This window comes from Grampus griseus, assembly GCF_964374135.1.
Source record: "Grampus griseus genome assembly, chromosome: 8".
Taxonomy (NCBI): Eukaryota; Metazoa; Chordata; class Mammalia; order Artiodactyla; family Delphinidae; genus Grampus; species Grampus griseus.
Window position 1 is genome coordinate 14,426,511 of NC_139002.1, and position 142,293 is coordinate 14,568,803.

The window sequence follows — 142,293 nt, forward strand, 5'->3', positions numbered from 1 at the left end:
CGACGCATCCTGCCGACTAAGCATGTGTCAGACCTCCACCTGGCGCAGTGCTTGTGCAGAGCCTCACCTTAAAGACCCAGTTCACTGCCCCCACTCCCTGGCTCGCTTTCCTCCCTCCCTCCGAGGGCTCAGGAGTTTGACTTGCAACAGGAACAGAGCAGAAATCAGGCCAACAAGCTCCTGTCAGAGGAATCCTGGTCAAGGAGGACGCCTCTTGAGGATTAATACTCTGCGACTCTTCTGATAACAGAGGGAAAAGTTCCGAGAAACTCATCATACTCATGGGTACCCGACTCTCAAAGCTCAACGTAAATCCCTTCTCAGCCCGGCTTCCCCGGGTCCTTGGGGAACAGGCTGTGCCAGGCAGTTCAGTCCAAAGGGAAGGCATGTGAGAAACTGTTGGGGAAACCAGATTTTATACTGGGTGTTCTTGAGAGGGAAGATGGGAGAATTTATGACCTGGGTGATTTTATGTTAAGGAACTAAGGTATAAAAAGGGTGGAGTTTCTTAGATGTGAAAGGGGGTGGGGTGACTATCTTTCTGTCTATGTGAGGTGTGGACACACAGTCGGGGGCAACCCAGAACCAGTGCCTGGGAAAGGAGAAGCATCCTCTCAGACCCAGATGGGGGAACTGAAGCAGCAGCCCAGGGCCTGGAAGGTATCAGAGCAGGGCCCTGCCCCCTCCCTTCGCCCTCCTCACAGGGCCCCCGGCACATACCGAGTGAAACTGTAGATCTGTTGCACGTTGAGGCCACAGGGGGAACTGTTTCTTAATGCCAATGCAATTAGGTGGAAGTAATTGAGAGGGGGCCGGGACCACAGCCCCCCCTCCTGGCTGTTGGCTTGCCGAAGCCTCCGACTCTGGAGGGGGGCCCTTTTGTGAGGGGACGGGAGAGCCACAGAGGAGCTGTCATCCTGGTCCTCAGCCTCCTTCTCTTCTGTGAGCTAGAGGAGTACAGAGTAGGAACTGGTCCTGACTCCACAGCCTCTACTCCAGGGGTGCAGTGGCAGGAAGGGGTGGTGGTCTAGGGCCACCATCTGGGCTTCTCCCCAACCCAGGGGCACAGCTAATTTCTGAACCCATTAACCCTTCGTTAACCCTAAGAAAACAGAACTCTCTGCTGCATCATCCCTGTGCCCACCCTGCCTACATCCCAAGTCCATCCCACAGCCCAGAAATCCCTACCTCCCGGTTGCTGTTGGAAGAGGCAAACCGCTTCCGAGGGGGATACTGGTCTCCAGAAAGTGATGGTGACTCCACCACTGTGGCCTGTGGGCATTTGGCAAAGTCCTCTTCTTTTGGGGGTGGCTGAGGGGAAGGGACTATGCTTGTCAGATTCTTCCCCTTACTGGGTTCTCGGACCTCCAGCTTTCCAGGGGGGAACACGATGTTGGGGTCTACCCACATCCACAGGTTGGGCTCGAAATCTGGACCTGTGCAGAGAAAAAGGAGATTGAGGGCCATAGGTCATGGGCTTTGGGTGTCCCGCCCAGGCCACAGGGCCATGTCAGAGAACTCACTCCCATCTACTCACCATCTTTATCAGGGTTGGGTTTTTTTTCCAGAGGTAGTTTTGGTGGCTCAACTATTCGGAGTTTATATCTGGCAACTAGCAAAAAGAAAAGAAGTGAGTCAAAACATCCTAGGATTTTCATTTCGGCCCCTTGAAGCTTCCCTGGGAGGTGGCTATGGGCCCTGCCTGGGAAGTTACGATGCCATATTCTACTGGTTTCCCCTTATCTCTCTGACCTTTTAATTCTCCTCTGCATTCTTCTCTTCTCACCCCACATTACGGCCCCTAAACCATCTCATTAATGCCTGTTACTTTAGTCAGTCACCATCTATAAACTCAAGGCTTACAAATCTTTATCTCTAGCCCAGACTTCTCTGCTAGCCCTTAACTAGAACTGCCCATGGGATAACCCACAGGCATTTTGAACAACATTTCTAAAACTCAACTGCATTTTCCTGCTCTTGCTCCTGCATTCCTTGTTTCAGCATATGGCCCCATCTAACCAGCTGTCCAGGCTAGATACTTGGAAATCATTCTTTTTTTTTGCGGTACGCGGGCCTCTTACTGTTGTGGCCTCTCCCGTTGTGGAGCACAGGCTCCGGACGCGCAGGCGCAGCGGCCATGGATCACGGGCCCAGCCGCTCCGCGCATGTGGGATCTTCCCGGACCGGGGCACGAACCCGCGTCCCCTGCATCGGCAGGCGGACTCTCAACCACTGCGCCACCAGAGAAGCTTTTCTCCATTTTTTAATTGAAGTATAGTTGATTTACAATGTGTTCGTTTCAGGTGTACAGCAAAGTGATTCAGTTTTATACACACACACACACACACACACAAGCATATATATACACATATTCTTTTTCAGATTCTTTTCCATTGTAGGTTATTACAAGATATTGAACATAGTTCCCTGTGCTCTACAGTAGGCCCTTGTTGGTTATCTATTTTATGTACAGTAGTGTGTATCTGTTAATCCCAAACTCCTCATTTATCCCCCCACGCCCCCCCCCACTTCCCCTTTGGTCACCATAAGTTTGTTTTCTGTGTCCATGAGTGGAAATCATTCTTGACTCCTCTTTCCCGTACAGCCACACCCAATCAATCACCAAGTTCTACCATCCTAGTCCGAGCCTATAACCTAAAAGGTCTGCTTATCTTCTTTTCTTTAACTTACCGTATTGCAGTTTGAGTGATCTTCCCAAAATGTTAATCCAATCATGCCACCCTTCAGTGTAAAACCTTTTGATGGCTTTCCATTGCCTTTGGGCCAAATGTAAATTCCTGAGATAGTCTACAAGGCCCTGGCTCCTCATCAGTGTTGAGTCATTCCTCCCAGGCTCTCCACCCATCTCCAACAGACCACATCTAGATCCTCTGCCTTCCCATAAGCTGTTCCCTTTGCTGGAAACACTCTTCCCTCTTCCTGCTTGCCTAGTTAATTGCTACTCACCCATCAGGTCTCTGTTTAAACCTCTCTCTGAAGCAGGCCTTCTCTGACTACCTGTCCAAACACTCCCATAGCACACATTTTATTGTAACTACCTGCTTAGTGTCTATCTCCAGGTCTGTCTCCTTCACTGCCTAGTGCATGGGAGGAGCTCAACTTAACTGGATGAATGAATACATGGTGGGCTTAGAGTAAATCAGGTATATATTAGAGCTAGCTGCTCGACATGAAGCTGGCTTCTGGTCCAGTTAGGGGGAACTATCATTGTCCCCATGAGTGTCGTCATATTACAGATGAATCTAGGTTTTTGTCTGGAAAATGATGATATACTTATTAGAGAGCTCAGTAATTAGAAAGGATGCCCATTACATCGTTAATGTTCAACACAGTATTCTAAAAAGGAAAAAGTAGTAAGAGATATAAGAAAGAAAAAGGCCAAACTATAATTATTTACAGAAAAAAACATAGATTAACAGAAAACCATACAAAATCGATATATAAATTATTAGAACCAATAAGAGTCCAGCAAGTTTGCTGGATATAAGACCAACATACTAATCACCACTGTTCCTCTATACCAGCATTAAGAAACTGGAAAATATTTTTTTTTTCAAAAAGGTGCTGTTCACAATAGCAACCAAAGTTATAATGTATCTAGGGGTTAACTCATCAAAGAATGGACCTTTATGTGAAAAAGATGTACCTACTACTTAAGGACCTAAAAAACTTCAATAAACAAAGACATATAATACATACTATAAAGATGCCAATTATCCTCAAATTAACCTATACATTTAATGCAGATATTATAACACATAAAGATTGAAAGGTGAGCTTCCCTGGTGGCGCGGTGGTTGAGAGTCTGCCTGCCGATGCAGGGGACACGGGTTCGTGCCCCGGTCCGGGAAGATCCCACATGCCGTGGAGCGGCTGGGCCCGTGAGCCATGGCCGCTGAGCCTGCACGTCCGGAGCCTGTGCTCCGCAGCGGGAGAGGCCACAACAGTGAGGGGCCCGCGTACCACACACACAAAAAAAAGATTGAAAGCTTCTGCACAGTAAAACTCACAAGGGAAAAAAAAAATCAATAGACAATAAACCAGAAAAAAAATCATTTCCAGAACTCTCAATTCTCTGATAGACAGCTCCTACAAATCAAAAAATAAAGGCTAAGACAAATCTATACATGGGTAAGATACGAATCAGTATTCAGAAGGAGGGGCTACCTGAAGATGCTGAGCCTTACTAGTAATAGGAACACAATAAAAGAATGATATAATACTTTACATCAAACTGACAAGAATTATAAAAAGAGGTAATACCAAGTGTTGGCAAAGATGCAGTGAAATAGGATCCTTTATTACATCTGAATAGCAACTGGTGCTGGTGAAGAATAATCAGGCAGCACTACAATTTACTGTCTAATCCTGGGTGTGTCTATTCAAGTTAATAGAAGAATTTATATACTAATTTTCATTGCTACCATCATCTACCAAATTCTCGGCCACTCCCCCTCATTTAGAGGAATTTAGTTCCTGGCTCACTGTCACTAGTGCTACTCCTGCCTTAAATCTTGGCTATTTCAATAGATACATAGATGATTATCCTAATAACCTGGGCTCTAGTTTCTTGAACTCTTCTCCTCCCAGAATTCTGCCTTCCAACCTAATGTAGACAGTCCTCACTGTCATAACCTAAACCAATAACTGCAACCTCTCCATAACCTCATTTTTGCACCATGTAAAAATGCACCACCTCCTCTTTCCAGCCATCTCTTTTGATACCAACTGATAACCCCAATCCATTGATCTATGGCTTTGGAGCACTTGTTTGGTTGGATTTAATCAGGGTGTGGTTTGGCCAAGCAAGTGTTCCAAAGCCATAGAGAGCCAAAGGAGTCAACGGTGTATGCAAGAGAGTGAGCCTGTTTGGGGGATTCCAGGTTAGTTACAGAGAGGACATCCCCTCTAACTCTGCTCTTTGAGAGCAGGGGAAGGGTGATGGGATCAACAGATGGGTGATCTCAGTGGGATCAAAGGATAGTGCCTCTGTCCATCTCCCTCCCCTGCTCTCTCTGACACAGGTGGCCCCATGCCTCCTCAAGGACAGTGTATGAAATTTATTTTGGCCTCGGGAGGCTTGTGGGATCTTAGTTTCCTAACCAGGGAGCAGTGAAAGTGCCAAGTCCTAATCATTGGACGGCCAGGGAATTCCTGTCTCCTCTCTTTTCTGTTATAAATTTCTGTCTCTGGACCATTATCATCATTCAAATATGCTGTTAATTCTCTCATCTTGTTAAAAACAAGAACTTCTTTTGTCCCCACTTTCTGTGCCAGGCCACTACTCCATATTTTTGCTTTCCTTTGAGGAAGAACTCCTCGAAAGAAGTGCCTGTACTTTGTCTCCACTTCCTCTCCCTTCCACACTTAAACCCTTGCCAATCAGTCTTTCTTCTCCACCACTCCACCAAAACCACTATGATCAAGGCTGCACTCCACCAAAACCATATAATCAAGGCTCTGCTTTGCTAAATCCAATAGTCAGCCCACCTCTGACCTGATCTCTCACAGCGGTGTTCCTGTCCTGTGACCACTCCTTCTTTGAAACACTTTCTTCACTTGGTTTCCAGGAAACCACAATACCAGTTTTGATTCTTAATGGTCATTTCCTCAGTTTTTTTTTTGGTTTATCTCCTCTCCAATCTCTTTAGAATGGAATGCCCCCCAGGGCTCATCCTTGGTTCTTCTCTATTCTCACCCCTTAAATGCCAGGCATGTACCAAAGACTCTCAAAATTTATATCTGCATACCTCTCTCCAGAATTGCAGACTTATATATCCACCAGCTTACTCAACATTTCTACTTGGATATCTAAAAAATATCTCAAACTCAGAGTGTTCAGAACAGAACTCCTGATTTTCCTCCCTAAATATCCTATCAGGAGCTTACCCCATCTCACTACAAGAAAACTCCATCCTTGCACTTGACCAGCCAAAAACTCTGGAGGAGTCATCCTCTAATCTCTCTTTTTTACACCATACATCCAATCCATCAAGCGAATCCACCTGGTTCTACCTTCTCACCACATCCTCTGCCACCACCCTGGTGGTGCAGTCTGCCATCGGCTCTTGTCTGGATTACTACAGTAGCCTCCTAACTAGTCTCCTGGCTTCCCAGTCGCTCTACATTTACAGTGTACCCTCAACCCAGCAGCCACAGTGATCTTTTCAGACTATAGATCATTCAGGATCAGCTACATAATTTGCAGGGCCCAGTGCAAAAGGAAAATGTGGGCCTCCTTGTTCAAAAATTATTAAAAATCTTAAGACAGTGATAGCAGGACGTTAAACCAAGTATAGGCACACTATGCAATAGCACAGGTCACTCACTAAGCTGGCGATCATGTCACTCCTCTGTTCCAAACCTTTCAACCATGCTGCATCTTACTTGGAATCAACCCTAACGCCCTCAAAGGGGAAGACGGCTCTTCCTGATCTCCGCTCCACGACCCACACCCTCTGAACTCTCCTCTTCATTTACTTTGATCCAGCCTCACTGGCCTCTTTACCAGTTCCTCCAGACATATTCCTGAGGGTTTCTACACTGGCTATTTTTTCTGCCTGGGAAACTTTTCCTCTAAGTATCCTCCGGCTCACTATCTCACCTCCTTCAACTCTGCTCTTCTCATATGTTCCCAATGAAGACCAACCCTCATATACAATGTTCCCAATGAAGACCAACCCTATTTAAAACTGTAGCTGCCACCACCTCCCAGCCCCCATTCCTGAGCCCTCTTACCATGTCCTTTTTCCCCCCATCTCAGTTATCACCTTATAACATACCATTTATTTGTTTGTTTGTTTGTTTATTTATTTATTTTGATGTGGATTGCCTGTGTGGCCCCAGTAGAATGTCAGCTCCATGAAGACTTGTCTGTTTTGTTCATGATGTATCACATGAGTGTCCAGAACAGTGCCTGGCAAATTGGAGGTGCTCAATAAATAGTTCTTGAATCAGTGAAGATACAAGAATGTTTGTCAGCATTACTTATGGTTGCAAAGAGTTCCAATGGAGTTTTGTCTCCATCAGTAAGGAGAATTAAAATGCAAAAAGTAATGTATGCAGATGATAGATTACCACACAGCAATCAGAAATGATGAATCAGGGCTTCCCTGGTGGCGCAGTGGTTGGGAGTCTGCCTGCCGATGCAGGGGACACGGGTTCGTGCCCCGGTCCGGGAAGACCCCACATGCCGCGGAGCAGCTGGGCCCGTGAGCCACGGCCGCTGAGCCTGCGCGACCGGAGCCTGTGCTCCGCAGCGGGAGAGGCCACAACAGTGAGAGGCCCGCGTACCGGAAAAAAAAAAGTTGAACCAGATTTGCATTTAGCAACTGAAATAACTCTCAAAAACAATTTGAATGAGGAAAAAAAAAAAGCAATGAGTTTATGTAAATTAAGGTCACCTATAAAAGCAAAATAATGCTAAACAGTTTTCAAAGATACACCTATCTAAAGACATTAAATGGATTAGGGTTGATACATGGGAGTGTGGGAGGTGACAAAAGTGGGTGGGGATTGAATGAGTTAATCCAAGTACTTTGCCCAAACAGATGGCAATCATGTACCATGAATGTAGGAGGTGATTACCTCAAATCTCAACACTTGAGGACCAAACAAAAAAAGTTTTTAAAAGACAACGGTCAACTATCCATTCAGCAAATATTGAGCACCTCTAGGTGTCAGACAATGTATTAAGAGGTGGTATACAGCCACGAACAAAACCGATTTTAAAAAGATTTTAAGAGAAAGATGAACGAAAACGTAGTGTGCCCCGATGGCGTAGGCGCCACGGAGAAAAGGCCGAGAAGAGGCCTAGAAAGTTCTGGGATTTAGCCGGGGCGGGTGGGGTAGGATTGAAAGGCCGTGTTCAGGCAGGACCCCTGCCCTCCCTGGGCTTTCCATCGAGGCGGGGACTTCATTGCCCGGAAAAAGTTGGGGCGGGGTGGGAGCTCCAGAGCTCAACAAAGGGGGCGCGGGGCCCCGAACGCGACATAGTCACGGGGCTCGCGGGGGCGAGTGGCGAGCAAGTCAAAGGCCAGGGAGCTTCCGGCCCGGCGCGCCCACGAGCCTCCGACCATCCGCGGCGCGCCCATCCCCCACGACCCCCCTCTCGGACACTCACGGTTTTGTTCCGCTAAGGGCAGGTGCGTAGTGGTGAAGGCCAGAAAGCACTCGTTCCCCATGTCCCAGTCCAGCAATCCCGGGACCTGGCCATGGAGGCTGGCCCAGAAGTCTAGGTGCTGGAGCTTCAGGTCCACGATTAGCTAGAGGAGGGAGAGCCGGCACAGGGTGGGAGAGTCTGGAGAGACTGAGGCTGAGGCCTGGGAGGCACTTCCTCAAATACCCGCGCTCTGATTGACTTGGGTCGGAGCCCGCTCAGGTGTGCCCAGTCCAGCTGACACCCTTGTTCTCGAGCCTCCACGGAGTGCTTCTTGCCACGTCTTTCTGCAAGCCCCCCCCCACGCCGCTTTCATTTGGGAACCTTGGGGGTCCAGAAGGGAGGTACCCCAGGCCCTCTTTCCCCTCTACATTTGCACCAAGCTCTTTTATTTAGTAAATCAGTCTACCATTGAAGAATGATCCCGTGGTGGTATTCATAGCTACTTTCTAGAAGTGTGGAAGATTTCATGGTTTATCCAAGGTTACATCTGTAAGTACATGGTGGAGATAGGATTAAATGGTGATTTTTTTTATTATTTTATTTTTTTGAATGGTGATATTTAAATTTTGTTTTTCATAATTTCAAATTTACAGAAAAGTCCCAAGAATACTATAAAAAAATCCAGTATACCTAAATCCTGTAACTCACCAATTACTAACATTTCATCACATTTTTGCTTTTGTCTCCATGTATGTAAGACATACATTATTTTTTCTGAACTGTTTGAGAGTAATTTGCAGACGTCATGTCCCTTTACCCACAAATACTTCAGTGTGTGTTTCCTAAAAACATGGATGTTGACTTACATAACCAGAAAATCAGAAACAAGAAAATCATCAAAATTTAACAATGATTCAATACTACGTTTAATATACACATTCTATTCAGATTTCACCAATTGTCCCAATAGTGTCCTTTATTTAATTTGTTTTCTGGTCTAGAATCCAATTCAGGATCATGCAGGGCATTTAATATTTATGTCTCTTTAGTCTCTAATCTGGAGCAGTTTCTCAGACTTTTATTTATTTCTTTATTTTTAATTTTTTTTTGAATTTTATTTATTTAGTTTTTATACAGCAGGTTCTTATTAGTTATCTATTTTATACATATTAGAGTATACATGTCAATTCCAATCTCCCAATTCATCCCACCACCCTCCCACCAGACTTTTAAATCTTTCATAACATTTACATTTTTGAAGAGCACAGGCCATTTATTTTGTAGAATGTCCCTAATTTCCTCATAATTAGATTATGTGTTTTTGGCAACAATACCAGAGAAGTGATGTTGTTTCCTTCTTAGTACATCACATCAAGAGGCCCATGATGTCAGTTTGACTCATTATTTGTGGTATCCATCATGTTTCTCAACTGTGAAGTTACCTTTTTTTCTTTTGTAATTAGTAAGCAATTTGTGGGGAGATACTTTAAAGTGATCTAAAATACTGTTTCTCATCAAGTTTGGACCCACAGATTCTAGCGTCTATTTACGATTCTTGCCTAAATCAATCATTACTATCATGGACTTGAAATGATGATTTTTATTTATTTATTTATTTTTGACTGTGGGATCTTAGTTCCCCAACCAGGGATTGAACCCGGGGCCACCATAACGAAAGCACTGAGTCCTAACCACTGGACCGCCAGGGAATTCCCTGATTTTTCTAAATCAATCATTCCATCTCCATTTATCTAGTTGGCATTCTATTGTAAAGAAGAGCTTTTCCTTATCTCATTTTGTTTATTTGTTATCAGTATGGACTCAAAGGATCGATTCTTTTTTTTTTCCCAAAGGATTGATTCTTATTTTACAGAGTGGATCATAATTCAGTACTGTAATTATTTGTTTTAATTCTTAAATTGTTCAGATTTGGCCAGAGGGTGAGGCAGCCCCCTCTGGTTCCTTTGTGCATACTGGGTTTTCCCATCAGAGCTCATCCACCCTATACTGTGTTGCCTGTTGCTTGTCTACTAGACCAGATTTTTAAAAAAATAATTTATTTATTTATCTTTGGCTTCGTTGGGTCTTTGTTTCTGCACATGGGCTTTCTCTAGTTGTGGCGAGCGGGGGCTACTCTTCGTTGTGGTGCGCGGGCTTCTCATTGCTGTGGCTTCTCTTGTTGCGGAGCACGGGCTCTAGGCGTGCGGGCTTCAGTAGTTGCAGCACACGGGCTTAGTTGCTCTGTGGCATGTGGGATCTTCCTGGACCAAGGCTTGAATCTGTGTCCCCTGCACTGGCAGGTGGATTCTTACCCACCAAGCCACCAGGAAAGTCCCAACCAGAAATTTTGAGAGTAGTACCTGGTGCATAGGAGACCCTCAATAAATATTGTTTTAACTATGGTGAAAACAACAGCTTTCTTTTAAAAAACTTAGTGGGACTCTACCTTTAATATCAATAATAACAATAACTTTTATGACAATTTACCTAATTATAAAAATAATACATGTTTGATACATAAAACTTGGAAGTATAGAAAGCACAAAGAAAAAACAATAAAATAAAAATCATTCTTGTTATCAACCAGAGATAATAATTAATTACATTCTCATGTATATTATTCCAATCTTTTTCCTTATGAGTGTTTCATTTTTGTCTTATAAAAAATGTTATTGTAATACATCCACCCTTTTGTAGCCCTTTTTATTTATTTTTTATTTTTATTTAGTTTTCCTTTTATTTATTTTTTAGGCTATACTGTGTGGCATGCGGTATATTAATTCCCCAACCAGGGATCAAACCTATGCCGCCTGCGTTGGGAGCACAGAGTCTTAACCACTGGAGTGCCAGGGAAGTAAGTCCCCTATAGCCCTTTTTTGGTTGTTGTTGAATTTTATTTTATTTATTTATTTTTTGTACGGCAGGTTCTTATTAGTTATCTTTTTTTTTTTTTAGTTATCTATTTTATACATATTAGTGTATATATGTCAATCCCAATCTCCCAGTTCATCACACCCCCACCCCCACCCCCATAGCCCTTTTAAAATTAGTGTATCGGGCTTCCTTGGTGGCGCAGTGGTTGAGAGTCCGCCTGCCGATGCAGGGGACGGGGGTTCGTGCCCCGGTCTGGGAAGATCCCACATGCCGCGGAGCGGCTGGGCCCGTGAGCCATGGCCGTTGAGCCTGCGCGTCCGGAGCCTGTGCTCCGCAACGGGAGAGGCCACAGCAGTGAGAGGCCCACATACCGCAAAAAAAAAAAAAAAGCTAAGTTAGTGTTCGTGGAATTAATAGATATTGTTGTTCTTCTCTTCCATTGCCTCCCTCTCCCGGGCTCCTGGATTACTCTAGAAAGGGATCATTAGACCATTGTTCCAGCATCTTCTAACTCTGTGTCATTTTTTATTGTTTTTGCAGAATTTTTGGCACTTTCCTAGCCCCCGCCTTCTCTTCAGGGGCTTGTTAATTCATTCTTTCGTTCCCTTATTCAACAATATTTATTGAGTATCCACTGTGTCCCAGGCACCGCAAAGGTACTATAGGCCCTTGGGAGCAAAGCGACAACTCCCAGGGAACATAAAGTCTGGTGGGGAGACAAGTGAATAATCACATAAACATAATAATAAACATAGTAATGCTATGAAAGATGGGATAGGAGAACCCAACCTAATGGGGGGTGGAGGTCAGAGAAGGCTTCCCTGGGGAAGCTGGCTTAACTATGCAAATAGAATGGAGTGGGCGTGGGGGCAGTCTTCAGAGCAGCCTGGGCTTAAGGAATAGTCTGTGCAAAGGCGCCGAAGCAAGAGGAAACACAGGACATTAGAAGGCACACGGTGAGAGCCAGAGGGGCAGTTAGGGGAGAGACCCAGGGCTGTCTTTGAAGGTCACCTCAAAGTTTTTGGTCTTTACCCTAAGAGCAAGGGAAAGATCCTTAGAAGGAATATATGTTGGCGAGGACACAAGTGAATGAGGATGAGCCCTCCCCGTCTTTTCCCTCCGTTACCCCGCAGTAGCACTCTTGCCCCCTCCGGCAGGGTTCTTCTACCTCTGCTCTCTCTTCCTAGAGACTCTTTCGCCTATTTTCCACTCCCCTTGCCCCCAGCACCCTGTCCTTGGGTCTCACCCTAGTGGCCCTCTGTCTTTTCCTGGTCAGAGCCTCTCTTTCCCCCAGCGCTTCCCCTTGCCCTGCTGGTCCCCACAAAGGCCCTCAGGGCCCCACGTGATGCACCAGCCTCAGCCTCACCCCCACCCCAGGCCCCTGCTTGGGTGGCCTGCTCTGGAAGGTGCAAAACCCACAGCCCAGGTATGAGTCTGAGAACCCTGACTCTTGGATTCTTTTTTATTTTTAATTAATTAATTTATTTATGGCTGTGTTGGGTCTTTGTTGCTGCTCACGGGCTTTCTCTAGTTGTGTCGAGCGGGGGCTACTCTTCATTGTGGTGCGCGGGCTTCTCATTGCAGTGGCTTCTCTCGTTGTGGAGCACGGGCTCTAAGCACACGGGCATCAGTAGTTGTGGCTCGCGGGCTCAGTAGTTGTGGCTCGCGGGCCCAGTAGTTGTGCCTCACAGGCTTAGTGGCTCCGTGGCATGTGGGATCCTCCCAGACCAGAGCTCAAACCCGTGTCCCCTGCATTGGCAGGAAGATTCTTAACCACTGCACCACCAGGGAAGTCCCTGACTCTTGGATTCTTATCCCATCCACCCCTTCCTGCCTCCTGGGAAAAGCAGCTTTGGGGTTCCAGGGCAGAGAGAGGACTGGGAGCAGCTGCAGCCTGGACACAGATTCTGTAGGTTCACCCCGAAGTGGAGCGCGTTGAAGAGAAACACACACAGCAACATGGCATCAGGTTTTATTGTAGGAACTAAATTCACTGAGGGAAGGAAAAATTCCTGTCTGTCAGGGGTAGGGATTGGTTAAAGAGGTGAAATGGGAGGAAAACCAATTCTGACACGAGTGGGATGAGGGGAATAATAGGGAGTGTTGGGCCAAGGTGAGGCCTTAGGGGACAAGGAGGGGGACAGAGGGAGGAAAGGGCTGCAGTGGAGAGGGGGCAGGGAGGGGAGTTGATGGCACCAGAGGAGCCAGAGCCTGGCACCTGTGGCCTGGGAGCAGGCAGTCTTTTCAGCAGAGGAGACAGGAGCAAAAGCAGGGCCCTGAGCTGGGGGAATGGACTTGGACTTCCTGGAGGAGCCTGCTGCCTGGTGCTGTCCTCCTCACTTTTGGGCACCCAGTGCCAGGGCGATGATGAAGCCCAGAACCAGCAGGAACATGGCTACAGAGAGCAGCACCGTGATGACCACCATGCCCCCCGTCCGGGCCATTCCCAGCCCAATAGATTCTGCCTTCCTTCCTGTCAGAAGAGAGGAGGGAGGCCGTTGTGGTCAGGGGCGGCCCCCATCCTTCCCAAGGCTCCCAGCCTAGTCCCTCATCCATTCATCCAACCAGCCATCCCTTCAGTCATTTATTCACCCAACCAACCAACGACTCGTTGGAGGGATCCAGACATCCATCAAAAACACATTTACGAAGCATCTCCTGTGTCAGGCACTGAGGATACAGAAATTAATCAGACACAGTCGCTACCCACAAAGTTTAGCGGTGCGGCCAGATGAGTCAACAGCCACTTAAAATGCCAAGGGCTCAGTGTGAAGGTAGAGGTAAGCAAAGGAGCTAAGGGAGCACAGGGAGGGGCAGCTGCGGGACGGGGTGGGAGGGGCCTGGAAAGCCTTTGGGGGCCCTGAGATGTTACTTACGAGGAAGTGTGGACATTGGGACCTCTCTACTGGACTCAGTGGATGCCCCCTTCGTCACTAGGTAGGAAATGCTTTTGTGGTGAGATTTGGGGTAGAGAGGAGAGAATCCTCAGTGAGTATCTGGGACTTAGGGTAAGAGGGAGCCCAGGCCTCCCCCTTCACAGCTATGCCTCCTGTTGTGCCCAGGAGAGGTGCATTCTTGACCCCTTTAGCTGTGCCCTCACTCTCCCCCATGCTGACCACCTCCCACAACCAACACCAAAGTCAGGACCCAGCTTCTCTTCCTGTAGGCCCTCCCACAGATGCCCCAGGCCAGGGTCCGGTACTTACTAGTATTTGGTTCCTGGTACTAGGTTTGTCATCTGGTACGCGCTGAGCCGGGTGACCGTGAAGCCAGACCCACTGTCCACCACGCTCACCAGCTCCCTGCGTCCGCGGCATGGAGGCATCACGAAGCTAGATTTAACCACTGGGCAGGAAATTGGGGGTGTGAGGCAGGGTCAAGTTTCTGGAGACCCCAAGGAGAAGGGCAGTATTTAGAGTATGGGTGGCCCAAGAAGGGGGTCAATAGGAAGGGATGAGTGGGAGGAGGGATGCCGGGTGTCCTGGGAAGGGATCTCTGGGGACTAGGGTATGCCTGGGAGTGGGTAGCAGACCTTTGCTGTCATTGGCTCTCCGGACCATCAGTGTGGCATTGCCCCCTGTGAGGTGACAGGGGGGCAGGGCAACTAGCAGGCTTTCCGTCAGCGCTGGGGACAGCAGACCAGAGAGACTTGAGATGTTGAAGTCGGCTGGGGGGCAAGGAGGGGATACAGGTGAGGATCAATCCCCCTCTCATCAATAGATCTGCCCCCCACCCCTGGAGGTCCTCTCTAAGGATGAAGAGTCCTATTCTGCAGTGCGTTTGCAGAACACGAGTCTTTTGCCTATGCGACCACCAGGTGGCAGGCTTGAGCTGCAGAAGCTAGGTGCTCCACCAAGCCGCTAGACCCTGGGTGCCAGGAGCGGGCAGAGCCCAACCCCACCCATATCCATAGCCTTGGACTCTTCCCCACACCTCCCTGCCTCCTGGATCTGGGACCAGGAGTGTGCCCTGGGCCCCAGTGACTGATGCCTGGTCACTGCCATCACCAGTCCCCCAACCCCAACTGGCCAGACCAGCCCTCTTTGAGAGCCCTGGAAGGCACAGTCCCTCCTCTCCAGACCCCTGAGCCCCTCCCCACCCCGGCCAGAGATGGTAGAAACCTGCAGCCCTGGGGGCCAGGACAGCCAGCAGAATCAGGATCAAGGACAAGGTCCGGACAGGCAGCGGAGATGCCATAGCTGGGAGCTGGGGTGGGTGCTGGCAGGCTGTGGCTTCCTAAGGAAAGTGCGGCCCTCCCCCGGGGTTTCTGATTTTGTCCTGGGGGTAGGAGGGGCTAGAGGGGAATCCTGTCCAACCTGCCCCTTGGACCCTACAGCCTCAGGGGAGGCCCCCAGACAGGTTTTTCAGGATGGGGAGCTAACCCTCAGGCCAAGAAGGGGGAGGCCCTGGCTGGATCTTGGTGGTTTAGTCACCTGCAGAGGGGCAGGGTAACTAAGGTGGGGGGAGGAAAACCCCTTCTTCTGGGGCACCCACGTATAAGGGCGTGAGTGTCCCTGCCTCACGTGCATCTGGAGCCCAGCCTGTAGAGGACCGTTCCCCTCAGGTGGTGCGGGGCTCTTCCTAGGAGGACGACAAGTTCTGAGTTTGCCCTGGTGTGCAGGGAGAGGAGAATAACCCTGAGGGGCTCCTGAAAGGGCCTTGGTTGGGTAGGAATGGGAGAGAAGCTGAGAGAAACAGGTAGTAGGGGGTGGGGGCAGCAGAGCCAGGGGTTCCAGTTCTTGGCATCCACTGAGGCCCAGGCCCTGAGCTCTGCGAGAGGCAGAGGGGTGTGGGTGCCCGGGAGCGCACAGGGCTTCCCATTCTTCTGGAGAGTGGGACCAAGGATGCCGGGGAGGACTTCCAGTGTTCGGAGAGGTGGGCACTGACCCACCCAGTGGGGGTGGGGGTGGGCACAGTCAGCCTTGGTCAGCAACCTTTGTGAACTGTTTGAGAGTAAAGAAGAGAGAGAGGGGTTTCCCTGGCGGCGCAGTGGTTAAGAATCCGCCTGCCAATGCAGGGGACACGGGTTCGAGCCCCGGTCCGGGAAGATCCCACATGCCGCGGAGCAACTAGGCCCGTGCGCCACAACTACTGAGCCCGCGAGCCACAACTACTGAAGCCCGCATGCCTAGAGCCCGTGCTCTGCAACAAGAGAAGCCACCGCACTGAGAAGCCCACACACCACAACAAAGAGTAGACCCTGCTCACCGCCACTAGAGAAAGCCCCCACACAGCAACGAAGACCCAATGCAGCCAAAAATAAATAAAATAAATAAATTAAAAATAAATAAATAGGGGCTTCCCTGGTGGCGCAGTGGTTGAGAGTCCGCCTGCCGATGCAGGGGACGTGGGTTCGTGCCCCGGTCCGGGAGGATCCCACATGCCGCGGAGCAGCTGGGCCCATGAACCACGGCCGCTGAGCCTGCGCGTCCGGAGCCTGTGCTCCGCAACGGGAGAGGCCACAACAGTGAGAGGCCCGCGTACCGCAAAAATAATAATAATAATAAATAAATAAATAAATAAATAAAATAAATATAAAAGAAGAGAGACCTGGTAGGAGAAAATGAAAAAGAGACACAACTTCTCTGATGGCACCATCAGCGTTAGAGAGACGTGAAGGAGGAATTGTGAGTGGAGAGAAGACAAGAGGAGAAGGCACCTACCCTGAGCCCCAGGCAGGGTCTTTGGTTGCTCCACACTTACCCTCACAGCCATCCTGGGTGGTAGATGTCATTGGCTACCTTTTGTGGATGTGGAAACTGAGACTCAGCAGCAGAACCACTTGTGGAACATGGAATACTTTGTCAGGAGAGGTCGTAGACCTCCTCAGAGAGTGTTATGTGTGTCTTTCTGCTCCAGGAGCCACTCTAGCTTCCCCAGTCCTGGAAGAGGGCCGGGGTCCTGGTAGGGAAGTAAGGGGCCGGTGGGGTTGTGTCCTTACCCCCACGGTGGGAAGGTAGGCTCAAGGCCTGGGGTGTGAGCAGGCGGTGACAATAAAGATAGGACTCATGGACCCAAGCAGAGTAGGAGGGCCTCAGACCAGCGCTTCTCCAAATTTAATGTGCATATGAATCACCGGGGATCTTGTTAAGATGCAGTTTCTGATTCAGTGGGTCTGAGATGGAGCCTGAAATTCTGCATTTCTAACGAGCTTCCAGGTAACGTTGATTGATGCTAGTCTGGGAGACCCACACTTTGAGTCGCCAGATGCTCTGTATTGCCTCCCCCCTCCCACACACACGCTCTGGATCCTGTGATGGAGATCAGGAGCAGGTGTTTTTCCCCAGTCTCCCAGGACAGGCTGCCTTTGGGTGAAGAACTGAATCCTGTTTTTCCTGCACCTTGGCTTTTGTCCCCTTTTAGATCAGATCTTATCATCGTTCTACAAACTGAAAGAGGATCTTTTGCACATTGAGAACTTTGGAGAGCGGGAACAGACTAAATGGTGGAATTCCAGGGGTGAAGGATCTTCTTAGTACTCTTCAAATCCCATCACCAACTGGGAGGATGTTTACACTTGGGCTTGGAAGAGACTCCTTCCCATTTCAGTCACAAACCAGGAGGAGAAAGGAGAAGAGGTTGGGTTTATTGCACAGTGCGTCGTGTTGGGTCCACTCCTAAGCCCCCATCCCCATCTGAAATTATGAGGGGGATGGAGTTGGGTAGGGGAGGGCAGAGCTCTGACCAGATTTTAAAAGGATAAGAGGGGCCTGTGCCTTTAAACCCTCCTTTCTCCCTCCAATCCCCCCCCTTCCCCACCCCTGGCCCTCCCCAGGTTTCTGGAGGAGCTGAGAGTTGCGTCTTCTCCCTGCCCTGCCGAGCTGCTCACTGGCTGCTCTGGAGGCTGTGCTTTGCGGTCTCCATGGAAACCATTAGTTGCTAAGCAACTGGAGCATCATCTGTGCTGAGCGCTCGCATCTAATTATCCCATCATAGCAGCCGAGAAGGGTTTGGGGAGCTGAGAGAAGGGGGAGCTCAAGCGCAGGAGCAAGAGGATAACTCTTTTAGCAGAGCAGATTCATTGACAACGCTGAAGTCATTTAAAGCCACAGCACCCTCTTCCTCTGGAGGATTTCCTCATGGCTTGGAGAAAGGGAACCAGGGCCACAAATGCCTGGAGTCTCTCTCTTGGACCCACTCTTTCTAGGCTGTCTCCCCCTTGGATTCTTGATTCTCAACTCACTCAAGTTCCCTCCCCTGCCTCCTTCCTTCCAAATCCCCTAGTCAAGACAACAGACATTTATTAAATACCAGTTATGTCCCTGGAACTGTGCTAAGCACCAGGGATATGAAGGTAAGATAAAATTTTGCCCTCAAGGAGCTCCTGATCTCTCTATTCTGCCACAAAGATTAGCTCCTAAAACAGAACTACTCTTTCTAAACTGTGGTTCTTCCTTTCTTTCTTCCTTCCTTCCTTCCTTCTTTCTTTTTAAATTGAACTATGGTAGTTTTGCAACCAAAAGAGCTCAGATCAGAACTCAGGCCTGTCTGATATACTTAATGGTTCTCCTTCCCTAATGCCACTCTTCTGCTTCCCAGTCAATTAGAACATGTCCCCTTGGTTCCATGGGCATGTCAACTTCTGATGGGGACTACTGTCCTGTTGAGGAGTGATACCATATGACTTTAGGTGAGTTACTTTGAACCTTAATTTTCTCACCTGTAAAATGGGAAGACTCAGTCTTTCCCATCTATCTAGTAAGATATGACAGGTGTAAATATGCTCTAAAATAAAGGTGCAGAAGGAATGTTGAGATCATTGTCAGAATCTGTAGGAGCAGACTGGGGGAAACCCTGGCGACTTGGACCTGGGGGTAAGATGCAGTGCTCACCAAATGTTGTTCTGGTGGGAAATGTCAGAGCCTCTATCCTTGAGATACTAGGCTGGAAAAAGCTGTGAGAGTAAGAAAATCTCAGTTGTTCAGTGATGGAAGACAACTGGATGCTTCTTTATTTTTTTCTAATGTTGCCTATGATACAACCACTTGCCTCAAATCTTCCAGTTTTCTGACCTTGGCTGAGTTACCTACATAACTACTCTGAGCTGCAGTTTCCTCTTCTGTAGAAAGGGTATAAAGTCTGTCTCACCAGGATACTATGACTATCGCTCAAGCTAATTTATTTAAGAGTGCCTAGCACAGTATCTAGTTCAATTAATATTAATTTAAGTAATTTATCTTATCCTCTCCTTTTTATTAACCCTTGGTGCAGATGAAGACTAGAGGCTCAGAGGCAATAAATAATGTTCCCAAGGTCACAGAGTGAGCAAGAAATGAGGTGGGTTAGAATTCAGAATGTGTTTTCCAACCATGTCATTGAAGCACAGGGAGATGGTTGGGCAGGAAAGTTAGTCTGAGAGGGGAGAGTGATTGAGAGGTGGACAAGCTGCTCCTTGGATACCACAAATGCCACAGGGGTACTAGGCATGCAGGAACTGCCTTCTCACACACTTATTCATTCAGTAAACATTTGTCGAACAACTCCTCTATGGTGGGTACTGTGCTAGGTGATGAGATACAGAGATAACAAGACACAATTCCTGTTCTCAAGTTGCTGAATTTTGGAGAGTTTCAGAGTTAGCCTTCCTAAGTGGGATATTCCAAAAAGAGGGAACAGCACATGAAAAGGCTCAGAAGTGAATTATCCTGACACCTCCTGGGAACTGTGAACCATACATCTTGGCTAGAAAGAAGTATTAAAGGATGGACCTGGTGAGAGCACTAGCTACCCGGTTGGGTCACCAATGGCTTTGTATGTTATGCTAAGGAGCTTGGTTTTTAGGCTGAAGAAAACAGAAAGCCTTTGAGGTGTTTTACTTGCTTAAAGATCATTCTAGAAACAGTGTGGAGAATGAATTGGCAGTGGGTAAAAGACTGGTACGTTGTGTCAGCGTTGGTCTATGTGGCCAATAGAATATGACAGAAGTGATGGTAGGTCACTTCTGAGAGTAGGTCCTAAAAGGCATTGCATCTTCCTCCTTGCTCTCATGGATTGCTTACCCTGGAGGGCATGGGAGCACCTCCATGGGGAGGTCCACGTGGCAAGGGATTGAGGCCTCCTGCCAAGACCCAGAGAGGAGTTGAGGCCTCCAACCGACAGCCAGTGAATGAGCGAGCTTGGAGGCAGAGGCTGCAGCTCCAGTCAGTCCTTCAGATGACAGTGGCCCAGGTTGGCATCTTCACTGCAACTTCATGAGACACCCGGCTAAGTCTTTCCCAGATTCCTGATTCTCAGAATAAATGTTTGCTTTTATAAGCCACTAAATTTGGGGATAAGCTGTTATGCAGTAATAGATAACTAATACCAATAACTTGGGCAAGTCAGATGAAAATGACATTTGCTCTAGCACAGCGGGGAGGTCTGGGATGAAGAGAGGGAAGGCAGGCGATGGTTAAAATCATAAATGTAGAAAAGAGTCCTTGAAGAGAGTAGTGGAAGGGAAGGACAAGACAACCAAGGACAGGATTCTGGGAAACACAGTGTCTAGAGGACAGATGGAGGGCGAGAAGCTGATGAAGGAGGAATGAGCATTAGGAGGAGAACCAGTAGAAAGTGGATGGAAGGTTTTGCAAAGGAGGTGTCAAACGGTATGAAGGTCAGGATTGAAGGCAAGGACTGATAAATGTCCCTGAGCCTAGCATCTTGAGGGGTGTGTGTGTCCTTCAGGGCAGGTTCCTGCAGGTGAGGGGGGCAGAAGCCAGACTGTGAGAGTCCAGGGATAAGTGGGAGGAGGGAGAGTCAGAACTGTGTAGACTGCTCTTTGAAGAAGCTTGGCTGGGAAGGGAAGGAGACATAACTGGAGGGAATTGGGGGTGCAGAAAAGTCTCACCTGTTTTGTTTTTAAAGTTAAAGATACAGGAGAGAGGGAGGTATAATTTATGGGGAGGCTCCTGGAGGAGGGAGAAGATGGGACTCAGATCAGAGGTGGAGGCATTAGCCTTTGGCTGTAGGAATGACACTTTCCAGATAGAGAAGAATGGGGGCAATGGTGCAGAGAAATCTTATACTTTGCGTGGGGGGGGATTGTGTTGGGAAAGGTTGGGGGATGAGAGAAGTAAGTTAAGGGAGCTCCCTCCTGAATGTCTCTGCTTTCCCTGGGAAGTAGGATACTCGGTGGGGAGAAGGGTTTGGGGCCTAGCTGTTGTGGGAGAGGAAGACACAGCTACAAACAGCCCTGAGGAAGGCTGTGTTTGGAGGTGACAGCCCAGCTCAGCGTGAGGACTACTGGTCTTCAGGGGCACGGACTGTATTAGTTAGGGTTCTCCAGAGAAACAGCACCAACAGGATGTGTATATATAGACAGCTTTATTTTAAGGAATTGGCTCATGCAATTGTGGAGGCTTGGCAAATCCAAAATCTGATGGGGGAGGCCGGCAGGCTGGAGACTCAGGAAAAGAGTTGCAGTTTTTGAGTCCAAAGGCAGTCTGTTGGCTGAATTCCTTCCTTCTCATGGGGAGAGGGTGGAGGTCATCTTTGTTCCATTAGGGCCTTCAACTGATTGGATGAGACCCACCCATATTATGGGGTAATCTGCTTTACTCAAAATCTGCTGATTTAAATGTTAATCTCATCCAAAAAACACCTTCACAGAAACATCCAGAATAAAGTTTGACCAGATATCTGGACAACATGGCCCAGTCAGGTTGACACATAAAATTAACCATCCTACTGACCTTGACATTTTGGGAACTGTTCAAATTACTCAACAGCTAGAGCATAGAAATGATAAAACTGTCACATTGTACTGACTCAGGGTTTCCAAGGTAGGGAAAGTTGAGGGTATTGACAAGATTCAAGGGATGGAGAATAAGATCTAGGCTAGTTTTGAGAAGGAGTGATAGATGTGACAGGAAAGAGGACTGAGCGAGCGGGTGTTCAATGAGGTCAAGGTAGAGCAAAGGTGTGGGAGAGGTAGAGGAGCAGGAGTGGGGGCCATCTAGGTGGCTGCTAAGGAGACAAAGCCAAGATCCTCACTGCAGCTGGATGGGATCAAAATGTTGCTGGGAATTCCCTGGCGCTCCAGTGGTTAGGACTTGGCACTTTCACTGCGGAGGGCCTGGGTTCATTCCCTGGTCGGGGAACTAAGATCCCACAAGCCTCGCAGTGTAGCCAAAAAAAAAAAAAAAAGTTGTGAGGCCGGCAGGGGCTGAAGACCCCGGTGTCTCCAGGGTCCAAGCAGATAACAAAAGTAGTAAAACAAGGTGAGTGAGACTGGGCCAACTAGAAAGACTGTAGCAGCACGAGTTCCATCTACCGGGCCACCCCATGCAGCTCTGGAAGAGTTGCCTTGTGGAAGGTGGGGACCTAGTATGGCCACGCCTCCTCGCTTTTTCACGAGAAGCCAAAAATCTGAATTTTTTGGTAAAATGATCTTATTTTCAAATTTTAAACTAAATATATATTAGGAAAATGCACTTTGTGAGCCAAACAATATACATCTTCGAGGCCAGCTTTGCCCTCGGATCCCCAGCTGTGTCATCTGGGACACGGTGTTGGAAGGATATTTGAGGCTGAGGGCATAGAGGCTGGAGGGTGTGGAAGCAGCAAGGGGTTCAGCACAGCCAGGACCCTGGGCAGGAGGGTTTGCTGTGGAAGGGGTGGGGTACAGAAGTGAAGGAGCAATCGCCCTGTGATCTCCACAGACAGGAGGAATCTCCGACAGGGTTTGAGTAGGGAAGTCGCATAATTCAATCTAGTTGTAGAAAAATTACTGAAAGAGTAGGTGGAGGCTTGACTGCGGGGTAATTAAGCCTCTCCTTAGGCTGAAGGAGAGCTAATCCGTACAAGAAATAATGATGGCCCGAATTAATTTATTCAATAAATGTTTATTAAATGCCTTTGCATCAGTCACTGTGCTAAGTGCTGGACACTGATGTGAACGAGACATTGTTCTCCCTGAAATTATGGTCCAGTGGGAGATACTGAAGAGGTCACTACTCATTGCATCAGGATTTTAGTAGAAGATGTAATAATAACAGCTGTTATTTACTGAGTGCTTACAACATGCCAGATGCTGTGCTAAATCCTTTATGTATATTTTCTTGCTTGATCCTCATGACAACCTCTGTGATGTGAGTACTGTTATTATTGTCCTCATTTTATTAATGAGGAAACTAAGATCAGACTCGCCAAAGAGGCTCCTCACAGAAGTGGCAACTTACATGGGCTTGGGTAGTCCCTAAGGGCTTCCTGGAGGAAGTGGTGAATAAGTGAAGACCTGAAGTTTGAGTAGGAGTTAGCAGCGTGAAGGCAGGTGGGTGGGGGTGGAGAGGGGAAATTGTTCTAGGCTGTAAGGGACCAAGATTAGAGAATGGGCCCATCGGAAGGTTAGAGTGGATTTTGAGGGAGTCACTGGAGAAGTAGCTGGGACCAGATGAAAAGTCTTGTAAGCCCCTTTAAGCACTTTAATTTTTATCCTAAGGCTAAAAGGAAGCCCTTGAAGGGTTTTAAACTGGAGAGTGTCGTGATCAAATTTGTATCTTATAAAGATGGGTTTTGCTGCAATGCAGAGATTGTGCTGGGTGAACAGCTGGGAGGTATTTTGGATGTCTCTGACATGCTGTTGAGATAAGATTCCAGGCAAAAGATGACAGAAGAGGAGATTTGGGGGTGATGGTTTGGCTGGGAGGGAGGGGGGTGGAGAGCAGCGTTAAGGGTGCGTCCTGACTGGGGCAGCTGGGTGGATGATGGCACTGTCACTAGCTGGGCATGAGTGGGGGTGGGAGGAGCAGATTTGTGGGAAGGGGATGGAGATCACTGAACTTGCTGAGTTGAGGTGCCTGGAGGACACCCAGGTGGAGGTGTATGGGAGGTGGTCAGATGCCTGATCTGGAGCTCAGGGAGGTTGTCAGCTAGGTGTGACAGCTGCAGCCTTGGAGAGAAGTACAAGCCAAGTAAGAAGACAAGGTCAAGAACAGAGCCTGGGGAACAGTAACACTATGGGCAGAGGAAAAGAGGAGCCTGCAAAGGAGAATGAGAATCTTCCCTAAAAGAAAAAAAAAGCGCCAGGAGGGAGTGGTGTCCCAGGTACCCAAAGAAGAATACTTTCAGTTTGTTCCGTAGCAAACTGGTGCTCAGGGAAGAAAGAGCCATGACGCGTACTCCTTGGATGTGGCAAGTAGGAGTCGTGGAGGTTGCTTCAGACTAGGGGAACAGGTGACTGAGCGGGACTGGGCTGGCAAGAGGGTGCTGAAGGCCTGCAGGTCCGGGTGTAGTTGGGCCTGGGATTCGGTGAAGGGGTGGGAGACCGGACAGCCTGGGGAGGGCAGGTGTGAAGGCAGAGGACAAGGAAGATGCTCTTCTTCTCACCCCCGGGCAGTTCCTTAGACCCTCTTGGGTCCGGAACCTATGACGGGAACAGGGAAGGAGGGTCAGGAGGGGTGTCCTGGGTGTTGGTGGCACGTGGAGGAGATGGTGTGAACTGAAGCGGTAGAAGTGAGCTGATCTGGATCAGCCTTCCCTTCAGGCCTGAGGAGGAAGGAGCTCTATCCTCCAATCCCTCTCTACAGGGCTGTGGGGCAGGGACCTGGGATCTCCAGCTTGGTGACAAGGGCCGTTTTGCCCCTCTTGGGGCCAGCCATCTCTTACACACACATGGACTTCCTGGTTAGGGAGTGGCTCAAGCCAGTCTCCAGAGAGAACGGGGAGCTGTTTCAAAGTAACCAGGTAGCCACTAGGAGGAACAGCAAGGTATGCTGGAAGGGCACCAGCATCCTCTCGAATCTCATTGCACCCTCGTGGCGGGGAGGGGTGGTCTTGGCATAAATGCCCAGGCCATAACCCCAACCTCTGCCTTCTCCCACCTCCCCAGGTCCTGTTTAATGATGCATCAGATATGGTGCGCTTTGCAAAACTGTTATTTGTATAGAAGCCTTAGGGAGGGGGAGGGAAGCCACGCCCTCCTCTTCCCCCCTCCAGCCACTTTACTTGCAGAGAAGAGACCTGCAGTCAAATACCAACCCCCAGTCCCTCTGGCTCACTAGCTCAGAGACTTGCAAACCGAGAGCTGCGGGTTCCCCAGCTCCCCACGTGGCCGCGCTGTGTCTCGCAGCATCGCCCGGAAATGGCCTGGCCTCTGAGCTTGCCACACTCCCACGGTCCCCTCCACCTCCGCCCTTCCTCCCCACTCCCCCAGCCCTGAGCTCAGAGCACCCCTTCGCCTCCCACTCAGCCCAGAGTCTGGCCGCTGTGGCGTATTTGTCTCAAGTCTCCCCAACTCTCTGTATCTCTCAGAATAGAATGAGAGCCTCAAACTCGTCCATCCCCCGAAGCCCCCAGCCTGCCCCGACCTGTTCCGAGGGCACAGGAAAAAGCCGGGGAATGGGACACAGGCTCTGCCAGGTAGGCAGAGGGCTAGGAGGAGAGGAAACAGCTTTGGAGCAGATGGGCCTGGCTGCACCCCACTCTGGCTGTTGCTCACCAGCTTGGGACCTTGATCTCAGTTTCCTGCCTGTCCATGGAGGCGATAAACCTACCTCTGACGGCCGTGCTGAGGACGAAATGAAACAAGTCCTGAGATGCCCAACACAGTGTTTGGCACATAGTAGGTGTTTAAAACAAGTTCCCTCCCCTGTCTTCACTTCGGGGCTCTGATGAAGAGGTAGAATGAAAGAAATTAGGGTCGATGGAGAGAGCTCTCCCAGAGTCAAGGAGGCACACTGGGGTGGGAGTACAGCTCTGCTTCACCCAGGGTGAGGGGAGGAGAGGGAGTGCCAGAGCCCTAGGCCCTCCAGTGCTTCTGTCCTCACTGCACTCCTTGGATTGGCCTTGGGACACCCCTGGGAAAGGCATTCCTTGTGGGTGAAGGAGGTCTGGTGGGGAGGACCTGGGGTGGGGGCACTGCCTCTGGGTCTTGAGCAACACCCCTCCCCGCTCCCCCAACTCATAATCCGATTTATATTCCTACTCCCTCCTCTGGACCCGTCGCCATGGCAACAGTTTTCTCAGTTGCACTTCATCAGTTTCTCGGCAAATCTTTTTTTCTTCCCTGTCCGTCTCTCTTTTTCTCCTCTATCAGTCTGCCTTTCTCCATACCCATGGTGCTCACCTTTCCTACTCAACTTCTCTGTTTCTCTCTTGCACTCCCTTTGTCCCTGCCTGCTTCTGTTCAAAGCTCTCTTTCTACAACTTCCCCCCTCATCTCTCCTTTCTGAAGTCCAAGATCGTAGCAACAAGCTAGAGTCTATTGGCTGGACAAGAGCTTGAGTTCCTTCTCACGTCAGGGCAGAAAAGTGGAGAGTCATGGAGGGACACAGTTTGGGTCCCAGTGGGCTCTGCACAGAGGTCAGTGATGCGAGAGTGGATTTAAGGTCTGGTCTATCTATTCAACTCTGATCAGGTAGCAGGGAATGGGGGGCGGAGAGGGAAAGCAGGATTGGGCAGTTTCTTCTCTAGTCCCAAGTCAGAATCAGCATGGCTAGGCTTCCCTTGTGGCGCAGTGGTTAAGAATCTGCCTGCCAATGCAGGGGACATGGGTTCAAGCCCTGGTCCGGGAAGATCCCACATGCCGCGGAGCAACTAAGCCCCTGCGCCACAACTACTGAGCCTGCGCTCTAGATCCCGTGAGCCACAACTACTGAGCCCACGTGCCACAACTACTGAAGCCCGCATGCCTAGAGCCCATGTTCCACAACAAGAGAAGCCACCACAACGAGAAGCCTGCTCACCTCAACGAAGAGTAGCCCCTGCTCACTGCAACTAGAGAAAGCCAGTGCGCAGCAACGAAGACCTAACACAGCCAAAATAAATAAATAAATAATTTTTTTTAAAAAAAAAGAAGAAGAAGGATCAGCATGGCTCTGGGGGGTCCTGCATGGCACTGTCCTTGGTTCACTTCCCAACTCACCCTCAGAGAACTTGCTGCATGCCTACAGCTCCCACTGGCAAACACATACATTTGCTCTGACTTCTCTCTCTCCAAATTCCAGTCAAGTCTCTCTACCTCCTCACTGGTCATAACCATGGGGATGCCTACCATCCTGCCTACTTCAACAACTCTAAACATGAACCCATCTTCTGCAAAGCATCAGCCCTCTTTACAGTACTTCCCTGTCACTACCCAGGGTAAAAACCTCAGTGCCGCCTGCGACTCCTCTCTCTCTGTCATTCTCCATATGTAGCTAGAGTCCAAGGGGTATCAACTCTTCTTCTGAAGAGGAGAATATGCTTTTATCCCTTTGCCCTTTCATCTATACCACCTGAGACTGAGTGCCCAGCAAGTCATTCGAGGCTCACACTATAGTCCCATCCTCACCTGGGCCTCCTAGAAAGGTAGTCTCCTCTAAGAACACAAACCCATCTGAAACATGATTTTCTTCTCACCCTCTTTTTCTACTTGATTTATTGAGCACCCATTATGTATTAGGCTCTTCATATATGTCATCTCATTTAAGTTTCACAGTAATCTATGAAGTAGGTATTACCCCATTTTACAGGAGAAGGAATTGATGCTCAGAGTGGTTAAAGTAAGTTGTCCAAGTTCTACAGCTAGTAAGCAATAGAGCTAGGACTCAAGTCCAGATCTGTGGAGTTCCACAGTCAGCGCTTTGTTTTATTTTGTTGCTATACTAGTCTGCTTCCATGTGACTCTTCTAGTCAAAAACATTCTGGTTCTGAGCCTTCTGACTTTCTTATTCTTCCACTAGGCTTTTGAGGTTCATTATGATCTGACCCATTCCACCTACAACACCATGTATCTTGCTACTTCTCAATATGCCATGGATTGGTATCAACCAGGAATATTCGTGTGCTTTAGGGTTTGCCCTCATCTCTGTCCTCTTAAATATTTCTATTAATAGTGTATATGAAAATATAGTATCACATTTCACAGATATAAGCCTGGAGGGTTAGTAAACACTTTGAGAGACAGGGTAAGGATCCAAAACTCAGCTCCATGTATATAGAATGGTAGGAAAACCTAAGAAGATGAAATGGTCAGAGATCTGTGTAAGATCTCAGCAACACACACAGACTAGACATGTCTTAGAAGCAGTTCAGGTAAAATAGAATTGGGGTATTAGTAAGTTCAGTCTGAGTCATCAGCATAACATGGTTGCCAAAAGTGCATCCAATTTTAAGCCATATTACTAGAGATATAGTTTTTGGAATAAAGGAGAGGATTGATAGTCCTGCTTTACTCTAAGTTGGCCACTTGTCTTCGTGGGCATAACTTTAGTGAACAGGGAATGTTTAGGCTAGAGAAGAGGAGAAGAGTCTGGAGTCATTAAAGCTCAGATATGTGAAGGGCCAGGAGGTAGTTTATGGACTAATGAGTAGAGACCACAAGGAGATAAAATTCAGCTCCAAGGAAGGAAAAACAGATGTTCGTAAATGGAGTGAGTTGCCTTGGGAGGTAGGAAGCTCCCCATTACTGGAGGTGTTTGTAAGGATGTTGAAACACTGCTTGCCAGGGATGTTATCAGAGAGTTGAGCACCAGAAAGAATTGGAACTAGGTAGTTGGTCTTTGAGACCCCTTCCCGCCAAGATCTATGACTTCTCCTGTTTCTGCTCCATCTGCGCCCCTCACTGGGGCCTCTGCGCTCCCCTGTACCTGAGGTCAGTTTCCTGTTTCTCTTCCAGGTCTGCCTGAGGATGCAACCTGCACTGGGTGCATCGGCTCCACATCTTTTAATGATTTAGCATCTTTTACTGTTCTTTAATTGTCCCCATTTTATAAGCTCCTTGAGGGCAGGTGCCTTTATTATCTGTTACAGGATTAAAAACTTACTAACCACTGACTGTTCGCAGCCTCCCTCTGCCTTGCCTCCCCTCAGCCCCAAGATAATTTTATCCCTCACCTGTTGTTGGAAATCTTGTCGTGGCCTGCTCAGTTCCAGGGCTTTCGTAACATGAAACTGGGAGAACAAGAGGTGAGAGATAAGACCTAGAGGCAGGAGACAGGTAACGTTATTTTTGTGTTAGGGAGAATCTGGGTAATGGGTGAAGGAAAAAAGAAAATAATGAAACATAAGAGGCTAAGCTAATCTTTGTAATAAGGAGAAGATGGTGGGCCAAGAGAGACAGAAAAGCTTTCTTGACTACAGAGAACAGAGAGAGGCAGAGAGAGGGGCTGATTTAGCGTTCGCAGAGAGCGATTTAACTGTTGCAAGGTGCAGCAGAATAGAAGAGGAAAGGGAATTTGAATAAGATGTGCTGTAGGTTAAGAATTGGATCACTTTCAAGAGATACAAGTAAAAATTAGGATTCCTTTTCGAAATTACTTTTGATATTTGGGCTGTGGGACCCCAGAATATATTCAGGTTATACATCCTGTAACTTTCATAGGACCCAGCATGGTATCAGGGTGAAGGAACCCCAAGCAGTACCCAGTCCTTGCAGATAGAGCAGACATGGTCCTGAGGCTGTGGAATCCTGCAAAAAGGCAGAAACGTTAAGCTTACTCCCTTACTTCAGAGTTAGAGCTTTTAAAAACACTTCCTAATCTGGGATTTCAAGTTACAAATGCCCCAGGAGTTAGAATCGGTTACGGGTCTTGACAGATGGAGAAAATGAAGCCCGGGGAAGTTAATCAGCTTGCTCAAAGTCACAGAGCAGGTTTTAGGCCTGGTTGGGACTGGGAATATGCCTGGCCCAAGCCTCTGTCCACAATCCAGGGATGCCTTTTTAGGTTGAGCCAGAGACCTACGTGCATGTAAATAAGGTCATGGAAGGAGAGGAAAGGGGGGCTGGGAGACTGGGGGTTCTGAGAACCCCTCCCTCTGTTCAGAGCCCTGCACCAGGCTCTGGGGGACGTCCAGATAAGAAGGCCAAGCCTGCCTTCCCAGATCTTATGGCCTCCCAGGGAAATGAGCCAGACGCAGGAAGAAGTCCAATGGAAATTTGGAAGTGAGTGCTGCAGTGGTGTCGTGGAAAGTGTCTGGACTGGGAATTAGGAGACCTGGCACCTCTTCCAGCCATCACTCACCAGCCATGTGATTTTAGGCCAGTCCTTTCACCACTCTGTGCCTCAGTTTCCTTACCTCTGAACATTCCGTCTCTTCAAAATAAAAGCTTTATAGTGTTACATACAAGAGCAAGTTAATGAAGTTGCATTAATATATTCTGGGGGTGCTGTCCCCCAATGCTCACCCCTCCCAGCAAAATCTCAGAAAGGCTTTTGCCTTCAGTTGACGGCAAGAATTAAATGTTCCCAGGACTCAGAACTGGCAGGCAACCCAGGCAGTGAGGAGTAGGAGGTGACTTGTGTGGCCTTCTCCGGGCCCTGCCTCTGACAGCCTCCCAGGGGCTTATGAACTCTGCCTTCCATCCCCAAGCCAACCAGAGCCATGTGATTGTTTTTCTCTCAACAAACCAAGCCTTCTATTTAATTGCTATCCTCTTGATAAAAAAGAGCCTGGAGATAAACTCATCCAACCCCCTTGTTCTTTAAAGAAACTAAGGCCCAGAGATGAGGCTGACTAGGCCAAGGTCACATACTCTTGGCCAGTCTCCTTTCTTTTTTTCTTTTTCTTTTTAAACAACATTTTTACTTATTTATTTATTTTGGCTGTGCTGGGTCTTAGCTGCGGCATACAGGATGTTCGTTGCGGCATGCGGACTTCTTAGTTGTGGCACGCATGTGGGATCTAGTTCCCTGATCAGGGATTGAACCCAGGCCCCCTGCATTGGGAGCGCAGAGTCTTACCCACTGGACCACCAGGGAAGTCCCCAGTCTCATTTCTTTGGAGACTTGGAGAACTTATTAGATATGGATTGTTTGGGAATGCAGACTTAGCGATCTCTTGTAACATCTGGTGAGACCCCTTGCTGGAATCCTGTTCTATACTTAGACCTCCAGTTAGATGTACTGTCTGCCTGGACAGAACCACACCTTAGGCTGGAATGTCTCAGCTCAGATGGTGCTGACTGCAGGAAACTTTCCCAGACTCCCAAGTCCCAGATAGATGTCTCTCCAAAGTGCTGTGCAAGCCTTCGTGACACTGAATTGAATTCGCCTGTTCATGTGTCTATCCCCAACTAGAGTGAGGTCAAGTGACCTCTGTGAAGTCAAGAACTACGTCTGTCTCATTCACCAACATATACCTATTGTCTAGTCCAGTGCCTGGTACATAGTAGGTCCTCAATAGATATATTTTTAGTGAATAAGTGGGTGAGGTTGGTCAGACAATGATTCTTGGAGGAGTCAAGGAATCCAAGGACAGGATTGTTCTTGCTTGGGTGAGCTGCTTATGCGAAAGGAAGCCTTAGATAGAAGATAATTGGAAATGGGGAGAGGGAAGGAAGTGAGGCAACTGGGAAAAAAGAGAAAGGAACCCTTGAAGGTCATGGCCTTCGCTAACCTGGGAAGGCTTCTGGGTAGAGGGGAGGAAGGGTCTCAGCCCTGCCTGGGATAGGAGGAAATGGTTGTGAGCACCTAGAATCCCTCAAGAGGCCCTCTTTATGGGGGGAGAAACTCAGAAGGCAGCTTGGCTAGAGGGGAGGGAAACTGATGGGGGACCGGGTAGCTGGTAGGAGCGTTGAAGCCTGGCTAGAGGTTTGCATTTGCTGCTGGGGTCTGGAGGGAATGGGAGTTCTGGGAAGGCTGGACACAGAGAGGAAAGAAGGTGAGGGCAGCTTCGTTCTATCGCTCCCCTTCATTCGGTTGAGACCCTGGCAGGATAGAGCCTATATCTTCTATTCCTCCTCCAGGTGTCTGGGCACCTGGTACCCACAAGTAGGGTCCCTAGGACAAAGATCTGGAAGTGACTGTGGCAGCCTGATAAGTGGGGATGGCATGGCAGGGATTGTGGGAGCTCCACCAGCCTCCCCATAGGATTCTCTTTCTCTCCAAAGGTGCTATTCCTGCAGGAGTACTCTAGCTGCCTCCAAAGTTTTTCTTTCACCAATCCCCACCTGAGCCTAGCTTTTGCCAGAGACTGCTAAGCCAGATCTAACCACCAGGGGGCAAAAGAGCAGTCCTGTGGTCGGCGTCCCTCCACTTCCCCACCCGTACACCTGAAGGCCAAGATGGGCGGTGCCTCACCTGGCTCTCACAGGCAGCCTGGGAGCTCCATTAACCCCTTCCTGCCTAGACTGAGGTACTGCCCTCAGGCATAGTCTTTCACGGCCGAACGGGGGGCAAATCTGATGGTGGAGGAAGTGCTGCCTAGGAGAGGGGCTAGGGTGGAAGTGAAGTCAGGGTTTCCGGCTACTCGGGCCCTTGTCCTAGCTGGAGCTGGGGGAGGCTAGCATTCTCTGCCTTGGTTGGGTAGCTACCCCCACAGATGTGTGAAGGAGCCCCCTGGAGGCCAAAGAGGCCCGGGCTGCGGTCACCTGCCCGGGCCTCCCAGGCGGGATGCGGAGGAGAATGCAGAAGCAGCCACAGAACCCAGGTTTCCGGGTTCCTTGCATCCTTCTATCTGTCAGGGCTCTTTGCAGCAACTAGTGGGGGTGGTAGCGGGAGGGTGGCCAAAGGGTGGAGGAAGAGGCACAGAGGGTTGGGGTGACAGGGGAGGGTAGACAGTTAAGATGTGGCAGGAGAGCGGACTGGATTACGCAGCTCTCAGGTGCCGGGTTTTGTGTGTCGTTCTTCGAGCACCAGGCAGCCTTCTAGGGCTCTGACAAGCCCAAGTTCCGAGACTGCGTTCTGGGCCACAAGGTGTTAAACTGTGGGTGGGAGTAAGGTCGGGAGTCCCTCCCTTCTTCCCTCCCTCATAGCGTCACCACCTAGGAGTCCACCGGGCTGGCGCGCAAGGAGTTAAGTCTGCCCGCAATCTGCAAGACTGGAGCCGGGGAGGGGGAGGAGGGGGAAAAGGAGGGGGTAGAGAAGGAGAAGGGGGAAGCAGACTGCGGGGAGACAGCGCCAGGAACCCCCTCCCCAGGGACCTGGCCCCAGGGCCCCCAGCCCCAAAAGAGGCCCTGCCCTCCCCGGGGTCGTGCTCTCTCCCCCCGCCCTGACCCCGCCCTCCAGCTTTGTGTCCCCAGGAGGGTGGGCTGCAGGATTTCCAGCCAAGCCTTGGCTGCCTGCTCAGTTTTTCCAAACCCTCCAGTCGGGGAAGGCGGGAGCCCTGTCAGGATAAGAGTCCCTCCCCCACTGCCCCTGTCGGCCCCCTCTCCCAGCCTCCCTTTTCCTGCCCCCGCATCTTTTCCAAACTCCTTTCGCTGTCCGACCCTGGCCCCTGCGCCCCCTATCCCCACCTCTACTGGCTCCCAAGTTCCAAGTTCAGGTTGGAAGGGGCCAGCTGGGTCCCACAATTCTGGAGAGGCGCTGGTAAAACCATACTCCGCAGGCCAACCCCGAGACCTGCGGGGCGCCGGCCGTACTCCCAGCCTGGCGCCCGCCCCATCCCAGAAAGTGGCCCCAGGGACACCAGGGAGGGTAGCCCCGGGGTCTCCCGCCCTGGAATGGAGCTGGTGCTGGGGGAGCCGGCAGAGCAGCGCGGCAGGCTCTGTGCTGCTGGTGCCAGGCCCTGGGGCAGGCTTCGAGGAGGGGCAAAGTGTTCCGAGGGCTGGCACGGTTCTGTCCAGCAGGTCTATTATGTAATAATCACCATCTATCAGGAAGCCAGGCAGCTGGAGTGAGTGGGGAAGCCAGGATGCCCAGATCCGCTCCTTTTCCAGGGCCCAGGAAGGTGTCTCCGTCAAGATGGGGGGCGTGGCAGCAGCCCAGAAGTGAAATGAAGTGGGGGTCGAGGGGCAAGTGAGGGTCGCTGGGCAGTCCGAAGGCGGCCCCACAAGCCCCGCCGCGAAGCTGACTGACAGTGCCCTGAGCCAATGATTGAAGTCACTGTGAGGCTCAACGTTAACCCTTTCTTGGGTCCTTGTTTGCTTTTGGGGATAGAGTCCCTTCCCAGGAACTGTTCTCTAGTCCTGAATCCCACCTGCACGAGGTCGGTGATGAGTACCAGCCGGAAGATCCTTTCGTCCTAGTCACCCCAGGTAGTAATCTCAGACAATCTGCAGCCCTAGCTCCTCCGACCCCCTACCCCCACCCCAAAAGTAAACTGTATTACAAAATGTGGTTGTGTGTGTACACTCTGTGGTTCCAGAAACAGGCCCACGTAACGCTGGCACACCCACACTGCACCACGAACAGGCTATACCCATGCCCGAACTTCCACCGACACTCGACACTCGCTGACACACCTGTGACACTCCTCGTGACACAGTGACACACAGATACGCGCCAACACACGGTGATTCCCCGAGTTCGCCAGTAGAGGGAGCCACTCCATTCCAGCAATGGGCCACCGGCCTCTCTCCTCTCCCCCTCGCTCACTCCAGCGGTCCACCCAGAACTCGTGGCTGCCCAGAGCTCGGGCTCCGCACCCCAACCTGGGGGAATGAGTCACAGCTCCACCCAGGGGAGTGCTCTACATGGCTGCTCCACAGGACATGCCGAATACACTTGGTTGTGTGCCACAATTAACAGACCTCTTGCAACACAGCCATCACTCACCCCTACAAACATTGTTTTCTGGACCTGCTATGAACTGGGCATCGTGCCAAATGGATCATCACAAGCCCATGCGGTTTGTGTCATGTATGTAACGGGAAACTGACCCACATAACTGGGTGGACCCTTCCTTTCAACAAGCAATCCTGTTTGAGAAATGGCCTTCTTGTCTTGTGGCTCATCTTATAGCAGGACCCTGGGGAGGGGAGAGGAGATTAAACCCTACTTCCACGGGTCAGGTACTATCCTAGGCCCTGAGATCTTTCACACCAGAGCTCAGCCTCTCTGGGCTTCAGTTTTCTTTTCCTTTAAGTGGGGGCAATACCTATCTCACAGGGTTGTGATGATTCAGTCCCTAACCCAGCTTGGTCTTGGCATAGCAGTTAATAGGCAATTGGGGAAGTTTTGTTGATTGGCTCAAAGCACGATCAAGAGATAGTGTGTATGAAAATGCTTTGTAAACCTCTATGTTAGGCACCCATAGAGGTTGTTATGTTATCTTCTTTCAGGGTTTCTCCCCCTTTTTCACCTGTGCCTCCCCAGACCTTGCCCAGTGCCCAGCTGCAGACACCATCAATCCATCAAGTGAGTATTTACTGAATCCCTACTATGAACCTAGCCCTTGAGTGCTGTGGGGAATATAGAGGCATAGGAGACATGGTTTGGGCCCTCAAGAATCTTTTGGGGCAACCAGACACACGCACAGGAGAATCAAGATAAAACATACAATTAGGTACTCAGTTGGGTGGAATAGATGTAGTAGGTGTCAAAAGAGAGGGAGGTCAGTGAGAGCTAGAGCTCTCTGGGGACCGTCTGTGAGGCGGGGCAGGGGAGAGCTCAGAGGGACCAAACAGCATGAGCAAAGGGGCTTGCTAGTGCCCTTCAATGGTTGTTACTGGTTGGTATTAATCCTGGGTGGGTGCGGGTAGTGGGATACAGGGAAAGTGCCCTGGGATAAGGAGACCCAAACTCTAGTCCTGGGCTTACCACTTTCTAGCTGTGTAACCCTGAGGAAGTCCTTAACTAGTGCAAGCCTTTGTTTCCTCATCAGTGTCATGGGGCCATAACATCTTTCTCACAGGTTTGTGGCAAACACTGAAATAACATGTGAAATGCTTTTTAAAACACTTTACAATTTTTTTTCCATTGGATCTATTCTCCTATAGGGTCTTGTGTGTGTGTGTGTGTGTGTGTGTGTGTGTGTGTGTGGCACTTTGAGCTTAGGATAGAGTTCTTTTGGGAGAACAAAGGTTTTACTTCCACAAACATTTTCTTAGTATCCACTTTGCGCTGCTGAGGATTGAAGTGAAAAAGTTCAGTCTACATCCTCAGGGTCTACTAGGAAAGAGAGATGAATAAAGTGAATAAAGAGATGTTCAGTGCATAATGAATGTGGGTGGATACAATGAAGAGGGGACCCAGTAGAGAGAGAGAGAGAGAGAGAGGGAGAGGGAGAGGGAGAGGGAGAGGGAGAGGGAGAGGGAGAGGGAGAGGGAGAGGGAGAGGGAGAGGGAGAGAGAGAGAGAGAGAGAGGGAGAGAGAGAGAGAGGGAGAGAGAGAGAGAGAGGGAGGGAGAGAGTGTGAGTGAGTGTTGGGGGTTGGGGGGAGTCAACTCCCACTGCTTCCAATCAGCGTAGATAGGAGGGTACGTTTGTCAAACCTCTCCCCAGCCTGAGATGGTGTTAGCCCGTCTCCTCCCCAGTCCTCGGGAATGGGGTGGAGAGTGGCATAGAAGCCCCCTCCCCGCCCCCGGGCCAACCTGCCTCCCGCTAGCCGGCCGGGCGCCTTACCGAGTCAGACCACTGGGAGGCTGGGGGAGCCGGGTTGGGCGAGGAGGCGAGCGAGATGGGGGAGCTCTTATTTTGACAGGGGCCTCTCCGGGCTCTGGTATGAAGGCAGAAGGAGGCAGCCAGAGAGCCCCGATGCTTATTCAGGCTGGGGAGCGGAGCCGAGTGGAGGGGCGAGCGAGGCTCCGGCAGCGCAGGGGACCCCGGGGAGGCGGCGGCGAACGGCGGAGCCAGTGGCCGGACATGCCCCGGACTCGGGGCCGCTGCACCACCGCCGCTGCCCGGAGCCAGCCGGCCGGACGCCCGCACGCCTGGGTCCCCCGGCGCCGCGCCGCCCGGGGACTGCAACCCGGACCCTCGGCGTCCGACCAACAATAAGCGCCCAGACAGCCCCCTCCCCGCCCCGCGCCCACCGTCCCCGCGGGCCTCGGGAAAAGTGAAAGGAGAAGGCGAAGGAAGGAAGGAAGGAAGGAAGGGAGGAGGAGCAGGAGCCGGAGCCGTGAGGTTCGGGGCTGAGACCCCAGCCCTGAGCCCAAGGCCGGGCGGGTGTGCGCGCTCTCCCGCCGCTGCCCGGCGCCCAAGACCATGCTCCGCGGTTGGAAAGCAGGAACCCAGGCGCCCAGCGACCCCCGGATACCCACTCCCGGGCCGGGCTGGTATTGAGATCAAGGCGTCCAGGATCAAAAGATCACCACCTGCCCGCCCTCCTCCTCACCTCCAACTGGCGAGCAGGAGGACCCCAATCCACCCACCGGCCCTGACCTGGTCATGGCGTCCAACTCCGGCCTGGCGTGAGGACCCCCGACCCGCGCGAGGTGAGGGGAGGGCTGGGGCCGAGGGCGAAAGTCATGCCAGGCCAGCAGAGGCGTGAGGAGGGAGATCCAGTTCGAATTGGGGAGGGGGAACACAATCTGATTGTCTCTGGCCCTCTGGCACGCACCCCCAGGCTGTTTAAGGGGTCGGGGACGCCCCCAGGATTAGTGGAGGCCACTCTTGGGCCCCCAATCAGGTTGGCAGCCCCAGCGCACAGAGGGGAGGGCTTAGGGGCAGCCAGGGGACCCTGCCACCCTAGCACAGAGAACAAGGCCGGCCTTGGGCCAGCTGGAGCAGCAACTCTGCCCTGGGGGCTTCTGGGAGATGTAGTCCCCCTCACAGGCTCACCAACCCCTTGGGTCTCAGCACCCCAGCACTCCTCTCCTGGCTTATAGGAGCTTCCATAAGGAGGTGCGTGGGGACTGGAGATTGCTGGGGGTCACCTCTGCCCCCAAGCACTGCCTAGGAGCAGCGGGGGCTGTGACTGGAGGAGTCTCCCCTGCCTAGGATTCTTAGTGATGTGGGCTTGGCAGGGGGTGGGGGGGTGGGGGGGCAGTCACACAGTTCCTTGGAGGTGTCTCTGCCTTGCTAAGCGGAGACAGCCCCTGCCTTGGTCTGGGGGAGCTCTTGGGGGAGGAATGTGAGGAAGAGAGGGGAGGCTTAGGGCTTCTTGCTTGGCTGGACTATGTCCTGTCCCAGGGCTGCTGGAATTTGGTTTCAGGGGACACCGAGGTCTACTCTCCCCTTCTCCCTCTTGGGAGCTGAGGAGAGTGTCCCTTACAGTCTGGGAGTCTGGAGGGTGTCCCTCTGGAGCAGTGAAGCCAGGATTGGCTTCTGTCTGTCCAGCTTCCTTCCTTCCGGGTTTTTCTGACACCCCCTCCTCCCTCCTCCTTCTGTCTGTCTGCTGCTTGGGGTGTGGGTCTGTGTCTGTGTCTGGGGGCCTCTGCTACAGGGAGGAAAAGTGTTGCTCTGGGAGAGGTGAGCTGGGCATGTGACTGAGCCCCGGAAAGGGGCTTGGAGGCCCCCTTGATCTTTGGCCTTGGTTTCCTGTTTTACCTAGGAAAGCTGTCTTCGCACAGTATCTGCTGTAACCCTACTGATGCCTCTGGGCAGCTCGCTGAATGAGACCCGCAGGGTGGGTGGGCTTCCACTCCCCTTGCTCTCCTCCCTCCTCAGCCTCTCCAAGGTGCAGCTACTTTTTCTGGGCTGGGGCTGCCTGGCTTGTCTGCTGCCCCCCAGCACTAGCTTGGCTGCCTTCTCTGGGTCAGGACCATGATTTCATGGCCCCAGGGGAAGAGCATGCTCAGGCCCTGTCTTTCTGGTATCAGCTCTGAGGTGCCTGCTGATAGGAGCTTCAGGACAGGATGAGAATGGGAGAGAAAGGAAGGTAAGGGAATGGGGGGGGGGGCGGTTCTGGTATCAGGACGGAAGGTGCTGCCCTCCCTCAGCTGATCAGGCTCCGTGGCCTTGGAGAACCAGGCCTGGAAGCTCACCCTTCTGGCCACTTGCCTCTGGAGGCGTTCTGCTTACCTGTGTTGCTTCTGATTGGGGTGGGGCAGGGGTTAATGCTGGAAGGGGTGCTCCTGAAGGGGAGAATACCTATATAACCTTGGATCCAGTGTGACTCTTGTGCTCGGGGTAGCAGGGGCCTCACGCTAGAGATGGTTTCTGGAGGTCCGTATGGAGGCTCCGAGTCTCTAATTACTGAGGTTGAGGGTCCAGGTGGGAAGAGATTACAGAGTCCTGGAGAAGGATTAGTGTTGGTGGTCCACAATCGATCACAGCAGTGGTAATGTACGACCTAGTGAACTTGCTTATTGAGTCTGTGTTGGGCACCCGTGATTCCCCTTGGGTAGTGTCTGCCTCCCAACTTCTGGGTATTTCAGTTAAGCAGGAGCCCTGGGCCGTAGACTCAACTTCCATGAAGAGGCAGGGCAATAGCCTTCTGGGCAGAGGCCTAGTGGGTGGCAGTGTCGACTCAGCAAGGGCTGGAATGCCTGGCACCTGCTTTAGATTAAAGGAGATGCCTGCAAAGGGGGCTGCCTGCCTGTAGGGGGAGGGGCCGGGATGGAGCTGCGTGGAGCCCAGGAGTGGGGTGGAAGGAAAGGAGCAGGGTTGCAGGCAGCAGCAGCTCTGGCAGGAGTGGAGGGAGCCAGCAGTCCCCCAGCTCAGCAACCCCTCCTCCAGGGAGTGCAAGACAGGAGCTGGGGGCCGCCACACTGCCTCTGGCGCCGCCCGCTGAAGTTCTGTCCCAGCGCCCTGAGGGGGCAGCTGCGGGGAGCCAGGGTGTCTGAGTGTCCAGTCTGCCCAGGACTGGAGGAGGCCTGCGAGGAGGTAGGGGGCACTTTGGGGTTCCTTTTGGCCTGATGCCATGTTTACTCTTCTGGGGGCTCCTTGGTTGCTGGTAGTGAGGCACTCCAAGAGCCTGGGCACCCAGGGGTGACGGGGAAACGGCATCCTTTCCCTGTGCCAGGAACCCTGGGCACTGCTTGCTTGCTGACCTCGGGGGAGGGGGCAGAGGGGATGGCACCGTGGGAAAGTGGGCAGCCGTGGGAGCCAAGCGGGTACAGGCTGGGTGCCGCGGGCAGGGAGCCTCTGCCAGGCCTGCTCTCCCTGGGGTGGGGCTGGCTGTTCCAGGGACTGGCTCAACCTGTTGAGCACCTGGCTGCTCTAGCTTGGCATCTGTGCCCCTGCATGCCAGCCCCACCAGCTGCCCACCTGTAAGCCACACTGTGGGGGCTGCCCCCAGGGATCTGGGGTGAGGAGACTCTGACTGGCCAAGGGGCCAGGATGAAGCTGGTAGAGGCTCCTCCAGGGGCGCTAAGTTTCCCCAGGTCCCACCCTCTAACTACCAGAGCTTGGGCTGGAGCCAGTTGGAGGGCCAGGTAGCCAGAGGCTAGGAGCTGAGGGGCAAGGGGAAGAAAACTGCAGCACTAGAGGTGCCGCACGTCACTTGGATGGGCCTCCCTGAAGGCAGCCTGGAGTTAAGGCCTGGCATTTCCTCTGCTGGGTGCCAGGGCCAGGCCTCCAGAGCCCCACCCCCAGCCTGGCTTGACCTCCCCTCCCTGGGAGAGAGCTGCCGACTTTCCCTGGAGGTTGGGGGAGGGGCAGTAAGGGCATCCTGGTGCCCTGGGAGGAGAGGGGTGACTTCCTGGATGTGGGGGTCTGTTGTAGTGCCTCAGCCTCCCGAAGAGCTCCCCTCTCTGGGAACCCAGGTAGGAAGCTCTGGCTTCCCAGGGAGATGTCCCCCACCCTGCCCTGAGTGTGGGTGGTCCTGGGTCCCCTGGAAGGCCCTTGCTGTCCTCCCACACCCTCTGACCCCTAGCTTTAGGCCTGCCTTGGGGCTCTGCTAGCTGGCGGGGAAGGGGAGCCAGCTGCCACTCTGTAGGGGGGAAGGTGGCCACCACCACCCACCCACGGGTCGGGGAAGGGCCCAGGTAGGTTCCTTCGCCTTCTTTCTTCTCTAGTCAGTGGCTAAAGTGGAGACCTCTCCTTCTCTGCCTCCTTTCCACCCCAGGCCCTCCCTGCTTGGCCCTGGACCACCTGCCCCTCCTAACCTTGGTGTCTGGCCTAGTCCCCATGCCCAGGGGCTGGGATGCCCTCTGTCCAAGTCCCTCTTCCAATGGGCTGGTGGCCCTGCGCTGGCCTGTCTTCCCCCTCCCCTTCACTCTCCACCCTCCAGCCTCAACTGAGAATGGCCCTGAATCCAGCGTTTCCAGCATTTCGAAACCAGGATTGTTTTGAAATCCCTGAGTACTTCTCCACCCCACTGCTCTGACTCCCCTCCTCCCCACTAGCCCAGAATTTAGTCCTCTAATCTGACTTCATGTGCATTGCGTGTGTGTGTGTGTGTGTGTGTGAGTTTGTGTGCTAGCACATGGCCGTGTGCATACTACTCTGTGTGTGTGCTCGTGTATCCCAGTGTGGGTCTGTCTTCTGTCTGTCAGTAGTTCTGTGTGACTGGCTGATGTCATTTGTGTCTCTCGAGCTCTCTTTGGCCTTCTCTGAGTATGGGAGCCTCTATGGGTCTTAAGGAGTCATTTTTGGGGAGTTTGGGTTATTTTAAAGAGGTCTCCTGGATGTGTGTCTTTGGGGGTTGTGTCTGTTTCTCTCTCAGGTACACGTCTGGGAGTATCTGAGGAGTATGTGTGCTCGGGATTGTGTCTCTGATGCACGTGCGTGTGTGCGTATGTGCGCACACTCAGTGCGCTCCGCTTCTGTTGCCGCCTCTATCCTCCTCCCTCAGAACATGTCTGGGGTGCGTAGCCACAGGTCTCCCCATAGCTCCCTGGGACATGGAGTCCTCTGTCCTTTGATAGGGAGGTTTCTTGGAGCGAGGCCAAGGCTTCTGGCAGTTCTGTGGTCCTTGGAGAGAAATTGTGCAGTGGGGAGACTTTGGGATAAACTGTCCCCAAGGCTGGGCTCTCTTCCTCTGCCCTTCACGGACACCTGGCACCTTAAGGGATCCCAGTACTCCCAGTCCATCCTCTTCTCGTCCTAGTGATATCGTGGGGGCTGTCACAGGGCAGCCCAGTGCTCTCCAGAAAGGGCTGGGGAAAGGGAGTTAACCCTCTACCCTTGGGGTCACTTGCTTCATTGGGGACAAGAAACAGCCAGCCACATCAGACCTGGGAGCTTGGTGGCTAAAGTTCAGAAAAGTTGACTTTGCTAGCTAGGGGCAGACAGCAAAACAAGACAAGACACTCGTATTTCCAGCCTGAGCAGAAGACAGAGGGGCCTGGAACGCTGGGGCGGGGGGGTGGTGATGTGCCACCCCAGAAATATGAAGCGTTGGATGCGAGGCCGGCTGCCATTGTAGCCTTGGCCCTGGGAAGTCCTTCTTGATGTCTGACCTTAATCGTGTTTTACAGGAGGGGGGTGGGGATTGCTAAGGGGAGCTTTCTTTCTTTTTTTGCCAAAGCAAGAGTTGTGTTAGTAGAGTTATGTCTGCATGCGATGCGGGCCCTTGGAATCCCTGATGCCTCGCTGTGACTCAGTTTCCCATCCTGGGATCTCAGGCTATAATTGAATACTTGAAGCACTTGTAGCAAATCAGTGAAGAAGGGGGTTGGGGCAGGGGCTGTTTGTCGGAGTCAAGGGCCTATGGAGACAGCAGCATGAGGTGGGCAGAGAGAAAAGTTGTCTGTTTATAAACCCCCTTCCCATGGCCTCTGGTCCCAGGACTCAGTGGGAGGAAGGGAGGGGTAGAGGCACAGGTTGGTACAGTGCTCAGTGACCCAGCAGGGGGAGGGCCTTGGCAAGGAATTTTCAGTTTGTTTCTCAATCTCTGTCTCTGAGACACGCACACACACATCACTGCAGACACCTTCAGGAGATGAGCCCAGAAAAGTCACCCAGGTGGCGGCAGGGCGGGGCAGTACCAGATGGGGCCAAGTGGTACCGTGTTCTGGCAGACACCCTGTGCTTGCCCCCTAGAACTGGAAGTTGAGCCCAGCGGGACCTTCCCCAACTCCCCTGTCATGTGCCTGGGAGCACCACAGGCTGGAGAGGGTTAAGTCTGGTTGGCAGGGACACCCCCCCACCCAGTGCAGTGAGAGAGAGGGAGGGGTGGTTAGCAGCTTGCTCTAGTTGGCGTCTCTCCCAGAATTCTTCGGAAAAGAACTCCCCTTTGACCCCCAGTACAAACTGAGCCCAGCCACCAGCCTCCCTCCCGCCTGCCTGTGGGAGCTTCACCCAGCCCCCTCCTACTGAACTGCTAAGCCTGATTCTCTCACCCTAGGCCCTCCCAGCCAAGCCCGGTCCCCAGGGGCATCTTCAAGGGACAAGAGAGACCACATGGGGACACAGGACCCACACCATTCTTCTCCTTGACACAGGATAACCCCGGGGTGGCTGGGGCTGGAAGCTGGGGTCCTCAGGCCTCCCCATCCATCCCTCCACCCGGGTCCTCAGGCCAGGCCGTGGGAGTCCTCCCCCCTCTCCCTGTGGGCTGAGCTCTGAGGGAGCTCTAAGGCATCTCCAGCGCCTTCTCCTTTCCTGCTTGCAGGGGAGGGAGGGGGAGCTGTGCGGTGGGGCCGCTGGGTCAGGCCTGGCTCCCAGCCAATCCACAGAAGTCGTGGAGGGGGGGTGGTGTCCAAGTAGCTCAGGGACTTCCTGGAGCTGCAGGCCCGTCTGTGTGTACAAGCTTAGTGTGTGCGTGCTGGGGGTGGGGCTGGGGCTCTGGGAGGAGCAGGGGTAGAGATTGCTGGCCTGGGGCTTCTAGCTGTGACCCTCTCTCCACAGGGAGCCCCAGCCCAGATCACACCCTTGAGCCTGAGCCCGACACGCATTATCCTGAGGTGAGAGGTCTGTGTGCTTATGTGTGTCCTCACAGCCTCCTCGCTCAGCTCTGTCTGCCTCTGCCGTTGCCTCCTGCTTGGCTTTTTGTCTCGGGCGCCCTCCTCCTGGCTCTCTGCCCCCACTTCTCCTTTCATTCTCCTCCCCCCGGAGGAGAGGGTGCTGACTGCCTACAACCTGGAACCCGGTAGGGGATGGGGGCGGGGCCGGGGCAGGAAGGGTTAAAGCGCCACAGCTGCTGCTCCAGTGAAAGTCCCAGCCGGGGTGGGTGGTGGGGAGCCCCAGCCTGGTCACCCCTGGAGGGCAAGGTACGGTTTCCTTCCCGGGCATCCCAAGTTCTTGCTCCCCTTCGCCTGCTGGCTTTGGCCTCAGCTGGCTGAGTCAAAGCCAGGGTGGCTACCGGCCACAGTAATGTGGTTTCTGCCCTGGCCCCTAGACACACACACAGACACACAGACACACACACACACACACGCACACACAGAGGCACACACAGAGACACACACGCTTTCTCCCTACTGCCACCCCCACCCCCTCCCTCCCTCCCTCCCTGCCCCCCCTCCTTCCTTACTTAGCAACAACTCCCTGAATTCACAACAAACACGCCTGCCTGTAGGCTCCTGGTCTGACTAGGGAAAGCTGGAGAAAGCGGAGGACTGCGAGGAGGCCCTTCTCCTAGACTGTCCCCAGGAGGGAGGGGCTTCGAGTCCCCCCACCCTCCCTGCTGGAGGCCACCACCCCTCAGGGACACAGAGGAAGTGGTCCTGCTCCCAACTCAGGCAATGAAAAAAGTGGGGGGCAGTGCCAGGTGTGGCTGAGCAGGTGCGGGGTGGGGGGGGCAGGGCTGGGACTCCACTCGTCACTAGTGAGTCCCACTTGACCTTTGACCCCCACCTGCAGAGACTCTTCCTGCCTCTGGGCCTCTCAGCAGGGGCCTGTGCTGTTGTCATGGTAACTTGCCTTGCTCCTTCCCCAGACTCTTAGGGACCAGGATGGGTGACGATGTAACAGATTGCGGGTAGATGGGGCTGGGGTGGCCCAAGAACTCTGCTCTCAGAACCCCAGTGGGCCAGGCACCTGTGTTGAGGGGGTGGGGAGTGGTGGCCTCTCTTTGATCTCTTCCCTGGGCAGGAACTGTGGCCTCTAGCTAGGACCTGGTGTGCATTGGGGTTGGAGGGAGTATGGAATGAGGGGGTGAGGCACCAATTCTTTCATCATAGCACAGAGGGCTGCTACCAGGGTGAACATGTATTGTGAAATGGTTAATAGCCCAGCTGCTGGAGTGTCTGAGTTCAAATCCTGACTCTTCTAATTTTGGACTGTGTGCCTCAGGCAAATTACTCAACTTCCCTGGGCCTCCGTTTTCTTATCTGTAAAGTGGGGATAACAAGAGAACTTTCTTGTAGAGTACTAAATTAGAGGATTAAATTAAATAATGCATGTGAAGCCTTCAGGACAGCTTGATGTTACAGAGTAAATGCTCAATAAATGTTAGAGCTCCTCCTCGTTATTATTAGTCATAGCTCTTCACAGGAACTCATGGTCCACCCGGGGGCTTTAGCAGGGGAAGAATTGATGGGGGTGGGGAGAGTATGGACGGTGGGAAAGAGACAGCCTTTCCAACACTTCAGACTCCTAGATTCTAATACCCATCCAGACCCACCTTCTTGCTGCCTCAGTTTCCCCACTAAGGGGAAACTAACATCTTGGTTGCAAGTTTGCCGAATAGCCATGCGCCTGGAGAGGGGTCTGAGGTCTTAGGGCCTGTCTCCCTCCACATCTCCCAGCACTTCTCAGGGCTGAGCCCTCCCTCCCCCATGCTATTAGCTCAGATCAGCTTCAACACCCCTCCCACCATCCCATCCCCTGATGCTCTGTTCCTTCACCAGGCTGAACAGCCATTAAGACACTCTGTTCTTAAATGGCTTAGATGGCCGCCTCCTCTCTTTCCTGGCCTAAGGGGTCAGGGACCTTCTTTGGGGAGAAAAGTAGCAGTGTGGGGCTGTTATATGGATGGCAGCTGTTAGGCCTGCCTTGGGGCCCAGGGTCCACTGGATTCCCTGTACCCTGCCTGGGCATCTTCTCTGAGCGTGGCAGGGCAGTGCCCAGGCCTGTGATATGTATAGAAGCCCAGATGGGCATGCCTGGCACCTGCTGCACACAGATGGGCAGAAGCCCATCCTGAAGCCCAGAGGAGGGGTGGGGTCATACCAGCATCCAGAGGACACCCCCAGAATCCTTTCCTCTGCGGCGTGGGTGAGTGTGGGCAGGGCTGGGTAAAGTTCTGTTTCAAGCCTGTGTTACCTGGGGCAGGCCAGGGGAGAATGCTGAGTGACTCTAGGTGAGCAAGGCTCCGAAGGGCCCCGGGATGAGAGTCGGATGATGGAGGGGGTAAGGCTTGGGAACTTCTGGGTGAGGAGCCCAGCACTGGGCAGCAGGGATGGTGTGCCCACAAAGAGGGACACTCTGCAGATAAGTGGTTTGGTCTTCTGGGAAGTGCGTGTCCAAATCTCTGGAGAAAGTGGATTCAGATGTGGCAGAGTGCCTGGGATACCAGGACTCTTGGGTACCTTCTCTGGCCTGGTACCAAGGTGGGTGGGCTGGAGCCCCTGGGTCTACTGACCACCTCCTTCTGGGAACAGAGGGAACACCTCCCTTCCATGGGCCTGGGAGTGAGGGCTCAGTGTTGGCCTGGGCCATGCCTCACTGCTGGGCTGGCCATGCCGCTTTTGCCCAGCCCCTGGGGCCTGTTCCTTGGGCAGGCTGGGGCTATTTTTGGGATCGGGCTGGGGCTCTGGGGCTGGTTTCAGATGTTCCAATGTGAACAGGAGAAAATGGGAACAGATGGCTGGAGGGTTCCAATCAGCAGGTCCTGCTGGGAGCAGGTTATTTTTAGGGCCTTGTTAACCCTTTGGGGGCTGTGGAGCCACCCTGAGAGGGACAGCCCTCTCTAGTTGAGAAGAGCACAGGTCTTCTCTCTGGACCTCTACTTTCAGAACTGCTTGTCCCAGTTGCTCTTCTTTTCCTCTCAGACCCTCCACTCTTTAAAGAGGCCCATGGCAAGAAAGTAGGCTCCAGCTTCCTCCCAGCCCAGACCCTGCACGGAGACTGCCAAGGAGTAGGTCGGGGAGAGGGGTGGCTGGTGGAGGGGATGGGACTTGGGCCACTGTTGAAAGGAAACTCCCCTTTGCTTTTCTCCTGGGCTTTTGAGACAGCCCTGAGGCTAAGAGAGTGGATAACTGCTCTCTGGGTTCATGCTCTGGGCTTGAGTGTATGTCGATAAACCCAGTGATGTCCAGGGGAGTGCTGGCTGAGGGAGCTGGCCTCTGTGAGGACAGAGGAAAAGCCAAGTTTTTGTACTTGATACCACTGGGATGATGCCCATGGGCCCCGATCCCTTGGATACTCAAGAGCAAGTATCTCGAGAGTGCCCATCTTTACCAAATGCCCACGGATTTGGGTGCCATGTAGGGTGTAAAGAAGGGGACATCATGGCCAGAGGTGGTTTGTTGAGGGCCGAGTATGTCACAGGCATTCTGTTGGATGGTTTCACTATTAGTATCTCACTCGATGTATTGATCCTCATTTTGCAGATGAGGAAACTGAGGCTCAGAGGGCTGAAGGGATGGACAAGGTCCCGTCGCTCAGAAGGGGTGGGATGTGATTGGCATCCTTGTTGGCCTGACTGCAAACCCGGTTCTCATTCCACTGCATCACTCACACTGCCAGTGTCCCAGCCCCAGAGGGCGAGGCTGACAGGACTGGGCCTCCTCAGGGAGCAGGTCTATGGAATGAGTGTAGGAACGGAGGCCTGGGGTCAGGGGACCCTGCCTGTCACTGCTCTCACAATCCCTTAAGCCCTTCTTGCCTGAGGGTGCCAGGACTGACACCAGAAACCCCATTTGGCCTTCCTGTCTTCCCTGCGGGAGGATCACAGGCATACATCCTGTCTCATCAGCCCCCACCCCCACCCGTCCTGGCCCACATGCCCCTGCTTCCTGTAGGGTCACAGCAGTCTGGATGTCAATGTGGGCAGAGCCCGAGGGCCCTCCAGCTGCTGCTGGTGCCAAGAGTTTGGGCCAGGTCTGCGAGGTGAGGGCTGGGAGGATGCCTCTGACGCTGGCAGTACCTGGGGGAGAGAGCAGAGAGGGCAGGCGGGCTCTGGGTGAGGTCCCGCGCCCCATGGTGCACTGCCTGTGCCAGCAGTCTGCCCGCACTCGAAACTCCCACAATGGCCCCATTGTTCCCAGCCGCCAGGCAGTCAGGCAGTTTGGAGGAGGTTCCTGGGCCACCCCTAATCCCCCCCCCCAAAAAAAGGGCCAGATTAACCCCTTGGAGGATAGAGGCCAGGTGAGGGCCCACAGGGAGCTACCCTGCCCACTCCTCCCTTCTGGGAATCCAGGCTTGGGACGCCACCTCCCAACACGTGTACCCAGCGACAGGGCATCTGGGGAGATCGGGGTTTCCCACAGGGTGGGGAGTAGCACCTAGACCCTCTCCCACCCCCAGGGTGGTGTAGGTGCCAGGGGGCAGGAAGTGCCGGTGGGGTGGCAGGCGGAGACCAGATATATTTGGGCCGGTGGGGCTAATTCCAGCCACCGCTGCCTGCCCTGCTGGCTCCTGAGCTCCTTTCCTTCCTGTGAAACCAGAGCTGGGTTGGGCCTAGCTCAGGATTTCGGTGGATTTAAAGAGGCAGCACCACCCCTGCCAGCCTGGCTTCCTCTCCCCTTCCCGAGGTAGGGTCTGGGGCAGAGAGAGGACTGGAGAGCTGCTTGCTCCTCCCTTGCCCCAGGCTAACCCCTAGCCCTTGCCCCTGCAGGGGGACCAGGCTTTTGGCACTCCCTTCTCCCAGAGCTTTGGGTGGGTGGGGTGGGCGGGGGTGGGCTGTGGTTTCCTGTGTTGGCTGTTTGTGCCTGGCCCAGAGTGCCCGCTGCCTGCCTGGGCTTCCTGCCCTGTCTTGTTTCCTTGTGCCCCCCTCCCCCTCCCCCCGGGGAAGGCAGCAGCCAGCGATTGGGCAGTAGCATTTGGGGGCACCCTACTGCCAGGCCGTGACTGCTTCCCAAGGCCTGGCCACTTGGGCACTGGCTACGGGAGCCAAGTGAGGGGACCTCCGGCTTGTCTAGGCGATGCCACTTAGTCTGGTGGTTTCCAGAAGGGCAGAATCCCCACCAGAAGCACCCTGTTCCAAGACCCCAGACTGCAAGGTCTGGGGCCAGGAGTTTCCATGTCCCAGCAGAGTTAGGGTTGCCTTGACATCACCCTGGGGCTGCAGGTGGGGTAGGGCTGGAAACTCCCAGACAAAATGGTTGATTTGCATGGTCTCCTTTGGCAGGAGGTGGGCGGAAGTGGGGAGAGCTGCTAGGAACCAGGGTGAGGGGAAGGCCCCCCAAGCCTGGAAGTCCCCACACAGAGGGCCCCAGAGCAACACCTTGGTTCTTGAGCAGACTTCCTGCTGGGCTCTGAATCCTTGACCTCCCCACCCGGCTGAGTCACCACCTCAGGAAGAGGAAGTGACCTGGGTGGTAGAGGAGAGCTTCTAGGGACCAAGGAGTCCTGACACCCAAGAGAAAGGGGACTTGGGACCTTGTCGTCTTGAGCGCTGCCTCTCCCTGAGTCAGTGGCTGAGGACCCCACCACTAACACTCCCAGCAGGTTCCTGTTCTTTCAGCTACCGCAGGGTCCTAGCAGCCCATTTCCTCTCTAGAGGTGTCTGCCCACTGCGTGTGGAAGCATGGACCCTCCAAGCGTGTTCTCACTGCCTCTTTGGATGGTTCTGAGCTGGGCAATAAGACTGGTGGGCTGGCTGGTGAACCAAGGAGAGGCTCCCAAGGTGGGGGCAGCTGGAAATAGGCAGGTTGCCCTGTCGAAGCCTTCCTGGTCTCCCTCCCCCAGCTGAGGTCAGGCGCACTTTAACCCTTAGGTCACTGCCCCCCACCCTCCACCCCGCACCTCACGTTGCACGAGGAGGGCCATATCTCAGGCAGGCTTCGTCTCAGCAGCCTCCTGGGCTCCATTCTCATAGGTCTGCCCCTGGCCTCTTCACTCAGGTGACTGGCACCTGCTCCCTGTTTGTGAGCACATGTCACTGCTCCCCACCCTACCCCCTAAGAGGCAACCACAGCGCTGTGTTCCCAGAGCTCCATCCCTGTCCTTTCATCCATCTCGGGGGCTCCTGGCCTGGTGCCAGGAAGTCCCTTCACTGTTTGTTTAAAAACTGCACCCACCAGGAATCAGTTTTCCTGCCTCCCATCCCCAAGGTTTTCCAGGTCTCTTCCGGGGACTGTGAGTGCTAGAGGAGGACGGGGATCTCTGGGATCTGGGGCAGACCCCTGAGGGGCAAAGGGGGGAGGTGTGAGATGGGAAAGTCCTGACTCATCTGTACTTGACTCAGCTCGTCCTGCTGCTGGGTGGGAGCGAGGGGGTGGAGTCCTAGAGGGGAGGGCAACTCCAAGATTCTTCTAGAGAGGAGGCTCGCCTGACGGGGTACCCTGGAGAGGACTAATTTTCTAACAGCCCCTTCCCAAATTATTAGATGTCCTGATATTTGAAGCTGTAAACAGAGGAAAGTGGGTGGCCTTTGCCCTGCCCCAACCCCAGGAGGCTGGGTCCGGTGACCTGCGGCGTGTGGGAAGGCCATCTGTCTGGTGCAGGCTCAGATGAGCTGTCATGACTTGAGGGGAGGACACTGCAGTGTAGAGGAAACACCAGGGGAATGGGGTCTTGGTGCTGCCATGTAACGGTCATGTGACCCAGGGGCCTGTCACTTCCTTTTCCCCGATCTCAGTTTCCTCACAGTGAAATGGGGATAATGCTGTCGTGGCAGATGATTGGTAGTTTTGAGCATCAGCAAGGTGGTGAAGGTGGAAGCCTGGGACCTAGGTCAGCCCCATAGGCCGGCCTGTAAGCCCAGGTGCCCTCCAGCTCTCCCCACCTCAGCCCCCCCATCCCCCCCACCGCACCCGACCCCGCGTGATGCAGGAGATGGGGGCTGGCAGCAGGCTGCTTCCCAGCCAGGCCCTGGACTTTGGAATCTTCCCCTGAGGAGCCTCCCTCCCTAGAGACAGAGCTGGGGTGGGGAAGGCCAATGTGCCCTGGGGTTAAGTTAGGGTTAGACTCCCACAGGGTCACTGGTGTGCCCCCCACCCCCAGGTCCCAGCCCAGCCTCCGGCAGCTCGGCAGGGAATGTGGGCAGGGAATGTGGGCCGGTGTCTGACTGGGCCTGTCACCGGGACAAAGCTTCTGGCCCAAGACTCCTCCTCTCCCCCCACCCCTTTCTGGGATCTGCGCGGGGAGGGGGGGGGAACAGGGCTGGGGGCGGTCGTGTGAGGCTTCTGTGTTTGTGTAAGTCTGTTTGTTGGTGTATCTATGGCCCCGTGTGTGTGTTTCTTTGTGACTACCGGGCTCAACTTTCTATGGCTCCCTTGTGGCCGGGCCTCAGTCTTTTCATCTGTTCAGTGAGTCGATGCGCTCCCTCTCTGCCCTCTGGCCGCCTCTGGAAACATGCCCTAGGCTGCTTCTGTGCTCCTGCTTCGGCCAGCGCCTCCCTCGCCCTCCCGCACACCTCCGCGGGCCGGCGTGAGCGCGCCTCTAGTTTCCTGGGCTCCGTGCGTGTCTTTGTCTCCCCGTCCACGTGTGAGCTGCGAGGGTGTGTGAGTCAGAGTTTGGGTGCTGGTGGGTCCCAGCGCCCCTGCCTGGCGGCGCCTAGCGCTGGACCGAACCTCGGCCCCGCCGTGGCGCGCGCCAGGCCCCTCGCCGCACTTGGCCGTGGGTCTGTCCGGGCGGCGCGTGCGGGGCCGGGAGAGGCACGCTGCAGTCCTGCCCGTCGCCCGCTCCCCGGCTCGCTGGCTCTCTCGCTCGCTCGCTCGCTCGGCCTCTCCGCTCTGGCTCTGCCGAAGGGGGCGGGGTGGGGTGCTGGGGCGGGGGGAGGGGAGGCTCCTGCATTCTTGCGGTCGGGGAGGAATCTGAGCCAGCGTTACTGGTCTCCAGAAGAGCCCAGCTGCAGCCCCGGGGCCCCGCCAGGCCTCTCGCTGCCCGCCCGGGCCTGCTGGGATGGGCACGGGCTAGGCCTCGAGCTGGGGGCGGGGCATCGCCCCTACCCGCGGCCCCCTTCCCGCCTGGGCGCCCAGGGGCAGGGCTCAGAGCTGGGGGCGGGGCGCCAGGGGGTCCCCCGCCCCCCGGGTGAGGGGCGTGCCTGGGGGCGGGAGTCCCTCCCCCAACCCCCTGGGGCCTGACAGACCTCGCGGCCGCCCCAAGTGGGCACTTTTGCAACCCATCCTTTTAGTGAATTCTGCCCCTGTGGCCCGGGGTGGGGGGGCCTTGCTAGAGACTGCAAGCTCCCTGAGGGTAAGGTGCGGGAGGAATGGGGATAGGAGCGGCCACTAGGATCCAGACCCCGACTAGTAATCCTTCCTTGCCATTCACACCCTACCCTACCCAGTTCCCTAGTCCCAGGGCTGTTGGGTCCTCCCGTCTCCCCTCCCCTTCTCACACCCCCTCCCCAAGTCACAAGTTTTCTCTTTGGGGCTTGTTGCTGCAGTCCCTGCTCCAGTACCGAGTACCTGGCTGGGCCCTGGGCACGCACAGGGGCCGTAGCCCCACTGTGTGTGGGAACCATGAGGATCCTGGCTAACAAGACAAGGTGTGTGGGTGTCGCGGAGGGCGGGATATGTGTGTGGAGTGAGGGGAAGGGAAGGGCCCAGTGGTGATGGGACTGAACTGTGCAGGCTTGGAGAGCGAGACCCCCTGAGTACCTGCCTTCCAGGCCACCGGCGGGCTAAAGGGGGGTCAGAATGGGAAGGCCTGCCCCGAGGCAGGAGCCCACAGCTTTAGTGCCTGGGCCCAGGGGACAGAGGGGAATGGCAACCAGCTAAGCCTGATGTTCTAGTCCCTTCCAGCCCTTTCCTCTTAAAAACGGTTTGAGCAGACCCCTGCCCACCCCACTGTCGGGTCCGATGGCGCCCTCTGGCCTCAGTCTAGCTGGGGGTGGGAGCTGGAGGGAGGGGCGGTGCCTGCCTCCCTCCCCTTCTCCAGGAGAAGCCGGCAGACAGGGCCAGGCGGCAGCAGCAGGACAGCAGAGCTGAAATAAATCTGAGCTGGTGTGGAATGAGGGGGGATAAATATCCTCTCCCGTGATGTGATCTTTCCAGCGGCTATTAATAGGTCTCCGGGGAGGGGGAGGCGGTGGGGGGAGCGGGCTGGAGCTTAAAGGGCCCGCAGCCTAGGCTGCAGGAATCCTTGGCTTCAGTCTGCTTTGCACACCAGTCCCCTCCCCATTTTTTTTCCTGCTCCTGCCTGCCGGCCAGGCATACTAGTAGACCCCCTTGAGGCATTCCCCTCCTGCTCTGGGGAGCTGTCTGGACTAGTGGGTACCACTCTCTGGTGTGCTTTTCCCCACTTCCCCAGGGGAATGGGGCTGGGGCAGGAGCAGTGACCCTCAGGTCCTGTGCCCCTTCCATGCTGGTGTTGGGACACATGGCAGTTGAGGTTGGGGACCTTGGAAGGAGTCTGAAGACAGCAAACCCTTGACAAGAGGATGCTTAAGTGTTGGCCAGGTGCTAGTGGAGGGGGGTTGCCATGGAGGCTTGCAGTCTGTTGGATGCCGGGGGCTGGGGGTGGGTTGGATTCTGCCAATGTGAGGCCCTGGTTTTTGTTTGAATTGTGGGGATTGGAGGGTGGAGGGGGTTGCCCCATCTTCACTGCCCAAGGTGGAGAGGGGAATCAGCCCTTCTCTGAGGAGCCATGGAGGGGGGTAGGGGATAGCTGGTGGTCTTAAGATGCCACTCAGCCCCCATCTCCCCTACCACTAGGTGAGGCAGGATGGGACGATTAAAATCCAGGCGTGCTACACCCCTAGCAGGATTAACTTTTCATGTCTCTTCCACCTTCTCCAGGTTACCCCACCCTAGGAGGAGAGAAGCTCCAGGGAGCCCGCCGCTGTCCCCCCGCGGCCACTGCCCCCCTGCCCCAGCCAAGCCAATGCACCCAGAAAATAAGTTGACCAATCATGGCAAGACAGGGAATGGCGGGGCCCAATCCCAGCACCAGAATGTGAACCAAGGACCCACCTGCAACCTGGGCTCGAAGGGCGTGGGGGCGGGGAACCATGGGGCCAAGGCCAACCAGATCTCACCTAGCAACTCAAGTCTGAAGAACCCCCAGGCAGGGGTGCCCCCTTTCAGCTCGCTCAAGGGCAAAGTGAAGAGGGAGCGGAGCGTGTCTGTGGACTCCGGAGAGCAGCGAGAGGCTGGGACACCGTCCCTGGATTCGGAGGCCAAAGGTATCCCATTTCCTGATCCCCAAGACCCCAGCATCTTCCACAGCCCTAGACTCACACTTGCTGGGAGACCATCTTTCTAGCCCCCTTGCCTAATCCTCAACCCTCACTCCTCTCCAGCATTTATGCCGGGGACACGTTTCTCTTACCCCCATTATACCCACCCATCTGGTCATTCTCTCAGGATTGGATGGAGGTGTCTCATCCTTAGGTGCCACCCATGGAGGGGCCACACAGAGTGATGGGGCCTCTGGTCGGCCAGTCTCATGCCTCTCCTGCTTTCCCACCAGAGCCCCCAGAGCGGGAGAGGGAGGTGCTCTGGGGTGAGGAGCAGACCCTCACACTTCCCAGGAACCTCCTGGTATCCTGGCTGGTGGGAGCTATGGTGTAGGCACTGGGGCCTGGAAGAGTAGCAGCAGTTTCCCCCTCCCCCCCCAGCCCTAATTAGAACCAGTTGTGGTTGGGGATTATGCTGGGCTTGGTGCTGGGTGGGGGAGGGGAGGCAGGCAGCAGGGCTGTAGAGAGAAATCAGAAACAAATGGTGTCGTGGTGGGGGCCAAGGGCTGGCAAAGTGCCCACCATGGCCGGGGCAGTGCCCCCTGGGGTGGGGCATCTGGGAGACGGGGCTTGGGAAGGATCCCGGGGCCTCTGGGTACTCACTCTGACCCCTGCCTGCCTGGGCAGAAGTGGCACCCCGGAGTAAGCGGCGTTGTGTGCTGGAGCGGAAGCAGCCATACAGTGGAGACGAATGGTGCTCAGGACCGGACAGCGAGGAGGATGACAAGCCCATTGGGGCCACCCACAGTGAGTGCCCACCATTGCCACGGTGCTGTGGCTCATGGTGCCCCCAGAGGATAGCTGCCCTGAGGGAACTTCCCTCTCATCTAGGGCTTCAGAAGGCCCAGCCTGGGAAGAGGGAGCAAAGGGTCAGGAGCCCAGGCTCCTCCTCTCCCATCTCACATCTCTGACTCAGTCCCTCCCTGCACTGTGACAGCTCAGTTGCTGCCTTCCAGGTGCTCAGTGGCCCCCTCTCCCTGGGGACCAGGGTGGGGTAGGTTGAACCTCAGGTGGCCTCTCCTGGCCACATCTACACCTCCTCCTGTGAATTCCTGGCCTATGCTGCCACCTACTGGTTATTAGAGGGAGGGCGGTGAGGGTCCAGCATCACTGGGAGCTGGACAGCTGGCTTGGCTGCGCAAAGCTGTGCTAAGCCTGGGTGTGAGCTGACATTGCCTGTGTCTCTGGTGCCCTTCCCTACCCTCTAACTGACTCCTGGCAAGTGCCCGGAGCGCATCACCAGGACAAGGAGTGGGTGTGGGTGGACGCCCCCCCTCTCATTCTTGCATTGATCAGCATTTATTTGGGCCTGGCACTAGTGATGGGGGAGAGACGGACATACTCCTGCCCTTGGGAAGCCCATATGCATTGATTTGATGCTTTCCCTCCAAGCTTATGTCTGTGTGTGGGGAGAAACAACTTAATGCGTAAGAAACTAACCAGAGGATGTTAAATTGTGAACTTGTCGAAAACCAGACTGTAGAAAGAAGGAAGAAAAAAATATGCAGGATACTTTTTGCTACTTTGTTTTATTTAATCCTTATAACAGCCTTGTGAGGTAGGTGTTACTATGATGCAGAGGAGGAAACAGACTCAGCAGATGTTTGTGGAAAGAGCAGATCATGTCCGTGGAGGTGGTGTATGGGGTCAAATACTGAAGCCTCTGCAGCTGGCTGGCACTTTAAAGGTCACCTGGTCCCAGCCACCCCCCACCCCCACCCCAGGGGACTCACTGGTGGTCCACAAGCCCCTGGCCAAACCCTTCAGTGATAGATGGGGGTGGTCACAGCTTCCCAGGACAGACCCTCCTCAATTCACTTTTATAACACTAGACTGTACCCTTGTAGAAACATGAAAACACAGGGAAATCAAAGAAGAAATTGTTAACATCCCATACCCGATACCAAGGCAAGCACTTACTGTTTTAGTTATATTGCCATTAGATTCTCGAAGGATTCTTGATGGTAGGGCAGTATAATATAGAAGTTAAAAGCACAGACTCTGCAATCAGACTGCCTTGGTTTATATCCTGGGTCTTCCACTTATTATCTGTGTAAATTTGGGAAAGGGCCTCGGTTTCCTCATCTATAAAAATAATCTTTTTCTCTTAGCGTTGTTGTGAGGAGTCAATGAGTTGAGACATGTAGCACACTTAGAACAGTGTTAGCTTTTTTTTTTTTTTTCTGGCTGCAGTGGGTCTTTGTTGCTGCACGTGGGCTTTCTCTAGTTGAGGTGAGCAGGGGCTACTGTTCGCTGCGGTGCGCGGGCTTCTCATTGTGGTGGCTTCTCTTCTTGCGGAGCATGGGCTCTAGGCTCATGGGCTTCAGTAGTTGTGGCTCGCGGGCTCTACAGCACAGGGTCAGTAGTTGTGGTGCACGGGCTCAGTTGTTCCGCGGCATGTGGGATCTTCCTGGACCAGGGCTCGAACCCGTGTCCCCTGCATTGGCAGGCGGATTCTTAACCACTGCGCCACCAGGGAAGTCCCCAGTGTTTAGCTTTTATTGTTATCATTGTACTAGAAGTTATTTTAGTGAAATAAAGCCTGCCTCTCTCCCCATAAGTCATCCCCAGGAGTCCTAGTTCTGTGTATTGAATGTGCACCTTCCTCTTCCCTGGGGCAGCCCTCACACATTGAAATCAGCTCTCAAGTTCCCCTCCCCCCCCAAACTTCTGGCTTTGTTATTCTATGTAAAACTGGAGAGACAGGGTCCAGAGCAGGGCCGTTAACGAGGTAGGAGTGTTAGAGAAGATTTCTTCAAGAAGAGGAGCCTGCCAGTGGGCCTGCGGGAAGGTGGCTGCTGCCCCAGCTCAAGGGAGACAACTTGGGGCAGTAGGTGCTCTCACTTACTGTCTGCAGGCCAGGCACTTGATGGTGGCAAAGTTCCACCCACTCGCTAGACCTATGAATGACCAAGCGTAGATCTTTTGTAGGCGAGGACTTACAGTCAGGACTGTGACCATGGAACAAAACCTCTCTCGGTGCCGAGGATTGCCAGTCTACCCTGGCAGTGAACCCAGTATGTCAGGCTTTTGTAACTCTCTGTTTTCTAAACAGTTTTTTAGTTTGTGACATGGTTGTGAACTTGCTGTAAAAATAGATTTCTTTGACCAGCCCCTCCCCCTCCTGCAGGGCTGGAGTTAGTGTTTCCATTTTACAGATGAAGGAACTGAGGCTTAGAGGAAGGAAGCATCTTGTTCATAAGGTTGCAGAATACAGTTAGTGGTAGGGCTAGAATGAAAACCATTCAGCGTTTGAATCATCAGCTGTACAAGCTCTTTGCCTTCTCCCCTCAACTGGCCAACGTGCATACACACGCACAGACCACAGCGAGGGGTCAGAGCAGGGCCACGCTCGGGGCTCTGCAGCCCCTGCCTGGTGCAGACCCTGGCTCTGCACTGCCTGGCTGTGTCACCTTGGGTGAGTAACGTCATCCCTCTGAGGCTGTCAAGTGGAGTGTACGACAAGTGGAGTGTACGACAGCTTCCTCCCAGGGATGTGACGATTAGATGGAATCACATCCATAAGCATCCGTCAGGCTGCCAAGCATGCGGGAGCCTATTCATAAGGGTCACATTTTCCCTCTCCCTCCTCTCCACATAGTCTGCACAATTTCCATCCTTTTCAAAGGTCTAGGGCAAGTATAGAAACTAGACTAGTGAAAATGCCCGATTGGGGCCCCAGATGACCCTGTGGGCACGAGCTATGAAGCAGTGAGCCTCTCTGTCCCTGGGCATCTCTGGGATCGTACGGTAGCGGCAGGGGGGTGGGCGGCTGTCCCCCCACTGGATCTCCTCTCTAAATCTGGGCCTCTTTCCCTCTCCTCTCCTGTGCAGATTGTAATGTAGCAGACCCAGCCATGGCGGCCCCACAGCTGGGTCCTGGCCAAGCCGCCCAACTGCCCCTCAGTGAGAGCAGCGCACCAGGCCCCCCGCATGGGCCCCCGCCAGGCCTCCGGCCCGACGCCCCCGGGGGTGGAGGTGGGGGTGTCCCGGGAAAGGCTCCCTCACAGTTTGTGTATGTCTTCACCACCCACCTGGCGAACACGTAAGTGCCTCAGCCCTTGTTTGCCTAGCACCCCTCAGCCTGGGGTCCTGAGTGAGTGCCTGCAGGGGGCCAGGGTTGGCTTGGGTTGGGCTGGGTGAGGTTGAGGGCTCCTTCCCGCCCGCCTCTCTGAGCTGTCTGTGCCCGACCCTCCTGTGTAGGGCTGCGGAGGCAGTGCTGCAGGGCCGGGCCGACTCCATCCTCGCCTACCACCAGCAGAACGTGCCCCGTGCCAAGCTGGACCAGGTGAGTGTGTTACCTGGCCTGGGCGTGGTGCTCTGTGAGCAGCGGATTGGCCAGTGCATCCCCTTACCTGTCATGTGCTCTGCCTTTGTCCTCTTGCAGGCCCCCAAAGTGCCACCCACCCCAGAACCGCTACCCCTGAGCACGCCATCAACAGGCACCCCTCAGTCCCAGCCTCCTCCACTGCCGCCACCGCCACCCCCAGCCCCAGGCAGCGCCCCCCCTGCTCTGCCTTCCGAGGGGCCTCCTGAGGACACCAGTCAGGACCTGACACCCAACTCGGTGGGAGCTGCCAGCACGGGTGGTGGCACTGGGGGTACCCACCCTAATACCCCTACAGCCTCCACCGCCAACAACCCGCTGCCCCCTGGAGGAGAGCCCAGCAGCGCTCCCGGCCCTGCCCTGCTTGGGGAGGCCCCCACTGGCAATGGGCAGCGGAGCCTGGTGGGCTCGGAGGGCCTGTCCAAGGAGCAGCTGGAGCATCGGGAGCGCTCCCTCCAGACGCTGCGAGACATTGAACGGCTGTTGCTCCGCAGCGGGGAGACTGAGCCCTTCCTCAAGGGGCCCCCTGGAGGAGCGGGCGAGGGGGGACCACCAGCACAAGCCCCTCCCGCCCCCCAGCAGCCATCCACGGCCCCGGCCAGCGGGCTGAAGAAGTACGAGGAACCCTTGCAGTCCATGATTTCGCAGACACAGAGCCTCGGGGGCCCCCCGCTGGAGCATGAAGTGCCTGGGCACCCCCCGGGTGGGGACATGGGGCAGCAGATGAACATGATGATGCAGAGGCTGGGCCAGGACAGCTTGACACCTGAGCAGGTGGCCTGGCGCAAGCTGCAGGAAGAGTACTACGAGGAGAAACGGCGGAAGGAGGAGCAGATCGGGCTGCATGGGGGCCGCCCACTGCAGGACATGATGGGCATGGGGGGCATGATGGTGAGGGGACCACCGCCTCCCTACCACAGCAAGCCTGGCGATCAGTGGCCCCCCGGGATGGGAGCCCAGCTGCGGGGGCCCATGGATGTCCAAGATCCCATGCAGCTCCGGGGTGGACCACCCTTCCCCGGTCCCCGTTTCCCAGGCAACCAGATGCAACGGGTGTCTGGGTTTGGGGGCATACAGGGTATGCCCATGGAGGTGCCCATGAATGCCATGCAGAGGCCTGTGAGGCCAGGTATGGCCTGGACTGAAGACTTGCCCCCTATGGGGGGGCCTGGCAATTTTGCCCAGAACGCGGTGCCCTACCCAGGCGGGCAGGGTGAAGCCGAGCGATTTATGACCCCTCGGGTTCGTGAGGAGCTGCTGCGACACCAGCTGCTGGAGAAGCGGTCGATGGGCATGCAGCGCCCCCTGGGCATGGCCGGCAGCGGCATGGGGCAGGGCATGGAGGTGGAACGGATGATGCAGGCGCACCGGCAGATGGATCCGGCCATGTTTCCCGGGCAGATAGCTGGCGGCGAGGGCCTGGCGGGCACTCCCATGGGCATGGAGTTTGGTGGAGGTCGGGGCCTCCTGAGTCCCCCCATGGGGCAGTCTGGGCTGAGGGAGGTGGACCCACCCATGGGGCCAGGCAACCTCAACATGAACATGAATGTGAACATGAACATGAACATGAACCTGAATGTGCAGATGACCCCACAGCAGCAGATGCTGATGTCGCAGAAGATGCGGGGCCCTGGGGACATGATGGGGCCGCAGGGCCTCAGTCCCGAGGAGATGGCCCGGGTGCGGGCCCAGAGCGGCAGCGGCATGATGGGCGGCCCGCAGAAGATGCTGATGCCCTCGCAGTTTCCCAGCCAGGGCCAGCAGGGGTTCTCTGGGGGCCAGGGACCCTACCAAGCCATGCCCCAGGAAATGGGCAATACTCAAGACATGTTCAGCCCCGACCAGAGCTCAATGCCCATGGCCAACGTGGGTACCACCCGGCTCAGCCACATGCCCCTGCCTCCTGCGTCCAATCCTCCCGGCTCTGTGCATTCAGCCCCAAACCGGGGGCTGGGCAGACGGCCTTCAGACCTCACCATCAGTATTAATCAGATGGGCTCGCCGGGCATGGGGCATCTGAAGTCGCCCACCCTTAGCCAGGTACACTCACCCCTGGTCACCTCGCCCTCCGCCAACCTCAAGTCACCCCAGACTCCCTCACAGATGGTGCCCTTGCCTTCGGCCAACCCGCCAGGACCTCTCAAGTCACCCCAGGTCCTCAGCTCCTCTCTCAGCGTCCGTTCGCCCACCGGCTCGCCCAGCAGGCTTAAGTCTCCCTCCATGGCGGTGCCTTCTCCAGGCTGGGTCGCCTCGCCCAAGACAGCCATGCCCAGCCCCGGAGTCCCCCAGAACAAGCAGCCGCCTCTGAACATGAACTCTTCCAGCACCCTGGGCAACGTGGAACAGAGTGAGTCAACGGGGCCGGGCAAGTGGGCCCTGGCCTCTGGCACAGGGAGCCTCCCCGGTGGGGGTATTCTTGCTGGGCCAGGGGAGTGAGTTAAGGCATCTGTGCCAGGGCCCAGGGGTAGACGGCTCTGCTCGAGGGGCAGACGCTGGCAGCTGTGTGTGCGCTTTCACAGGGAGCACCACGTTCATCTCCCAGGCATGTCAAGGGGGTCATATTGGGGATCTCCCCGCTGCCTGGGGCCATGAGGCTGCAGGAACTTCTTGGAGACAGGTGGGCTGTAGTGACAGTGGGGTGCCTGTGTTGAGTGGGACATCTGTGCCTGGAGGGGTCAGGTGGAGATTTGGGAGCTGACCTCTTCCTAAGCCCCCAGTGTGAGCAGCCAAATTCATCTTCCCCTCCCCAGTCACCCCCTGCTCTTTCTGTCTCCCCGCTTCTGTAGGTGCCCTCCCGCCTAGCGGCCCCCGGAGCAGCTCCTCAGCGCCTCCCGCCAACCCTCCCAGCGGCCTCATGAACCCCAGCCTGCCATTCACTTCCTCCCCAGACCCCACGCCTTCCCAGAACCCCCTGTCACTGATGATGTCCCAGATGTCCAAGTACGCCATGCCCAGCTCCACCCCGCTCTACCACAATGCCATCAAGACCATCGCCACCTCAGACGACGAGCTGCTGCCCGACCGGCCCCTGCTCCCCCCGCCACCACCACCACAGGGCTCTGGGCCAGGTGCGGGGACCGGGAGGGGCCACGGGGAGAAGAGCTGATGCAGGCACTGGGAGTGGGAAGAGTTGCCACGGCCAGCGGCTGCCCCTGCGGTCCTGCTGGCTTTTTTGTGCTTCCAAAGAGCCCTGGGCGTCGGGGCGGGGGGGGGGGGTGTCCCAGGACACAGTTCCCATTCGTTGTCGCTCAGTGAAGCCAAGCCCAGAAAGCTGGAGTGGTCTTTCCACCTACTGATGTGTCCCTGGCCGGCTGGGCCAGAGCTTGGGCCTCTTGGCTTCTCACATAAGTGCCTGGAGTCCCTTCCCTCACAGCTAGGGCAGGCCAACGGTGAAAGCCCTCAGCCCTGGTACCAGCCTGGCTGGGGAGTGGGGAAGGACTGAGTTCTGCACCCTCCCCCAGCTGGGTGCACACGGTTCCTGACCCCCGTTTCTCTTTCCCTGCAGGGATCAGCAATAACCAGCCCACCCAGATGCACCTGAACTCAGCCGCTGCCCAGAGCCCCATGGGCATGAACCTGCCAGGCCAGCAGCCCCTGTCCCATGACCCCCCGCCTCCCATGTTGCCCTCCCCCACCCCTCTGGGCTCCAACATTCCACTGCACCCCAATGCACAGGGGGCAGGAGGGCCCCCTCAGAACTCGACGATGATGGCTCCAGGGGGCCCAGACTCCCTGAATGCCCCCTGCGGCCCTGTGCCCAGCTCCTCCCAGATGCTGCCCTTCCCCCCTCGGCTGCAGCAGCCCCACGGTGCCATGGCCCCTAGTGGGGGCGGAGGCGGGGGACCCGGCCTGCAGCAGCACTACCCTTCAGGCATGGCCCTGCCCCCAGAGGACCTGCCCAGCCAGCCGCCAGGCCCCCTGCCCCCCCAGCAGCACCTGATGGGCAAAAGCATAGCCGGCCGCATGGGCGACGCATACCCCCCGGGCGTGCTCCCCGGGGTGGCGTCAGTGCTGAACGACCCTGAGCTGAGCGAGGTGATCCGGCCCACCCCGACGGGGATCCCCGAGTTCGACTTGTCCAGGATCATCCCCTCGGAGAAGCCAAGCAGCACCCTCCAGTACTTCCCCAAGAGCGAGAACCAGCCCCCCAAGGCCCAGCCCCCCAATCTGCATCTCATGAACCTGCAGAACATGATGGCGGAGCAGACCCCCTCCCGGCCCCCCAACCTCCCGGGCCAGCAGGGCGTCCAGCGGGGGCTCAACATGTCCATGTGCCACCCCGGACAGATGTCCTTGCTGGGCAGGACAGGTGTGCCCTCACAGCAGGGCATGGTGCCCCATGGCCTGCACCAGGGGGTCATGGCCCCTCCACAAGGCCTCATGACCCAGCAGAATTTCATGCTGATGAAGCAGCGGGGAGTGGGCGGTGAGGTCTACAGCCAGCCCCCCCACATGCTCCCCCCGCAGGGCTCTCTCATGGGCCCCCCGCCCCAGCAGAACCTCATGGTGTCCCACCCGCTGCGGCAGCGCAGTGTGTCTCTGGACAGCCAGATGGGCTACCTCCCGGCGCCGGGTGGCATGGCCAACCTGCCCTTCTAGCAGTCCCCGTGGGGGGCTGGAGCTGGGGCGATACTGCAAATAGGATAACCTTAAGAAAGTTTCTTCCCCTTCGGTGTTGGGATGGCCTGGGTCAAGGGGTGGGGTGGAGGGGGTGGGAGGGGGCTTGTGTGGGGAGTGGCATTTGTGGAAACCAGATGTGCTGGCAGCTTAGGGGGAAGTGGCAGAGTGGGGTGGAGGGTTTGGGATGGGGGTTGGTCCCATTTCGGCCGCCAGGACTGCCCCCCCCCCCCGCCAGTCCTACGGAGCCTCGATTTTCCCTCTTTCTCTGCGTCCGATTTTCCCTCTTTCTCTGCTTCTGCCCTCTTCAGCTTTGCTTTCAGAGCCCTGTATCTAATCCTTGGCAGGGAGTGGAAGGAGAGGAGAGGCCTCTCCCTCTCCCTCCCCTTCCTGCTGCTGTCTCCTCCGGGAGCTTCACTTTCCTCCTCTTGGTTTCTCTGCCCCCACCCCCCCGTTTTTCCTTCTGTCTTCTCCTGCCTCAGTTCCTCTCCCTGATGATGTGTCTGACCCCCTGTCCCACCCCAACCTGCAGGCGGATGGCCAGGTGGGCCGGCGCCAGCCGTAGCTGTAAATAGAGCGCTGTGCTTTTGTGCCGGTTTGTGTGTGCTGTATTTCTGTGTTTTGATAGAAGTCACACAAAAAAAGGATAAAAGAAACCCTTCCCCCCTTTTTCAAATGATTGCCCCTTCCATTCCCCTGGACCCAGGGGCACGCAGTCTGACACACCTGCCCGCTGTGGCAGTGTCTCTGGGTCAATAAAGGATACCATTCCGGTCCCGTCCCCCAGTGGTGAAATGACGTAGCTACACCCACACCTAAACTGAGGTCAGACCACCTAGGCGTCCACCTGGTGAGCCCCAGCAGGGCTGAGACCCCCCAGGGCGGCAGCCTGTCTGCTGCTGAGTGATTCAGGAGAACGCGTGCATGTGCATGTGTGTTTGCCCCACAGAGGTGACACGGGGCCCTGGCTTCCTAGCTGTGGATGTCTGGTGTCCCCTGCTGCTACATCTTAGCTAGAACTTGGAGTCCTTGGTCCCCAGTCCGGGATGAAGGCAAGGAGGACGAGGCGGAGACTGTGTGGCCCCCTCGTGTGGAGCCGTGGAGGGGTGGCCTGGAGAGCCGAATGGTCCTTTGCCCGCTGCAGTGGCTCTGGGCCAGGTAGCCCCCAGGGCCATGACTCTTCCAGAGGCTACCACTTACTTCTTATCACCAAAGGAGGAAAGGAAAAGGGTTTGGCCGAGTCCGTCTGTCTCCCTCCAGCCTCCACCCGCTGAGGATGGAATAGAGAGAGTGTTGGATTCCGAGCAGGAGGGCGTCTTCCCGCTTCTCTCTGCCTGGCCGATCGCTGGCAAGGTCCCTCTGCCCAGAGCTCAGGGCTCTGTGCCCACCCAGGCGCAGCCACTGCCTTCCCCTCAGCCCCCGGCTCTTTCCCATACGAGCTCCCCACCCGCCTCTGGTCAGAGCTGAAGCCATACACGATTGGGTGTTTTGCCCCCCTCAGCCCCAGGAGTAAAACACTTCTCCTTTTCTCACTTCCTTTCCTGCCTTGTGAGGTGGCAGGGCAGCTACCTGGCTGAGGCCTTTTGTACCCCACCTCCAGGGCCAAGGGCCATTTCTAGACAAGGTGTCTTCTGCCGTGGCCCCGTCCCCAGCCTTCCTGACCTGAGGGCCTGGTCTCCCATTGGCAGCTGTGATACAAAGGGAATTTGTCCCCAGTTCTCCCAGTCTGGTGCTGTCCTCAGTACCCCGGTCAGCCAGGTCAAGTGCTTCCTCCGGGGCTGGCTGCGAGCTCCTGCCTCCCCCAGCCCCTCCCAGGGGCCAGGGCCTGGTCCCCCGTGTTCAGGGGCCACCTGTCCTCAGTCCCGCCAGACACGTTCCCACCCTGTCTCAACCCGGGCCTCGTGCCCTTGAGTCCCCCACCCATGACCCAATACTCCCAAATCGACTCTTAAGTGTTTCCTGCGCAGAGGAGAGACGGGTCAGACTGAAAAGGGCCCGATGCCCTCCCCCTCCCCCGCTCCTCCCACCTCTGCCACCAGACTAGCTTTCCAAGGTGAATTCCACAGGCCAGCTACTTCCCTCCATCCATGGCCACACCCCCAGCCATTTTGTACCATTATATAAATATATATATAAATATAAATATATAAATACAATATGTGAAGACATCTTCTTGGTTTTTATTTTGAAACAATTTTTAGGCTTGTTCCGGGGGTCTCTGTGCTGCCTGTACTGTATTGACCTGTTTTATAGGTGCCTTTTTATTAAAAAGAGAAAATTAAAAATCCAGTTTCTTGCTGTCTTGCTTCTGTGTCTGGCTCCTCCGCTGTCCAGCTTACTATTGGGTGCTGGGACGAAAAAGGGGCCCCAGGGATTCCCTGGTGTTCCACGGTGAAGACCTAGTCCCCTGGGTCACAGCTCTGATCTCCCCTGCGGGGGCCTCTTAGGGACCTGGGCTGACTGGCTTGAGTGGGCCTGGGCAACCGATGTGCGCCCTCAGCAGCTGCAGGGGTCCCTGGTGTCCCATTCTAGGCAGACCAGAGGCTGGGGAGGAGGCAGGGAGAGCCCTCCCCGGGCAGGGGGCAGGCAGGCGCGGAGCAGCTTCCTCTGGTTCCATCTGAGTAGTATCCTCTCGGGGCAGGGCCCAGCTTCCTGGAGCCCGGGGACTTCCCTGCCTAGGCCTGCTTGTCACACTGCCCAGCCCAAGGGGATGCCTCGCGGCTCTTGCTGCGGCCCAGAGAGATGGCCTGGCCTGCAGGCAGGGGGCTGGATGAGATGACCCCCAGGGACCCCTTAGGTCTCTTTCCTCGGGAGGTCTCCATCTCTGCTCCGCGGTCAGATTCTCTCTGTGGCTCCAGGAGTTTCTCCTGGCTGTGTAGTTTGTGGGGAGAGGGGAAGGGAAGAACGCATCTGTCCCCTTCCGCATCGGTGCCCAGACCCACCAGGGCCCTGGACCCTGCTGTCCTTGGCCTGCCCTGGGAGCTTTCCACCCTGGGCAGAGAAGACAGCTGGCTTTGGTTAATACTTGTTCATCCTTGGAGCTGGGGAAGGAGAATCTTTCCTTTCCTTGGTTGGGCTCCTCTCTGCTGACCTTAGTCCTTCTCTAGGATGCTGGCTGGTCTCTGAGGGCACCTGGAGTCTGCCTCAGGCTGCAGACCTCCCAGGGCCCAGTGACATGGGGCTGGCCTGGCGCCATTTTGGTCAGAGCCAGGGGCAGCCACCTGGACCGGGTCATCCTGAGCTTCCTGCTTGGTCAAGATGCTGCAGGGCTGGTGACCTGAAAGAATGTCTGTGCTTAGTAGGCACTGAGACATGTTAAGGCCCCGCTCTGCTGCCAGCTGGCCTTTCCTCAGCCTTAACCTCCATCCATGCCCTGGTGCTCAGCTGCTTGTTACTTTTGGCAGGTGAGGTGGGAGGAGAGGTGGGTGGTTGCGGAGGTCGGTGGTCCATAAGATGATGGAGTACGTTCTGGAAGGGGAATGACTTTCCCTATCGACGGGGGCAGAAGGAAAATTTCTTTCTTGAGCTTTGGATGGTTAGGATGAGAGAAGGTAAGTGTGGTCCTCTCAGCCCAAAGTGATGCAGACGAGCACAGGTATCCTTTGCTTTGCCCTTGGGCTGCTTTCCCCTCCCTGGACCCCAGCCTAGACCCGGGGCTGGGAGAAGAGCTAGCGGGGTTGTCCTGGAAAGAGGGGTTGGTTCCTCCAGCTGCCCCATATGAGGACACTGGCCAAGGCGAGCTCTTAGGATCCCAGATCCTTTTGGAAGGAGTTCGAGCATCACTACCTGCCCCAAGGAAAGCAGAAACAAGGGGGTGGGGGGTGGCTAGGACCTAGAAGGTGGTGAGGGAGGTGGCATTCTCTGACTCCGAGAGGCTGCTCTTGCGCCAACTAGGGAAGAACTGGCAAAGAGAGGCAGGGCCGGCACAGCCCAGCTTGGTCAGAAGTCGCGACAGGTCACTGCGGAACTTCACGCCGGCAAACGTGTAGAGCATGGGATTGAGGCAGCAGTGGGCCAGGCCCAGGAACTCACTCATGGTGATGGCCACGGAGAGATAGCCATTGAACTCACAGCTACTGCCCAGGGCCTTCAGCCTCGTCAGGGTGTCCAGGAAGATAACAACGTGGTAGGGTGACCAGCAGAGAAAGAAGACACTTGTCACAAGGATGGCCACCCTGACCGCCTTCTGCCGCTGAGGACGCCGCTGGGCCTGGCACAGCCTGTGCACCACCCCGACATAGCACCAGGTCATCACCAGCATCGGCAGCAGGAATCCTCCGATGTGATAGAGAAAGCGGGAGGTGAACCAGGCGTTGGTTTCGGCCTGGTTCTCCTGGGGGAAGGTGCAGTGTGGCAGAGAGTCGTTGTAATGGGGTTGACTGACCTTGGCGAAAAGGATCTCTGGCAAGGCAAAGAAGACGCCCGCCAGCCAGATGGTTGCACAGGTGATGTGGATGGAGAGGAGGCGGCGGTGGCGGTAGGCGTGGACGGCGTGGACGATGGCCAGGTAGCGGTCCACGGCGATGCAGGCCAGGAGCAGGCTGCTGCAGTAGAAGTTGATCTTGTGCAGAGAAATCACGGTTTTGCAGAGGAAGCTGCCCAGGACCCAGCCCACAGAGCCCTCGGCCACAGCAAAGGGCAGGATGAAGACCAGCAGGAGGTCGGCCACCGCCAGGTGGAACAGGAAGGTCTCGGTTGAGCTGCGCGTTTGCCGGTGCCGCTCCAGGATGACCAGCACCAGGATGTTGCCCATCATACCCAGGAGGAAGATGAGGCCATAGGCCACAGGCACGAACACGGCCTTGAAGGAGGTCAGCAGGGGCCCCTCAGCTGTGGAGCAGAGGTGATTTTCCATTGTGTGGGTCTCCGTACTGTCATTGTAGCTGCCTAATTCCTTGTACTGCAAGGGCAAGGAGACAGGAGGGTGGGAACTGAGAACCAGTCTTTCCTCTCAGAGAGGGACCCAGACCCCCTGGTAGAGTAATCCTATCCCCCCAGGCTAACTGCTTTTGTCCCTGCACTCCCAGTCTGCCCACGGACCAAATCCCAGTTTCCCTTTGTGTTCCTCAAACAAATCCCCTTGTCTTTTCCAACTTCAGTTTTGTCTGTAAACATCCCTCACTGGGTAGTGACAAAGATGAAAGGAGATATATGGTGTGGATGTGCTTCATAAACTCTGAAGGGCTGGGCACCTGTAAGTCGTTTCTCATTTGCGAGGCCTCAGGTGTGGAAGGATGCAGCTGCAGGGGCTGGAATCAGGGCTTCCATTTGGGGGAATGGATCTGGTTAGGACAAAGAGCCATCTCTTCCGATTCTGAACAGAACAGAGGGCACTCAGACCTAGGATCCTGCTGAAGGGGTGGATGCTGGTATGGCCTGCTGGCTTGCTCTCAGTCTGTCCCCTCGTTCCTTCATTATATCTGAAATTGTAGTAAGAGCCTCTTTTTTGTTTAATCGGCACAGCAAGCCCAAGGCATGTGATACTCCGGTTTCACCCATGTCTCGCCAGAGATCGGGTCTGCTTGAACCCACGCTGATGTAACTCTCACCACAACACAGCACTGCCTGGCTGCCCTGCCTGCTACTCCCTGTCACCAGCAAACGCCTCACTCTGCTCCCTTCTCCGCGAGGGGAGGGGGAGGGGGGAGGGGGGAGGGGGAGGCTTCCAAGTGAAGGGGATGTGCCCACTCTGTCTCCGGAAGCTCACTCCTCCCTTGCCTCCCTCTCCCTCCCCCAGCCCTCCCCACCCCAGCACTCAGGTTGTTTACCCAGCTAACCGCAAAGGAAGGCAGGGCGCCTGTTTTCATACCTTTCACTCACAGCTGCCCCCCTGCACCTGCTCCTCACCTCCCAGCTCTGTTCTTCCCACCCCCTCCCCTAACCATACACCTCTCCACAGCATTTCAAGACCAATTATAACCAGCTTATGTGGCTTCAAAAAGGCACTTCTGGAAACGATGAGCCCCAGGGAGAGAGAGGATGGGAGAGGGTACCGGGCACCCAGGCTCAGGGTGGTCCCACCCTGCCCTCCTTCCTGGAGAGCGAGGGTCCCACACAAGCAGGGGGTGGTTGTACTGTTACCCAGGGCCCCAGCTGTGGGTCATACACTTCTTCTCCATGGTGGGAAGACCCATTCCCCAACCTGGGCCTTTCCTTCGGGTTCCTGAGAGAAGCGGGTGGGAGGATACATTAGTGCCGTGGCAGAGTCATAGGCTGGCCCGACCCCAGCATCCCTCTGCCATAGCCCAAGTGTAGCCCTTCTTCACCCTAATGCTCAGGACTACTGTCTCCCCATGGGTCCCGTTCTCACTGACTTCTCCACTCTTATCCACCTCCTGCACAGAGGACAGGATGAGTTTTTCAACCCACGAATACCATCACATCAGTGTCCTGCTTAAAATCTTTTACTGGTTCCCTGTTACCTCTAAGCAGTGGTTTTCTTTTCTTTTTGTCTTTATCTTTTTTTTTTCAGTTTCATAGAATTAAAAAAAAATTATCGCAGTAGAGTTGATTTAAAATGTTGTGTTAGTCATATTTAAAAGCAAAGCCAGTTATAAGGAAAAGTCATGTTTGGGATCAAATTCGTCAATAGAAGATTGGAGGAAGCCAACCTCAGGGCATTCACACAGCAGAATACAATGCAGTGCTCAAAAAGAAGTGACGTTTACCTGCGCGTTCTCTTAGGAAGAGATGTTTCCCATACATTACTAAATTTCAGAACTAATTGTGAGGCCTCCCATACAGCATAAGTCCATGGACTTTCTTTGCAGGTTTTACTGGGGTTGGGGGGGGGCGGTGGGAAGGGAGGGAGCCTCTGGTCCTCCCGTCTTTAAACCAGACACCCTTGTCTCATGTGGTGTTTCACACATATGCTTTTGTTTATGAAAATGGTTCTGCTTTCACTGGAAGACCATGGACTTGCAGGGTGAGGTCTAAACTCCTCTACTGGGCCTTTACATGTTTGCAAACTGTATATTCCCCTGACCTTTCAAACCTTCTCTTCCACTTTATCGCTTTATCCCTCTCCTTCAGGTTCATCGTTCTCCTGGCTGCCTGCCCCCGTCACGCTGATACAATCCTGTCTCTAAAACTCTTCCTTTCGCCCAGCAGTCCTTTCTTCCCAAGTCCGCCTATTGCTATGCTTCCTTGAAGGCCCCACTCAATCCCACCTTCCTATGTCCTTCCTAACTCTTCTGCTTGGAATTACATTCTCTCTTCTTCCATCACGTGTGCCTTTATTACCTCACTCAGGGTTGGGATGTCGGTGGCCTCATTGGATGGTGAGCTCCCGGGGGAGCTTACAAGGCCATGTGTTTTACACATGCCAGATATGATGCAGATGTGTGCTGCACCGCTTGGAGAGCAGTTTCCCAGGTAAGGCCAGGGGACCTCGTATTCTGGGACTCTGGGGAAGTTCCTCCCTCTGCCTCAGCAGACTCAGACAGTCCTTCCCACCCTTCTTCAGTTTTTGCCTCTTCCCAATGCTCTTGACAGCCTAGAGCCTATCTTGGGTTCTCTAACCATATTGGGAGTTATTTCCAACATCGTCATTGAATACAACCATTTGATTCATCCTGGAATTCAGCAGGAGTTAAACGGGAAGGCAGTGAGATGAGCTGTTTTCATGCAGAGCAAAGCAATTGAGACAGAAGGAGAAGAGGTGCAGGGTTTGGTGCAGTCAGCGGGGCTGGACTCCATCTACCTTGTGGTGGGAGCCTGGCCCTCCCACTGCCCAGCAGAGGGCTTAGGTGCAGCCAGCTTGTCTGGTCCAGAACCACTCAAGTCCTGCCCTCTAGAGCATTCCTGTTGATTGGTTTGCTGCTCATCTAAAGTCAACACAGTGAGACAAGTCCCTAGGAGCCCAGAGCCCCCGTCTCCTGAGAACCCAGGTTTCGAGGAGGGTTGGGAGTGGGGGACTGTCTTTCCCTTCTTGCCAAGAGGTCATGGTTCGGCAGAGCGCTCAGGCAGAGAGGAGAAGACAGAGGAAGCTGGTGTGAGGAGGGCTGAGAGATGGCGCTGCCTCTCAGCAGGAGGTGTCAAACAGACATCCTGGGGCCTCAGGAGTGGCACGTGTTAAAGCCACTTCCCACGGCCAGGGGATCCCGCACACCCGCCCTTCCTCAGATCATGGAGGTAGGTCATGGAGCAAGATCAGCTCTGGCCCAGTGGGAAGTTAGGAATCAGGAATCCTGAATGCTGCGGGGAGTGGGCGCGGAAGGGAGCCCCCCAAGACTCACACCCAGAGGGAGCTCAGGTGGGCCATCTGGCCGAGCACTCACTCATCCTTCGCTGGGAGAAGCTGCAGGAAGCCACGGCCCTCAGGCACACACACACTCTGATGGCAGCATGACCCCGTATAGACTCAGACATGTGACTGCTGGGGCCACGACAGCATGCGGCATAAGCAGGTACCCAGTGGACAGTAGCCTAACAGAGGCCAGGGACCCAGGCCTCAAAGAAGGCAAGAAAACACGATGACTGGGGTGAAGCTGTGCAGAGGGCAGGAGTGGGGACTAGAACATTCTGTGTCCTGGTATTGAGGTGCCAGGAGAAGGGAGGATGGAGGGAGAGATCAAAGTGCTTGGAATTACAAAGATTACTCTTCCTACCCCCACTCCACCCCTCTGCCCCTCCCTTCTTTCCTTCCTCAGGAGCCTCTGTAGGACCCAGGACCCTCCCTGTATAATTAAGTCCTCCAAGCCCCATCTGACTTCAAATAATGAGGCTGTCTCACTGCCCTGCAGTGGCCGGTGTGAAGCTCAGCAAACGTTTGCAGATGGGGCTCTGTGTCAGCAGGTGGGCAGCGGGTGTCTAGGACCTTCCTCAGGGGTCTGTCCTGGATCCTCTCCTCTTTTTCACTCTCAACCCTGTCTTGGGTGATACGGCTGCGGGAGGCTTTCAGACAGTGCAGTTCTCTACAACCTGGAACTACAGGCCCAAACTGACCAGATGGAATTGGTAAAGAAAAATGTAGAGACCTAGATGGGGTTTAAAACTTCAACTCTTCAGGGACAGGTTGGAGAAGACCTGACTTAACAACTGTTTATGAGAAAAAGACCTGAGAGCTTGTTGACTGCAATCTTCAGATGAGTCAACAGGGTGGCGTGGCTGCCAGCAGGGCTTTGTTGCCTTATCTAGGTGAACAGAAACCTGTAGGTGGGCACCTGACACCAACCCAGTTTGTTTGGGCTGGACAAGGGTGACCAGTTCTTAAGGGGTCTGGAAATCCCCACCCTGGGGGGAAGTTTCCAGGTCCCGGGCTGTGGTGTCCAGGAAAGAGAAGACTTGAGTCCAGGAGAGCTGGCCCCTTCAAGGACTGGAAAGAGCTCCCATGGCGAGAAGGCAGGATGGGCTTATTGTGTGAGGTCCTAGTGGGTAGAGCAGGAGAAATGGGCAGAGGTTGGGATTGGGGGTGTTTCAGTCAAAGGAGAAAGAACCTTCTAACAGGCAGAACTGTCGAACCATAGGTTGGGGCCCTTGGGAGGAAGAGGAATGTTTGAGGCCAAGTGTGTGGGAAGGGATTCCTGCTCTGGAAAGGAAGCTGGGCCCTGCCCTCAGATGCCCCTTGCTCACAGCTCCTAGATGCTCCGAGTCTCTGGCTGTCATGCCCTGCCCTGCGCTGTTCTGGTTCTCAGTGTCACCTTCATCTAGCTCAGCACCTGGGTGGGAGCCGTTGCTTCTCCAGCCTGTCTGTCCTGCACTGAGCGAATGGCCCAGCCTGACTTGCTTCTCAGCCCCCAGGAGGGAGGCAGGGCTGCTGAGTGCTTGGCTCATCCAGGCCCAACTCCAGGGCTCCAGGGGCCTGAGTCATACTCGCTGCAAGAGGCGTCTACACACAGACGCGGTTCATCACTCTGGCTATAGGGGACACACACAGGCTCCGTCTCCTTTTATGTCTCTGGCTGGATATTCCTAACCCAGAGACAGGAGTCGTGAGTAGGACCAGCCAGGGCGTCTCTCATTCCAGCTTTCTGTGGCTTGAGGGGTGCGGGGGTCTGGAAGAAGGAGGCTGGGCTGAGGGGTGAGGGCGGAGGACTTTATCCCTTCCCCACTCTTCCTTTAGAGGGCCCACACCCCCTAAAGACCATCTGAGACTCTGGCTGGCCATTTGTCACATCTCCCCCCTCTCCCCGCCCCCACTCCTCAGGAGCGAGCCCGCCAGGCTCCTCTTCCATCTCCAACCCAAGTGTTTTGGCCATTAGGAACATGACACTACTCTGGGTGTGGTTCTGGGGGGAGACTTTAAGCTACCCCTACCTCTGCACTGAGTCTCTAGGTTTCAAGCGGTCCCCCTTGGCACCCCAGATCAATTTGCACTTTGGGGACAGAGCCACGCAGTCCGAGGGACAGGTAGACAGGTCTCTTAGGTGTGTGCGGTAGCCTCCTGAAGGCATCTCCCGGGTCAGTACTGATTTGAAATATTTTGTCCCATCGTTCCTGAAAGAATACACATTCTTGTGTCCTGATTCTCAGTCCCAAATTCATGGTCACTTTTTCTGCCATTGTGCCAGAGGAGTGGTTCAGCCACAGTCTGTGTCCTCACTGAAGGCAAGAATTCCTGATGGAGACTGTGGTCTCTGTGCCTGAGCCCAGACTTGCCCCAACACTGACCCCTCCCCAGGCTAGCCCTGGGTCTCTCCCTCATCTCTGACCCTTCCAATCACCCCCAGTTGGGGCTTCTTCCACTGGGGTTCCTCTGGGACTTTTGACCTGGTTTGGGAGGGGGTGAGCCTCCCTTCCCCCAAGGTAAACCCCAGAAACAGCCTGAGCTGGTTTTGGTTCCTCTTCTTCACACCTCCTTGATGAAATGGGACAGTGCATATGAATGGCCTTCCCGTCCTGTGATGCGCTGAAGTCCTGGTCTGTGGGGGGTCATCCCTGGGGAGGGGTCAGGGGAAGCCAGGCCCTGGGGCCGGACCACCTTCACCCTGCTCTATAGCAGCTTCTCCTCCTGGCTGGTGTACCGGGTGGGGCTGGAGGTGCAGTTTATGACCGACCGCTGTAGGTACCCCAGGTCCTAGGTCTGTCAAGAGGAGGCGGCATGCTTTCAGATCCAGGTTCCTATGGACAGAGGCTTTTCTAGGTCTGCCTAGATCTGCCTTCCCAGCAGGATGGGTCCCTGGAGTGCCCACCCCAGGGACCTGGCTCCTAGTTTCTGGTACTTAGCCGTCTAGAGTTTTTCTGTTTGGATCCACCGTTCATGGTAATTAGCAACCTATCTCAAGAAAATGGACATTTTGAACAGTTGATCTTAGAATGCAAGAGGAGGGAGGGAAGATAGGATGCCCAACACTTGGTTTATGGCCAAGAGCCCCCAGTTCTTAACCCAGCATTGGAGTCTAGAACCCAGTGTTCTAGGACACTGAACTGATATTTGGTTTGGACCAGAAGAGGGAGAGGAATAGGAAGCAAAATAATAGAACTGAGACTAACTCCAGAGAGAAATGGGGAGTTGAGACACTCAGCGGAGCAGCACAAATCAGTACATACTTATTGAGAAGCTACCGCATACAAGACTCTTCTGCCGCCCTGCCACGCCAGGGCCCCTGTGCTGGGAGATACCGTCAGGGAGACTGTCAAAACTGCTCGAGGTCCTGCTGTGAGTGGCGGGGCGGGTGGAGAGAGAGGGTCTGGACTTCTGAGGGGGCAACAGCCCTGGAGAGAGAGTGTATGGGAGGTGAGTGCAGGTGGGATGAGGTGCTGGGGGCTGGCTTGAAGAAAGTTCCAGGGCCCGGATGGTCCTAGGACTCCTGGCTCCTGGCCCGACCCTGATGGAGGGGGTTCAGGCCTGCAGGGATGCCTGGACTGAGACCACTCATTTGAGGCATGACATGAAGTGAGTCACCGCTCCCTCTCCCCGGGCTGCAGGTTTTCTTTGGTATGTGGGACATGCCCGGCTGTACCCCTGCCGCCACCTGTCTCTAGTAGGTCACGCAGTGGAGTGAGGCGTGCAGTTAGGGGAACTCTTGAGGTTTCTCAGAAGCCAGAACCGGCCAGGTCTCGAGTTGGTTACTGTGATATCCAACTGGGTCAGCGCTCGTGGTCAGCTTGAAGCTTCGGGCAGAGGAAGACGCCCGGTAACCTAGTCAGGTGAGGCCAGGGGCCAGGGCGGGGGGCCAGGGTGGGAGCACATTGCCTTGTCAGGGTTGTGGGGTTTTAGTCTGATTGGACTCAGGGCCAGCTTTATGGGCGTGAGACCGGTACCGTCACGCAGGGCCCAGCACTTAGAAGAGCCCCGTGCTTGGTTTAGCGCTCTGCTGTCTCTATCTTGACATTTTTAACAGAGGCCCTGCATGTTCATTTTGCATTGGGTCCCACAAATTAAGCAGCATGTCTGATTAGACTGATGGTTCTGGCTCTGCTTTTATCGGAGGGTCGGATCTGAGAAGACAGACTTTGGGTACTTATCCCTTCCCCCACCTCCCCATGCTCTGCTTACGCTTCCAAGTCTTGGGATCTGGGCAAGCGAGAGGCAGACTTTTCCAAGCAAGTCTGGGAACACAGCTGGTGGAGTTACAGTATAGACTCCAGCCAGGGGAGCTAGAGGGAGTCGGAGACCATCTCAGGGTGAGTTTAGGGCCAGGAGAGCTGGCAGGTATAGGAGGAAAAGTTTGGACCTTTAGAAAAGGATCCAGCCCAGAATTTAGCTCAGAGAGAAGTTCTTTTCCTAGCAGTGCCCTTGGCCATGGGGGAAAGGGAGTGAAGACTACAAGGAAGTCTCCCTAAGGTCCTTACAAGCAACCCTCTGCTGCCCTCACACAGGAGCCTTGGGTCTCTGGTTGAGCTGCTCCTTACATACGCCTTCTGGGGACCCAGTAACAGCCAAGCTCTGCTTCACGGGACAGTCTTGGGTGGGTGGCAGACAGTGACGCTGGGGACTATTTTCTTAGCCCACCGAAAAATACCTAATCTCTAGAGAGCCCAGTCCTCTGAGGGAGGCCACAATGTGCTCAGAGACACTTCTAGGATTAACACCGACTTCTTCCACTAACTTGATACCAGCTTGGCACCCCCTACTTCCTGACCCCAGCCCACTGGGGTCCTCTCCCCTGCTGACCATCTCCTTGGGTTTAGCACATAATCATTGTCTACGAGCTTCTGGTGAGTAATTTTTTTTTCTTCTTGGCTAGCCCAAGAAGTGCCAAGAACAGGCTCTCACCTTCTCTATCCAAGAGAGAATGTCGTGCCCCGATGACAGAATCGTAGAGCAAGAGATGAATAAACATACACTGATTGGTCAACTAGCAATGCCAGCCTCCTGATATTAAGGAAACCTCCAAAGTACTTTCGCATCTACCCCGTATTCCAGCCGTATGAGATGAGGAGAGGACCCCCTACTGAAGAATGGAGAGGCAAAGTGACTTGTTCTAGGTCCTAGAGCATGCCAGGGAGGATGCAGGACCTGAACCCATACTTCCAATCCCCTCTAAATAAAGGATGTCTATTTAAGGCAGCAGCTCTATTTTCCACGGAATGAGAAATCAAACCTTAAAAGGCAGGCGCCGATGGGCCTGTCTAGATTCTGCTGATCCGCAGTGGGAGAGGACTGCATGTCTTTCCCCTCTTCCTTGGGCCCCGGGCGCAGGATATTTAGAATTCCTGGGCGACCATAAGCTACCTGTCCCTACTCACCAGGTCCTCCAGGTTGTAGTTCATGAGGTCCATGTCCAGGGTTAGGGGGTAGTTCATGGTTGTAGCCGTATGTCACCAGACTGGCCACTGCCTGATGTTGAGAGTTTCTCCGCCTGCTGACTATAGAGAGGTGGCAGCCGTCAGCTGCAAATTTAAACAAATGAACTGTGTGCTGTCTCCTGGGGCTGCGTAGGACCCAAGGCCTGTCTCACAACTCATCATTTTTTTTTTTTTTTCCACTGGGTCTTTTGTGTTTTTTTGAAGAAAGAGGGAAAATCCCCACAGCATCAGTGCTAGTCAAGCATTTCAGCTTCTTTCCCAGCAATAGTTGTCTCAGTTGGGGCTTGTAACTGGTTTAAAGGCTGCCGCTCGCTTCTCCTCCCTGTAACTCCACCAGCCTCCCAACAGGGAGTTGTGCCTTGTAATGAAAACCACCACATTGGTCGGGGGCCCCTGAGGGAAACTCCACATAGAAGGGGAGCAGGAGGTGAGCTCTTCCAGGCCCTCTCCTCCAAGCTGCCTCCAAACCCTCATCTGTCTCTCCACTAGGGCAACCCAGCCCCCAGTGTGCCCAGGGCTGAAAGTCCCTTGTCCTGGGAAAGCCCTCAGTCCGAGGCAGACTGGGATACCCTACTTGCATTATCCTTTTGCCCAGGCAGGGGCAAAACCCCTTCCCTTTCTAGCTCAAGTTCAGAAGAGATAGGTTAGAAGTTTTCAAAGGGAGCAACACTAAAACATTGCTGGAAGACAAAAACAAAATTACCCAAATCACCAAGCACAAAAATATAGTCACAGAAGAGTCATCTTCTGGCTCAAAAATAATGATGTTCTAGCTATAAATTAACTCGGTTGGCACATAAATGGTTAACGTCATAGACTACCCAGCTAGAGTAGATTTTTACATGGGAGGACCCTGAGGCCCAGAGAGGCAGAGTGACGTCCTCAGGACCCACGGCTAGCCAGTGGCAGAGCCAGGACTGAACCCAGGCTTCCTGACTCCATATTCAGTGTTTCCCCTATCCCGCCAGGCTGCTACTCTTACAGGCTCAACGGAACCCTTTTCCTTTCCCTCACCTCTGCCCTGTCTGTGGACCCCTACCTTTAAGAAGCTCAATGTAGACACTGATCGACTTCCCCTCCAAGTCTCATCTTCGTGCTTTTCCTTCCAGGAGAGGTCCACAATGATACAAAAACAGCGAGTGCACACACAGAGGCGCCCACACATGATGGGCTCTTTCCCTGCCCCACCTCATCCTCCCCTGCCTGCCAAATGATCACTGGCTGGGATTCTCCCCTTTCTAGTGCCCTCCTTCTCCTTCCCCTCCATGTTCATCTTCCCCTTTTCTCTCCCCCACTTCACCCCAACAGGTACATCTTTCTTGGGTTTCCACAGCTTGAGGAGTTTTCAGCCTGTATTTGTACTGTTGAGGTCTTTCTTTCCTCCATCTCCATTCACTGCCTTCAGCAACAGCTTTCAAGGAGGAAGAATTTCAGGAAAAGGGGCCAGAGGTCCTTTCTGCACTTCCAGTCCGGAAACCTGCGGAGGAAGCTGCCCCGGTGTTTCCTGTGTAATCCCCATTCTTCCAGCCCCACCCACCCCAACATCCCTGCCCTTCCAATCGACTGATATACTCAATTTAGCTTTTGCTACTCTAAGGACATTGATCAGGAAAGAATACAGTACAGAGAATCACGTAGGAATTGGAAGGGAATTTGAAAGAGCAACCATTCTTTCCTCATTCCCCCCTTCCCCTACCCCCAGCAAATTCAAGATTCCTGTCACTACGTCCTCATCAGATGGTCACCCAGTATTAGTCAAACATCACCAAGGGTGAGAAATTTGTTTCTTTCAAGAGGTCGTGTTTTAATGCAGTTTGATTTAATCAACCCATTCTTTGACCTCTGGGTGATTTCTGATTAACGGTCTAGATATAATCTGACTAGGACAAAATATAGGAAGATAAGATTTTCCTTGTTCAAGGTTCCATACTTATATAACTGTAATTAAAATGGTCTTTCCTGTGGGCTCCCATTCCCCTTGACAACATGCTTAACAAATTTCATTTTGATGGTTTGAGTCCATCATCTCAGCTTCTAAGGGGAAACTTTTGAAATCCTGATTCAGTCCTCTGTTGCTGTGATACCAACTTAGATAAGCCTGCTATCCTTGGGTCTATCCAAGTCTTGATGGAAAATATTGACAGAACAACGCTAAAAACAGAACCCTACTTCATGCCATTAGAAACCTACTTTTCTCAAAGGTCAGAGAAGACTTCATGGAAGAAGGAGGACATGAGCTGGACATTGACGGTTTGGATAGAGTGACCTGATATGCCTGGAGGGGAAGGTGCAAGGTAGGGGGCGTGGGAGATGATGAAGACTGCATGAAAAGGTGTGTGGAAAGAATTACTCAAGATGTGACGGGTATGGTTATGGTGTTGTTGATGATGATAATGATGTGGGGCGTGGGCAGCGGCAAGAAGATGGAGGAGGTTGGAGCGTACACTGGACAAGGTAGGAATTGCTCTCGTGGCCTTCTCCTCTCTTACTCTTCCTGTGGGTGTCCATTCACCTTGATGTGTGGCAGGTCCAGAAGAGGGGTTTGGGAGGAGGCGCAGGACTGCTCCTCAGGTGCAGCAGAGGCTGTGGTTGCAGCTATGATGCTGGGGGCAGCAAGGCATCCGTTGGCTTCTCAGTGGCTGACCTGGGTTTTATGGAGAAGAGAAACCTGTGATGTCACCTGAACTCCTCTCTAGTCCCTTAACTTCCTGGTGCTTCTTGCATCGTGGGCCCATTCAGATGCCCCTTCCTGTCTCTCCAGATGCTGGGACATACTGCAGGTTCCCAGGGCCCACTTGTCCCAGCCACTGACCTTTGATGGTCAACTGGGTTTGCCCTAAATGGGTAAATACCACCCGACTATGAGTTCTAATGTTGCCTTAGAAGGTTCAGAGAGTAACTGCCTCTGGTAGAAAAGATGATCTTAAGATCTTCAAAGCCATAAAGCCAGACTAGCCCCGCAGAATAGAGAGGGAAATGCCTAGCCTGTGACCCCTTGACTTTAAGGATGAGATGGCAGGGGTTCCACCTGTGTGTGAGGGGGACATTTCCAGAGAAGGCAGCCCAGATTTTATTTCAGCTTGTTTATATTTCTTCCGTGTGGGATCCCAGTCCCCACCCCATGGGCAGCCTACCCGAGGCAGAGCTGTTTGAGAACATCAAAAGCCTGACCACTGGTGGTTCTGACGAGGGTAGATTTATGTCTGCCTTAGGCAAGATGGTGGCTTAGTATCAGCCAGGTGGATGTTTCTCAGTAATTTTGCTTCACAGTTCATGCGTTAATTAAGTTTCTCTATTTCAGATACTAGATACAGTCACTTGTCTTGGAGTTCATTTCCTAACATTCCACAGAAAAGTTAAGTTGTTCTGCAGAGTGTTTGGGGTGCAGGGAAAGGGCTGGGGTTTCCCCCCTATTCTCTCACTACCCTGAGATGTTCACTCTCTCTGACCTGGACAGAGATCTTGTTCTCTTCTTTCTCTGGGTCTTCCCCAGCTGTTCAGAACAGCGCTCCACAGGTCCCCACCTAGCGAGTCAGCCCAAGGAAGTGTTGGGTATCTTTCTAGGATAAGAGAATAACAACATTCGTATAGCATTTACCCATCTACAAAGTTGCACAACTTTTATATTTCATTTTTCTTAATCTTTGTACTTAATTTCACATTTAACTCTATTTAATCCTCAAAACTCGTTATGCAGGAGGTATTGGCATCACCCATGGCCAAACTTGCAGGGGGTGGGGCTGGAGGATGAGGAAACAGAGGCTCAGTTCCTCCCTCATGAGTACAGGGAGAGTGATGGCAGAGTCAGGGTCTGAAGCCAAACCCGGGGGTCTCTCTACCAGACCACATGACCTTCTCTCAGAGATTCAGTTTCGCAAAGGACGGGCACTTACCTGGCTATCTGAGGGGAAAACTCTGCCTAAACCCTTTATGAGCTTTTTATCCGACACTTACTATGTGCCGTGAACTGCTAAGCTCTTCACACACATCACTTCCTATGGTCCTCTGAACAGTCTTTATGTGCTAGGTATTTTTATCACGTTATCACACGTGTGGAAACTGAGCTTCAGGCAGTAGTGGGAAGTAGCTGTAAGTGTTAACAGCTCTCTCAGTCACCAGTGACCCAAAAGCACAATAAAAATGAACACAGGAAGTGGGGTGGTAAAGGTTCTCAGTGTTGGAGCCAGCACCCACGCAGAGCTCCTCTCTCATTAGGTAACAGGTAGGAGTCCTGCGGGGAGGAAATGAGCTGCAGGTGCATCAAGGTTGCCTCAAGGTTCTAGGGGCCATGAGCGTGTCTGGGAACCTCCGGCCTGGGGTGGGTTGTGTGGTCAGGATTAGAGAGTGAGTGAGGTTCCTGGATCCGGTGCTTGAATGCTGAGTACGGCTGAGCCCCAGCCAGAGGGGTGATGGGAAGATCGAGGGAGGTGGGATTCAGGCTCTGCCCTGGGAGGACTTTGTCCAGCAGAGAAGGCAGAACAGACCCATGTGCCCAAGTCTGCACTCTCATATACACATGTAACTTGAGAACATTTTCAAAGCAACATACACGCATGTATTTGAACCCAGTGCGGGCCGAGTCCGGCAGTGTGGAAGACACACAGAGTAGGAAGGATATACCCAGCGTTCCTTTACACATAATCCTGTGCGTGAATGTACCGTATAAACAGTGGAAAGTAAGCCAGGTTTTATAGCAAAAGGCCTGGACTGGAGGCCCAGCATTTCTATTTTTCAACAAGGCTGCTTTTAGACAAGACCTGCCTAGATATTCCGAGACACATCAAACACAGAATGCCAAACAGGGCATCCTTAGGAAAGCGGTTCTCAAATGTTATGCCTCAGAATCACCTGGAGGGCTTGTTAAACAGATGACTGGGTCCTCCCTCAGGTTTTCTGATTCCCAAGGTCTGGGGTGGGACCTGAGAATTTGAACTCCTAACAAGTGACCAGGTGATGGTGATATTGCTGGCCTTGCAACCACACTTTGAGAACCACTGCCCTGGGCTGCACAGCACTGGTACGCGGAGAGCACTGACGCTGACCTAGCCCAAGCCAGCCAGCAAACTCTCAGCCTCTCCACACAAACCCTGCCACAGCTGAGGCTTCTCTACAGCAACTCACCTCACACAACCGGCACCACAACCCACAGCTGATTTCCCTCAGAACACCGGCTTCCCTGGGCCCCAAGCTGACCCAGCTGAAATTCAGATCATGGCTTCCATCTCTGGCCCTTCTCTTGTCCATCTCGGCCTCCATGATAATTGGTGAAGCTTAAGTTCTGCTGGCTAACCTTCAGCACACCGTGTAACCCAGTCACTTTGACCATGGCCCATAGTATGAAATAGGTCTTACATCACAGCCTCGTTGGCATGTGTACACACACACACACACACACGTTCCCCAAATAATACATATTCTTTACTTATTCTTAGTATGTGTGACGTACTCATATTTTCTACCCTTCCTTTCTTCCTCCCCTGCTCCCTCTGGGTCTCTGCCTCTGTCTCTGCCTTTGTCCCTGTCTGTCTGTCTCTCTTTCTTTTTTTCTTCAGTGGAAGTCACTCCACCGAATTGCTTTCGTGGATCCACAAGTAAGTCCAATCCCTGGGTATATAAATTACAAATAAAACTTCTCTGAGCCTTAGCTTCCTAATCTGTACACTTGTAAAATGCCTGCACTGCCAATGCTGCTACTGTTTGCCTTGAATAACGTCATGTATGTAAAAGTCTTTTTTTCCAAATAGAAATACTCCAATAGGTACAGAGTGCTATTAAACACACACACATACACAAACCCACACCCATACACACCACACTTTTAAAAGGGGCTTGGAAAGGAAGGAAGTTCAGACAGGACTCTGAGGGAAGGGAACAGGGAATGACTGAGCCCCAGCAGAGGTCTGCAGGTGGTACAAGCATATCTTGGGGAGAGGATGGTGGGCAGTTTTTCTGGACTGGAGCAGAGGAAGATGTGGGACAAGGACAAGAGGCTGGGAAGGTGGATTCTGAGAGGCACAGAGAGCCTCTCTGGGCATTTGGATCACAGATGGGGCAACTGGGAAACGCGATAGATCCTTTAGCAACAGAACTTCACAATGAAGATAGACTTAAAGGAAGTTTGTTCATTTCAACTTCAAAAAAAACACTTATTAATTGCCTACTCCATGCCAGGGTGTAGCAGTGAACAAAACAGACTAGCCTTGCAGATGTCTCTGGTGAGGATGGGCAATGGGTCCTCATATAACTTAATTATTCCTTAAGCCTCCATTACATTCCAAGCACTGAACCAGATGCTGGGAAAAATAATAAGAAACAATCCTACACATGACTCCCACCCTATCATAGCTTACACTCTGGAGAGGAGGTAGGCAGTAAACCAATCAACTATCTGCTTAGCAGTAATGATAACTTATAAAAATCTGTAAGTTCTCTGAAGAAAAGGAACAGGATTCCCAGAGAGAAAACAATAATGTGAACTCAATCTCCACAAACTAATAACCACAATCATAATACTCCCAGATTAATTTACAGTTTATAAAGTTCTTTCCCATGCTTTGTCTCAGCAGGACCTCATCTCAAGCCTGTGGAAAAAGCCAGCCAGGAGTTCTTCACCTCTTTTTTTTTTTTTTGATGTTCTGCTCTTTTCAATCATTTTATTCCTTATCTTTTTCTTTTATAAATTTATTTATTTTACCTATTTATTTTTCTTATTTATTTTTGCCTGCGTTGGGTCTTCGTTGCTGAGCGCAGGCTTTAGCTGCAGCGAGTGGGGGCTACTCTTTGTTGCCGTGCGCGGGCTTCTCATTGTGGTGGCTTCTCTTGTTGCAGAGCATGGGCTCTAGGTGCGCAGGCTTCAGTAGTTGCGGCACGCGGGCTCAGTAGTTGTGGCTCGCAGGCTCAGTAGTTGTGGCACAGGGGCTTAGTTGCTCTGTGGCATGTGGGATCTTCCCGGACCAGGGCTCGAACCCGTGTCCCCTGCATTGGCAGGCAGATTCTTAACACTGCGCCACCAGGGAAGCCCCTCTTCACCTCTTTTATTTGTGAGAAAACCAAGCCTCAGCCGATCTCATGAGTTGCATGAGTCTTTCCAGTAGAAAAGGAAGTTCAGCCAGTTCTTCTGACTCCGGACCCAGTGCTCTGCCCTCCAAGGAGGAAGAGATGAACTGGCCCCCAGTGGGGCAGTTAGCTTGCTTGTTCTAGAGCAGATGTAAAGTGGCAAAATGTTCATCTCCAGGTGTAAAGAACAAATTTATGATTACCAAGGGGGGCGGGTGGGTGGGATGAATTGGGAGATTGGGATTGACATATATACACTATTGATACTAATGAGAACCTACTGTACAGCACAGGGAACTCTACTTAATGCTCTGTGGTGACCTAAATGGGAAGGAAATCCAAAAAAGAGGGGATATATGTATACATATATCTGATTCACTTTGCTGCACAGCAGAAACTAACACAACATTGTAAAGCGACTATACTCCAATAAAAATTTTAAAAAAAGTTTATCTCCCCTACGTCCACGGCCTCAGAGCCTCTACGTGAGGCTAGAGAGAAGAACTGTGGTTGGCGAGGAGGTGGGTTAGGGGCCTGGCCTTGGATGACTCAGAGTGGGGCGGGCAGGACAGAGCAAACTTGAAGGGCAAAGGCAGGAAGTGCGAAGCAGGACTGTGAGATGGCATTGTCAAATCATCTGCACCATCTCCATCTCTGTCTCCGTCTCCGGCAGTGAAAGTGAGCCGGGCCCAGGGCGGAGGTGAAGGGCCAACGAAACTCACCACCGCGTTCACCTCCGTGACTGGGGACCCAGTGAGGCAGGCCCACCTGCCGTATCAGCACCTTGATCACAGAACTCATCAGAGCGAGGTTTCCAAATGACTCGGCCCTGCTGCCCCAGGAAGGAAGCCTTCTGGGCTGCTGCGTGGGGGTCGCTGGTTGTGGGCCAGGCACTTGAAAGAGAGTAAACGATGACACAGCAGTGGGGGACAGGGCTGCTGACACTGTGGTTCCAGCTCTGGAGAGGAGGCCGGGAGAGGCTGAGGTAGAGCAGCCACCTGGCCTTACCCACCAAAAGGCGATGCTGGGGAAACCCCATAATGGCTCCCCGTAAGCAAGGAAACAAGCGCCAGATTCTGTAACTTGGCAGTTTTGGTCCCTGTAATCTGGCCCCAATGTACCGTTTTTCAGGTAATAACTACTTATAGAATGGCCACTCTCTATTTCTAAACCTCTGTCCTCCTGCTTCCCCTCAGGTGCATCGTCCTCCAACCACCCAGATTCCTATAGTTTCCCCGCTTCCTCTTCCCACCCCTTCCTGCCTTTACCTTTTGCTTACGGTGTTTCCTGAAATCTCAGCAGCCCTTCCCCCATATCTCCGCTGGACCAAAACTTGAATATCCTCAAGGCCCATCTCAGTGCCCCTCCTCCACAAAGGTTCTCCTAAATCAGAGTAATTTTTTCCTCCCTTGAACTCGATCTAGCGCTTTACCTACATTTCTTACCTTTCATCTGGCATTGTAGTTATTTATGTACTATATACTCTCCTATTAGGCTATGAGAGCCTTTGGTGACCAAGTCCTTGATGATTCATTTCCCCCCTCTCCCTGAGAGCTTTGTACCTAGTAGGTGCTCAGTAATTGTCTTTGACTGACTCACTGAATGAAGGAATGAAGAGGGAATGGGGGAGGGGCCCGTGGAGGAGAGGTAGGAAGTCTGGGTAGGGCCCAGGGGAGGTTGGCTTGCCCTGAGGCTTTCTGTGGGCTGAGCCTGCAGAGCTTAACCTGGGACTGCCAGCAAGGTCGGGAGAAAGAACTCCGGCTTTTGAATCTCAGTCATCAGTAGCCGTATGACTTTGGGAAAGCCTCTGTCTTCTTCCTCATGTGTAAGTGATCTAATACCTATCTCAAAAGTTTATTGTGAGGACAGATATGTGATCAATACAGGAAAACCCCCAATACCCAGTAGTGTTCGATAAATTTGCTGACCAGTTAGCCAAGAGAGAGGGGTTTGTTTTGGCTGCTTGTTTTAGGTGGGGTGGGTGGGTGCGGCATTTGCCCTACTCCTCTTTGTAGCAGAGACATCTGCACACTGATCCTGCTAGATTATAACCCAGCACAGTGCCAGGCACACCGCATGGAGTCAGCAGTCCACAGAGGTTTGATGAATCGATGGATGAACACTGCATGATAACTGAGTCAATAGCCTCTGGAATCTAAAATCCTCCTGGGGCTTCCCTGGTGGCGCAGTGGTTAAGAATCCACCTGCCAATGCAGGGGACACGGGTTCGAGCCCTGGTCTGGGAATATCCCACATGCCGCGGAGCAGCTAAGCCCGTGTACCACAACTACTGAGCCTGTGCTCTCCAGCCTGCAAGCCACAACTACTGAGCCCACGTGCCACAACTACTGAAGCCAGCGTGCCTAGAGCCCGTGCTCTGCAACAAGAGAAGCCGCAGCAATGAGAAGCCCGCATACCACAACGAAGAGTAGCCCCTGCTCGACGCAACTAGAGAAAAGCCCGCACGCAGCAACGAAGACCCAACGCAGCCAAAAATAAATAAATAAAATAAATAAATTTTAAAACTAACTAACTAAATAAAATCCTCCTTCTGGAAACTAAAGGAGCATAAGCTGTGGCTGTTACTGTTGTTCTGCTTCAGGCAGAGGAATTCTTATCCTCCGGGTGGTTGATCCAGCCCTGTGATCCTCCAGGGCCCCTGGCTAGATGCCGAGGAGAGGCTGTAGAGGCAGAGGTGGGAGAGAGGCTCAGCTTGTGCGCGAGGGCAATCACCCTTGCTCGACGCAGACCCAGAAACGCAACGGCGCTTTTTTGTCCTTGTCAGGCCTGGGGTGGGGAAGAGAAAGCCACAAGGCACTGAGCCTTACAAATCAGCCCAGTGCCCAGGTAATGGACCCTGGCCAAGGCTGCATAGCTGTGGAACTCACTGTCCTGGAGATTGGCCCGGGAGGCTGAGCCCTGGTCAGCAGCAAAGAGACGGCTCCTTGCGCTGGGCAGTGGGCAAAGAGGGTGGCTGGGGAGGTGCCTGGGGATAGGGTAGAATGAGCCCAAACTGGCCTTGACAACTTCCATTGCACTCATTTCCTCCTGTGAGATGAGCAGAGTTTGGAACACATCATAGAAGGTTCTCGGACCAGGGGCACAGAAGGCTGATGAGGGGCTCCTTTCCATAATCTGAGGCTAGTGCACCGGGATGTGTCATGTGTGGATGCACCCTGGAGAGAAACCGGCCTCACTGATGTCTAGAGGTTGCTGAGCTGCAGGAATTCGCGGTCAGAGGACCATTGTGGAACCGCACAACCAAGACTGGGGCTGGAACCCAATTGCACCTGAGCTGTGACTCGAACCCAGCCAAATCTCAGACTGGGAGTTGAACCCACTGTCTTTTTTTTTTTTTTTTATGGTACGCGGGTCTCTCACTGTTGCGACCCCTCCCGCTGCGGAGCACAGGCTCCGGATGCGCAGGCTCAGCGGCCATGTCTCACGGGCCCAGCCGCTCCGCGGCATGTGGGATCCTCCCGGACCGGGGCGCGAGCCTGTGTCCCCTGCATCGGCAGGCGGACTCTCAACCACTGCGCCACCAGGGAAGCCCGAACCCACTGCCTTTTAATTGAAATCACACACCTGGTCTCGGACTTAATGAAACTCAGGTTCTTTACGTCTCAGCGCAGAAGGAATTCAGCGAGAAGCAAAGTGATAGGTAAGAAGCAGATTTACTGAAAGAGAGACACACTCCATAGACAGAGCATGTGCCATCTCAGAAGGTGAGAGGCCTTTTAGATACACATGCCTTAGGCATAACGTGGTCTGTCTCAGAAGGTGAGAGTGGCCCTGAAATATGGGGTGGTTAGCTTTAATGGGCTGGGTAATTTCACAGGCTAAGGAGTGGGAGGATTATTCCAATTATTTTGCGAAGGGGTGGGGATTTCCAGGAATTGGGCTACGGCCCACTTTTTGGCCTTTTATGGTCAGCCTCCGAGCTGTCATGGCACCTCTGGGCGTGTCACTTAGCATATGCTAATGTGTTACAATGAGCATATGTATAATGACACTCAAGGTGTACTGGGAGTCGAATCTTCCGCCATCTTGGGCCTAATCAGTTCTCACCAGTTTTTGTCGTGTCCTTAACAGCTAGACATTCTTTTTTTTTTTTTTTTTTTTTTTGCGGTGCGCGGGCCTCTCACTGTTGTGGCCCCTCCCATTGCAGAGCACGGGCTCCGGACGCGCAGGCTCAGCGGCCTATGGCTCACGGGCCCAGCCGCTCCGCGGCATGTGGGATCTTCCCAGACCGGGGCACAAACCCGTGTCCCCTGCATCGGCAGGCGGACTCTCAACCACTGCGCCACCAGGGAAGCCCCTAGCCATTCTTTTAAACGTTGTGCCCTGTCCCCTTCCCTCCTGTCTCACTTGGGAGGCCACAGTCTCTCCCCAGTTTTTTTTCTCTGGGTGGACTGAATCTGTGTGGATCCCGCTTTCAGAGGGCCCATCGACTCTTTCCCCCCCCAACGCTGGGGGTCTCTGAGGGGAGGTTTTAGAGCCCTGCTGGAGACAGGGAGAAGGGAAGAGGGTGTCCTCACCCAGCCACCCCAAAACTGGCTGAGGACTTTGGGAGTGTGTCCCTGGGGCCATATCCTCAGGGGCAGAGGAGCTCTCCAGGTCTCTCTCCAGCCCCCCCACAACTGTGTTTAGGGGAAGCCCCCTGGAGCCTGGCAGGGGGAAGAAGTGGAGATTTGTTGCTTTGTGAAACCTCTCCTTACGGACCAGACTGTTTTTTTCTAAAGAGGCTTCTTCTAGACTTATTATTTTTTTTCAATCTAATTACACAGTATAAGAACATGTTATTTTTGTAAATGATTTACAGAAAAAGCCCTTTGGTAGAGACCATCAATGTGCTCCTGCTTCTCCCCACGGATAACCACAGTGGCAAGGTCAGTGTCCTCTCCAGACCTATTCCCGGCACCGTCAAAAAGGTAAGGTATTGCTTTGCTTCACTTTTCTGTAAAGGATGTCATGTTGTTCCTACTTCAGTACTGTAAGTCAAAGTCTTGTTTTAGAGGCACTATTACATGTAATTGGAAAATAGCAGGAAAAATCCGTCATAATGTTACAGTGAGAACTAATGCAAATTTTGTGCACCATCTTTTTTCTTACACACAAATTGCAAATTTGTAATCATAGTATCCATGTGATTTTGTAGCCTGCCTTTTCATTGAGCATGCTCTCATAAACATTGTTTGGAGGCTTTTTTTTTTTTTTTCCCACCACTCCAAGTGGCTTGTCAGATCTTAGTTCCCTGACCGGGGGTTGAACCTGGGCTCACTGCAGTGAAAGCACCGACTCTTAACCACTGGACTGCCAGGGAATTCCCTGTTTGGAGGTTTTTAGCATGAAATGTGAATGCTTAAAATTGTTCTTTTCCTGACTCTTACTGTTTCCAAAATGATAAAAGAATAGCCAGAGCTATTAGTTAAATGTATTCACAATTATTGTCAAGAATGTACTATATGCCAGGTTTTGTTCTAGGCTCCAAGGATGTAGCAGTGAGCAAAAGAGACAAAGATCCCTGTCCTCCAGTCTACATAGAGCTTACTTTCTAAAGGTAAAATACAGATAATAGGCAAAATAAATTAGAAAATTAGATAGCGTATTAGATAAATATGTATGTGAGAAGGGCATATGTGCTATTAAAAATGGTGAAGCAGGAAAGGAGGACAGGGAGGGCTGAAGCTGTCAGGAAATACCTAACATTTAGAAGGCGACTTTTGGGTGAAGATTTGAAGGTTACAGGAGTAAGCCAAGAGCATGACTTGGGGTAAAAATGTTCCAAGCCTCAGTTAGCAAGCACAAAGATTCTGAAGTGTGGGAACGTGCAAGGAGGCCAGTCTGACTGCAGCAAAGCGAGCAAAGTGCTGTGTAAAGAAGATGACAGCAGAGATGGTGGGACCAGATTATGTAAGGCCTCAGAGGTCCTGTAAGGACTTTGGCTTTTACTGTAAAGCAGGAAGTACTGGAGGCAGAAGAGTGTCATAATATGACATTGGTTAAAGTAGGCTCACTTTGGATGCTGCATTAAGAATAGACTCGAGGGGGGACTTCCCTAGCGGCACAGTGGTTAAGAATCCGCCTGTCAATGCAGGGGACACGGGTTCGATCCCTAGCCTGGGAAGATCCCACACGCTGCGGAGCAGCTAAGTCCATGCGCCACAACTACTGAAGCCCTTGCACTCTAGGGCCCGCGTGCCGCGACTACTGATCCTGCATGCCATAACTACCGAAGCCCGCGCACCTAGAGCCGGTGCTCCGCAACAAGAGAAGCCACCGCAGTGAGAAGCCCGCGCACCACAACAAAGAGTAGCCCCCACTCACTGCAACTAGAGAAGAGCCCGCACGCAGCAACGAAGACCCAACACAGCCAAAGGGAAAAAAAAAAAAGTTCAAACATCAAAATAAATAACATTAAAAAAAAAAAGAATAGACTCAAGGGGAATAAAAATGGAAGCAGGGAAACCAAGAAGCTATTTCATTAGTCCAGGTAAGAGATGACGGTGACATCTCTGAGATGACGGAGAGCCTCAGCCTCTCTGACCCTTCCCCTCCCCCTTCTCCTGGTCAGGAAGCCCGTGGTTGGATGTGATTCCTGACTTCCTAAAGCTTAGGTCTTAAGGTGGTCCTATGGAGTGGTTCTGTGTGGCCATCAGCAAGTTGCTTCCCTTCCCAGCCTCAGTTTCCTCTTCAGTAAAACAAGGGGATTAGGTCAGGACAGTGGTTCCCAGGCTGGCTGTGTACCTGATTCACCCATCTCAGGATTGTTTAGAGACTGTAGTGCCCACAACAGACCCATTGAATCAGACTCTTCAGGGGTGAGGCCCAGGCAGGTGTGGGGTACTTCCAACATACCCCTGATTAGGACGCCCTGGGTGAGATGATCTTGAAGGCCTCTTCTCAGTTGTGTGTGCTGTGGTTCTGGGGCCTCTCTCATCTTGGTCTGTGCTTCTCTGATGTCTCTCAGGGCCCAGAGCAAGGTGCAACTCTGAGTAGAGGGCAGGGAACTTTTTTTTTTTTTTAACATTTATTTATTGGGCTGTGCCAGGTCTTAGTTGCAGCACGTGGGATCTTCCTTGCAGCATGCAGGATCTTATTTGCAGCATGTGGGATCTAGTTCCCTGACCAGGGATTGAACCTGGGCCCCCTGCACTGGGAGCACAGTCTTAGCCACTGGACCATCAGAGAAGTCCTTGAGGGCAGGCAACTTGAGTTCTCATTGCAGCCAGACCAGTAACTCAGCTCTAACAGGTTGCTTCCTCTCTCTGGACCTCAGTTTCCCCATCAGCAAGGAGAGTTTATGGGGGTGGGGTAGAGTTGCCCTAGATTCATTCACCCAGCAAGTGTTCACTGAGCACATACTTGACTCTTTGCCAAGCTCTACGATTCACTGGGTCTGGGTCTAAATCACACAGAAAGGTAGTATCATGGCGGGTGAGGGTGGGAGGAGGGCTGCTGCCAGGCAAATTGTCCCAATTGCCTAGACTTCCAGGCATGGATGCCATAGGTTCCCTTTTAGCAGGGTGAAGGTCCCCTCTTCCTAAACCCTCTTCCTGGCCCTGGCAGCTCCAGCTGGTCCCCACAGCGACAAGCAAGCCTGCTGGGCTCAGGAAGGGAGAGTATGCAGAACTGGTCAAATAAAAATCATTAGCTTTTCTAGATAATCTCAGTAACAAGCTCTAAAATATTAAACTAAACAATCCCACTTAAAATAGCATAACTACAACCTAGTAGGATCAACGTGTGGGCCCCAGCACCATAGCAGCATCGCCTGAGAGCTTGCTAGAAATCCAGAATCCTAGCCTCTGCCGGGGGCCTGCTGACTCAGACTGTGCTTTTTAAGAAGATTCCCAGGTGATGGTATGCACGTCAAAGTTTGAGAAGCACTAAACTAAAAATAAAATCGCCTCAGAAAACCCCTTGATGAGAAATGTGTGTGAGACCAGCATGAGGACAAGCACATGAATTCCCTGAGAGACAGCACATAGCATGCCATGTTCCTGGATGGGGCGACTCAGTGGTGTGAAGATGTCTATTCTTAAGAGCGCAGAATGTGTAAAAGTGATTTGTGAAGTTCATCTGAAAGAATGGCCAAGAATAGCTTTTTTTATTTTTTAAGTAAATAAAAATAATGAGATGGGATTTGCCCTATCAGGGAGAAATGGGAATAAGTAAGAATTCAGGTTCTGGAGGAAGTAGACCTGGGTTTGAATGTGACTCCACCACTTCCTGGACATGTCACTGTTGTAGAATGAATTGTGGTTCCCCCACCATTCACATGTTGAAGCTTTAACCCCCAAATGTGACTGTACTTGGAAAGAGATCTGTCTCTCTCTCTTTGACTGAGAACAAAGGAAAGGTCATGAGAGAACACAGCAAGAAGGAGGTCATCAGCAAGCTAGGGAGAGAGCCCTCACCAGAAACCAGAAACCAAGCCCTGCCAGAACCTTGATCTTGAACTTTCCAGCCTCCAGAACTGTGAGAAAATAAATTTCTGTTGCTTAGGCCACACAGTCTGCAGTATTTTGTTGCGGCAGCCTGAATGGACAAATATAGTCACCTTGGGAAATATTCCTAATGTCTAGTAGCCTCAGTTTCCTCATCCAGGAGAGTGGGAACAAGAATACCATTTATAGCATCATTTTGAGTATTAAATGGAATAATACTCAATAATAAATGGATTCAAAGCACTTAGCACAATGCTTAGCCCTTAACTAACTTAAATAAATAAAAAGTACAATGATAACAACTGTGCCACTGGGGCAAAAATTCAGAGAAAGACCGTTGGAACCGAGTAGACAACACAAAAACATACTTCAGCATTTATATAAGCTCCAGGAGAGAGGAGAGGGACTGTATTTTTATTCACCATTGTTTCATTCCCCCCATGCAGCATGAGTATGGCACATAGTAGATGCTTTCAAATATTTGTTGACTGCCTGAATTAGAATTTAATATTATACATGCTAAAGGAAGACTCATAAATCATTGGTGACAGAAAAGACTGTTCTTTGAATGATGCTGGGAAAATTGCTGATTTGGAATAAAATAGATTTTATCATTAAATTTTGTAAAGGGGATTTCAAACCATGACCCACGGTAAGAAATATGTGAGACATCTCAGCCCAGTAAATACACTCAAATATAAATTCATAATTAAAGCAAAAGATCATAAAACAGTATTTATCCTTATTATGTCAGATGGACTCTGATCTAATCTATTCTACTCCATTCCACTCCTATCTTATCCTATGAGAAAGGAAATTCTTGTCCCTACCCAGTAGCCTGATCTCACAATACTAATGGTAGCGATCAGCAGTTTGAAAAGTACTACCTTATAAAAGTAATTTCCAATTTGAAAAAGAAAAAGAAATTATAGATAAATAATATGAAGTCTTGAAGTGAGAAAGGACTTGAGATTAAAAAACAATGGGAAAAAGCTCGCAGAGGCAAATGTCAACAGGTTTGACTATTTAAATATTTATTTATTTATTTGGCTGTGTCGGGTCTTAGCTGCGGCACCTGGGATCTTTTGTTGCGACGTGTGAGCTCTCCATTGGGTGCTTGGGCTTCTCTCTAGTTGTGGTGCATGGGCTCCAGAGTGCGTGGACTTAGTTGCCCCATGGCATGTGGGATGTTAGTTCCCTGACCAGGAATCAAACCCGGGTCCCCTGCATTGGAAGGTGGATTCCAAACACTGGACCACCAGGGAAGTCCCGGTTTGACTATTTAAGCCTTTGAAGCATCTGTTGGAGGGATTGCGTGTGGAAGAGGCAGCCGTGACTGAAACAGGACGTGGCCATGACGCGAGGGGAAGAGGCCATTCATCCCTGACACTTCTTTCTTCCTCACACTCACCTGCCTCTAAGCATCAGCAAGAACTGAGGATGCAGCCTTCATCTGTGCCCTTTTCTCCCTCCTATAGCCCCAACTTAGTCCAGCCACCATTATCTCGCACCTGAACTGCCGCCACCACCTCCTAACTGGTCTCCCCACTTCCATGCTGCACCCCACCATCCTATCTCCTCACAGCAGCGAGAGTGAGATATTTAAAGTATAAATTAAATCACTCCCTTCTTAACACTCTTCACGTATGTACAATCCAAACTCCTGGATGTGGCCTCAAAGCTCGATGGAGCCTGGCCCCTGCCCACCTCCACCTCATCCTCAGATGCTCCCATGCTCCTTTTTCCCTGGCCTTCTTTCAGTTCCATCTGAACACAACACTCTTCCCTCAACTCTCTGCTCCCCTGGCTTCTTCTCATCCCTCATAACTCAGCCTCGGTTACCTTCACACAAACCAAAGTAGGCCCCCCCTCAGCGATTTTTCCCCCAAATGTGTAAATATTTGCTATTTATTTGCTCCTTTCTTTATTGTCCAACTCCCCTTATAGTCTAAGTTCCTTGAGGGCACAGACCACTCAGTCTTCTTGACTGCATCATCCTTGACACCCAGCACAGGGTCTGGCCTATAGTAAGTGCTCAATAAATATTCACTGAATGGAGTACATGCTAAGACCAGAGCAAGAGGGGCTCCAACTTTGGGCCTGTGCTTTAGAGGGCCCTGCTCTGGCCCTCCCGTAGTTCTGCCCTTCCCTATAGGGAGGAGAGAAAATGTGCCCACTGGGTGGTTTCTCCCCACAAATACATATAATACCTGGGATCCTAGAATTCCTTTCCCATCTCCCTTCAGCCCTCTTCCAGAGCCTGCGTGGGCCCCTTTCCTGGGTCCATCAACCCAAGGACAGGTTGGGTTGCTTATGTGTGCATCCCTAGGCCTGAAAGGTGGCCAAAAGTGACTGAAATTTCGGTGTGTAGTGGAACTTGGAGGTGTTGGTTGAGGTAGCCACAGGCATGCCCCCAAGGCCCTGTGCGGGATGGGCTGGAGGTGTAGGGTTAAAAGAGGGAGATGCCAGCTCTGCCTGCACCCCGACATTCTGGAGAGAAACTCTAAGGAGTCCAGGAATTCTAAATTAGAGCTAGGCCTTCCTGGTTGTTCTGAAGGTATATTTGTCAAGGTAGGAGGATAGACTATATATATATATTTTTAAATTTCTTTTATTGAAGTACAGTTGATTTACAATGCTCTGTTTATTACTGCTGTACAGCAAAGTGATTCAGTTATACATATATATTCTTTTCCATATGGTTTATCACAGGATATTGAATATAGTTCCCTGTGCTATACAGTAGGACCTTGTTGTTTATTCATTCTGTATATAATACTTTGCATCTACTAATCCCAAACTCTCAATCCATACCTCCCCTACCCCCCCACCCCTTGACAATCACAAGTTTGTTCTCTATGCCTGTGAGTCTTTCTGTTGTGTAGATAAGTTCATTTGTGTCATATTTTAGTTTCTACATATAAGTGATATCATATGGTACTCGTCTTTTTCTTTCTGACTTCCTTCACTTAGTATGATAATCTCTAGGACCAGAAAATAGACTATATTTTATCTAATAATCTCTTAGCTGGACTTATAACTTTTATTTATTTATTTTTCTTTTCAAATTATTCCTATGAGAATTTTATTTTTTAAAATTGAAGTATAGTTAATTTACAATGTTGTGTTAGTTTCAAGTGTACAGCAAAGTGATTCAGTTATATATATATATATATATATATATATATATATATATTCTTTTTCAGATTCTTTTCCATTATAGGTTATTACAAGATAGAGTATAGTTCCCTGTGTTGACTTATAACTTTTAAATATTAGATATATGGTCTATGGGTGTCCATCTGCACTTTTGCCCTGGGCCTGGCTGGGTCAGGGACAGGCCTGGCTGAATGCACGGACAGCGACTTCCTAGGGCTGAGCTCTCCTTGCCATGGATAGGGAGTGGGGACACACACAGACTCTGAGAGTTGGAGCTCCCATGGAAACTTGACCCTAAAATCTCTGAAGCCTTGATAGGAAAGGTGGGGGGGAAATGAAAATCTGTCATTTCAAAGCTAATGTTAGTCCATTTTCATTCTAGGGAAACCGCTTAAGAGGACTTTTACTTATGCAAATGTAGAGCAAAGCTACTCTTTTGAAAACGAGATGCCTGTGGCCCAATGGCCCAGGAGCATCACTTCTGGTCAAAACAATGGCAGTAAGCCTTTGCTGTAGCCAGAAAGGCATCTCTTCAGATTCTGTTTCCAAAAAAAAAGAAAAAAATTGTATAAAATATACTTTATACAGTAATATTAAATGAACGATCATCATGTGTCAGATACTGTGATAAGCACTTTACATGATTATCTCATTCAGTCTTCATAATACCCAATATTATCATCTTCATTCTATAAATAGGGAAGCTGAGGCTCATAGAAGTTGTACAATTAGCAAGCAGCAAAGCTGGGATTTGAACCTTCATCTGACTCTAGAGATGGCACCACCTCTGTCAACCTCTGGAAATATTAATGATCCTCTAATGTGGAACGCCCAGACTAGAAGGGCATCCTCAAGACTGACTCAGACTGGAGCAGAACGGGAGAAGCCATCACTTTGTGTGAAGTGTGTGCCAATCAGAGTCATCTTTTCAGTTCTGACTGATGGCAGTCAGACCTGCCATCAGTTCTGACTTCTGAACTGTTTCTTGACCAAAGAGGGAGAGGGAGGAACCACTTTACAACAAGGGCACAAAGATACAGCAGGCAGGAAGGAGCCAAGGCCCTTTCTCCCTCTGGGCCAGGCCAGGAAGAGTTGAGCTCCACCCAGGTGATCAAGCCACGTTCAGAAGGGTGATGTTGAGAATGGCCTCAAGGTGATGCTGAGTTAGCTAGACTGTCTCACAGAAACTTAGGGCCCACTAGACAGGGGCCTGTGGCCAGAGTGAATTGCTGGGGTGAGCCACTTTGGAGAGCCAGAGGAAATCTGAAAACAGCTCCCACTAGCAGCCTGGAGCCACAGCCTGTACAGGGCTGCCCCCTTGATGCAGACTGGGGGCTGGACACTGTATTGGAGACCTGTGGGTCCAACATGGAAGGATGTCCTTGTCCTTGGCTGTGGAGGTCTGTAGGACTCAAGAGAACTTTTGCTTGTAGATTTAGCTTTTTTTAATTTAAACTTTTCAAACCACATGGTTAGCAGAGTGCAAATGCTGCCTGCCTCCTATCCAATCCCCTTGCACTGTCTGGGAATACAGGTGAGGGTTTGAGCAAAGAAAGTGTAAGAACTCCATCCTCTCCCACCCCTCTTCCAGGAAGGGAGCCCTGCCTATTTGCTGCAGCTCAGTGGTTACACTTTTATCGATGCTTCTTAACATTATATGTAAGCTGTTTGTTCATATTTAGCTTGTGGTTGACCTAAACAGCCAGATCTTTTTCATACAAACTGCTGTCAGGCCAGTTTTTCCCAGCTTGTGCTTCTAGTATTTGTGCAACTGATCAAAAAAAAAAAAAAAGCAAAATGTAAATGCAGGACGTTTCACTTTTAATTTTGTTTGAATCTGGTCTGCTGAAATAATGTAAATATTTTATTCTGTCAGCTTTTATAGTAATCCCTTGGTAGCTTTGTATCATCTGCAAAACTGATGAGCACTAATTACTTTGTAGTTAATGAAAATTAGCTACAAAAACTTCATTAGTAATTAATGAAAATGCAAGATAGGACAAAACAGAATCTTGTGGCGTAGCATGACAATGGGGGTTCCCAAAGTGTGGTCTGCGAACCCTGAGACCCTTTCAGAGGGTCTATGAGATCAAAACTATTTTCATAAAAATGCTAAAATGTCTTTATCCCTCTCATTCTATTGTGAACAGACTGTGGAATTTTTCAGAGGCTACATGACATATGATACTGCAATAGACTGTGCAGAAGTAGTTATGAGAATTCAGCTGTTCTCTATGAGCCAGACATTACAGAGGTTTGCAAAACTGTAGAACGAAACCACTCTTTTCTCACTATTTTTTTCCTTTTTGGAAGATATAGCCATTTTTAATAAAATGGTTATATAATATAAAATAGAGAAACAACAAGAACCTATAGGGAATTATATTCAATATTTTGTAATAACTTATAATGGAAAAGAATCTGAAAAAGAATAAATATATACATATATATAACTGCATCACTTTACTGTACACCTGAAACTAACACAACATTGTAAATCAACTATACTTCAATAAAAAAAAATAAAAATCTAAAAAAACTTTTTAGAAACTTTACATAACATACAACAGGTTTATTTTATTTTAAAAGCAGTTAAAACATTTAACATGTTTTATTAATTTTAATTTCTAATACAATAATATTGTATTAACAGATATAATCCACATAAACAAAAGTTCTGAGGGTCCTCAATAATTTTTTTAAAAATTAATTAATTTATTTATTTTTGGCTGTGTTGGGTCTTTGTTGCTGTGCCCGGGCTTTCTCTAGTTGCGGCGAGCAGGGGCTACTCTTCGTTGCGGTGCACGGGCTTCTCATTGCAGTGGTTTCTCTTGTCGTGGAGCATAGGCTCTAGGCGCGCTGGCTTCAGCAGTTGTGGTGCGCGGGCTCAGTAGTTGTGGCTCGCGGGGTCTGGAGCGCAAGCTCAGTTGTGGTACATGGGCTTCGTTGCTCCGCGGCATGTGGGATCTTCCCCGACCAGGGGTCGAACCCGTGTTCCCTGCATTGGCAGGCGGATTCTTAACCACTGTGCCACCAGGGAAGCTCCCCCCACCCCCACCCCCAATAATTTTAACTGTAAAGATCCTGAGACTACAAAGTTCAAAACCACAATGGTAGAGATATTCCTCTAGGCTGATAGCTAGCCCTTACTCTATGAGTTGTCACAATAATGTGAAGATTCTCAGAATTTCTCTAGCACTTTTCTTCTAAGACAGAGGCAGTATAGTCAGGCAGGCACTGGAGATTAAAGAGACTGGAGCTCTAATACTGGTTCTGTCACTAACCAGCTGTATGATCCTGGGTAAAACCCTTCACTTCTCTAGAGAACAGTTTCCACATCTGTAAAATTAGGAGCTGTATGGGATTGACCTCTAGGGTCAATTTTTTAAAAATTAAAGCACTTTTACCAACCTCTTTGTGGGAGGGAGGAAGGGGCAGGTAGGTATTTGTTCTTCATTTTACAACAAATACCTACAACAGGGAAGTTAAGGTCCAAAGATGTTAAAGAGAAAGACACGTCCTAAGCTGGTATCAGATTCAGGATTGAAGCCGGGGTCCTTGTCTTCTGGGCTAAGACTTGATCCACTAAATTGGTAATATTAAGAATAATAGTATTTGCATGTATACAGCATTAAAAAATAAATTCTTTTTTTTTTTTTTTTTTTTTTTGCGGTACGCGGGCCTCTCACTGTTGTGGCCTCTCCCGTTGCGGAGCACAGGCTCCGGACGCGCAGGCTCAGCGGCCATGGCTCACGGGGCCAGCCACTCCGGGGCATGTGGGATCTTCCCGGACCGGGGCACGAACCTGTGTCCCCTGCATCGGCAGGCGGACTCTCAACCACTGCGCCACCAGGGAAGCCCTAAATTCATATTTTGAAGCAACTCCAAATTTCAAAAAGTTGGACAGAGGGAAAGAAGAACTTTATAATTTTCATGACTATGGGAGCCAGCCTTGGTCATGACCCCCAATAATCCTTACCTCCTGGTATTTGCGGCCTTGGGTAGTCTCCACCCACATTCAATAGTGCTGACCTGTGCGACCCACAGGATATTGGTCAGTAAGTTGAAGTATAGGGTATGACTTTGAGACTATGTCATAAAAGACAATGCAGCTTCCACCTTGCTCTTTCTTAGATTGCTCTAGGGAAAGCCCACCACAATGTTTTGAGGACACGTGCGTCCCTGTGGAGGGTCACATGTGATGAGGAACTGAGTCTTCCTGCCAACAAGCAGCACCAACTTGCATTCATGTGGAATGCAAAGGAGGTCAGAGGTCTTTGCAGACTAGACTATGACAGAGGTTGGAGAGTTGGTAGAGCCCTTGGGTAGAGCAGTGAAGGTGTACTGCTGGCCCTGCCAACTAAAAGAAAACTGCATCGGGTGATCTCTTCTAAAAGGTATAGAGTAAAAAGCTCTATAGCCAAGTCAATAGCAAACGAAGTGCCATGGGATATGTTGATTTGCTTTAGCAAAGAAATCATACCTGGAACAGCAGATGTGATTGAGTCACAAAGTTTGGATCATCCATTGTAATTCTCCAAGTTCCATCGGTCTTCGGACAGACAAATAGATGATTTGAGTGGGGAATATGGTAGGAATAACTACCTCTGTACCTCTCAAGACCATGTTGGTGGTACTAATCTCTTCAATCCTTCCAGAAATGCGATACATTTTTGGTTTCCTATTTCAGTAAGTGCACACAGTTCTAGTGACTGCCACATGGCCTTTTCTATAATGAGAACCTTTCCTCCCTGGGTCAGGGAAATGTCTAACAGTTGCTGAATATATCTACCCAGACACCTATCTAAGCTGCAATATATATCCATCTATGTGTTCTGGGACTGAGGAAATAATAATGGGATGAGTTCTGGGAACCACTGGGCATGCCGTGAGATAGAGCCAAGCCAAAACTCCGAAGATCATCTGACTTCCCTAAGCCCCTGCTTTGACAGTGGACCACAGTGACATTTTGAGTCTCCAGGGATTAGCATCAGTTCAGAGCCAATATTCCATAATCCCCTAAAAATCTGGTTATCTCCTCTTCCTAATGCACAGTCGCCCTGGTAAATGGCTGCAGGTCCCTTCAGGGGAAAGGGTTGGCAGAAGATTTACAGTATGACTTTTTGGCAATAGAGCAGGTTCCTTCCTCAAGTGGTCCCAGTCTTCCCTTCATTCCAGCGAGTCAGGGTTTATGAACTGGCTCCAATTGAAGAACTGGCTGAAGGGCTCTTGCTCTATTGTCAGAAGTCAGACTTCTGTTCACTACAACTAGAACTTTCCCACTCACACAAACCAAGTAAGACTTCAGTAGGCTGCCTGTCCACTTCTGTCCCAGGGACACTCTGATCAGTTAGCTGGTGCCAAAGCTCTGTCATCCAAACCCCTATGATGCCTGCTTTGGCTCCGCTGCCCATTAAAGTAACTACACTAACTTGTCTTGGTTACTAAATGCCTCCACTTTGCTCCTGACACCCTGATATCCCATCATTTCCATTGCATTAATTCAGGGAGGCCGTTTTGATAACTGCATTTCCACCACCATGCCCTGCCTTTAGAGAATAGCCGCTGTAGAGCTCTTCAAGGGTGCTGGTGCTCTTCTCACCAATGCATGTCTCAAAAGTCCTCTGGATCCTACCAAGGAATAGTGTTCATTGGTTTTACATTTTAAATCTACTCTAGTATTCTGAATACCTTCCTCTTCTGTATTAGAAGTTCCGACATCTCAGCTTCATTCAGTGCAAGCCCTTTTTGGGTTTAATCAAACTGTTAGAGCCATTCCCAGCCAACACGAGCAAACACATTAAATCCAGAATCTCTGCTTAGTGCACCCATGTTAACACATTCAGCCCAGTCCACAATTGTATTCCTTCCATCCTGATCCAACACCTTTGGGATCCATCCTCATGCATATTCTCTGGGTTTCCGTCAACATACATTGGCATTGGAGGGGGTCTTGATGAAAGGTAAAGAGTATTGTTTGTACTATTGTTATAACTTTCAGTAAGGGTGAAATTATGTCAAAACAAAAAAGCGAAACAATATATAAACTGACAAACTTTCAATATTCTTTTGATGTGTATGGTGCTTCCTCATGGGTCACACTAGCCCCTGCTATCACTCCAATCAGGTCACAGATCTAATAGAGGTGGGTGGGGTTAGGTTCCTAGGAGGATGAGCAGTCCCCTGCGAGGCAAATACTTCAGGGGAGATCATTACAGGTTCTTCAGGTAAGGGAAGAGTAACTTCATTTTTATTGCTGAAGGAGGGTCAGCAGAATTTAGAGTTTAAGGACTTCAGTTTCATCAGAATCTGTCCATATGTCCCTATCCTAAGATTCAGGGTCTCACTCCTTCCCAATCAATGTCTTATGTTAACATGAGACCCTGCTTGGTTATGAATTCAATTTGTATTGAAATTCAGTTCCCTGCAAGTAAAAATTGAGGGTTTGGTTATCAGAAATCTTGACCCTGAGGCTACAAGAGATAAAAGTTTCTTCTAGGGCAGTCAGAGAAGTTTTTTTGGTCCCTTTCCCAGATTTTGGGCTGGGAATTTAAAGGCCTAAGCTTATTATTTTCTTTCTCCAAACTCTCCAGCATACTTAGAAGCAACCAACAGAGCTCACTGTTTGTACTAAAATGTTCTAGGGCTGCAAATATTTGGTTACTCAAAGGCCTGCCTTCCATAGGCGTTTATCACAGTGAACATTATCTACAAGTGAGAATTCGACTGTTTTGCCACTGAATGCCATGGAATACCCATGGCCCCCTTTACCACTGGCAATAATCATTAATGCATTTAAATTTAATCAGATCAGAAAACCAATTCCAGATTCCCTTCCTTAAGAGTCTACTTCCCTGAGACCACAGCCAGAACCAGTAAGTGTATCCGTCAGGAAAGCTTAACCACCGTGAATTATGAGATGAGGAGTTTACTATGGAAATTAGAGTTTACACAGTTTTGGAAGGAGCTGGAGAAGTGAAGGGCCAACAGAGAAGTCAGAGGATCCGGAAAGGAGTCACCAATATGGGAAGCCAAGCATATCCAGCTGACATGGGACTGTGATGGGAAAGCTCGTGAAACTGCCACCTCTGCGGGCCCACCAGCAAGTGTCTGGAGGTGGGCCCGGGGCCACTGTTGGTCAGCAGGGTCAACAATTGGGAAGTGTTTCTGGACACTAAGGAGAGCAAAGCAAGGACAAGCTTGAGGTCATTAACACTTCTGTTTCCAACAGTTACCACATCTAACCACAAGGACCTTCAGAGAGTCGTATTTGCTGCTTTATTTCTGCTTTCCAAATCGCATGCACATTCCTTCATTTGACTAATTCTAGCCTGAAACCATCCGGGGAACAGGATTCTGGCAAACATAGCTCCAGCTGAACCAAGTTCTCACAGTGCAGAACCACTATAGTAACGTGCAGTGTGTGAGCCTGGACTGGATCCTGGACTGGAGAAAAACAACCCATAAAAGACATTTTGGGGACATTGGGATTTTTTTTTTTAAAGAAGACTGCTATTTTATAAATTTATTGTTTGTTTATTTATTTATTTATGTATGGCTGCGTTGGGTCTTCGTTGCTGCATGCAGGTTTTCTCCAGTTGCGGCGAGCAGGGGCTACTCTTCGTTACGGTGCGCAGCTTCTCATTGCGGTGAATTCTCCTGTTGCAGAGCATGGGCTCTAGGCTCTCGGGCTTCAGTAGTTGTGGTGCATGGGCTTAGTTGCTCCGCGGCATGTGGGATCTTCCCGGACTAGGGCTTGAACCCGTGTCCCCTGCATTGGCAGGCGGATTCTTAACCACTGCGCCACCAGGGAAGCCCTGGGATGATTTTTATATGGAACAGCTATTAGATGATTAAAAGGGATTAATGGGGGTTTTTTTTGGCTGTGCCACGTGGTTTGAGGGGATCTTAGTTCCCCAACCAGGAATTGAACCTGGGGTGGTGGCAGTGAAAGCCCGGAATCCTAACCACTAGGCCACCAGGGAACTCCAATAAAAGGGATTATTGTTAATTTTTGTGCTTGATCATGACACTGTGGTTGTGTAAGAGAATGTTATTCTTAAGAGTTAAGTGCTTAAATATTTAAGGGTGAAGTTTCCAATGTTCTAGCATTTATTTATTTTTATTACTTAGTAAGTGAATATGGTAAAATATAGGTGGTGGATCTGCAGATGTTTCAACTCTTCTGTGTATCTGAAATTTTTAAGAATAAAGTAATAGGGAAGAGACAAGACTGCTATGGTGATTACTTCCTCTAGAAGCCTTTCCCGCCCACCTCCCCCTTCTCCTCCAAGCTGGTTCTGTTCATTCTTTTACTCTGCAACACCCCAGATGTAGCTCTGAGGCATTTATCACACTGTATGTTAATTTCTTGTTTTCTCTTCTCTCTCCCCCTCTAAACTCTGAAGTCTTTAAAGGACACCAGTGTCTCTCGTCTCTAACTCTCTAACCCTTCTTCCTGTACCTGGCACAGAGTAGGTGCGCCATTAATCCTTGTTCAGTCAAGAACAGAAGAAAGTCTATTTTATACATATTAATACAATTTAAAAAAAAAAAGAAGAACAGAAGAAAGTCTAGTTGAGGAATTTCCTTCAGGGATACCACCAAATTAGGGTTCAAGTGAATCTAAGGAAAGCAAGGTTTTTAGTTTTAAAATTTTTTGTTTCAAATTACAAAAGTAATACATGCAAATAAAAATAATAGCGAATTAAAGTGAAAATGAAATTATTGTTTTATTCCTGTCATATATATATACTCCAACCCGGGAGTCAAGAGTTTAGAATGTATCCTTCCAGAACTATTTCTATGCAATTATAAACACACACACACACACACAACAAAACAAATGTTTGGTGACTTACTTTTTTCTTTTCTTTTTTAAAAAAAATAAATAATTAATTTTTATTTTTGGCTGCGTTGGGTCTTCGTTGCTGCACGCAGGCTTTCTCTAGTTACGGCGAGCGGGGGCTACTGTTCGTTGCGGTGCGCAGGATTCTCGTTGCGGTGGCTTCTCTTGTTGCGGCGCACGGGCTTCAGTAGTTGTGACACACGGGCTGAACCGTGTCCCCTGCATTGGCCAGCAGATTCTCAACCACGGTGCCACCAGGGAAGTCCCTACTTTTTTCTTTTAACCTAATAATCCACATCAGTGTATAATAGATCTACATCATTCTTTACAAGTAATTTATTGTATGTGTGTCCATTTATTTATGTAACAACAACATTTGGATGAGCATGTAGATAGAGGAACAGTTTCTACAGGAAACCAGTAGCCTAGACAAAAAGGGATTTGGTAACTCCAGTAATCAAAGGAGTAAGAATAGCTCAGCCTTAGACTGTGGATATAAAGTCAGGGTAAACTGGCAAGGAAGGGACTTTACCAAAGCCTCTGCTTACAGAAAAACTTGGCCTTTTCAAGGAATGAAAAAGAGAGTATAGAAGAGAATGATCCAAGAGTGAAGCTGAATTGAGCCAGCTGACAAACGTGAGACCATGTAAGCACCTAATCTGCATACACTGACACCTTCCCATGAAGTTAATGAAATGAACGAAATTAACGAAATTATGGCAAGCTGGAGGACTGTGAAGCAGCCAATTGCAGACTGCAAATAGCCACCAGGGAACAAGCGAAAGTGGCAAGTGTGTTGGGCCTGGTTCATCTTGGAGGAGAAAGTCTCACAGGTTTCCCATTGACAACAGAAAGTTACCCAAACAAGTGCTGATGAAATCCTGCCAGAAGGCTGTTTCGGGGGCCATCTGATCTCATCAACTGGGACCCCCACTGTTTTCGCTTTCCCTACTCATTCCTCATACACAAAAACAAGCTTGTTTTGTCCTGTAGCTCTCCCTCCTTTTTGAGCATCCTCACCCTCCCTAATTATCCTATCTTTTTTTCCCTCTAAATTTCTTTTTTAATTAATTAATTAATTAATTTGGTTGCGCCGGGTCTTCATTGCAGCAGGTGGGCTCCTAAGTTGTGGCTCATGGGCTCCTTTGGGTGCGGCATGCAAACTCTTAGTTGGGGCATGTGTGTGGGATTTAGGTCCCTGACCAGAGATCGAACCCAGGCCCCCTGCACTGGGAGCTCAGAGTCTTAACCACTGCACCACCAGGGAAGTCCCTCTCCCTAAATTTCTAATGCCCACCTTGTGTTCCACTCAGACTATTACTGTGTCAACAGAAAGATGCTAGACTGCACTGAGACTGTTAAAATGATGGTGTTTACCTATTCCAAAGCATAGTATGAACCCATCCACGTCAATTTACCTTCACTGTCATGTCATAAGTGTGTGTTGGGGGTTCTGGCTGCTGCTAATGGCAAGTATTCCTGCAAATAAAAAAATATTAATAAGTTTAGATGCATAATTTACTTTATACAAATCCAACGAGTAGTGATCCAAGAAATAACAAGTTTGGGAGGCAAAGTAAGTCCTTAAATTGGCAATTTCGAACTGGGATTCTGTGTAGTGCCGGGAAATCTGAATGTTCCACTATTCAAACACATACTACTCCACAGTGTTCGAGGTTGGTGTTTCTTTAGCGTTTGAATATTCACTGTGAATTACAGTCATTTGTATATACTTCAACAGAAGAAATGCAAAGAGAAGAGATGTGAATGTTGTAGAATGCACTGACATGAAATCAGAAACTGATCTAAGGGACTTCCCTGGTGACTCAGTGGTTGAGAATCCGCCTGCCAATGCAGGGGACATGGGTTCGATCCCTGGTCCAGGAAGATCCCACGTGCCGCGGAGCAGCTAAGCCCATGAGCCACAACTACTGAGCCCGCGCACCACAACTACTGAAGCCCGTGTGCCTAGAGCCCATGCTCTGCAACAAGAGAAACCACCCCAATGAGAAGCCCGCGCACCGCAACAGAGTGGTCCCTGCTCGCCACAACTAGAGAAAGCCCACGTGCAACAACAAAGACCCGACACAGCCAAAAATGAATAAATAAAAATAAATAAATTTATTTAAAAAAAAAAAAAGAAACTGATCTCAAATCTGGATTTGCAAAAGTAATACCAATTTCAACAGTAAAACCAAAATCAGGGCAGGCAGACAAAATATTTTCATTGTTAAAGGGGAAATGAACTTGTATGAACCAACATGTACTCTAATGCCTAACTTAAAGGTGCTTTTAGATTTTTTTTTAGCAATTCGACTGACATTAATGCAAATTAAAGAACTTTCTTTTATATCTAGAATATTGTCATGAAACAAAGATTAGACTACTAGACAGGCAATTAATTTTTTTTGTGTTTAAAATTTTCACTTTAAGAATGCTGACTTTTTTTTTTATTTTATTGAAGTATAGTTGATTTACAATGTTGTGTTAATTTCCGCTGTACAGCAAAGTGATTCAGTTTTACATATATGCATTCTTTTTCATTATGGTTTATCACAGGATATTGAATATAGTTCTCTGCACTATACAGTAAGTAGGACCTTGTTGCTCATCCATTCTATATATAATAGTTTGCATCTGCTAACCCCATACTCCCCATCCTTCCTTCTCCCACCCCCTTCCCACTTGACAACCACAAGTCTGTTCTGTATGTCTGTGAGTCTGTTTCTATTTCATAAATATGTTCATTTGTGTCATATTTTAGATTCCCCGTATAAGTGATATCATATGGTATTTGTCTTTCTCTTTCTGACTTACTTCACTTAGTCCATCCATGGACTAAGTCCATCTCTAGGTCCATCCATGTTGCTGCAAATGGCATTATTTCATTCTTTTTTTGTTTGTTTTTATAAATTTATTTATTATTTATTTATTTATTTTTGGCTGTGTTGGGTCTTTGTTACTGCATGTGGGCTTTCTCTAGTTGCAGCGAGTGGAGGCTACTCTTCGTTTTGGTGCGCAGGCTTCTCACTGCACTGACTTCTCTTGTTGCAGAGCACAGGCTCTAGTGGGCAGCCGCAGTAGTTGTGGCACACAGGCTTTGTTGCTCCGCGGCAGGTGGGATCTTCCCAGACCAGGTATTGAACCTGTGTCCCCTGCATTGGCAGGCGGATTCTTAACCACTGCACCACCAGGGAAGTCCCTGTTTTGTTCTTTTTTATAGCTGAGTAATATTCCATTGTATGTATATACCCCATCTTCTTTATCCATTCCTCTGTTGATGGACCTTTAGGTTGTTTCCATGTCTTGGCTATCACAAATAGTGCTCCTATGAACATAGGGTTGCATGGGTTTTTTTTGTTTGTTTTTTGAATTTTATTTAATTTATTGTTTTATATAGCAGGTTCTTATTAGTTATCCATTTTATACATATTAGTGTATACATGCCAATCGCCCAATTCATCACACCACCACTCCCCGCCACTTTACCCCCTTGGTGTCCATACGTTTGTTCTCTACATCTGTGTCTCTATCTCTGCCCTGAAAACCAGTTCATCTGTACCATTTAGGGTTGCATGTATGTGTGTATATATATATATATATATATATATACACACACACATTTTTTTTTTTTTTGGCATGCGGGCCTCTTACTGTTGTGGCCTCTCCTATTGCGGAGCACAGGCTCTGGACATTCAGGCTCAGCGGCCATGGCTCACGGGCCCAGCCGCTCTGCAGCATGTGGGATCTTCCTGGACCGGGGCACGAACCCGTGTCCCCTGCATTGGCAGGCGGACTCTCAACTACTGCGCCACCAGGGAAGCCCGCATGTATATTTTTGAATTATAGTTTTGTCTGAGTATATGCCTAGGAGTGGGATTCCTGGATCATATGGTAACTCTATTTTTACTTTTTTGAGAAACCTCCATACTGTTTTCCATAGTGACTGCAACAATTTACATTCCCACCAACAGTGTAAGAGGGTTCCCTTTTCTCCACACCCTCTCCAGCAAGAATGCTGGCTTTTTTTTTTTTTTTTTTGGTACATGGGCCTCTCACTGTTGTGGCCTCTCCCATTGCGGAGCACAGGCTCTGGACGCGCAGGCTCAGCGGCCATGGCTCACGGGCCTAGCCACTCCGCGGCATGTGGGATCTTCCCAGACCGGGGCACTAACCCGCGTCCCCTGCATCGGCAGGCAGACTCTCAACCACTGCGCCACCAGGGAAGCCCAAGAAAGCTGGCTTTTATTTATGTATTTATTTTTAAGGCTGGAGACCAAACCCAGAGGATTTATTTATTTATTTATTTTTGGCTGCACTGGGTCTTCGTTGCTGCGCACAGGCTTTCTCTAGTTGCGGTGATCGGGGGCTACTCTTCGTTGTGGAGCACGGGCTTCTCATTGAGGTGGTTTCTCTTGTTGCGGAGCAGAGAATCTAGGTGCGCAGGCTTCAGTAGTTGTGGCACGTGGGCTTCAGTAGTTGTGGCTCATGGGCTCTAGAGCGCAGGCTCAGTATTTGTGGCACATGGGCTTAGTTGCTCCGTGGCATGTGGGACCTTCCTGGACCAGGGCTCGAACCCGTGTCCTCTGCATTGGCAGGTGGATTCTTAACCACTGCACCACCAGTGGAGCCCCCATGCTGACTTTTTTTTAAAACAAATTTATTTATTTTATTTATTTATTTTTGGCTGCATTGTGTCTTTTTTGCTGTATGCGGGCCTTCTCTAGTTGCGGCCAGCAGGGCCTGTTCTTTGTTGCGGTGCACGGACTTCTCATTGCAGTGGCTTCTCTTGTTGTGGAGCACGGGCTCTAGGTGCGCGGGCTTCGGTAGTTGTGGCACGCAGACTCAGTAGTTGTGGCTCAAGGGCTCTAGAGCACAGGGTCAGTAGTTGTGGCACATGGGCTTATTTGCTCCACAGCATGTGGGATTCCCGGACCAGGGCTTAAACCCGTGTCCCCTGCATTGGCAGGCGGATTCTCAATCGCTGTGCCACCAGGGAAGCCCTATGCTGACTTTTAAATGCTAAATATTGGTAGCATTATCTCTCAATTTTTAAAATGGTTTTTGTTTGGCATTAATTTGTGTTAACTTTTCAGATTGTCCTTTAGCGTTTTCCATTATCAAATGTTGTATCAGGTAGAGACCATGTTTACATGTTATTGAAATTAATCTTGTCACAATATGTTGGGTTATAATAATAACTGTACATTTATTATTTCGTTGCTTTTTTATAGCAAGCTTCTGAAATTTTTAGTATAACCTTATCACAGAAAACTGATTCGCTGTTTATAATTATGATCACTTATTATTACTTAAAACATGTAAATAAAGTGTTATGAAAAATACAGAATAATTTATAACATCAAGAATTCCTGGTGATTTCTGGTTATTCCTGAATCCAGAAGATTGTAAATTGATAATTTTTGAAGCTGATCGTAGGCACATGAGAAGGTTCATAATACTATCATATGTTTTCATATATGTTTAAATTTTTTGTAATAAAAAGTAAAACAAAACTGGATCATGCTACATTCCTGCCTAAACTTCAATGGCTTTCTAGTGCTTGTAAGATGAAGGCCAACTGCTTTGAAACCTTGCATAATGTTGACCCTTTCGGCTCTCCAGCCCCAACTCATCTCACTCTCCCACTACTTTCCCGCAACACTAGCCTTCTTTCAGTTCCTCAGACTCACCACTCAAGATCTTTGCCTGTGCTGTTCACTCTGCTTAGAACACTCTCACTGTCCATATTTCCCTGGCTAACTCCTACTCGTCTTTAAATATGAGTTCCTCTTGGAGGCTTTGCTTGGACCAATCACCCCCACCTCCCACCACTAAATCTAAATGAGGTATCCCTGTGATAATCTCACACAATTTCTTCATAGCACTCAACACACTTTGTGTGTCATTACTTATTGTTTTAATGACAATATCCCTCATTACATAGTAAGCACAGAGAGTGTATCTGTTTTTCTCACCCCTGTCTTGCCTGCATCTAGCACAATGCTTGGTACAAAATAGGCCCACAGTAAATATGAGTTTAAACAATCCCAACTGTGCAACATAACAATTAGAAAATAAAGCAAAATTGTTTTTTAGTGAATATAAGACAGCTCTCAGTGTTCACCAAGTGTTTTGCATTGCTCATAAACATATTCTAAAATCTCACCCAAGATCAACATTCAGCTTGCTATTTGTTGTTTCTGGAGTCTACCTTTCTTCCTAACAGCTTTAATTAAATCTAAAACTGATCCTCCAAGGTTGGCAGTGAAAGGAAAATAAGAATAGGAGACCTAAGAAACATAGCAACCAATTGCAATTCTATTTGCCTAGAATTTGAAGTCTGACTCTTGTCCCAAGATTTAGTTTTTGGTGCAAAAAAAGATGACTTAGAGCCTATAGATCTATAGATCACTATAGATCCTACAGATTTTAAAAAGACAGCAATGGAATTATGAAAAACTTTACCCCAATAAAAATTTGACAACTTAGATGAGATGGATAAATTACTTGAAAGAGACAAATTGTAACAACCGACTCAAGAAGAAATAAAATACCTGAATTGTCCTATATCAATCAAATAATTGAATTTGGAATGAAAAATCTTCCCCTAGGCCCAGATGACTTCCTCGTTAAACAAAATATTAGCAAATTGAATTCAGCAATAGGTAAAAAGGATAATACAACATTCCCAAGCGGATTTATCCTAGGAACCCAAGATTGGTTTGAAATCAATTAACGTAACTTACCATGTTAATAGAACAATGGAGAAAAGCCATATGATTACCTCAATAGATGCAGACAAAGCATTTGAACAAATACAAAACCAATTTGTAACAACAGTCACACAACACTCACCAAGTCTTTTTGTCCAAGATTCACTTTGTATGTAGCCTAACTTCCTAAGTTAAGCATCTCCCTCTACGGCCAATCCTGAGGGAGCCAACACTCAACCTTGAACAAATATTTGTGAGACAGGAGAGAAGCGGGTAGGGTATAACTTTTAAAAGAAAGACATAGCTATTAAGGATACAGTATAAACTGGTTAGAACCAGCTAGGCCCAAGATGACAGAAGATTCGACTTCCAGTAGCCCTTGAGCCTCATTATACATACGCTCATTGTAATATATTAGCATATGCTAAATGACATAACCCCAGGTGCTGTGACAGTTCCAAGGTCTACCATAAAAGGCCAAAAAGTGGACAGTGACCCAATTCCTGGAAACCCCTGCCCTTTCCCCAAATAGTTGAAATTATCATACCACTTTTTAGCCTATGAAATTACCCAGCCCATTAAAACTAACCACTCTGGCACCCCGAAGCCTCTCGCCTTCTGAGTCGGCTGGTACTCGGTCTATGGAGTGTGTATCCCTGAATAAACTCGCTATCACTTTACTATGGCTTGCTCTTAAATTCTTTCCTGTGTGAAGCCAAAGACCCTCACTTGGCGGCCTGTCCCAGGGACTCACCCGAGACCTGGGACATGACCATCCTCTTGCGCCCCATTCTTCTGCAACATTTGAGTGCCTATAACAGGTTACGCAGTGTTCTAGGAGCTGAGGGTACAGCTGTGAACCAGCCGACGAAGTCTCTGCCTTATAGAGTTTGGAAATAGCTTTGATTTTATTAAGGGTTCTGGGAGAATTCCTTTCACTTTCATCCTACCCATGCCACTTCTGAAAAATCTGTATGTGTGCCTGTCTTCTCTTCCCTCCCCCAATTCTCCATAATTTCTCTCAGATTATGGGGTAAATAGTGACTACACCTACAAGTTCTTTCAGTGCCCTAGGAGGTAATTTATTTGGGCTCTGGAGTCTTTTTTTTTTTTTTTTGTAGCAAATAAGTCTAAGTCTATTTATTTATTGATTTTTAAATTGGGGTATAGTTGCTTTACAATGTTGTGCTAGTTTCTGCTGTACAGTGAAGTGAATCAGCTACACGTGTACATATATCCTCTCTTTTTCAGATTTCCCTCCCATGTAGGTCACCACAGAGCATGGAGTAGAGTTCCCTGCTACACAGCAGGTTTTCATCAGTTATCTATTTTATACATAGTAGTGTATATATGTCAATCCCAATCTCCCAATTCATCCCACCCCCACTTTTCCCCCTTGGTGCCCATATGTTTGTTCTCTACATCTGTGTCTCTGTTTCTGCTTTGCAGATAGGTTCACCTGTACCATTTCTCTAGATTCCACATATATGCGTTAATATACACAGAGGCTCACTTATTATCTTTCCCACATCTTGCACGTCAGTTCACATTTAACTCCATTCTCCTTAGTGGAACACTGAATAGGAGAGGCATGGTTTTCTGTCTGTCACTTGAAATCTGGAGCTTTATGCCTGAGCGATAGTTAATAATTATCTTCTTCTTCTAAACACTTTTTAAAAAACAGTTTTATTGAAATATGCTTCATATACAATTTAAGGTGTTTTCCTATTTAAAGTATATAACTCAGCACTTTTCAGTATATTCACAGGTTTGTGCAACCATCATGACGATCTAATTTTAGAACGTTTTCATCCCCTCTTAAAAAGTCCCATACCTATTAGCAGTCAATCCTAAACACTTTTAAAGTGTTTCATGACTGTCCTTAGCTGGTTTATGACTGTCCTTAGCAGGTTTTCTCAAGCCTCAGTCTAGGGAGGGTCTTCCTCCTTGGTCTCAGTCTCCCTAGACCTGCTGCTGTAACTGGTGCACACATTCTCTCATATGTTATATTTGAGCTTGCCCTTCTTCTGTTTTCTTCTCTTAGGATCATAGTGGTTGTTGTCTTCACAATATCCAGCCCACCTCTCCCACTCCTGATCCAAGAACTTGGGAAAAGAATGGATGCACAAGAGACTTCTCAGGCAGTCCAGTGGTTAAGACTCCATGCTTCCAATGCAGGGGGTGGGGTTCAATCCCTGGTTGGGGAACTAAGATCCCACATGCCATGCAGCACAGCAAAAAAAAAAAAAAAAAATGTATAAATGTATAAATATAGACTGCTATACCAAAACCTCATGGTAACCACAAACCAAAAATTTATAATAGATATACACACAAAAAAGAAAAAGGCATCCAACACAATACTAAAAGTTGTCATCAAATCACAAGAGAACAAAAGAAGAGGGGAAAAAAAAAAGACCTACAAACCCAAAACAATTAACAAAATGGCAATAAGAACATACATATCAATAATTACCTTATGTGTAAACAGCTTAAATGTTCCAACCAAAAGATATAAATTAGCTGAATGGATACAAAAACAAGACCTGTTTACAAGAGACCCACTTCAGATCTAGAGACACATACAGACTGAAAGTGAAGTGATGGAAAAAGTTATTCCATGCAAATGGAAATCAAAAGAAAGCTGGAGTAGCAATATTTATATCAGACAAACTAGACTTTAAAATAAAGACTGTTAGGGAATTTCTGGGTGGTCTAGTGGTTAAGACTCTGTACTTCCACTGCAGGGGGCCCGTGTTCAATCCCTGGTCGGGGAGCTAAGATCCTGCAAGCTGCACAGCATGGCCAAAAAAGAAAAAAAATACTGTTACAAAGATAATGAATGACAGTACATAATGATCAAGAGATCAATCCAAGAAGAATATGTAACAATTGTAAATATAGACGCACCCAACATAGGAGCACCTCAATATATAAAGGCAAATGTTAGCAGACATAAAAGGAGAAATTGACAGTAACACAATAATAGTGGGAGACTTTAACACCCCATTTACATCAATGGACAAATTATCCAGACAGAAGATCAATAAGGAAACAGAGGCTTTAAATGACACATTAGACCAGATGGACTTAATTGATATTTATAGAGCATTCCATCCGAAAGCAGCAGAATACACATTCTTTTCAAGTGCACATGGAACGTTCTCCAGGATAGGTCACATGCTGGGCCACAAAGCAAGCCTCAGTAAATTTAAGAAAATTGCAACCATATCAAGCATCTTTTCTGACCACAACGCTATGAGATTAGAAATCAACTACAAGAAAAAAACTGCAAAAAAAACAAACATGTGGAGGCTAAACAACATGCTACTAAACAACCAATGGATCATTGAAAAAATCAAAGAGGAAATTAAAAAATACCTAGAGACAAAAGAAAGCAAAAACATGATGATCCAAAACCTATGAGATGCAACAAAAGCAGCTCTAAGAGGGGAGTTTAAGCAATACAAGCTTACCTCAGGAAACAAGAGAAATCTCAAACAACCTAACCTTACACCTAAAGCAACTAGAGAAGGAAGAGCAAACAAAACCCAAAGTTAGTACAAGGAAAGAAATCATAAGGATCAGAGCAGAAATAAATGAAATAGAGACTAAGAAAACAATAGAAAAGATCAATGAAACTAAAAGCTGGTTCTTTGAAAAGATAAACAAAATTGATAAACCTTTAGGCAGACTCATCAAGACAAAAAAGGAGAGGGCCAAAATCAATAAAATCAGAAATGAAAAAGGAGAAGTTACAATCAACACTACAGAAACACAAGGGACCATAAGAGACTACTACAAGCAACTATATGCCAATAAAATGGACAACCTAGAAGGAATGGACAAATTCTTAGAAAGGTACAATCTCCCAAGACTGAATCAGGAAGAAATAGAAAATATGAACAGGACAATCACAAGTACTGAAATTGAATCTATGATTTAAAAAGACAACACAGGGCTTCCCTGGTGGCGCAGTGGTTGGGGGTCCGCCTGCTGATACAGGGGACACAGGTTCATGCCCCAGTCCGGGAAGATCCCACATGCCACGGAGCGGCTAGGCCCGTGAGCCATGGCCGCTGAGCCTGCGCGTCCGGAGCCTGTGCTCCGCAATGGGAGAGGCCACAACAGTGAGAGGCCTGCGTACCGCAAAAAAAAAAAAAAAAAAAAAAAAGACAACACAAACAGATGTAAAGATATACTGTGTTCTTGGATTGGAAGAATAAAGATTGTAAAAATGACTATACTACCCATGGCAATCTACAGATTCAGTGTAATCCCTATCAAATTACCAATGGCATTTTTCACAGAACAAGAACAAAAAATTTTTAAATTTGTGTGGAAACACAGAAGACCCTAAAGCAATCTTGAGAAAGAAAAATGGAGCTTGAGGAATCAGGCGCCCTGACTTCAGACTATATTACAAAGCTACTGTAATCAAAATAGTATGGTACTGGCCAAAAAACAGAAATATAAATCAATGGAACAGGATAGAAAGCCCAGAGATAAACCCACTTACCTATGGTCCATTAATCTATGACAAAGGAGGCAAGAATATACAATGGAGAAAAGACAGTCTCTTCAATAAGTTGTGCTGGGAAAACTGGACAACTACATGTAAAAGAATGAAATCAGAACATTCTCTAACACCATATACAACAATAAACTAGAAATGGATTAAAGACCTAAATGTAAGACCAGATACTATGAAATTCCTAGAGGAAAACATAGAACACTCTTTTACATAAATTGCAGCAATGTCTTTTTGGATTCATCTCCTAGATAATAGAACTAAAAACAAAAATAAACAAATGGGACCTAATTAAACTTAAAAAGCTTTTGAACAGCAAAGGAAACCATAAACAAAATGAGAAGACAATGTACAGAAAATATTTGCAAACAGTGCTACTGACAAGGGATTAATTTCTAAAATATAAAAACAGCTTATACAGGGACTTCCCTGGTGGTCCCATGGTTAAGAATCCGTCTTCTAATGCTGGGGACGTGGATTCAATCCCTGGTCGGGGAACTAAGATCCCACATGCTGTGGGGCATCTAAGCCTGTGTGCCATGACTACTGAGCCTGTGCACTCTGGAGCCCACGAGCCACAACTATAGAGAAGACCGTGCGCTGCAACAAAGAGCCTGCTTGCTGCAACGAAAGATCCCGCATGCTGCAGTGAAGATCCCCGGTGCCGCAACTAAGACCTGACGCAGCCCAAAACAATGCTTATACAGTTCAATATCAAACAAACAAACAAACAAACAAAAACCCAATTAAAAAATGGGGAGAAGATCTAGACATTTCTCTAAAGAAGACATACAGATGGCCAACAGGCACATGAAAAGATGCTCCACATCTCTAATTATTAGAGAAATGCAAATCAAAACTACAATTAAATATCACCTCACAGCAGTCAGAATGGCCATCATCAAAAAGTCTACAAATAGGAGGGTTCCCTGGTAGCCTAGTGGTTAGGATTCCAGGCTTTTGCTGCTGTAGCCTGGGTTCAATCCCTGGTTGGGGAATGGAGGTCCTGCAAGCTGAGCGGCACAGCCAAAAAAATCAACAACAACAACAAAAAAAGAGAAATGCATTCAATCAGTCTCTATGCAAAAAAAAATGCTGGAGTAATAAATGCTGGAGAGGGTGTGGAGAAAAAGGAACCATCCTATACTATTGGTGGGAATGTAAATTGGTGCAGCCACTATGAAGAACAGTATGGAGTTTCCTTAAAAAACTAAAAATAGAGTTGCCATATGATCCAGGGATCCCACTCCTGGGCATATATCCAGAGAAAACTATAATTCGAAAAGATACATGCACCCCAATGTTCATAGCAGCCAAGACATGGGAGCAACCTAAATGTCCATCAACAGATGAATGGATAAAGAAGATGTGGTATATACATACAATGGAATATTACTTGGCCATAAAAACGAACGAAATAATGCCATTTGCAGCAACATGGATGGAACTAGAGATTATCATGCTAAGTGAAGTAAGCCAGATAGAGAAAGACAAATATCATATGATATTGCTTATATGTGGAATCTGAAAAAAAAGATACAAATTAACTTATTTACAGAACAGAAATAAATCCACAGACATAGAAAACAAACTTATGGTTACTAAAGGGGAAGTGGGGGAGGGATAAATTAGGAGGATGGGATTAACATATACACACTACTATATAAAAAATAGATAACCAGGGACTTCCCTGGTGGCGCAGTGGTTAAGAATCCGCCTGCCAATGCAGGGGACATGGGTTCGATCCCTGGTCTGGGAAGATCCCACATGCCACGGAGCAACTAAGCCCGTGTGCCACAACTACTGAGCCTGAGCTCTAGATCCTGCAAGCCACAAGTACTGAGCCCGCGTGCCAGAACTACTGAAGCCTGTGTGCCTAGAGCCTGTGCTCTGCAACAAAGAGAAGCCACCGCAATGAGAAGCTCGTGCACCGGCATGAAGAGTAGCCCTCGCTCAATGCAACTAGAGAGAGCCTGCGCACAGCAACAGACCCAAAGCAACCAAAAATAAATAATTCATTAAAATAAAATAAAATTTTTTTAAAAAATAGATAACCAACAAGGACCTACTGCATAGCATAGGGAACTATACTCAATATTTTGTAATAACCTATGATGCAAAAGAACCTGAAAAAGAATCTCTATCTCTGTCGTCTATCAATCTATCTATCTATCCATCTATCCATGTACCTATCTATCTACGTATCTATCTAAATCACTTTGCCGTATACCTGAAACTAATACAACATTGTAAGTCAACTATACTTCAATTTAAAATTTTTCAAAAAAACAAAAATTAAAAAAAAAGAAATCAAAGCATTTTCCCAGTTTACTAGAAATTATACAAAGCATCTTTTCTAATGATTGCATTAATGTTCTACTGTGGGAATATACTGAAATTTATTTAGCCAGTCTCATTTTTTGGTACCTAAGATGTTCCTGTTTTTTCAGACTCATATATAGCACTGCATCCTTGTGAATAACTCTTTGTATATATTTTGGATAATTTTTTAGGATAATTTAAGAGGAGAATAATTGATATGCATCACCGGATTATTTCTCTAAAAGCAGTCTCAATTTGCCTCACCACCAGCAGGACATAAGAATAGACTTTGCACTGCACACTTGCCTGCCCTGGATAGCCTTTTTTTTTTTTCTTTTTTTAAGTTTTGCAAGTTTTGATAGATGAAAGATGGTACCTGGTTTAAAAAATTTGGTTTAAAAAATTTGCATCTCTTTTGTTATTAGTGAAGTTGAACATTTTCCCACGTGTCTTTTGGCTATATATGTTTCCTCTTTTGTGAACTGTTCAAGTTCATTTATTTTTCAGGGTGGGGGGGTGTCCTTGACCAACCTCTTAACACACGTGGGTCATTCGCTCAGAACCTACAGAAAGAGGTTTTCTAAATAAAGAGGATATTAAACAATATATAGATATCTAGAAAGGGGCTTTTCTTCATAAAATGTAGAGATTTAAAAAATGGGGTCAGAGTACAAATATTCATTTCTGAAAGGGCTGTTAGCCCTCTCTGACCAGCTCCAACAGACTGAAAAGTTGGCAAATGTAGCCTTGGGCAAAGCACTAAGGTCTTGAGGATTTCCATACTTAAAAATCTCCAAGTTTAAGTTCCCAATGTCTCACATATAACCATAAACTTAAGCTCCTTAGGACCGTGATAAAGATCTAAGTGGTCCTGTATTTGGAAAGGATTTGGGATGGGGGGGACTGCAAAAGTGATGCAAAGCTATTATCTGTTTTCGCCCAAGGCAGAAAAGAAAGGCTAAGCATAAACTGTCTTAGGACAGGTATGGTTTAGATAACGATAAGGACTAGCCAGTTGTCAGCCAAGTGAGTCTGTGGACCAGATCATTGTGAAAATCTGGTTACTTTGTAGGAAGAAATTGAGAATTCTTTGATAACTTTTTGTGTGTAATAGGCATGGCGTAAGGGAGATTGGGATGGGTTAACTAACCTGGATTTCAGCTGGTCCAACGAGCGTGAAAGAGTATGATCTCAGAGGGCCGTGACATCATCACGTCATCCAGCCATTTCTGAATCAGACCAGCCCATTAACATGCAGGAATTCTGGGCCTGAGTGGGAATCCCACTGAAGTCACACTACAAGGTGAAGGTTAAGGGGGGAATACCAGACCGGAACCTGACATTTCATTCTGCTTCCCTGGCAGGACCTTTTCAAAGAAACAAGAACTGAAATGTAGCTTGAACTGGAATGCAAAACAGGCCGCTATTTCAGTCTGAATCATGAGTAGGGGCTGCAGTGGGCCATCCGAAACTGAGGGGCAAAAAAAAAAAAGAATACCGAGGCAGGAGCTGCACATAATAAAAAATTGAAACTGTCTGGGCAACAGGACAGTTCCAAGCATTAGCTACACTGGGAACTGAGCCAGGAAGCAGAATTTTATAGCATTTCCTTCCTGGCTAGAGCCATGCACCAGTGATTCCCCCTCTGTCTCTCTCTCTCTCTCTCTCCCCCCTCCTTCCCAGGATTCCTGCAGTCAGTCCCCTGATCTGCCGCAGGACTGCAGGACAGCGGGTCTCTTAGCACTCCTTTGCCTTGTACTGCAGTGTAGCCGTGTCACCTGGTGCTCTGCCCCTCCCCCAGCCCAGCCCAGGGTCCTAGCGGCCTGCGGTGTTGCCAAGGGGCTGGCATCACCCAGATCCAGAGGGCAGAATAGTGGCTGAGGTGGCCAGCCACGTCATCTGTAACCCAGAGTGTTTATGTTCTCTGCAGTCCAGCGACGCAAGGATCTGCCAACAATCCTCAAATTTATTCTGCTTTCTTGGGCCTTCAAGAAGTGAATAGCTGTCGTGAAAACAAAGCAGAGAAAGCTCTGATGGGAAAAAAAAAAAAATTCAGGCTTCCTTCTTGAATTACCTTTCCTGCCTTTTTCTGCTAAGTCATCTTCCTCCCTTCCTCAGACTCCTGTGTATCTCCCCATCTGGAGAGCCTTCCTTAACCCTGGCTAAGACCTGCTCACTCAGGCTCCTGTTCATCTTTCCCATGATCATCAAAAAAGAGGTTTGGGCTTCCCTGGTGGCGCAGTGGTTGAGAGTCTGCCTGCCGATGCAGAGGACACGTGTTCGTGCCCCGGTCCGGGAAGATCCCACATGCCGCGGAGCGGCTGGGCCTGTGAGCCATGGCCGCTGAGCCTGCGCGTCCGGAGCCCGTGCTCCACAACGGGAGAGGCCACAACAGTGAGAGGCCCGCGTACTGCAAAAAAAAAAAAACACAGTTTTTCATTCAAGGTCCAGCTACCTCCTAACCAGGGAAGCTGAAGGACTGTTTAGAGAAAGTAAATTGATTTTACTTTTAGCTTAAGTTACACATATATCTTCAGTACCTAGTAAGCACCAAATGTATGTAACTTGATTGACATCAGATGCAAAAACACCACGTGTACTTGAGAGCCAAGGCAACCTTAATTTTTATATTACCTGTGCATACATCATTTTTGAAATCCCAGGATCTTGATTGAGACAGACCTAAGTTTAACCCTAGGCTTTCCCACTTACTAGTTGTGACCTTGGACAGTTCACTTCACTTCTCTGAACTGCCTTATCATATGAAACACAGATCGTAATAACATGCCTCATAAGGCCTGTCAGGGAATTATGTAAATGAGCCCCATTCACATTTGTGAACAGTTAAGCGACAGTTGCATTACTCTGTGTGTCCGTATTCTTTCATATGTTCTCTCTGTACACCTCTGCTCTTTGACCATGACCCCTATGAGGGTGGGGCCAGGCTCTACCACCTGAGTCGGTTGTTGTCCAGCTGATTGATCCTACATGCATAATGCCAAGAAAACTCAGATACTGTCTCATGGTACCTGGAGTAGAGACTCGGGAGAAAGGCCTGGACCATTGATTTTGAGACCCAGGATTGATGTCTGCATAATGAACCAAGTGTGCTACATCAGTCCGTGATACACAGTTGTGAAGTCTCAGGAAAGTCATTCATTTAATTATTTATTTATTCACCCAGACATTTATTGAACATTTGTTATGTTGGAAAATATACAAGTTCTCTTTCCACCTAAGCTTACAGTTTAATTATTTAACCTAAAGATATAATGAGGCAATTTAATTCATATTCATTGGAAAACATTTCAGCTCTGTAAGGGAACATTGTGCTTTATTAAACAAAACCAGAACCTCCAAAGCTTAGCTCTTGAAAGAGAATATCTAGATAAGAATAACTGGCTGAACTGAGTCGTGACTCTGTCCCAGGTTCCCCCTCCCTCAGCTTTGCTAAGTCTTTTTTTAATCGAAGTACAGTTGATTTACAACGCTGTGTTCGTTTCTGTGCTGTAAGTAGGACCTTGTTGTTTATCAGGTTTCCTATGTCTTTGCTGTTTCCTCTCTAACACTCTGACCCAAGCATAGATTATAAAATTTTTGCTTATCAGTGAAATTGGTCAGAGTTCTCAATAAAATATTTTACTAAAAAAAATAAGAGAGAAGAAAAGGACATCCTTGAAAGCAAAATGAAACATTGTTATGACTTTGGAAAATTGTTTGGTGGTATTTACTAAAGCTAATCACAATCATATATATGCAAGGACTCAGCAATTTCATTCCTAGGAAATGTACCCAATGTGCATTTTTTGTGTACATAGCATATCTAGGATGATAATACCAGTACTGTTTGTAATAGCCAAATATTGGAAACAACCTAAATGTCCATGTGCAGTAGAATAGACAAATTAGGGTATCTTTACACAGTAGAATACCACACAGCACCGCAACGAACATACTACGACTACAGGTAACAAATGCGTGAATCTCACCAGCGCAATGTTGAGGGTTAAACCAGACACAGGGCTTCCCTGGTGGCGCAGTGGTTGAGAGTCCGCCTGCCGATGCAGGGGACGCGGGTTCGTGCCCCGGATCGGGAGGATCCCACATGCCGTGGAGCGGCTGGGCCCGTGGGCCATGGCTGCTGGGCCTGCGCGTCCGGAGCCTGTGCTCCGCGACGGGAGAGGCCACAGCAGTGAGAGGCCCGCGTACCGCAAAAAAAAAAACAAAAACCAGACACAAAAGGGGATCTGCTGTCTGTTATTCTATTTCTCTAAAGTTCTGAAACAGGCAAAACCAATCTGTGGTGTTTGCAGCCAAGATAGTGATTGTCATTGGAACTAGTGACTCCAAGGGCACAGGGACAGCTAGGGGGCTAGTAATGTTCTATTTCATTGATTTGGGTTCTGGTTACATGGGTGAAAATTCATTGAGGTATTCACTTATGATTTCTACACTTTTCTATATGTTCAGTACACATCAGTAAAATGTTTTTTAGAAAATAGTATAGAACAATCTGATTTCCTGATCATTCTACAACTAACTCACTCATGAGCTTGGTTTGAATGATCTGTAACCTACTCAGACCGGGCAAATACCCAAGCACTTTGCATATGTTCCTGTTTCTTCTGTCCCCTGAACACTTACTGGGAGCAGGTGTGGTCTTACTTCCCACCACACAAGAGGTAATGTCTAGACAGTTGTGTCCCCTTGGTGGCTTAGCTTACCACCCCCCTGGGTCTTCTAGCTAGTTCCTGTCTCCCAACCAAGGGATTTTCCCGACCCCAGATTGATAGGACTATGGTAAACGATTCAGTGAATAGGCATATCTTTTGGGTGAGATCCCAGCCCCCGTATCCAAGAGTGGCTATGCCCCTAATATAGATGCAATAATAAAGTAATGCTTTAACAAAACAATAGTTATTGCATTCATGCCATAATTTCTCCCCATCTTTTAAAATAAGTTTTATGAGGGCAGGATTTTGTTTTATTTTACTCATGCTGCTATTGCCCTAGCATATAGAACAGTCCCTGGCACATAATAGGCACTCAATTAAAATGTTTTGAATGAAATAATTATTCTCAAAGAAAAGAAGCATACACAGAGGATAAGAGTGTGTGTTCTAGAATTAGACTGCTTAGGTTCAAATCCTAGTTACACCACTTGCCAGCTGTGAGATGTTAGACAAATAATTTATTCTATCCATGCCTCATTTTTCCCATCTGTAAAATGGAGGTAGTACTGGTATATCTTCCTCTTAGAGTTACTATGAACTTTAAAGAACACATGTAAAGATAATGTATGGAACAGTTTGGTGACCACTATGTCAAAAGTGGGCTGGCCTATCTCTTAGAAATGCAAGAAAATTGAAGTCTTCTGACCATCTGTGTGACATACAATAGAATAAGTAATTAAAAGAAATGTTAATAAAAACAAAATTAGTGACACGAAGAAAAATTTTAAAAATATTAAAATTCAAGAACCCAGCAAGATTGTTTTGTAGGTATGGACAAGCTTATTCTAAAATTTATATGGGGGCTTCCCTGGTGGCGCAGTGGTTGAGAGTCTGCCTGCCAATGCAGGGGACACGGGTTCGTGCCCTGGTCTGGGAGGATCCCACATGCCGCGGAGCGGCTGGGCCCGTGAGCCATGGCCGCTGGGCCTGCGCCTACGGAGCCTGTGCTCCGCGGCGGGAGGGGCCACAGCAGTGAGAGGCCCACGTACCGCAAAAAAAAAAAATAAATAAATAAAATAAAATAAAAATAAAATAAAATTTATATGGGAAGGCAAATGAGCTAGAATAGCTAAAACGATTTTGAAAAAGAAAGGTGGGAGGAATCACTCTATCTCATGTTAAAGCTTATGAGATAGCTACAGACTCACTATAAAGCTACAGTAATCAAGACAGCGTGGACTGATAGACGCGTAGATCAATGGAACAGACCAGAGGACCCAGGAATAGACTCACACAACTCTGCCCAACTGAATTTTCACAAAGTGACAAAAGCAATTCAACAGAGGAAGGATACACTTTTCAATAAATGGTGCTGGAGAAATTGCACATTCATTGTCAAAAGAAAGACAAAGAAGAACCTTTACCTAAATCTCACATCTTATACAAGAGTTAATTCAAAATGGATCATGAATTTAAATGTAAAATATGATATCCGGAAAAGACAAAAACTCTAATTAGAAAAGATACATGCACCCCAATGTTCATAGCAGCACAATTAAAAATAGGCATGATATGGAAGCAACCTAAGTGTCCATCAACAGATGAATGGATAAAGAAATGTGAGATATGTATACATATATATCTACACACACACACACACACACACAATGGAATACTACTCAACCATAAAAAAGAATGAAATGCCATTTGCAGCAACATTGATGGACCTAGAGATTATCGTACTAAGTGAAGTAAGTCAGACAGAGAAAGATAAATGTCATACGATATCACTTATATGTGGAATCTAAAAAAATGATACAAATGAAATTATTTACAAAACAGAAACGGAGTCACAGACATAGAAAACAAACTTATGTTTACCAACAGGGAAGGGGGAGATAAATTAGGAGTTTGGGATTAACAGATACATACTACTATATATAAAATAGATAACCAACAAGGACCTACTGTACAGCACAGGGAACTATATTCAATATCTTGTAATAACCTATAATGGAAAAGAATCTGAAAAGGAATATATATATATATATACACACACATATATGTGTGTGTATATATATATATCTGAATCACTTTACTGTACACCTGAAACTAACACAACATTGTAAATCAACCATGCTTCAATAAAAAATAAATGTAAAATATGAAAAAAGTCAATCTCTGCATGATTCCATTGATATGACATTCTCGAAATGACAAAACTATGGAGATGGTGAGGTGATTGACGGTTGTTAGGGGACAGGGATGGTGTATGTGTGTGTGTATGTGTTGCTCACAAGTATAAAGTGATAACACAGGGGGGTTCTGTTGTGGTGATAGAACAGTTCTTTATCTTGATTGTGGTGGTGGTTCCATGAATCTGTGTGGTTTAAAAATTTCATACAACGACACACCTGTGAATGAATGCATACTAAAAATGGCAAAAGCTGAATAAGGTCTGTAGTCTAGTTAAAAGTATTTGTTCCAATGTCAATTTCCTGGTTTTCATATTGTAATACAAGTATGTGAGATGTCACCATTAGGGGAAGCTGGATGAAGGGCAAACAGGACTCTGTATTCTACTGCTTCAGCTTTCTGGGAGTCTACAATGGTTTCAAAATAAAAAAATTTTTAAAGTGTAAAACAAAAGGGTTAATCTCCAAAATTTACAAGCAGCTCATGCAGCTCAATATCAAAAAAACAAACAACCCAATCCCAAAATGGGCAGAAGACCTAAATAGACATTTCTCCAAAGAAGTAATACAGATTGCCAACAAACACATGAAAGGATGCTCAACAACACTAATCATTAGAGAAATGCAAATCAAAACCACAATGAGGTATCACCTCACACCAGTCAGAATGGCCATCATCAAAAAATCTGCAAACAATAAATGCTGGAGAGGGTGTGGAGAAAAGGGAATCCTCTTACACTGTTGGTGGGAATGTAAATTGATACAGCCACTATGGAGAACAGTATGGAGGTTCCTTAAAAAACTAAAAATAGAACTACCATACGACCCAGCAATACCATTACTGGGCATATACCCTGAGAAAACCATAATTCAAAAAGAGTCATGTACCACAATGTTCATTGCAGCTCTATTTACAATAGCCAGGACATGGAAGCAACCTAAGTGTCCATCGACAGGTGAATGGATAAAGAAGATGTGGCACATACATACAATGGAATATTACTCAGCCATAGAAAGAAATGAAATTGAGTTATTTGTGGTGAGGTGAATGGACCTAGAGTCTGTCATACAGAGTGAAGTAAGTCAGAAAGAGAAAAACAAATATCGTATGCTAACACATATATACGGAATCTAAAAAAAAAGATTCTGAAGAACCTAGGGACAGGACAGGAATAGCCGTAGAGAATGGACTTGAGGACACGGGGAGTGGGAAGGGCAAGCTGGGATGAAGAGAGTGGCATGGACATATATGCACTACCAAATGTAAAATAGCTAGCTAGTGGGAAGCAGCCACACAGCACAGGGAGATCAGCTCGGTGCTTTGTGATCACGTAGAGGAGTGGGTTAGGGAGGGTGGGAGGGAGACACAAGAGGGAGGAGATATGGGGATATATGTATACGTAGAGCTGACTCACTTTGTTATAAAGCAGAAATTAACACACCTGGGCTTCCCTGGTGGCGCAGTGGTTAAGAATCTGCCTGCCAACGCTGGAGACACGGGTTCGAGCCCTGGCCCAGGAAGATCCCACATGCCGCGGAGCAACTAAACCCATGCACCACACTACTGAGCCTGAGCTCTAGAGCCCACAAGCCACAATTATTGAGCTCACGTGCCACAACTACTGAAGCCTGCGTGCCTAGAGCCCATGCTCCGCAACAAGAGAAGCCACGACAATGAGAAGCCCACGCACTGCAACGAAGAGTAGCTCACACTCACCGCAACTAGAGAAAGCCCGTGCACAGCAACGAAGACCCAACACAGCCAAAAATAAATAAATTTATTAAAAGAAATTAACACACCATTGTAAAGCAATTATACTCCAATAAAGATGTTAAAAAAGAGAGAAAAAAAATAAAACTGACAGGCAAAAAAAAAAAAGTGTAAAACACTTCTCACAGCACGTGATACAATAGTAGGTGCTCAATAAACATTAACTATTATTCTCTTTTTTAATTATTGTCAATATTATTATAACAAGAGGAGAATTACTCATTCACACTCTTTTCCTGGCACAGAGCAATCAATCAATAAATATTTGTTGATTAAATGAATGAATTATAGGTATGGGGGAAAGACGGAAGAGTGATAGATTTTAAAATTGGAAGCAGCCTTCATGGAACTTCCATTCTAAAGGAAGAAACAGACATGAAAATAACTAAACATAAGGCTTCATGGAGGTTGTGGCTTTGAACTGAGACTTGGAGAATAAGTAGATGGAGAAGAAGGATGAAGAATATAATAGGAGATGAGAATATAAAGGAGATTGAGGAGGGTTTTGAATGTTCCTAAAGAGTATGGTCCCTTATTCTGCAGGTGAAGGAGTACCATTAAAGAGTATGTGTAAGATAATTCCAGTGGCAGTGTGAAGCATGGATGACCAGGGAAAGAGTGTAGGCCACCTGAAAATATATAGTCCCCTACTAGGAGATTACAGTTTAATTCTGAGTTGACAAGGTTATATTTATGTTAACATGTCAGCAGTCACATGGCTATGACTAATTTTTCTCTGGTCTGGGTAGCCTTTTTAGAGGAGGTGAATCCTGACCTTTTACAAGAAGGAAGTAAAAAAGATGGAGGAAGGGTGTTCCAGGCATCTCCATTTTGAGTTTTATCTACTTTCTAGAATTCCAGGACTGAATGGAAATGAGGTCAGTGTACATTACCCCAGACAAATAGGTGCCTTGCAGAAAAAAAAAATTAAGGTATTAAATCTAAAAACAAGTGATTTCTATAAAACTAATACAAAGAAACTCTGCAAGAAGCTCTCCTCTGGCAGAGTTAAGGATGTTGTAATTTGAGGATTTGCACTTCACTTTATTTCTCCACCTGGCCTATTTCCTGTTTCTAAGGTACTTTGGTTGCCATGGAAACACAAACAAACATAACTACTTTCCTCTAGTTGGACTGCTGAATTCCACCCTGAGCTCTACCCCTCTGCTTTCTCTCTCATGGCCACTTCCCACAACACTGCAGTTAACCATCGCCTTTTTCTACCAACCTACCTACCCACCTCCTCCCTGCCCCATTAACTTTCTCTCCCAATCTCCCTCTCCTGATGTGGCAGCACTCTTGAGTGTATGGATAGCTATTTGCCTGCCAACTTATACATTCTTTGTGCGAACTAACCTCTCACCAGTGGGATTGCCTCCTGCAAAGACTTCCATTTTCTTTGTGGAGTTATACTGATTGGAATTAAGAATACCTTGGGTATTGACATTTTGTTTCCTATTAAATAGCTGTAGAAGGAAATAGTAATATGAGTAGGAAGATGAACAGCACAAAGCCTCAAGGAATTAGTGAGATGCATAGAAATTCATACAAAATAGTGACCCAAAACAATGAGTGACGTAAGTAAAATTAAGAATTAGAGGAAATGGATTGAGGGGAGCAATCAAAGTCTGGACAGTTCATAAATGAACTATGTGTTTCATTTAAGAGAAAGAAACCATTCTTTCTCTTTCCTTCTCCTCATTCTCCCTCTTCTTCCTAATAGAGTCATAACTTGGGACATGATGTGAAGTATGGTGACATTCCTAATGGGATGCAATACAGATCAGCTGGGGAGGAGATCTGACTCTGAACAGAAACTCCTGGAATGTCCTATAGCAACTGGTGGACCTAATGTCAGAGCTGTCTGTGATACGGGAGAATGGGTGAAACATTTCATCTTCTGTGATAAGCACTGTCAGCATGAAAAACCTTCTTGTGCTTTGTGCTGCCAGGAGCAGGTCCCACCGACACACGCCCTACTATTGAGGAAACTGCAAAAGAGAACTCAGAAGATTGAACACAGATCTCCTGCGAGAGATGTATTTACATGCTATATGTAGATAAAGTGAGTATATTTTTAGAGTAGCAAGTTCTGGCCAAGCAAGTTTAACGTGAAAACATGAGTATTGCCCTACTTCAGCAGACCCACCCAATCAATATTCTGTGTTTGAGAGTGGAAGTGAAAACTTAATTATTGTGAAGAGCTTATTGTATAAATGACTGATTTAGTTCTCATAATACACTGTCTTGTAATAAATCTACACCATGTTCCCTATGAGATTAATTTTCCTCTAGGACAGAGTCCCTGTGAAATCACCAGCTATCTGGGAACTTGGAGAAAAGTCATTCTAGATTGACAAGTTAAACATGTAGGCAAGCACTGATTTTTTTAACGTATAGAAAAATTTTCTAAATTGGTAACAATAGGGTATAATAAAATTTGTAAAACTGATTGTACACCAAATGTCTCAGAATGCTGCACTTCTAAAGTTTTTTTTTTTAAATTAATTTATTTTTGGCTGCGTTGGGTCATCGTTGCTGCTCACGGGCTTTCTCTAGTTGTGGCGAGCAGGGGGCCTCTCCTCATTGTGGTGCACGGGCCTCTCATTGCGGTGGCTTCTCTTGTGGCAGACCATGGGCTCTAGGGCGTGTGGGCTTCAGTAGTTGTGGCGCACAGGCTTAGTTGCTCCGTGGCGTGTGGAATCTTCCCGGACCAGGGATCAAACCCATGTCCCCTGCACTGGCAGGCAGATTCTCAACCACTGCATCACCAGGGAAGTCCCCTAAAGGTTTTATGTCGTCCCCTTATAGTTTTTCTTGTCACTTTCCGTGCTATTGGCGCCCACTTTGCTCTTAGGGTAGGGCTTACTTATCACAGACTGTCTTCCCTTATAATACAGTTTCTAATTTGCTACAGGCAGATGATAATTGTCACTTACATTTGAATCACCCTTCAGCAATTATAAAGTGCTTATCTGACCTTTGAAGTTGACATCATTGTCTGTCAGTCATAACCCTAGGGCCTGGCCTGGCCAATCATAATATTCCATCTCTCTCACCAATGACTGGTTCAGGGATGGGCACATGTCCCTAGCTGGGCCTATTGAATCTGTCCTAGGATTTTTGTCAGGGTGATCAAGAAAGCAGTTCATCTGAAGTTTATCTTAATGCTATAAAATCAGGTAAACCTGGAGCTACCCAAGTCTATCTTATGGCCTATGAAAAGATCCTAACATAGAGAGAAACAGCTGAGAGATGGAGGGAGATAGACCTGCAAACAACATCGTTTGAACATCTGAATCCTGGACTTTTCAGCTTGTATGAGGGCCTGCACCCAGTCCACCATGCACATCCATTTTCATTTCTATTTTGTTGTGTTTAAACTGGCTTGACTTGGGCTTCTGGGTTTCTCTCATTTGTAACCAAAAGAATTCTGGCAAATACAAACTTCCCATCAACACTCTGAGATAATAGGGATATTATTACTGGTTTTACAGGCTGAGAAACTAATGACTTATTCCATAAATGAATACACGTCATTGTAAATAGAAAAAGAACTTCAACCCAGGTCTCACTCTCACACTTTCAAATTTCTTAATCTGGAGCTTTTTAAAAAATTAAAAAAAATTTTTTTGCTATATTAAATTCCTTTTCAAATAGCCAAATGTGTTAAAATTGCATATAAAACAAGAGAAAGTATGCTCTGAGAAAGGGCCCACAAGTAAGACATCATGGGGTGATCAATGCTTCATGAGCACTTGGGGACAGATTTGCTGAGGCCAGACTCCAATCTAATGCACCCCGCAGCATGTCAGAAACTCTCACCATTCAATGAAAGATTCCAGTCAGTAGGGGCTCCAGGACTTCCTGGGGGACAGATTTTCAAAAATAAAGACTCTCAAAACAAGTTTTCAACAGAGTTTTAATTTGAACATTTTTCCCTAATGGATAAAGTCTCTTTCTCCTCCCTTCCTTCCATCCTTCCTTTTCTTCCCTCTTCCTTCCTTCCTTCTTTTCTTTCCTTCCCTTTCTTTCTTTCCTTCTTTCTTCCTTCCTTCCTTCCTCCCTCCCTCCCTCCCTCTTCCTTCCTTCCTTCCTTTCTTTTCTTTCTCTCTCCCTCCCTCTTTCTCTCTGTCTCCCTCTTTCTCTCTGTCTGTCTCTTTCTTTCTTTCTGGCCACATGCACAGCTCGTGGGATCTTAGTTCCCCACCAGGGATCGAACCTGGGTCCATAGCAGTGAAAGCGTCTAACCACTGGAACGCCAGGCAATTCCCTCTCTCTCTCTTTCTATTTTTTGGTTTCTTTCTATTTTTTAGTTTTCGTTCTAGAAAAGAGTCTGAAAGACTTATTACAAAAAACAAAAAATGTAGCCTCTTGTTCCCTCCACCCCACTTTCTTGCCTCACTTTTTGCTCTTTTAACTGATTCCTTTGTATTTTCCAGCATATTTTGAATAACATGTTTAGACTGCTACTTACCGATTTTTCTGTTTTAGATTATTATCTATTGGCTTCCCCATTATGAAGATGAAGATTTATCTCTCTTTTACACACACCATCACTACCACCACCATCATCACCACTGGTTTATATGTGCCATTCCCCTTTCCCTAATATAATTATATCATAATTTTGGTTACTTAGTCTTATTAAGATTATTAAGTCATTAAGGCTATGTAAATGTTATTCACAAGTGAGTCATATAATGTACTATGATTAGTGTTCCTTTCTTGCAAAACTTTTTGTTTCCTGGAAGTTAATAATTAACCTTTTTGTTTGAATGCTTAGTTTTCTAATTCATCTCCAAACTTTCCCCCAGCCATTACATCCTCACTCAATACATTAAGTGCTTTGGGGGTTCCAGTGCTTTCATTTGGCAACATCTCTCCAGGAGCCATTGGACCCACTCCAATCCAGACTGGTTTCTGTGACCCCAGCTGCACAGTATCTGCCCAGGATCTCTTTTCACCATCATCCTGTGATTCCCTTCACCTTTCTCTGTGTTGTGACTTTCCAGTCCATGTTTTCCTCCTTGATTTATTTCTTCATTTTGGTGAAGTACATCCCTTAGTAGCTTCCTGAATACAACTACAATTTCCTGTAGTTGGGAAATTAATTTTTGGAGACTTTGCATGCTTGAAAATGTCTTTGCTTTCCTACTTCATTGATAGTTTGGCTATATTTGGGATACTAGGTTATAAATAATTTTTCCTCAGAATTTTAAAGGTATCTCTTCATTGCCTTCTAGCTTCTAGTATGACTGCTAATAGGTCTGAAGTCATTTTGATTCCTAAGTCTTTCTTTGTGGCCTATTTTTGATTAGTTTTGCTCCTAAATCTTTCTATGTGGCCTACTTTTGATGAGTTTTGTTTCCTTTCTGGGACCTGTTCTTCTCTTTATCCCTGATTTTCTGATGTGCCTTGATGATGTAATGTTCCTTGTTGTGGGTCTGTTTTCATTCACTGTGCTGGCACTAGGTGGGACATTTCAATGTGGTAAGTCCTTCAATTCTGGGGAATGTTTTCTTTTCATAAGTTTTATTTATTTATTTCTGGCTGCGTTGGGTCTTTGTTGCTGCGCACAGGCTTTCTCTAGTTGCGGTGAGCGGGGGCTACTCTTGGTTGTGGTGCGTGGGCTTCTCATTGATGTGGCTTCTGTTGTTGCAGAGCACGGGCTCTAGGCACACAGGCTTTAGCAATTGTGGTGTGCGGGCTCAGTAGTTGTGGCGCGTGGGCTCTAGAGCGCAGGCTCAGTAGTTGTGGTGCACAGGCTTAGTTGCTGCTCAGCATGTGGGATCTTCCTGGGCCAGGGCTTGAACCCATGTCCCCTGCATTAGCAGGCGCATTCTTAACCACTGTGCCACCAGGGAAGCCCCTGGAGAATGTTCTTTAATTGTTCATTTGATAACTTTCTCTCTCTGATTTCTCTGTTCTCTTTCTTGAGTACCTGTTTAGATGCTGGATCTCCTGGTCTAATCCAATTATTTTGAGGCTTATTTTGTTTTTGATTTTTACCCCTTTATAATCTATCTTTGTCTTTTTTTTTTTTTTCCCTGTAAGATTTCCCCAACTTTGTCTTGTAAACTTTCTGTTGCGTTTTTTTTTTTTTTTTTAATTTCTGCTATCAGACAAAGACAAATACTGTATGGTTTCACTTATATGTGAAATCTAAAAAACAAACCAAATGAATAAAACATAACAAAATAGAAACAGAGTCACGGATAGAACACGCAGGTGGTTGCCAGAGGTGAAGGGGGTGGGGGGGGAGGAAAGAAATAGCTGAGGGAGATTAAAACGTACAAACTTCCAGTTGTAAAATAAATGAGTCACAGGTGTGAAATGTGCAGTGTGGGGAATGTAGTCAATAACTACGTGATATCTTAGTATGGTGACAGATCGTAACTAGACAAAAAAATTCTGTCATATTTTTAATTTACAGCAGTTATTTCTTGTTTATGAGTTTCTTTTTATAGCATACTGTTCATTAATTTGATCCCCTTATTTCTCTGAGGATATTAGTGATAGATTTTTAATTTAATTTGTTTTTATCATGAAAGAAGTTTAAATTTTCAAAAAACTGTGAGAATAGTTTAAAGAAATTTTTTCTTGGATCATTTGCGAGTAAATTGCCAACATGATACCCATCATCACCAATACTAGTATGTGTGTATTTCCTCAAACAAGGCCATGCTTCTACCTAACAAAATCATTAGAATCAGCAAATTAATACTGATACATGATTGCCATCTAATCCACAGACCACCCCAGTTAAATTTCTCCAGTTGTCCCAATGCTGCCTTTTATAACAAAGGATCCAATCTAGGACCATACATCGCACTTATTGTCCTGTCTCTTTAGTTTCTTTTAGTCTAGAACAATTATTCCACTGTTTCTTTGGCTTTCATGACCTTGACAATTCTTTTACAGGCCAGTTATTTTGTAGAATGTCCCTCACCTTGAGTTTCCTCATGATTGAATTCAGGTTAGGCTTTTGGGGGACAAGAATAGCATAAAAGTGATGCTGTGTTCTTTTCATTACCTCCTGTCAGATAATAACTGGTTTCAATTTGTCCCATTATTGAGACTGTTTTTGATCACTTGATTAAGTGGTGTCTGCTAGGTTTCTCTATTGTGAAGTTACTCTTTTGCTCCGTGTAATTAGTAAGAATTTTGTGACGAGGTACTTTGAGACTGTGTATATATTCTGCTCCTCATCAAACTTTTACTCACTAGTTTTTTTGACTGAATGAATTTTTACTATGATGGTTGCCAAACGGCGGTTTTCCAATTTATTATTCCTTAATTTTTTAGTTGTCATTCTACAGTAAGGAAAAATTTTCTCTTCTGCCCATTCACTTATTTATTCATTTTTTATATCAGTACGGACATATATCTTCCTATTTTATTCAATGGATTATGATCTTTGACTATCATTTTATATATTTTTTTTTAAATTTTTTTTTTTGGGGGGTACGCGGGCCTCTCACTGTTGTGGCCTCTCCCGTTGCAGAGCACAGGCTCCGGACGCACAGGCTCAGCGGCCATGGCTCACGGGCCCAGCCGCTCTGCGGCATGGGGGAATCTTTCCGGACCGGGGCACGAACCCGTGTCCCCTGCATCGGCAGGCGGACTCTCAACCACTGCGCCACCGATGCTCAAATTTTGTTAATGAAAGTCCCCATCAAGCTCCTTCTATGTTCTTTTGATATGTCTCCATCACTCTTTAAGCACCTCTTTATTTCTGACACAGAAACGTGGTCCAGGTTTATCTTGTACTTTCCCTATCTCAACCCTGGAATCAATCATTTCTCCAAGGGTCCCTGGTTTCTTTTAGTAAGAGGATGGTATTTAGAGACTAAGATTTGGGCAGTAGAGGTGTTCATTGCCATTGGAGTAATGCTGTTTCCAAGCTCTCTCTCAGTGGATGAAGCTAGAGAATATGTGTATCAAAAACCCCACTTGCAGACACTCACCTCCCCTGGACCCCAGTTGTTCTCCTTATTCTGCTTAGGTACCCATAACCTGTTTTGGGCCACTGTCACATACAGCCTCCCACCCCACACAGATGCTATCTTCCCTCCACTTGGGCTCCAACATATCACACGGGTTGTGGACATGACTCCTTACTCTGCTCAGATTCTGACCTCCCGAGCTGTATAGCTGCCTCTGCTTCCCCTGGTCAGACACCCTCCTTGCCCTGCCCAGGCGCTGACACCAAGCTTGGGGCTATTGCCACCCACCCCTCAATGCCTGATGGCCTCTTTGACTCATCTGGGCTCTAATATACTGGTAGGTTACTGCTGCTGCCACTCCCACTCCCTCTGCAAATATTTTCTTTATCCCACTTGGGCTCAATACCTGTGTGGATTCCTTGTCACTCTACTTAGACTCCAACTCCCCATACTTGGCTGCCAATGCCACCACCCCTGACCCCCACCCCACAGAAGTCCTGCTCACCCTGCTCTAATACTCCCCCAGCCCCTCATAGATAACCTACTTGCTCATGCCGGTCTAATGGCTTTGGGACTAAATTAGTCAAGAGGAATGGAAGACAGGAAAACAGGAAGTAGGTTTCTACCTAGTCTATTTTCTTTAAGTAGCTTTTTTCTGTTTGTTTTGGTCTCTCTTTCACATAAGAGGACATTCTCAGATACCTAGTGATTCTTGGTTGTCTGTGCGGGGAGGTGGAGGGGGTGTTTGCTTATCATTTGGACACTTTACTGATGTTGCAGGGCTATTTCACTGAGGAATGTCCAAAGGCTACATCTTTAGATCTTGTCTCTTTTATCTGCTCCAGAAACTAAACTTCCAGCTTTCTGTTGGAATGAGGGAAGAGGGAGGAGCAGTTGCCCAGCAGCTTGGAGTCAGCGAGGGGGTCTGGATGTCTAACAGCATTTTAACCGGACTTTCAACCAACCTCCTGTTTATAGTCCCTTCTCACCGCAACTTCCAGAGGTACCCGTGTCAGCAGTTCCTGAGCCTTTGAAAGTTCTGGGTGAAAATATAGTTGCTTCTTGGACTTCTCTGTCAGTTAGGACACCAGTTTCCTGGCTCTGCTAACCCGGTTACCATTCATCTCCTCTCCTGTCCTTTTTGTTCTTAAGAAGTGTTTTTTAAAAGTCTCTTTTCTGTCATTTGAGTAGAGTTTTGAAAGGAAGTGGAATTAAGTGTGTGTTTAATCTGGCATCTCTTACTGGAACTCCAGTTTGAACTTTCAGGCTTTTAATTTGCCTTCATGACTCAATATCGAGGGTCAAAAGCCCAAATACAATTCTTTTGGATTGCGTGTTCTTTTAATCCTTCATCCTTTTACTTCTTTGTGTTTCTTTCTGTTTGGTTCTTCTTACCATTGACCTCTTTGCCATCTCTTTCACTGTGTCCTATACAATCCTCATTGCAATAACAGCAATAACAGTAATAAAGAAATCTTGACTTCTCCCTGTTGACAAAAAATTAATCAGTCAATCTAAGAAAGAAATGGAAAATTTTTTTTGAGCCAAATTGAGGATTACAACTTGGGAACAGCCTCTCTGAAATCTCTGAGAATGGTTCAGCCTGTTAAAGGTCAAAGTACAGTTATATAAGTTTTTGAGACAGAGGACTCTACATTAAATGAGGTATTATTGACAGTACACAATCCAGATTGTGGGTCCTCGTGGCCCCTTACAAGATTTAAGAAGCAAGGCTATCTCCCAAGTTGCGACCCTTGATGAGGTCAAGAAAGCATGTTATCTCCTAAGGATGTCTGGTTAATGCAGATGTACGATACATACTAAAGGGGAAGGAGGAGGCTCAAATGGATAAAGAAAAGTTTTATGTTTAAATTTTCCTTGTCATGCCATAAAATATGAATTTTATTTCATCATCCCCTAGCCACACATCACATTTATCCCCAAGGCTAAATTCTTGATTCTTCCTCCTAAATATCTCTAGAGCCTGCTACTTCTCTCCCTCAACACTTGATTCTCACTCAAACCTTCATTTCTCACCTGTACCTTCTGATCTTCCTGCCTCTAGTCCAGCTCCATTTTATGCATCTAATTTCTTTTTCTAAAATACAAATGTGATCATGGCACTTTCCCGGGGTCATGGTTTTAAAATTCAAATTCGAATGCTTTCAGGTGAGTGTGTACTCTGGCAGTCTTTGCAGGCCCCATCACTTCCTCTAGGACATTTTTTTAGGCCACCTGCCTTCCCCTAAAGGCATTGGAGCTTCTGATCCCCTGCTTTAACCATTTTCCATTGCCATAGGGTAAACTACAAACTCTTTATCTGACCTACAAGACCTTCATGATCTGGCCCTGCTCACCTCTCTCCAGCCTCATCTTTCCCCATAACTCTGTTCTCCAACCTGAACTACTGAATACTTTTACTTCAAATTTGCCAAACTGCATCTTGCCTCAGGGCTTTTTGTGTGCTATTCTCATTCTCCCCTTCCCATTCATCTGGCTGATTCTGACTCACACCTCAGTTTCAATTTAGACAGAATTTCCTTTGGGGAGCCCTACCAGTTATTTGCCCTTCCTGCTGGCTCTCACAGGGAACTCTGTCTACTTCTTCTATAATAGCACTTATCACACAATATTCTAATTACCTGTTTATTGTTCTATCTCCAAAATGTATCTCAGTATTTGACACATAGGAGACCCTCAATAAATATTTCTGAATTAATAAATACATTTGTTTAGTAGCTAATGATAGGTCAGGCCCTGGGATAAGCTATATATAAATATATAGATATTTATATACCACACACACACACACACAATCTCCTTTTGTCCTCACAATAACTCTGGATGGAGATATTATTATCATGATAATACACATTTTCTAGGTGAGGAAATTAAGTCTCAGAAAAATAAAGAAACGTGGCCTAAATCATATAGCTATTAAGCAACAGATCCAGGATTCAGATACAAGTCTGCCTGATCCTGAAACCTTGCTCCCAACCATTTAGGTTGCTACATCTTTAGTCTAGTTCAGGAAACAGCCATCCATGCCTTCCTGGACCAAGTCCTAGCCTGCCCCAGGCACTTGCTCTCTCACAGTCCCCTTGTAAGTAGTCCACTCACTCTTTCATGATCTGTTGTGCACACAGCCAGGAGACAGAGCGGCATTCTCATGGCATCCCATAGCTTCTCCCAGGTAGGGTTGTCAGATTTAGCAAATAAAAATTCAGGAAGCCAAGTTAAATTTGAATTTCAGGTAAATAAGAAATTATTTTCTTGTCTATGTCCCAATGCAATATTTGAGACATATTTATATTAAAAACTTATTCTCTGCTTATCTGAGATTCTAATTTTTAACTTTGTGTCTTATATTTTATCTGGCATCTCTGCACCATTGTCCTTCCACCTTCTCTGAAAACCCCTCTACTTTCAAGCCATCCTGCTCACTGTCGTCATTTGTTCAACACATACTGAAAAATCAGATACTGACTTGCTGTGATACCACACATCCCCTACAGGGAATATAGAGAAGTCACTACCTTATCAGTATTTAGCGCTCTATTTTTTTTTAATACATATCACTGAGCACATAAACATGCCTTCACAATAATTGTCAGCCCTATTTTCCCTTCTCAGAATCACCCTATTTTTCTCCTCTACTCAGCTCAGATTCTTAAAAGACTTGTCTCCACTTCCTCACCTTCCATTCATTTGAAAGATAGGGTAAAGAATAGTGATTAAGAGTATGGATTTTACTGTCAGAATACTTGGGTTAATATCCAAACTGACTCTTGCTATTAGTAACCCAAAGAGCTTGATCTCTCTAAGCATCAATTTCCTTGCCCATAAAAAGAGATAACAGTGCCTGCCTCACTTCAGAGGGTTTCTGTGAGCATTAAATTAGATCATTCATATAAAACACTTAGCACATGCCTGCAGATAATAAACATTCAATAAACATTAGTATTATCCGACTGAAATCTATATTCTGCCTAGTACTCTACTGAAAATGCTCTGGCCTACGTTATCAATGACCTTGTAATTGTCAGATCCAAGGGTAGTTTTCGGTCCTCATCTTGCTGAACTCTTGTGACACTTGGCACTACTTCTTTTTTTTCTTTTTTAATATTTATTTATTTATTTGGTTGCGCTGGGTCTTAATTGCAGCAGGCAGTTCCTTATTTGCAGCTCACAGGCTCCTTAGTTGCAGCAGGCGGGCTCCTTAGTTGTGGCCTGCGAACTCTTAGTTGTGGCATGCATGTGGGATCTAGTTCCCTGACCAGGGATTGAACCCGGGCCCGCTGCGTTGGGAGCTCGGAGTCTTAACCACTGTACCACCAGGGAAGTCCCACTACTTCTTTCTTGAAGTTCCCTCTCCCTTTCTCCCCACTTTCTCCTTGTTTTCCTTGGCCTGTCTCTTCTTCTCAGACTTCTTTGCCACATCCTCTTCTTCTGCCTGACTCCCCTGATGTGCTCTTCCTTGAGTTTATCCTTCGTCCTTCTGCCTCAGTCCCACCTACCTTTCCTGGGACATCATTCCCACTCCTGTTGTTTTAACTCTCCCTCTACGAAGAAGACATTTTTCCTTTTTCCACTTCTGACCTCTCCTGTGACTTTCAGTTCCATATCTCCAGATAGATGCCTACAATAGACTGAATGGTTGCTTCCCTCCAAAATTCATATATTGAAATTCTACTCTCAAATTCTACTCTCAATGGTATTTGGAGGTAGGGCCTTTGGGAGGTAATTAAGTTATGAAGGTGGAGTCCTCATGAATGGGATTAGTGCCCTTATAAGAAGATGCCAGGGAGCTAGCTAGCTCTTTTTTCTACCATGTGAGGATACAATGAGAAGTCAACTGTCTGCAACCTGGAAGAGGGTCTCACCAGAACCTGACCATGTTGACACTGATCTCAGACTTCTAGTCTCCAGACAGAAATAAATTTCTGTTGTTTATGAGCCACTCAGACTATGGTATTTTGTTATAGCAGCCTGAACTGATTAAGACAATGCCCAAGAGGCATGTCAAACTCAGTACTCAACTTAGCCATCTCTGAAAGTATCACTTACCATCCCCACCATGAACCTAATCTTCCTCTTAGGTTCTCTCTGACAGTGGCTGTTGCTTCCAACCTCCCAAGTCTGCAGGCCTAGAAATGTAGACATCATTCTTTCCACCTCCTTTACCTTTCTTTCTTTTTCTTTTAAATTTATTTTTATTAACTATCTATCTATCTATTTATTTATTATTTTTGGCTGTGTTGGTTCTTCGTTGCTGCACGCGGGCTTTCTCTAGTTGCAGTGAGTGGGGGCTACTCTTCGCTGTGGTGTGTGGGCTTCTCATTGCGGTGGCTTCTCTTGCTGTGGAGCACGGGCTCTAGGCATGCGGGCTTCAGTAGTTGTGGCACACAGGCTCAGTAGTTGTGGCTTGTGGGCTCTAGAGCGTAGGCTCAGTAGTTGTGGCGCACAGGCTTTGTTGCTCTGCAGCATGTGGGACCTTCCTGGTCCAGGGCTCAAACCCATGTCCCCTGCATTGGCAGGCGAATTCTTAACCACTGGACCACGAAGGAAGTCCTCCTTTACCTTTCTTCCCCACATCCAATCTATTCCCATGTTCTGTCATTTAACTTACTATTGATCTCCCAAATCTGTCTCTCTTTGTCAACCCTCATGCTGGGTAGAGAATGGATTATAAGGACCAAGGAGATCAGTTAGGAGGTGTTTTCAGTAGTCTAAATGAGAGATGATGAGGAACCTCTTAACTGATCTCCTTGGCCCCTCAAAAATCCGTCTCTATTCAGCTGTCAGAGTAATACTCCTTTTATTTTATTCTGCCACACCACACAGCTTATGGGATCTTAGTTCCCCAATCAGGGATTGAACCTGGGCCCTTGGCAGTGAGAACATGGAGTCCTAACCACTGGATTGCCAGGGAATTTCCAGAGAGTAATGTTCCTATAGTCCCATAAAGTCACCCTCATCTTCAAACTCTGTAGGTTAATGTATAACCTTCAATGCTTGACACAGGCTGTTTATAGAGTGACTCCTGACAGGCTCTCCAGCCTCAGCTATAGTCACTTATTTTCCCAACACACACCTACACACCTAAGCTACTTGTGGGACCCCACTCCCCATCCTAGTCAACCTGCTGTTGACTCTGTCAGTAATGCTCTTTAATCCATAGTCCACCTGATCAATTCCTACTCAACTTTCAGCATCTTGCTCAGAATTTCATCTTGAAAGCTTCCCTGAAGCACTGCATCCCTACCCCCTTGCAGAATTAATTACTCCCCGTACTCCTCTTAGGCTTAGTACATATTTTCTTATTTTAAAGCTTGGTACATATTTTTATTATAGAATGCATTATTACGTTATTTTGTTAATGTGTTTATCTTTGCTACTATTAGAGTATAAATTCCTTTTCATTCATATTTGCTCCCCCAGAGTCAAATGTCAGGCCTGGCACATAGTGGATGTACAGTTAATGTTTTTTAAGCTCAGCTGAGGCCTCAGATGAGGCCTTGAGGAGAAAGGAAAAGGGAATATTAAGAGAGAGGGGAGGTGGGAGCTAAGTTTGGAGAGGTTGGGAGAAGGCACCTTGTTTGCCAATCTACGACGCTTGGATTTTACCCTATGGAAATTTGGAACCAGCAGAATCTTCAAGCTGGGGAGTGATGTAGAAAACAATTGTTTCAAGAAGCCAGTTCTAAAAGCAGACTTGAAGACTGTTGCAATAATGTAGGCAATGGATAATAAATATGTACATCAAGATAATGGCAGTGGGTGTAGACAAAGGAGCTAAGCTGTAAACAGTATTTCTGAAATAAATTTGATCAATTTAATTCAGAGGGGTAAGGAATGAAGGTTAAGACTTCTAGGTTTCTGGCTTAGATGGCTGGTGATACCATTAACCAAGATACACAATACAAGAAGGGCAGGGATGTTGGGGGGTTGGGACACAGTCAGAATGAAAGGCTAGTGAGGCAGCCAGAATAGATGTACCTAGTCACTAGATGGGGACACAAGCCTGGGGGTTTTGCATTTGGTGGTTATTAACACACTAAATGCCTGGTGACCTCATGATGGGTGAGATCATCTTCAAAGGAAGAAAGAGAACCAGGAAAAGTGGAATCCTAGGAGCCAAGGAAGGAAGATATGGAGAAATAGTGGGTACTCAACAATATCTAACACTGGAGAGTAACGTGTTCCCATGTGTGTGTTTTATGAACTCCCCTGGGATGTTTGACAGTATTCTACTACTGGGAACGTGAGAGAACAAAGAGAGCAACTGGTGATCGAGTTTGGAAAATCCTGTGCTAAACAAATTTGAACAGTTTTTTTCTGTTGCAGGATTTTACATTTACATATTCACACTGTGAATTTCCCAGAGGGAAATGTATTCATTCATTCTTTCAGTTCGACAAATATTAAACATCTTTTACGTGCTGGAATTATGGGGCTATTCAGTAACAAAACAGATAAGGGTTCCTGCCCTGAAGAACGTGCATGTCTCAGAAAAGTCAGATATTAACTAATTAAACAAATTAACTGCAATTGAGCTACATGCTACAGAGTTGACGCACAAGGTACTACAGCAGCGTCTAATAGGAGAAACATGAACTCACTTTTTTACCAGAGCAACTCTAGGGACTAGTGTTCTGCAGAACCAAATTGAGGAAGTGTGGCTGTGGAAAGGTCAAGTAGACTGAGAACTGGAGCATATGTCTGTGGATTTCAAAACAAAGAGGTCATTCATGGTACTAGTGAGGGCTGTTTCACAGAGTGGGAGTGGATGAGGTCTAGACAGACAATCTACTCTTTGGTAAAGTAAGGGAAGAAGAAACAGGGCTGCAGCTGCAAGGGGAAGAGAAAGTCTAGGGTAAGTCTTTAGTCTTTAGTCTGTCTTTTGTCTGGGGAGTCATACCCATTTGCAAGTTAAAAGGAAGGAATCAGAAGAGCTAGACAGTTTGTACTCAAAAATAGTGAGGGCACTCAGTCGTGTACAGTATTCACTTGTAAATGTTTGTTTGGTATATTCTTTGCTCTAGGGATTGTACTAGGCACTTGGGATACAAGGGGGAAGACAATATACATTGTCCCTGCTCTCCTATATTCTAACAGGGAAGACAAACAAGAAACATATCATCATGAAGAAATAAAATAATTAGAGCTATGATAAGAAGTATGAAGAAAATAAGCAAGATCCTGTGATAAGGGACACGGTGTATGTGTGTGCGGGAGGGTCTTTGAGGAATGATATTTACTTGAAGAATAACAAGAAGCCATCTGTGTAAGGAGAGGAGAGGAGTGCTTCAGTTAGAGGAAACAGTAGGTCTTGAGGTGGGAAAGAGTTTAGCTGATCTAAGAACTTCCA

The 142,293-nt window shown here is 49.1% G+C and overlaps 4 protein-coding genes across 7 annotated transcripts in view; 1 reads left to right on the forward strand and 3 right to left on the reverse strand.

Annotated features, from left to right (window-relative positions):
- FOXR1 (forkhead box R1) overlaps positions 1–8,204 on the reverse strand; it is a gene marked incomplete at both ends in the record, with an annotated part of 8,595 nt that extends 391 nt beyond the window's left edge. Inside the window, 4 exons of the mRNA XM_082659288.1 lie at positions 721–947; positions 1,189–1,436; positions 1,538–1,612; positions 8,144–8,204. Coding sequence (XP_082515414.1) covers positions 721–947; positions 1,189–1,436; positions 1,538–1,612; positions 8,144–8,204 — 611 coding nt within the window. The remainder of the gene's footprint in view (positions 1–720; positions 948–1,188; positions 1,437–1,537; positions 1,613–8,143) is intronic.
- A 5,128-nt stretch (positions 8,205–13,332) lies between these two features.
- On the reverse strand, positions 13,333–15,193 carry UPK2 (uroplakin 2; the record flags this gene model as incomplete). The annotated part of the gene is made up of 5 exons (XM_082659889.1): positions 13,333–13,469; positions 13,873–13,943; positions 14,203–14,341; positions 14,529–14,663; positions 15,118–15,193. 5 exons carry the CDS (start codon positions 15,191–15,193, stop codon positions 13,333–13,335), a joined length of 558 nt encoding a protein of 185 aa, XP_082516015.1.
- A 21,582-nt stretch (positions 15,194–36,775) lies between these two features.
- Positions 36,776–62,626, forward strand: BCL9L (BCL9 like). 3 transcript variants are annotated; one of them, XM_082659532.1, is made up of 10 exons: positions 36,776–36,991; positions 43,233–43,288; positions 51,823–51,924; positions 53,177–53,562; positions 54,244–54,363; positions 57,451–57,661; positions 57,820–57,904; positions 58,004–60,290; positions 60,730–61,011; positions 61,449–62,626. In XM_082659532.1, the coding sequence occupies exons 3-10, from the start codon at positions 51,899–51,901 to the stop codon at positions 62,540–62,542; spliced, it is 4,491 nt and encodes a 1,496-aa protein (XP_082515658.1). In that variant the 5' UTR covers positions 36,776–36,991; positions 43,233–43,288; positions 51,823–51,898; the 3' UTR covers positions 62,543–62,626. The 3 variants fall into 3 exon arrangements, with proteins under 3 accessions (XP_082515658.1, XP_082515659.1, XP_082515660.1); XM_082659534.1 differs by lacking the exon at positions 36,776–36,991 and adding an exon at positions 39,190–39,323; XM_082659533.1 differs by lacking the exons at positions 43,233–43,288; positions 51,823–51,924.
- Positions 62,627–66,392: 3,766 nt separating this feature from the next.
- On the reverse strand, positions 66,393–76,249 carry CXCR5 (C-X-C motif chemokine receptor 5; the record flags this gene model as incomplete). Of its 2 annotated transcripts, none has more annotated exons than XM_082659921.1 (2): positions 66,393–67,454; positions 76,193–76,249. In XM_082659921.1, the coding sequence occupies 2 exons, from the start codon at positions 76,247–76,249 to the stop codon at positions 66,393–66,395; spliced, it is 1,119 nt and encodes a 372-aa protein (XP_082516047.1). The 2 variants fall into 2 exon arrangements, with proteins under 2 accessions (XP_082516047.1, XP_082516046.1); XM_082659920.1 differs by having other exon boundaries at positions 66,393–67,460.
- Positions 76,250–142,293: the final 66,044 nt, after the last annotated feature.

Coding starts and splice junctions, on each gene's coding strand:
- BCL9L (XM_082659532.1), top strand. CDS start 51,899: ATGAGGATCCTGGCTAACAAGACAAG. Junction 54,364..57,450: donor GCCCATTGGGGCCACCCACA/GTGAGTGCCCAC, acceptor TCTCCTGTGCAG/ATTGTAATGTAGCAGACCCA. Junction 61,012..61,448: donor ACCACAGGGCTCTGGGCCAG/GTGCGGGGACCG, acceptor CTTTCCCTGCAG/GGATCAGCAATAACCAGCCC.